This window comes from Myotis myotis, unplaced genomic scaffold (assembly GCF_014108235.1).
Source record: "Myotis myotis isolate mMyoMyo1 unplaced genomic scaffold, mMyoMyo1.p scaffold_m19_p_4, whole genome shotgun sequence".
Lineage (NCBI taxonomy): Eukaryota > Metazoa > Chordata > Mammalia > Chiroptera > Vespertilionidae > Myotis > Myotis myotis.
Window position 1 is genome coordinate 30762556 of NW_023416346.1, and position 144179 is coordinate 30906734.

The 144179-nt window shown below is 38.1% G+C and overlaps 2 protein-coding genes and 1 pseudogene across 3 annotated transcripts; 2 read left to right on the plus strand and 1 right to left on the minus strand.

Annotated features, from left to right (window-relative positions):
• Positions 1-2006: 2006 nt before the first annotated feature.
• FRMD7 (FERM domain containing 7) lies at positions 2007-41204 on the plus strand. The gene is made up of 12 exons (XM_036305737.1): positions 2007-2138; positions 18149-18253; positions 19214-19256; positions 23303-23381; positions 26348-26445; positions 33671-33785; positions 33975-34122; positions 35774-35869; positions 37244-37407; positions 38725-38793; positions 38947-39022; positions 40025-41204. The coding sequence occupies exons 1-12, from the start codon at positions 2007-2009 to the stop codon at positions 41108-41110; spliced, it is 2211 nt and encodes a 736-aa protein (XP_036161630.1). The 3' UTR covers positions 41111-41204.
• A 2132-nt stretch (positions 41205-43336) lies between these two features.
• STK26 (serine/threonine kinase 26) lies at positions 43337-100589 on the minus strand. Of its 2 annotated transcripts, XM_036304560.1 has the most exons (12): positions 100436-100589; positions 100185-100335; positions 64481-64711; positions 56724-56780; positions 51652-51760; positions 51404-51561; positions 50376-50561; positions 49174-49322; positions 47125-47218; positions 46607-46669; positions 46391-46527; positions 43337-45087 (listed from the first exon to the last, which is right to left on the minus strand). In XM_036304560.1, the coding sequence occupies exons 2-12, from the start codon at positions 100224-100226 to the stop codon at positions 45063-45065; spliced, it is 1251 nt and encodes a 416-aa protein (XP_036160453.1). In that variant the 5' UTR covers positions 100227-100335; positions 100436-100589; the 3' UTR covers positions 43337-45062. The 2 variants fall into 2 exon arrangements, with proteins under 2 accessions (XP_036160453.1, XP_036160454.1); XM_036304561.1 differs by lacking the exon at positions 56724-56780.
• A 28159-nt stretch (positions 100590-128748) lies between these two features.
• LOC118654055 lies at positions 128749-129211 on the plus strand (annotated as a pseudogene).
• The last annotated feature ends 14968 nt before the right edge of the window (positions 129212-144179 follow it).

Sequence of the window (144179 nt, forward strand, 5' to 3'; positions counted from 1 at the left end):
AAAAGTGAGTCAACAGTACATACAAAAGGTGAGAAAAGATGATAAAGAAAAAACAGTAAATATGAAAGGAAAGAGTGAATCAAAGAAACAAGTTTTAGGTGTTTCTATAATCTCTTTCTTATCTCTCATATACCAAGCTATTAGTTTTACCTTTATGTTTAAGGACAACCTGGGATAATACTGGTAAAATGAGTTCATTACTGGAGGCCAGAAGGTCTGAATTTCTGTCTCAGTTCTGCTGTTAACCTACTGAACAACCTTGGGCAAGTCTCTTCCCTGCTCTGGATGTTATGTTGTGTCCTGAATGTCTCATATTGCTAGATATACATAGTATGTTTTATCAACCTGAAGTTTAAAAAAATTCCAAATACCATTTGGAACCTGGTTATGCATCATGTGCACCACGTAAATTTAATGCTAAGGCATTACTTGGAAACAAACAATTATAATTGTTTTAATTACCCAGAGAAGCTAGTAATTTCAACAAGACATAGGAGCACTGTCTTGACAATGCTATTATTACACTGTCACTTTTCAACAGCCTTTCCAATATAGGCATGGTAATTTCAATGTACTAGGAGCGGGGGCAAGATTAAGTGGTAAACTTGTCTTTTTTCTCCCCTAACTCTGAGCAATGAGAGTCTCTTAGACAACATCCAACAAAGAGTATGAATCAGATGCAACCTGTCTAGGTCATTATCAGACCTGCATAAGGCCTCAGGAAATGACAAATCATTCCCTTATAGATTTAAAAAGGTATCTGCAAGAAAGGATCATTTATCAGGAACTAGACTAGCTCTCGGATTCCAGAGTTATCTTCCGAACTTAGTTTACCCAATGTAACTGGGAGTAAAGGGTGGTGGTCAGGCAGCTGCTCAGTTTGATTCTCCTGGACGCCCTTAGGACACCCATGTGGGGTTGGAAAGTTTTCTGAGCAGTTAATTCTGAGCAACTTTAAGCCTTCCATCTATCACACATGCAGTATCTTGACTGCTTTGTGTTTTCAGGAATAAAATAAGAACTAGTTATAATTTGGTGTGAATTTCACACATGCACAAGACAACTACAAGTGTTGGTCTCTCTGCTTATTGCCACATGAAATCTTAAGTACCCAGTTAAATTGTGCCTCCCTCCAGGGTTTATTGCTGAGTCCTATGGGCTCTGGGGAAAATGCCTCAGTTCACTTCCTACTTATTCTTTGTTCTTTGATGTATTTAACTGCACCTTGCTCTCCACCAGATGCTGAAAAACTAGACTGCCTGCAGAGAAGGCTCCGTTTTAGAATGAACTGCTGCTACCTGATAATTAGCCTCTCACCACTCTCAGCAGTTCTCTTTTTATCAGGAGTTCAACCCCAGCAGCCCTCCCCCGCCTCCGCCCCAGAAGGGTTACAGCCTGGCCAACAATTTCTTCTGCCCTGCCCTAAAGGAGCTCCATTTCCTAGTTCTCAGGGTGGTTTACCCAGTTCAAACTTTGAAATTATGTTCCAACTTCTTTCTTAGAAAACTGGTTGCATCTGACTATATTGGTAAATGTGTGAGATATGTGCCCTAGTTTTTTGCAATGTCAGGACATTTGCATCTTTTAATAAAAGGTAAAACAGTCCTTCAAGAGAAGCAGTTCCAGGGTGTAATCCCTAAGGGATTCTGAGATTTCTGGGAGTAGCCTGTAGATGATAGAAAAGGAGAAAGACTTATCTTTGGAAGGTTCCAAACTCTCTGTAAATGAGGAGCATGCCTACTGCTGTTATAAACAGAGAGATGGATTGAGGTGAAGGAGTGTATACTAACCTGCAGAACAAAATTTTCCTACATGGATGAAATTAAATCAGGGTAACCAAAAACATGCTTAGCCTAAAACTGCACCAGATGGTACCAAAATGCACCAATATATCTAGACTTCCTGTTTTAATCATCAAAAGTCATATCCTTTGACTAGAGTGTACTGCTCGGTTCTAGGTTCCAAAATGTTATTCAGTGTTCAGGATAGGAAGAGTAAAAGGAGACATGGAAATTAGCCATCAGGGCAGCCAGAAGGTATCAGTTCACAATTGTCTCCCTGAAAATGCTGAGTGGCAATGTATTTATACTATTCCAGATGACACTGATTCTGGACCAGTGCCAGAGTCAGTGGTTGGGGTAAGTTGCAAGTAGGAAGCTATCAGATGTACCATAAAAGACCAGAAAGAAAATTCTAGATGGGTGACTTTTAAAGGAATCGGTGACACATAAGTGGTGGTGTGCCCAAAAGATATTTTATAAGTTTATGTCAGCAGAAAGCTTTTGATAAGACAAGCGGTGCATTTCTTTCCACATTGGCACAAAGGGTAGGGAGTATCAAAAGAGGAGCTTAAATATTTGCAGATATTGGTGAGGAATGCTCCCAGTATTTCTATTCTCAGGTGGGTATGGAGAAAAAATGTCAGGAACGAGCAAAGCGATGCATGAAGGTGAATGAGCAGCAGCCAAATGTAGCCTAACTTCAAACAGTGTGTGCAAGCCCTAACCCTGGTGAAAGGCAAAAGGGAAGCAAGCAAAGAGAATATCAAGATCTCCAGGCCTCTTCCTCTCCCTGATCTCCCCAACTCCAATTGAACTTACTACGGAAAAGGGTCTCACATCTCACATTTCACATCTCACTACCACGGCAAAAGTCCACACTACTATCTTCAATCACCTGAATTACTACCGCAGTCCCACCTGATCCAGCCATCACCTGTTTTGCCCCAACCTCCATCCACTCCTTACAGACTTGTTCTTCAGTGTGGCCACAAAGCAGCATTATCAGTCTTACCTGGCAGTTTGAGAACTGCAGATTCTCAGGCCCAACCCCCCAAATTGTGAATTTGGGCATTATCTTAATAAGATGCCCAGGTGATTCATATGCACTTTACAGGTTGGGAGGCTCTGGCCTAACTACTGTCAGGATGGGGTTTCTAGAACACAACTCTGACCATATAAATTCCCTTCTTAAAATCATTCAGCTACCCATACCCAAACCCAGCCTTCAGGTATATGGCTTCATCTGGCAAAAAAGGCCTGTCTTGGTAAGGCTTTTGCCCACTTTTCCAGTCACTGCATCTCACTTGCTCCTTTAGGAATGCCATACTACTCAAAGTTTCATTGTTCGCACCAGGTTTTCCAATCTCCTCTGCCTCTCACACTTTTCTATCCTCCTCTTAACCTGACTAACTTCAATTCCTGCTTCCTGTCTCAGATTGGGTGCTGCTTCTGTTAGGAATCCATTGTGCTACACCCTTTCCCATATTTATGGATAAAGTGCCCTCTGGTTGTGATCTCATATTATCCCCTCTATGTATAATTCCACAAGGGCAATTAGCCCCAACTACTGTTGTTATCTATTGGTATGCCTGCCTTGCCTGCCAGTCTCCGTATTCCTTGGTGGTAATGCCTGTGTCTTTTTCACCTAGGTATGCCTGGAGCCCAAGAAAGTACCTGCCATGAAACAGGTGCTCAATAATGTATTAAATTAAAGGGACAGTGGAAAGGGTCACAAAAGATTAAGGACAAAGGCAAGTGCATCAAAAGTAAGCCTGGAGTTTGGACAGGGAGAAATTACAATCTGAAAACAAAATGAATTGGAAAAAGAGAATAAAGCATGGAGAAAGAACATGTTAAAGGAGAGGTGAGGGATTTGCTCTTGAAGTGTTTAAGGAGAAGGTTAAGACAGATGAAGCAGTCTGGCAGGTGTGGTTCAGTGGTTGAGCGTCAATCTATGAACCAGGAAGTCATGGTTCAATCCCCAGTCAGGGCATATGCTTGAGTTGTGGACTCAATCCCCAGTGTGAGGCATGCAGGAGGCAGCTGATCAATGATTCTCTCATCATTGATGTTTCTATCTCTCTCTCCCTCTCCCTTCCTTTCTGAAATCAATAAAAATATATTATATAAAAAAGACAGATGAAGCAGGTTTTTGTCCCTATCTTTTTTTCACTATTATGGCTGAGCCTTATCTATGAAAATGTAAAATCAGAGTTAACATGACGAAAAGACAACTCATTTACTTGCCAGTGAAGGAATGGTCAACAGGCACTGGTTTCTATGAGGGCAATCTAGGAAGGCAGCTATGCTCACCACTATACCACCAACGCCGCGCCCTATGAGGGCAATCTAATTGCCAGGTGTGCAGTCCCTAATATTCCAGATCTTGAATATTCCAAGAAATTCTACCCTTATTAAAACAGACCCTTTGAATGGCCCAAATGTTAATAGTTAGGAAACCAGACATTAGGAAAATCCTGGTTTATACCTGTTGTGAAAATGTAATAATTACTAGTGCCTTTATAATCTTTAAAAGTGTCCCAATTTAGATGATAAAATATGGCCACCCTACAAAACAATCAACACTTCTTGAGCTCTTCTTATGGACCAGACACCGTGTAAAGTACTTGACATAAATATTCTTGTTTGATGTTCACTATGATTATTTTCTTAAATTGAGATACAATCCATATACCATAAGATTCACCTTTTAAAATGTAAAATTCAGGGAGGCTAGGGGACTGTCTAGGGCGGGGGGATAAAATGGACACATATGTAATACCCTTTGTAATACTTTAAGCAATAAAAAAAAAAATGAAAAAAAAAAAGTAAAATTCAGTGGTTTTTAGCATATGTACTGTGTTGTATAACCATAACAACTGATTCCAGAATAGTTTCATCCTCCCAAAAAGAAATTCTATGTTAATTAGCAGTCACTCCCCATTTTCTCTCCCCTACGTACCTGAAAACCATCAATCTGCTTTCTGTCTTAATGGATTTGCCAGTTCTGGACATTTCATATAAATGGAATCACATAATATGTGACCTTTAGCGTTTGACTTCTGACAATTCTATTTTACAATTGAGGAAACTGAGGCTTAGAGAGATTAAATAGCCTCCCCAAGATCACCCCCTTAGTGGTAGAGGTGTCAGAACTAGATCCAGGTGTGTCTGGCTCCAGAGCCACATTCTTAACCACCATGATGTGCTGCCTCCTCATATTTATTGCAGGTACTCAACACATTCTTGGAACTCTCATTTTTGGCCTTCTGTAACTGGACGCATTCTTTCCAAAATGCCTCACAAATCTTCATTATTTGAGAGTGTATTTAATGCTTGGAAAGAGCTAAATGTTATTAAGAGCAAGTAAGGGTAACTAAAGTGAGCTATCAAGCTGGGTCATTGCTATGGATTAAATTGTGTCCCATCTAACCTTTAAACAGGACTAAGGTGTCTATTTGGGGATAGGGATTTTTGGAAGTAATTAAGGTTAAATTAGGTCATAAGATTGGAACCCTAATTCCATAGGATTAGTGGTCTTATAAGAAGAGGGAGAGAGAAGGAGAATTATCTTCCTCTTTGCTTTGTGAGGACACAGCAAGAAGGCAGCCATCTGCAAGACAGGATGAGAAGTTTCACCAGAACCCAACAAGTCTGGCACTCTGATCTCAAACTTCCAGCCTCCAAAAGTATCAGAAATAAATTCCTGTTGTTTAAGCAACCCAGTATATAGTATTTTGTTATGGCAGGCAAAGCTAATACAGTCATATTTTGGGATAAAAAATGAGATATATCTATAAAATCAGAAGAATGAGTGATTATCATCTGTAACTTCAAGAACAATTTTCTTAGAAAAGCATGAGAAATATTTTGAATGTTGGAGTCAGCATTGGAAACAGGAGAAGCATCTATAAGACTCTTTGTATGGCACTATGCTTTTACATTTTATAATGTATATTGCATTTATTGGAAAATATAACAACCATAAGAAAAAACTAAAAATAACCTATCCTGCTATATTTTGTCTCAGTTTGTTATTTTTCTGAAATTTGAATTGTATAGTCTGTACTTTTTAAGTATATAATCAACATATTGATACATTACACTCCCCTTTACCAAATGTGGTCAAAGGTAGTTGTTGGTCAGTTGATAGATAATATTTGCTAAAGCATAATAAATATATTCATACATACAAACACCTTAAACTTTTTATTTTGATCTAAAATATATACTTTCATATTCATATACTAATCTTTTGATGTAGGGTCAAGACTTTTTTGAGTAAGGACTTCTGATTGGTTTCCCTTTGTCTTTCTTCCATAAAACATACCCATAATGCATCATATATAATTTTCAGCATTTGCTTATTTAACTTAGAACAAGAATGTAGATTCTGCAAAGAGTCCTTTCACAGTTTCCACCCCAAATACTTTATTACTATCATAACCAAAATTAATTTGACAGCACATTTAGAAGATTTTTCTCCCTTATTGAGTTTTTGCAAAGTGATCAACTTGGTTTTCATAGAAACAACTCTTGTTTTAGTGCTCATAAATCTTTGGCATGCATAATTTAATTAAGTTGTGTAATAACAATTATAAAAATTGTTCAAGAAAATAATTATTATTATGTATGGGGCTCTATTCATAGGTATAAAAGTGCATGATCATATTAGAGTAGCATACTAACCTTGAGCTTTCATCATGACATAAGCATCAGCCAATGCTTTATTTTTATTTATTTTTTAAAAATTCCTTATTGTTTAAAGTACTACATATGTCTCCTTTCCCCCCCATTGACCTCTCCCCGGCCACTACCACCCTCCAACATGCCCTCACCCCCCTAGTGTCTGTATCCATTGGTTATGCTTATATGCATGCATACAAGTCCTTTAAGTTGATCACTTACCTACCCCCCAAACCCTCCCCTGCCTTCCCTTGGAGGTTTGATGGTCTGTTCGATTCTTCTCTGTATCTGAATTTATTTTTGTTCATCAGTTTATATTGTTCATTATATTCCATAAATGAGTGATATCATGTGATATTTACCTTCCTCCGTTTGGATTATTTTGCTTAGCATAATGCTCTCCATGTCCATCCATGCTGTTGCAAATGGTAAGAGATCTTTCTTTTTTTACAGCAGCATAGCATTCCATTATGTAGATATACCTCAGTTTTTTAATTGACACATCTGCTGATGGGCACTTAGGCTATTTCCAAAACTTAGCTATTGTAAATTGTGCTGCTATGAACATAGCAGTGCTTATATCCTTTCTGATTTCTTGGGATATATTCCTAGAAGTGGGATCACTGGGTCAAATGGGAATTCCATTTTTAGTTTTTTAAGGAAACTCCATACTGTCTTCCATAGTGGCTGCACCAGTCTGCATTCCCACCAGCAGTGCACAAGGGTTTCCTTTTTTCCACGTCCTCCCCAACACTTGTTGTTTATTGATTTGTTGATGATAGCCATTCTGACAGGTGTGAGATGGTACCTCATTGTCATTTTGATTTGCATCTCTCAGATGATTAGGGACTTTGAGCATGTTTTCATATGTCCATTGGCTTTCTTTATGTCCACTTTCCAAAAATGTCTATTTAGACAGGTCCTTTGCCCATTTTTTGATTGGATTGTTTATCTTCCTTTTGTTAATATATATGAGTTCCCTATAAATTTTGGAGATTAAACCTTTATCAGAGATATCATTGGCAAATATGTTCTCCCATACAGTGGGCTTTCTTGTTGTTTTGTTGATGGATTCTTTGGCTGTACAAAAGTTTTTATTTTGATATAGTCCCAATTTGTTTTCTCCTTAGTTTCCTTTGCCTTAGGAACTGTACCTGTAAAGATATTGCTACGACATATTCTTCTAAGATTTATTCTTCTAAGATATTCTTCTAAGATTTTTGTGGTTTCCTGTCTTATGTTTAAGTCCTTTATCCATTTTGAGTTTACTTTTGTGTATGGTGTAAGTTGGTGGTCTAGTTTCATTTTTTGCATGTATCTGTCCAATTTTCCCAACACAATTTATTGAAGAGACTGTCTTGACTTCACGGTATGCTCTTTTCTCCTTTGTCAAATATTAATTGAGCAAAATGGCTTGGGTCGATTTCTGGGTTCTCTGTTCTGTTCCAATTGTCTATATGTCTGTTCTTGTGCCAGTACCAGGCAGTTCTGAGAACAGTGGATTTATAGTATAGCTTGATATCTGGTACTGTGATCCCTCCAATTTTGTTCTTCTTTCTCAAGATTCCTGAGGCTATTCGGGGTCTTTTTATTATTATTCAAAATGAATTATTGGAGAGTTTGTTCTAGAACTGTGAACTATGACATTGGTATTTTAATGGGGATTGCATTGAATCAATAGATTGCTTTAGGTAGTATGGACATTTTAATGATGCTGACTTCACCAATCCATGAATATGGTATATTCTTCCATTTATTTATGTCTTCCTCTATCTCTTTTTTCAATGTCCTGTAGATTCCCAGGACAGGCCATTTACCTCTTTAGTTAAGTTTATTCCTAGGTATCTTAAATTTTTTGTTGTAAGGTAAATGGGATTTTTTTTAGTTTTTCTTTCTGGGAGTTCATTATTGGTGTATAAAAAAGCCATAGATTTCTGGGTGTTAATTTTTTATCCTGCTACATTTCTGAAAAAAATTATTAAGTTTAGTAGTTTTTTGATGGAGTCTTTAAGGTTTTTATATACAATATCATGTCAACTGTGAATAATGACAGTTTTACTTCTTTGTTTCCAATTTGGATGTCTTTTATTTCTTCTTCTTGTCTGATTGCTATGGCTAGCACTTCCAGTACTATGTTGAACAGGAGTGGTAAAAGTGGGCATCCCTGTCTTGTTCCTGTTCTTAGGGGAAATGGTTTTAGTTTTTGCCCATTGAGTACGATGTTGGCTTTATGTTTGTCATATAAGGCTTTTATTATGTTGAGTTATGATCCCTCTGTTCCCATTTTGCTGAGAGTTTTTATCAAGAAAGGGTGTTGGATTTTGCCAAATGCTTTTTCTGCATCAATTGATATGATTATGTGATTTTTCTCTCTCAATTTGTTTATGTGATATATCACATTTATTGATTTGTGGATATTTTACCATCCTTTCATCCCTAGAATAAATCCTACTTGGTCATGGTGTATGATCTTTCTAATGTAATGCTGGATTCAATTTGCAAGAATTTTGTTAAGGATTTTAGCATCTATGTTCATCAGGGATATTGGCCTGTAATTCTCTTTCTTTGTAGTGTCTTTATCTAGATTTGGGATTAGGGTAATGCTGACTTCATAGAAAGAGCTTGGAAGTGTTCCTTCTTCTTGGATTTTTTGAAATAGTTTGAGGGGGATAGTTTTTAGTTCTTTTAATGTTTGGTAAAACTCCCCCGTGACTCTGTCTGGATCAGGGCTTTTGTTTGTTGGAAGTTTTTTGATTACTTCTCCAATTTCCTCCATAGTTATTGGCCTATTTAAAATTTTTTATTTTTGAAAAAAGGTAAACTTCCTGATTGAGTTTTCGTAGGTCATATTTTTCTAGGAATATGTCCATTTCTTCTAGGTTGACCAATTTGTTGGAATAGAGTTGTTCATAGTATTTTTTACAATCCTTTATATTTCTGTGGAGTTTGTTGTTCACCTCTTCCATTTTTGATTTTGTTTATTTGAGTCCTCCCTCTTTGAATCTTGGTGAGTCTGACTAGAGGTTCATCAATCTTGTTTATCTTTTCAAAGAACCAGCTCATGGTTTTATTGATCTGTTGTATTATTGTTTTTTATCTCTATGCCATTTATTTCCATTCTGATCTTTATTACTTCCTTCCTTCTGCTCACTCTGGGCTTTTCTTGTTGCTCTCTTTCTTTAAGTTGTAGAGTTAGATAATTCATTACCAGTTTTTCTTGTGTTTTTTCTTTGTTTGTTTGTTTTTTGTTTTTTGAGGTAGGTCTGTAATGCTATGAACTCCCCTCTCAGGACTGCTTTCACTGTGTCCCATGTATTTTGGATTGTTGTGTTTTCATTGTTATTTGTTACCAGGCTGCTTTTTATTTCTTCTTTGATCTCCTTGGTAACCCAATCATTGTTTAATAACATGCTATTTAGCCTCCAAGTGTTTGAATTTTTTGATTGTTTTTATTGTAGTTGATTTCTAACATTATACCATTGTAATCTGAGAATATCCTTAATATGATTTCAGTCTTCTTGAATTTGAAGAGATGTTTCCTGTGCCCCAATATGTGGTCTTTATTTGAAAATGTTCTATATGCACTTGAGAAGAATGTATATTCTGTAGCTATGGGGTAAAATGTTCTGAAGATGTCAATTAAGTCCACCTGATCTAGTGAGTCATTTAGAATTGCTGTTTCTTTGTTGATTTTTGGTCTAGAGCAGTGGTCGGCAAACTGTGGCTCCACAAACCGTGGCTCGTGAGCCACATGCAGCTCTTTGACCCCTTGAGTGTGGCTCTTCCACAAAATATCAGCTCTTCCACAAAATACCGACTTCTGTGCATGGGCCACGAAGTTTCAATCGCACTGTACGTGCACACCTGCACATGGTATTTTGTAGAAGAGCCACACTCAAGGGGCCAAAGAGCTGCATGTAGCTTGTGAGCCATGGTTTGTTGACCACGGGTCTAGAGGATTTATCCAGTGATGTCAATGGGGTGTTAAAGTCCCCTACTAGGATTGTATTGCTGTTGATCTCTCTCTTGATATCTTCCAGAAGTTTTTTTTTTTTTAATGTATTTAGGTGCTCCTACATTGAGTGCATATATGCTTATCAGAGTTATATCCTCTTGTGTCAATCCCTTTAGTATTATGAAGTGGCCTTTTTTATCTTTTGTATGGCCTTCACTTTGAGGTCTATGTTGTCAGATATAAGTATTGATACCCCAGGTTTGTTTGTTTTTTTCATTTCAATTTGCCTGAAAATTATTTTTCCATCCCTTCACTTTCAGTCTGTGTGAGTCCCTTGTTCTGAGGTCAGTCTCTTATAGACAGCATATATATATATGGATCATGTTTTCTTTTTTTTAATATATTTTATTGATTTTTTACAGAGAGGAAGGGAGAGGGATAGAGAGTTAGAAACATCGATGAGAGAGAAACATCGATCAGCTGCCTCCTGCACACTCCCTACTGGGGATGTGCCCACAACCAAGGTACATGCCTTTGACCGGAATCGAACCTGGGACCCTTGGGTTCACAGGCTGACACTCTATCCACTGAGCCAAACCGGTAGGGCTGGATCATGTTTTCTTATTCATTCAGCCACTCAATGTCTTTTGACTGGAGCATGTAACCATTTACGTTTAAGGTTATTATTAATAGGTTCTTGTATGTAGCCATTTTTATTCTTTATGCCTATGTTCCTTCTTCACTTTCTATTTTTTTTTTTTTTTTACAACAGTCCCTTTAGCATTTCTTGCATTGCTGGCTTGGTATGATGAACTCCCTTAGATTTTTTTTTTTTTTTTTTTTTTTTTTTTTTTTTTTTTGTCTGTAATGCTCCTGAATTTTCTCTTCAATTTTGAAGGGGATAGAGTATCCCTTGCTGGGTATAGTATTCTTGGATTCAGTACCTTGATTTGCATCACTTTGTATACTTCATTCCATTCCCTTCTGGCCTGATGTGTTTCCATTGAGAAATCATTTGATAATCTAATGGGTGATCCCTTATAAATAACTCTCTGTTTCTCTCTTCCAGCCTTTAAGATTCTCTCTTTGTCATTAACGTTTGCCATTGTAATTATGACATGTCTTGGTGTGGGTCTTTTCAGGTTCATCTTGTTTGGGACGCTCTGTGCTTGTGTGACTTTCTTCTTCCCCAAATCAGGGAAATTTTCTGTCATAATTTTTCAAATAGGTTTTATAATCCTTGCACCTCCTGCTTTCTAATTTTTTTCTCCAATTGCTGTTCAGATTGGGTGGGTTTTTTTTGTTTTTTGTTTTGCCTGTCTTCTAACTCACTATTTTGGTCCTCTGCTTCTTCTAGTCTACTGTTCAAACCTTCTATTTTGTGTTTTTATTGTAGCTGTATCATTCTTCATTTCCCCTTGATTTTTATTTATTTATTTTTATTGTTTAAAGTATTACAAATAGTAGTACATATATCTCCTTTTTCCCCCAATTGGCCTTCCCCCAGCCTCCCCTACAACAAGGTCCATGCCATCACCCCCTTCCCAGTGTCTTGTGTCCATTGGTTATGCTTATATGCATACATGCAAGTCCTTTGGTTGATCTGTTACCTCTCCCTGCCCCCCATCCCTCCCCAGCCTTCCCACTGTCATTTGACAGTCTGTTTTATGCTTCTCTGCCTCTGTATCTATTTTTGTTCATCAGTTTATAATGTTCTTTATTATCCATAAATGAGTGAGATCATGTGGTATTTACTTTCACTGACTGGCTTATTTCACTTAGCATAATGCTTTCCAGTTTCATCCATGCTGCTGTAAATGGTAAGAATTCCTTCTTTTTTATAGCAACATAGTATTCCATTGTGTAAATGTACTACTGTTTTCTAATCCACTCATCTGCTGATGGGTACTTAGGCTGTTTCCAAATCTTAGCTATTGTAAATTGTGCTGCTATGAACATAGGGGTGCATATATCCTTTCTGATTGGTGTTTCTGTTTTCTTGGGATATATTCCTAGAAATGGTATTACTGGGTCAAATGGCAGTTCCATTTTTAATTTTTTGAGGAAACTCCATACTATTTTCCACAGTGGCTGCACCAGTCTGCATTCCCACCAGCAGTGAAGGAGGGTTCTTTTTTCTCCACATTCTCTCCAGCACTTGTCATTTCATTTCCCCTTGATTCTTACCTAAGTTGTTGATTTTCTCATCCCACCAGTTTAGAAATTGTATGACCCTTACTCTGAATTCTTTTTCTGACATATTGCATGCCTCTGTTTCATTTAGTTTCTCTCCTGATGACCCCTTCCTTTTCTTTCCTTTTGGGGTTTCTTTGTCTTCCCATTTTTGCTGTCTTTTTTTTTGGCCCTGGGCTCCCTGCTTGGGGTCTGAGGTGTTGCAGCCCTTAGCGGTTCAATTACCTGGCTAGACTGGAGCCTGGGTGTGCCTTGAGTTTTACACCTTTATTGTCTCTGCTCTGAGTTGTACCCCCTTCTCCCCCAGTTCTGGTCCCTTACTAGTCCACTTCAGAATCTTGGAGTCAGTGGGGGCACATGTACAATTCCTTTGGTTTGTAATTCCCTGTGAGGTCTCAGAGCCCTCTGGCATACAATTCACTGTGAAGCCCCAGCACCCAAGGCAGGATGGCACCCTAGGTCCCTCTGGCAGCACACATCCAACATGGTCCCATGACCTGTGGCTGGGCTTACTAGGTCCCACCAGCAGCTCTGACTTGGTCAAGGGGTAGGGCATGCACTAGGTGACAGCTCTGTCTGTGTGGTGGGTGGAGGGAGGTGGAGCTTGCACTAGCCCGAAGGCTCTGACCAAGCTAGGGGGCGGAGCCTGTGGCCTGCTTGGCAGTAGGGGCCCCCAGTCCGAGTCTCACCAAGGGGTCCAGTTGCCAAGTCGCATAGGGCCTATGGCTGAACCAGTGTGGTTGTAAGGAGGGGTGCACTCCAAGACTCACCAAAGTGTCTAGTTGCCAAGTCTCACAGGGCCTGTGGTGAAGCTGCAGGCTTGGCAGGAGGGTCCCACACTCCAAGACTCATAGATGGGTCCAGGCACGGAGTTGCCTGGGGCCTGTGTCTGAAGCGGCGGGCTTGGTGGGAGGGAAGCACACTCCAGTGCTCACGGGAGCCTGCAGCTGGGGAGGCTGGAGTCCCAGGGTCTGTGGGTTTGCAGATGAGGTAGCAGGTCTTTGGCCAGAGTTGCTGAAGGGTCCAGGATGGTGTCTGAGGCCAGTCTGGGTGTAGATGAGGCTGGGCTCCTAGTCACAGCAGCTTTACCCTTCAAGATGGCGTGGTTTCTGTGCCAGAGCCAGCCACCCAGGAGTGCTTACAGTGGTAGCAGGGGCTCTCCATTTAGGAGAGCCTGGTCTGCCATCCCCAGAGACTCTTGTGGGATCTAACTGTCACACACACACACACACACACACACACACACCACAAGTCTACATAGTCCCCTTTTGCTCCCTCCCTCACTCATACTCTCCCCCTCACTGCCATCCTGCCAGCTGCCATCTTCAAATCCTCCCATCAGCCAATGTTTTAGAGGGGTAATGGAATGCATTATCTGCGCTTTGTTGAGCAGAAATTGGTTAAGATGTTACAGAGAACTGGAATAAATCAAGCAATGCTCAGAGAGTTTGGAATTACACTTTACTCACCGCTGTGGGCTTAGAGAAAATGAATTCAAATTCTAAGCCAAGCTACAAGCAGAACTTCCCTTTTTATGAAAGAGCCAGCCCTATGTGTGCTTAGTGGTTATCTCTCTGGTGGCCTTGAAAACTACACAGTTCTATCCAATTAAAAAATGCACCTGGCATGGCATTGAGAGTATGGGGGTATCTAGTCTCTGGCCTACAAGGTCAGACAGCTAAGTTTATCTTCCTCATTATTCAAGCAGGCTAAAGCAGGCTAGAAAGCAAAGTTATTTTTTTTTTTAGAATAAGAGGCCGTCTGAAGAATAGCAGAGGATTCCAAACAGTAGTTTTACAAAATAGGGGTTAACTTTCTCAAAGAGAGTTTTTACATCCTTGCTCATTTAAAAAAATAAATCTAGATATGTACAGAATAAGAAGTTAAAGTTCCCTTTAACCTATCCCCTCTGCAGGGAAAATGCTCTTAACATTTGGAATGTATCAGTCCAGACTCTTCTATGCATTTATCTTTACATGTGCATGCCTTAAGTTATATGATTTACCAGGCACTGTACTAAGACGTTGATGTGAATTATCTTGTTTAATCCTTACAACACCTTTATGAGAATACTACTGTTATTTTCATTCTATAGATTCATAAACCTAGGCTCAGAAAGGTTCAGTAAATTTCTCTAGGCCACATAGTGACTAATTTATTCTTCCTCCTGTGAGAACTGTCTTAATTAATGTATATTAATCAAGTTTAATGTTTGGATCCATTACTTTCTTTTTAAAAGTATGTTTTTATTGATTGTTAGAAAGAGACAAAGGGAGAGGCAGAAAGAGAGAGAGAGAGAAACATTTATGGAATAGAAACATTGGTCAGCTGCCTCCTGCACATGCCTTACTGGGGATTGAGCCTGAAACCGGGCATGTGCCCTGACTGGGAATTGAACTGGCAACCTCTTAGTGCATGGGATGATGCTCAACCAACTAAACCACAAGGGCCAGGGCCCATTCATTTCTTCAGTAAACATTTATTGAGAATGGCCATTCTTGGCCAGGTACTGAACATAAAGCCATGTATTCAAACGCATGGTTTCTGTCTTAAGGTGTCTGAAAAAGGTGGGTGAATCTGTGACCTAAAAGATTCCCCCCAATCTTAGTAAATAGATAGAGCAGGATTATAATTCAGGTTTTTAAAAACAATTGCTTTATATGATTCCTCTAAGTGCACAGACATTTTGGTAGATTGTTGTTTGTTTGTTTTTTGTTTTGTTTTTTAATTTTTTTTAGAGGTGGTCAACTTGTATATTATTGTTTTCATGAGAAGATAAGTTTGGAGCTCCCAGAAATCAGTGTCCAATTGTGAAGACCCAGTTTCTAAATTGCAGACCATAAATACACATTGTGAAACGTTTTATATATATAACGCTCTACTATAATCCAAGGATGATTGAGATATGATGGGATGCAAGCTTGGAGTTCTAATTCCCTAAGTGGGAGGACTGTGGTAAAGAGTTTAGATCCACTAAGGAGCTTGATTAAAATATCGAAAAGTGGTAGCTTAAACAAGAATAAACAATTGAAAAGCGAATCAGAAGTCCAGAAAAGAGAAAATAAGAAAGTTGTATATAAAGAGATATTATGAGGAAAAGAATCATAACATAAAAATTGAGGAATTGGATCATAATGTTTGAAAAAATTTAAAGGCTACATGTTGAGACAGAACCAAGACCTTACCTATTATGCAACACATTCCACAATGCTGACCAATTTCAACATACACTATGGAGGACTAAAGGGAAATGTCTCTCCCCAAGATGGGGGTGGAGAAATTGAGCCACATGAGTGTCTGACCTTCAAATGCATAAATGCCAAAGGCATTTAAAGCCAGTTGGCAACATGTACTGGGATGGAAGAATCAGGGGATTATTCTTATAAACATATTATGGGATCTTACATAAGGGAGCAAAAAGGAAGCCTTGATTGGAAACCTTACAAGAATGGCTATATATTCTTTGTGACTGCTGAAACATTTACATGTACAAACACATGGAATGTGGTGGCTATGATGGAGAGGATTAAGCACCAGGATGGGGAAAAAAAATAATAAAAAATGAGGAAGAAAGTGAAAAATGTTGAATTTCTTAAATTGTTTGCAAAGAAACTGGAACCTGTGACGGAATTTAGTTCACATGACTGAAGTGTTTCTTTGGTGTAAGAAAAAATATTGCTGTCATATCTGTCTTTAGAAAAAAATTTTAATAAGAAAAATTTTGTGGTAGTTCCTTGCCTGGAGGACTTTAAAAATAGAAGTGATTTCATCTGTCTGGAATGGTCTGTGTCAGCACTTGCCCTAGGCAAAAACTTCCCCTCCCTCCTCCCTACCAGACGACCCCTCCCCACTGCCCCTTTCCATGCCCTACAACTTCTGCCATGACACCTTTTTCCTGGACCATAGTTCTAATGTGACCTTCCACATAAAATCAAACCCCTTTCCTTCAGCTCACTCAAAGCGCTAGGGATGCAGTAGGTTTCACCCTTTGTGGCCTATTTGCATTTAAAAATATGATCCTGGTTAACCCACAGGAATACCCAGTTGGTGGAAGTTGGGACAGAATAACCAAGTGGAGAGAAGTCCAGGGGAGAGGGGAGTATTTTTGGTTGCTGGGGGAAGGGGGAGGAGTACCCCGCCTTCCTGGAAGCTATTAAATCCCAGATGTGGGCTTAGTTCAGTGTGGTACTGTCTTGAGGGAGCCAGCAGGGGGAGGAGAGAAGGTGGCTGGATTTTTGACCTCTCAAGTTTGCTGTTAATTCTATGGGTCAGTGATTTCCAACTACATTTCCCTGCACCCGGCTTTCTTTGCAGCACTCTAGCACCTTGTGACTTGGCTTTAACTAGGGATTTTCAGCATCATCTTTGTGGCTAATAGCCTGTGCCCAAATGTGCCATCACAGTCCTCCCTGCAAACATCAACCCTGGGGTTCAGCAGCCACACTCAGCTCAGAGATTTTCACAGAGAATTCTTCAAAGCTCCAGTTCTCAGAGAAGCATAAGAAATGGGCTGTTTTGTGCCCACAGTGTGTGTGGGCTTCATGAAAAACAAAACCCAAAAAGCAACAAAACAAAACATGTGGCTTTCTGTGAAAGAAATGAAAAGCTGCCAAAAGAAATCTACTCAAGGAGTTCATATGAGTAATTTGGTAAACTTCATATTGGATCAACAAACATTCAGGAGCTCCTACTATGTGCCAGGCTCTGTTAGACCTGGTGCATACCAAGAAAGAAAAAAAACAAGGTCCCTTTATGAAGGAATTCAGTCTAACAGACATCCTGTGTAAGAAATGACACATTTGAGGTAAGCAAGGGTGCTCTTGGCTCAACCTGTTGCTGATAGGTTCCAGAGAAGGCTGCCTATCCCAGGGAAATGACATCTGAGCAGAGTAGGAGTAAGCCAAACCAAAGAAAGGTGGGGAGTGTGGTCTGTGTAGAAGGAATGATATGAGCAGAAGCATGGAGGAATGAAACTACTTGACATGCGTGGGGAACGAGGAGCAGGCTGTAATTATTAGAGGAAAGTGTTGGGGGGGGGCAAGAAATGAGACTGGAGGGGCAGGTGGAGCTGCCTTAGGGAGAGAGGGCCAGCTTATGATGTTAAGGAGAATAGGTTTTATCCTGAGGGGAGTCACTGAAGGATTTTAAGCAGGTCAGATCTGCATCTTGATTAAACTGTCAATTTCAGGAAAATCATTCAAATTGCCTGTGTGATGAATTGATTAAAGAATTCTATTGAAAGGGTAGATTTTCAGGTCTAGCCATAGTTAAGTTCAAGGCTCTGTTTTTCCAAGAGGATTTATCATTAGTCTGAGACCTTTTAAGGTATACCCTTAAAACAATTTATAGATAGATGCATGGATCTACCAGTAAAACTCAACATCTTTTGGGGGTAGGGGGGGATGCAGCACTTCTAAATAGTGCTCAAGGGAAACAGTGTTTGAAGAGTCTTATCACTTCTAACATTTATGCACACTGCAGTGATATCAGGTTAGGAATGCAAATTGTGCTATGGTCTCTTTGTTTTGTTCAGCAAAAGTCATCCGGGAAGGCGCTGTTTAACCTGAGTTGCAGCCATCTAAACCTTGCTGAAAAGGAATATTTTGGACTAGAATTCTGTAGCCATTCTGGAAATAATGTAAGTTGGTTCTTCGTGTCTACAATTGCTTCTAAATGCAGTTTGCAGCTAGGTATATAAGGCTCAAACCGCTGACTGAAAATGGAAAAAAAGTTAAACCCTTGCAAAATAACTTCTCTGTTAAGTCACCTCAATTTGCCAAACACAAACTCTTCAGCCCCATGCTCCTCTTTTGTCACTCAGTGAACAGCTATCTATGCTTTCTCTATTTTGACTTTCCAGAGGTTGAACCTCAACTTCCAGAATTGACTCCTAAACTCTCTAATGCAGTGGTTCTCAACCTGTGGGTCGCAACCCCTTTGGCTGTCGAACAACCCTTTCACAGGGGTCACCTAAGACCATCCTGCATATCAGATATTTACATTGCGATTCATAACAGTAGCAACATTACAGTTATGAAGTAGCAACGAAAATAATTTTATTGTTGGGTCACAACATGAGGAACTGTATTTAAAGGGCCAGAAGGTTGAGAACCACTGCTCTAATGAGTCTTCAGGGGACTTTCCTTTCCCCTCTCTAAAGTGTTAATATTCCCAATATTCTTCCTGCTGTGTCCTCCCTGTTATCTGGCACCTTCCCAGAAAGGCTCATTATATCTGTTAAGCTGGCATTTGGGGGCTGTAGTATTCAAACATGGAGCCAAATGCCTTCATTAGTTTTTATAGCAACTAATGAGCCTTGTATATGACACCTCTGTCATCTGACAGGCAGGGGAGCAATGATTCAAATGCCAACAACAAAGAGGTTATAGATCAATTATGTTCACTGTCATTGAGAAAATACAAGGGGGCAGATTGAGTGTGGTGGAGGTACCTCAGCTCAGTCATTGTTGTTTCTATTTTTAGAAGTCTAAATAGTTTTGGTATTTATTTATTTCATGTTTACTTTTATCGGGTACCAAAAAAGAAAGATGCATTCAATGTCATGTTCTACCAGTTTTTTTCATTAATATTATTGCAGGTCTGGTTGGAACTTCTGAAGCCTATTACAAAACAAGTAAAAAGTAAGTATAGAAAATAATTTAAGGAATATAATTCCCAGCTAAAACTTAAGAATATTTCAGTAGTGCCACACTATTCCTCACATTAATATAAGGGAAGAAAATGGCTTTGATGTATTATTTTAATCCTTCATACGTCTAGTAAATTCAGCAATTTAGAAAATCATTTTAACTTTCCTTGAGATGAAGAAAATCATGCTGCTGGATCTTTGATTGAATTTGAAGAAGCCTGGTAATTATAGCACTCTGTGGATTGGCTCTGGGACTATATTTCAGGTTCTAGCATTACAAACGTTTGAGCATCCTTAATGTTAATCTGCAATGCCACTCACCTTCTGCCTGAAGATGTTTTTGTTTTATCCTGTCACAGACATTATTCATTCATTTCAGTTCATATTTGAGTGCCTACAATTATGAAATACACCTCCCCTATATATCACAATCTAGTGTGGTGGTTCTCAAATTTTAGCGTGTATTAGGATTATTTGGCGTTCTTGTTAAAATACAGATTATTGGGCCTCATTCCTGCATTTTCAACAAATTCCACTGGTGTTTCTGATGCTGGTGGATTTCAGTCAACACTTTGTGAAACATTCTTTTATACTGTCTCTTCTCTCACCTGTTCTTTCCATGCTGGTGCTTTCCATAGCTCAGTCTCTTTCCCACCGCAAAATGATAATGTCACATTATTCCAACAGCTTCTGAACTGATTCCCCCTAACTCATCATGTACACTACTCCCAAAGGGAACTATTGAAAATACCAGTCTGACCACATCACTGTTCTGCTTACAAAGCTTTCATGGCTCCATATTGCCCTTAGAATACAGTACAAACTCATTAGCATGATCCATAAAACACTGGACTCTGCCTGCATTTCTAGCTTTACTTCTGCCACTGATCACTTTGTATCATATTCCTACCCCTCCTGATTTTGGCTAAACTAACTTCATCTGTAGGCTTCTCAGATAAAATAAAGGATGCCAAACTAAGTTGGAATTTCCAATAAACAAAGGATAATTTCCTTGTATATGTATGCCCCATGCAATCACTTATCTGAAATTCAAATTTAACTGGGAATCCTGTATTTTATTTGGTAAATCTAGCAACCCTACTCAGATTTCAATTCTCAAGGAAGCTTTCCTTGACCTTCTCCAAACTCTTTTGTTCCCCTCATGTGCTTCCCCAGTACTCAGTGCTTACAACACTTGGTGGCACTGTAATTGTCTGTCTAGATGTCTGTCTCTTATACCAGAATATGAGTGCTTTATTGTCATTTTATTTCCAACTAGAGGCCCAGTGCACGAAATTGTGTGGATAGGGTCCTTAGGGCCTAGCCTCCTGCCATCAGGGCCATTTTCTCCCTGATCACCAGTGCCCAGGCTGAACGCCGCCTCAGCCACCAGGCTGTCAGGCCGTTGGGATCACCAGCTCATCCCCGGCTGCTTGGGGGCTCAGGCCTGCGGGAAAGCAGGTGCTGGTGACTTCACCTCCATGCGTGTACACTGGGCCGACCGCTGATGGAACGGCTGCCCAGTCGGGGCTGCTCATGCTGCTGCCACCACTGCCGCTGCTGCTGGGGCTTGAGGTGCTGAGGGAAGCTGCGGAGCATGTCCCAGACCTACCTGCCTCAGAGTGAGCGGCCTCGAGCGGGCGGCATACATCAAGGGCAGGCCCAGCGCACATGCATGGAAGTGAATTCACTGGTGCCTGCTTTCCCTCAGGCCTGAGCCCCCAAGCAGCTGTGGATGAGCTGGTGATTCCAACGGCCTGACAGCCAGCCTGGTCCTCCCGCCACCCATCCCGATTCCCCTGTTCACCATCGCTGATCCATCAGAGCCTGCAGGCCAGGGGCAGGGACCAAGAGGTCAGCTGTTCAAACCACTCACCAGTCCCCAGTCCTGCCCGGCCCTGCTTGTGGGCCAGGGGGGAGAGACCGAGAGGTGCTCAATGCACCTCATGGTGACCAGTCATTTGGTTGTCATGGTCATCACAGACACTGGAGATATATATATATATATATATATATATATACACACTAGAGGCCCAGTGCACAAAAATTTGTGCACTCGGGGGAAGGGGGGGGGGTCCCTCACACCAGCCTGTGCCCTCTTGCAGTCTGGGACCCCTTGGGAGATAACGACCTGCTGGCTTAGGCCTGCTCCTGGGTGGCAGAGGGCAGGCCCAATCCCTAGGTGCAGCCCCTGGTCGGGCTCAGAGCGGGCCGATTGGGGAGTTGGGGCACCTTCCCCTGTCATGCACAGAGCAGGGAAGATTGGGAGGTTGCGATGCCACCCTCAGTCACGCTCAGGGTAGGGCCGATTAGGGGGTTGGGGCACTGCCCCCTGTCACACTCAAGGCAGGGTCGATGGGGAGGTTGTGGCGCCACCCCCTGTCACGCACAGAGCAGGGCCTATCAGGGGGGTTGGGGCTCCGTACCCTGTCATGCACAGAGCAGGGTCAATCAGGGGGTTGGGGAGCTCCTCCCTGTCATGCACAGAGCAGGGCCAATAGGGGAGTTGGCACACCGCCCCCTGTCACACTCAGGGCAGGGCCAATGGGGAGGTTATGGCTCTACCCCATCACACACAGAGCAGGGCCCGTGGGGGGCAGGGGGGTTGGGGCACCGCACCTTGTCACACACAGAGCCGCAGGGCGATCAGGGGGTTGGGCGCTGCCCCCTGTCATGCTGATCCCGGTGCCGGGAGGCCTCGAGGCTCCACTGATCCCAGTGCTGGGAGGCATATTACCCTTTTACTATATAGAATAGAGGCCTGGTGCATGGGTGGGGCTGGCTGGTTTGCCCTGAAGGGTGTCCTGGATCAGGGTGGGGGTCCCCACTGGAGTGCCTGGCCAGCCTGGGTGAGGGGATGATGGCTTTTTGCAGCTGGTCACACATCCTTCAGGGTGGGGGTCCCCACTGGGGTGCCTGGCCAGTCTGGCTGAGGGGCTGAGGGCTGTTTTCAGGCTGGGACTGAAGCTCCCAACCGCTTCTTTTTTCTTTTTTTTTTCTTTTTTTTATTCTGGGCCAGCTTTAGCTCTGAGGCCTCGGCTGCTGAAAAGAGGTTTCTGGCCTTTGTTTACCATCTGTATTTGATACAATGTTGCGGTCCGGCTGGCTGAAGCTCCGCTGAGTAAAGCAGGTTTCTGGGTTTTTTTTAGCTTCTTTATTCGCAACATAGTTGCTTAGATTTGCAGCTGAGAGGCCGGCAAGTCAGGCGGGGAACGTTGGAGTTCTCCGTCACTGAAGCAAGCAAGCCTCATGTTTGCTTTAAGCTGCCTGGCTGCCGGCCGCCATCTTGGCTGCCAGTTAATTTGCATATCTCGGCCCTACTCTGTGAGTGACAGGGGGATTAGCCAATGGGAAGGGTAGCGGTCGTACGCTAATTACCACGTTTCTCTTTTATTAGTATATATATATATATATATACTAGTACAGTGCTTGGCTTAAAAAAAACACTCACAAATATTTGCTGAATTATGCTAAATTCTGCAAGCTGCAGAGTTACTGATTTTCAATGAAAGTAGGAATGAAGGCAAGTAAATATGTTTTAATGTAGATTTTAAGATACATAGAGGCATCAGACCATACTTCTTCTGGTTCCCTTTATGAGATCCTTCAACCAGGTGATACTCACCTGCTTTAAAGCAGGGTACTTCTCTCAACCAGGAATGCAGAATTCAAAGAAGCAAGTGGGACATTTTTCAAAATGAGGCACTTCTTAAGAGAGGACACAGTAGGCCCCTAAGAGGCACATCTTTAGGAAAAGAAACTCAAAGGGAAGGAGGGTAGGAAGAGGGTCAGGAGAACATTCTTAATTGCTATTCACATAGAGGCACAATAGAGAAATAGCAGCATCTTACAAATGTGAAAAATTAAATGTCTGTGAGGGAGTGATGGGGAGAGGAGGGAAGATAGAGGGGAATATATATATATATATATATATATATATATATATATATATATATATATGTATATATATATATGTAAACACTTATAACTGTTGTGATGGACATGTAAATAAAACTTATGGAGATATTGTGTTTTAAGATCCTAAGGAGGTTGTTTTCAAATTTACGGTGAAATTTTTCCCAGTGGACCCTGGACATCTACAAGAAGAGCTTACAAGGTTAGTACTTACCTGTGTGTCTGCTGTATGATGTTACTTAAGAATTATTATTCTCCATTTACCAGGGAATGGGCTTATTGTCTTTGGATGGCTTGGCTCTCAATGTCACTCTCTGGAAGATGGTGAGGAGCTGGAGAGAAGAAGGGCTTGGCTAGTACCCAAAATGTTATTCTTCCAAAGTGTGGGGACTTCACAGAGAAGGGGGGTGTTCTAGAGGTGGTAGCTAGCATGGGTGCCCACTTGCGGGTTATGCCATTAACTGCTGCAACAGAGTGCTTGCCTTCATTGCATCTGTGCTCAAATCAGAAGGCAGCTTGACAGCACAAGTGTAATGCCAGCTGATTTCATGGATATTAAAAAGTGTGTGTGTGTGTGTGTGTGTGTGTGTGTGTGTGTGTCCCATAGGTAGAAAATGATGATATATACTTATAAAAAATTTAAAACGTAAAAAGTATACATTTTTATAAATTATTTATAATGTTTAATATACATTATTGGCAATTTTATTATAATTATTTAATAATTAAATATTATTAAAATTTTACTATAATTCACTTATAATTTATAATGATAAATTTTTAAACTTTATAAAAGTAAAATATTTTTACTTATAAAATTAAAAAGTTAAAACGTATAAAACATTTTATTTGTTTGTTTATTTATTTTTTATTTATTTATTTCCTCACCCAAGAACATTATCATTGAATTTTAGGAGGAGGAGAAGGGAGAGAAGGAGAGAAAGGGAAGGAGAAATATCAATATGAGAGAGAAGTATTGATCAGTTGCCTCCTGACAGCTCCCAACTGGGGCGAGGGATTGAACCTGCAACCTAGGCATGTGCCCTGACTTGGAAATGAACCCAACCCAGTCCTACTGACTGAGCCACCCGGCCCAGGGCTAAAACATTTTAAAAAGTGCAGTACTTATTTAAAATTATAATGTAAATCTACTTCTTCAAAGATACATTTTCAACATAACACTTCCCAAAACCTTACTCTGCTTTCCAGACCTTAGACTTCTACATGTAGAAGTGATATAACTGATATTTGAGATAATCTAGTCCAGTCCTCTTTGTTTACAGATGAGGAACAGGTCCTGGGAGCTAGAGTGACTTAGTTGGCAGTTATTCTCCCTGAATTCTCTGTTTCACCCCTTTTATACAGGGATGCTTCTTTTATGAGGGGTCTTTGCAGAAGTCACCTTTCACAAATCAGTCTCTCTCTCTCTCTCTCTCTCTCTCTCTCTCTCTCTCTCTCTCTCTCTCTCTCTTTCTCTCTCCTAATTCTCTCCACATTTGTGAGTTGTAGGCCACTTTCCTAGATAACTTGATTTCTTGGTAACTATATTAATTTGCATTTGCCAGCCCATAACCTATTTCAGTTGAGTCTCAAATTGTGAACAGTTTTGATGGAGATAAACTTTCTCCGCCCCACCAAAAAAGAATGAGAAAATCAATGTGATGATAAATGATTCATCAGCTGTTCAGAGCAAGGATTTGGTATTTGTAGCAGACAGCTGCCTTCTTAACAGCAATGAACGTGTCAAATGACAAGAAGTTTCATTTTTTTTCTTGCTAGGAGCAAAATGAAATTCACTTTCCCTTTAGCAATTGAGGCTGATGGTTGTATTTACATCTATATTTGAAATCAGGCAGTGACAAAAGTTAGAATTCCTTTATTTTATCCTCATTGGTCCATCTAAGAATACTTAACTATAAATGACTTGATAAGGATGCTTTGTTTAGGTCCAATACATAAGTTTCTGACACTTGTGTGCAAATAATAATTTCTAATCAAATCATCTCTAACTCATTTGGGGAGCACACAGTAGGAAAGATTATAATATCAAATGCTTTTGTAAATTGAATAATTACCTGCTAATTTACTTGTATGTTTTCTAATCGGAGTTGTCATCTATCACCTGAAATTAATTTTGATTCTCCACATTGCCTTCAAGGCTTAATTGGTTTTAAATAAAAGTCCAGGCAGAACTTTATATAAATAAAGGGAAATGCCCACAGCAGATACAATAAATGTTTTAATGTATAAAATAAAATATTGGAACCAATTTTGGACTATGAGATAAAGCAATCAGTGGTAGAATCTTAATTATATACATCTTTTCAAAAGTTGATTCTCCTTTGATAATGGCTTAAAAGTGTGAGACAAATGCTATCTGTTTGGCAAAGCTCTGGGTACCAACCAGCACTTTATGGGTCCCCGATGATCTGTTGGTGGAAAAAGGGCAGTTTGTCTTCCTTCCATTCGGTATATAGTAATTCCATACCTGCTCTGTGCAGAGTGCTACCTTGGCTGTGGTGACACAGAGAAGGTGATCCAGCCCAGCACTCTGCACAGAGCAAAAGAGTGGTCTCAAGTCTTTGATTTCTGAAACATGATCTTTAGAATAGGAGGAGGCCTAAATTCAGTGGCAAATCTGAGTTCTGGCCACAAAACTCAGTTTCACTATCTTTGGGTGATTTAACCTTGCCCATATCACCTAGTCTCTGTCTTCTCATAATTGTGAAATGGGGTGATTGCCCTGCCAACCGCTTAAATAGTTTTGATAGTGAGTGCTTGATTGTATTTTGTAAACAGAGCAGTACTGGCTTCCTGAGCAGGCTGATTCTTGCTGAATTTCCCTTTCTCTCTGGCTGGGTATGTGGCTTTGCTACGTGGCAGAAACCACCAGAGGATGATTGGCCAACTCCTTCAAGTTGGCAGGAGGATTTGGCTAGGGTGATTCCTAATGGCTGTTAGTCCTGCCAAAGTGCTGGATCAACCAAGTTGTGGTCTAGTACTGGTTTGGGGCTGAAGCAAAGCCTGTGCATTATTCACCACCCTCAAAAACATCCTACTGACTGGGGGTGCCGTTTCATTCTTGAAACATTTTGGATCTGGGAGAAGGGATATGCTTCTTTTTTGTTTGTTTCTTTCTCAAGAGATTTCCCCCCAACTTCCTTGCAGGTATCTTTTTACTCTTCAAATAAAGAAGGATTTGGCTCTAGGAAGGCTTCCATGCAGTGACAACTGTACAGCGTTGATGGTATCTCACATCTTACAATGTAAGTAGCAAATGTTGGCTTTGAGGCATATCAACCAGGCAGAGAACCAAGCAAAGGAGCTGAGCACCCTCAGCCTGCCCACCATTATGTTAGGAGAGAAAGCCTAGATAAAATATATGAAAACAGCATGATCCAGTAGAAAGAGGCTGTCATTGTAGTCATGGAAATTTAGATTCAAATACTGTCTCTACTACATTGTAACTGTTGTATGTAGCCTTGGGTAAAGTCCTCTCACCTGACTATGCCTGAGATTCTTAGAGTTTAAAATAGTGACAAAATTATGTTGTCACAAAGTGGTTGTGTTTATGTAGATTAAAAGTAAAGGCTGATTTTCTTCTGTCTGGGTCTAACTTTCCCCTCCCACTGCCTGGGGCTTACTGTCCAGGAACTGGTTTGGACTAATCCAGGCATGGACTTTGCCAGGCAGGCCCCACTCTCTCTGCTTGCCCCAGGATACATTTCTGCTATGTGCTTTCTGTGGCACATTGTCAGGTCTGATGTGATTTCTGTGTTGCTCTGTATCATGATTACAGAGAACAAAGCACAGAGTATATCAGGTAGAGAGAGGCTAAAAAGGAAAAAGGCCCCAGGCATGTTAGAGCTCTCCATCCACTAGCAGCTAAGTAGTTGGATTAGGCTGAATAATGAAGGCAGGGAGAAAGAGCCTGGGAAACAGTGAGGGGCATGCTTGGGAGTGGGTGAATCTGGGCAGACCAGGCTGCTCAGAATAGGAGGAGGGCAGGGTTGAGGCAACTAGAGATAGCATTTCTTCTTCTAGGGCTGGATGTGCTTTCTCTTTGAGAGAGGCCTTCCAAGAATAGTCTGTTCCTTACCATTCCTGCAGGATCATACATTCATTTTTTGTTTGTTTCAGAAGTTCATCTGTTTGCCTCTATCCCTTACATCATGACAGTCCATAATGGGTAGATTTCTGTTCTCACTGGGAACTTCAAAATGAAGTGCTTGGATAGGGACAGTTTCTGAATCAGTATTTATCAGTCAGTGACTTCTGACTGGGATAGGTAATGACAGCCCCAGGATCTCAGGAAGGCAGTGAGCAGTGAGGGCAATAGTAATCAGGGAAGGCTTATAGAGGACGTGGCTTTTGTGCTGGTTCTTAAAGGGACACATAGGTATTGGATAGGTAGTAATAGGAAGAGGAAAGAGCATGGAAAAAATGGTAGTAGGACAAGAAGTCATGTATATAGAGGATGCAACTCAAGTAAAGCTCAAGCATAGGGCCTGTTTAGGAGAGGTGGCAGAAAAGGCCTTGAATGTCAAGGACACTAACAGTATGTTCACTATTGTGCTTTGCTTGGCGGGGGTCACAGGGTAAGGCAAATAGGGAAAACAATGTTGAGAGACATCCTTCTCCATTAACTATTAAGGTAGCAATCAGGGGATTGAAGCTCAGTGACAGCCTCTAATGGGGGAGCCCAGTGTCATTCTTAATGGTGCAGCATTATAGATTTGGGCATTCCCTAGTGGCCATTTCAGGCATAGCATGGAACACTTCAGCTTTTGTCAATAGATGCTGTTTCCATAGAAAAAGGCTAAAGTTTCAAGGAGTCAGCTCTTTACAATCCATCCATGTCAGACAATTTCACTGGATGCTTAGGCAGTAAGCAGAACACAACCAGATTTCTCAGTCATTTGCTAATTTATTAATTCATCCAATATTTATGTTCTACACATTCAAGAACCTCCACATTCTGACCTCATCACTTAAGTCTCTCTTACACAACTTTCTGGCTCTAGCCAGACACTCCCTCCCAAACACAATCTGTACATTTCAAACGAAGCCTCATTTTTATGAATGCCTTTATTTACTCTTCTTTGTCATTTATTCAACAAAAATTTCTTGAGTACCTACTACATGCCAGGTACTGTTAGAGGCACTGGGAACATAGCAGTAAAATAAGCAGACAATAATTCTTGCCTTTGTAGAACTCACATTTTGGCAGTGGAAGAGAATCAGACAATAACCAAAATAAGGAAATATGTTATGCATATTAAAAGGTGATAAAAATGCAGGAGAAAATAAAGTATGAAAAGGAGATGGGGAAATCTGGGGGTGGGTACTGATTTTTTCAATAAAGTGGTCAGGATAGGATTCACTATGAAGGTGACAGTTGAACAAAGAATTAAAGGAGGTGAGAGAGGAAGCCATGTAGAAACCGGGTGGAAGGAACATGCTGGAATGTTCAAGAAATATCAAGCAGACTTTGTGGCTGCCTGGAACTGAGAGAGGGAGAGAATAATCATGGGGTACTTTAAAAGCATGTTAAGACCTAGTACATGACTCTAAGATGGGAAGCCATCAAAGCATTAAAGCAGAGGAGTGAAATGATGTGAACTAGATTTTAACAAGATCATCTTGGCTGCTATGGTAAAAATAGAAACTTGTAATGAGTAGTAAATAAGCCATAGAATTCTAACACACAGTATAATTAATAGAGACCATAAATTGTACTATAATTATGTAATGTGATAATATTGCTACACCAATCATATTACAATATATAAGTATATGAAAGTAATAGCCTGTACATCTTAAATTTATGCAATGTTACATGTCAAATTTATTCAATAAAAAGGGAAAGAAAACAGAAATTTGTGAAGGAATGGTGGAAGTGGGGAAACCAGATAAGAGACTATTGCAGAAGAGAGGGATAATGGTAGCTTGGACCCGCCTGGTAACAGTGAAGGTGCTCATAACATTTGTTACCTTCTGTTACTGATGATATTTACTCATTTGTATGTCATAGATCTCTTCCTAGATTGTCATAGTCTTACACTGAGAGAAAAACAAGCAGTCTCACGTGTTCTTATGTTTCCCATAGGATCAATATAGGGTCCTACAACTCTGAATTTACAGAGTTGTGCAACCATTAGCACAATCTAGTTTTAGAACATTTCCATCATGACAGAAGAGATCTCTCATGCCAATTTTCATTCACTCATTGTTCTCATGCTCAACCTCTGCAACCACTAACTTACTTTATGTTTAAATATATTTGCCTTTTCTGGACATTTCATGTAATTGGAATGATAAAATATGCAGTCTTTTTTTATCTGTCTTTTATCATAATGTTTTTTAAATTCATGTATGTTCTAGCATGAATCACAGCAGTTTATTTCTTTCTATTGCTGAGTAGTATTTCATTTTATGGATATATCACATTTTATTTATCTATTTACCTGGTCATGGACATTTGGATTGTTTGTAGTTTAACTAATATGAATAATGTTTTGAACATTCATGTGGACACATGTTTTTATTTCTCTTGGGTAGATTCCTGGGAGTGCAATTGATTGTTTCATCTTATAGTAATTTATGATTAACATTTTAAGACACTGCCAAAATGTCCTTCAAATTATGACAATATAATCAGAAATGTATGTGGTTTCCAATTTCTCCACATCTTCTTCAGCACTTGGCGGTGTCTATTTTTTGTTATTATTGCCATTCTAGTGATATGAAGAGGTAACTCATTGTAATTATAATTATCATTTTTATTGACTAATGATGTTGAGCATCTTTACATCTGCTCATTAACAATACCTGTTTCCTTTGTTAATATGTCTATTCAAATCTTTGCCCATTTTAAAATAGATTGTCTTCTTATTGAATTTTAAAAGATTTTTATATATTCTGATTAAAATTCTTTATGATATGTAATTTTCTATTTTCTCCCAGTCTGTGGCTTGACTTTTCATTTTCTTGATGCTGTCTTTTTTAGTGGAACAGTTTTTAATTTCGATGGAATTCTACTTTCTCAATATGTTTTAATGGATCATGCTTTTGGTGTAATATCTAAGAACCATTTGCCTAACCTAAGGTCACAAAGATTTTCTCTTAAGTTTTCTTCTAGAACTTTTATAGGTTTACCTCTTAGATTTAGGTCTATGATTTATTTTGAATTATTTTTGTATGCTTACATGGTATATGTTGAGAGATAGGAATCTAACTTCATTTTTTTTTCTTTTTGCATTTGGATGTCTATTCATCCTATTTGTTGAAAAGACTATTATTATTTTTCCATTAAATTGTCTTGACAACTTTGTCAAAAACCAATTGTCAATTAAATGTAAGGGCTTATTTCTGGATTTTCAACTATGTCCCATTAATATATATGTTCTATACTGTATTATTTATATGCCCTATTCTCTTATTCATTCCTATACTATCTTATTTATTGTAGCTTTGTATTAAGCTTTGAAATGGGGATGTGTACATCCTCCAGCTTTGTTCTTTTACAAAATTGTTTTGTTATTTTGCATCCTGTGCATTTCCATGTAAATTTTAAGATCATTTGCTAATTTCTACAAAATGCTGGTGGGGATTACATTGAATTTGTGCATCAATTTTGGAAGAATTAAAATTTTTACAATGCCAAGTCTTCTAATCCATGAACCAGAAATGTCTTTCAATTTATACAGATCTCTTAGAAATTTCTCTTGGCAATGTTTTGTACTTTTTAGTATATAAATCTTATACATATTTTGTTAAATTTATTCCCAAGTATTTTATTCTTTATATATGTTATTGTAAATGACATTGTTTTCCTAGTTTCGTTTTTTGAATTGGTTGGTTGCTAGTATATGCAAATATAATGATGTTTTGTATATTGATCTTCTATTTTGCTACCTTGCTGAACTCATACATTAGTTCTAGTAGGGTATTTTTGTGTGGATTCTTTAGGATTTTCTACACACAAGACCATGTTGACAATAAGTAAAGACAGTTTTATTTCTTTATTTTCAGTACAAATATTTTCTATTTCTTCTTGTTGCCTGATTGCACTGACTAGATCCACCAGTACAATGCTGGGTAGAAGTCTCAAGAGTAGACATCCTTGTCTTGTTCCTGGTCTTAAAGGAGAGCATTCATTTTCACACCATTTAGTGTAATTATAATGTTAGCTGTAGATTTTTAATTGTTAACTTATTTCAGGTTTAAGAAGCCCCCTTCTATTTCTTGTTTGTTGAACTTTTTTTAAATCATGAATTGGTGTTGGATTTTGCCCAATGCTTTTACTGCATCTATTAAAATGATAATGTATTTTTGTCCTTTATCCTTTTAACATAGTATGTTACATTAATTAATCTTCACATGTTGAACTGATCTTGCAATCTTGGGATAAATCCCCCTTGGTAAAGATGTGCAATCTTTTTACAATCTTTTTTATATGTTGCTAATCATTTTACTAATGTTTTGTTGAGGATTTTTGCCTCTGTATCCATGAGAGTTATTGATCTATGTGTAGTTTTTTTGTTTTTCTTGTGATGCCTTTGCCTGGTTTTGGTATCAGAGTAATACTGGCCTCATAGAATGAGTTAATAAGCATTCATTTATTTTTCTGGAAGAGATTGTGAAGAATTGGTATTTATATCTTTTTTGAATATTTGATATAATTACTCAGTAAGACAATATGTGCCTGATTGATTTTTAAAGAGATTTGTACATTTATCAGTTTTGGCAATAAATAAATAAAGTCATTGATTTGGTCTTTTGAAAAACTTGTTAGGGATTTTCATTGTAATGTGATTTTGAAATACACATACACATATACCTCACCTGTCTAAAAATGAGTATGCCTTCTGTCTAAAACACCATAGAAAGCCAAGACAAAAAAGAAAATAATAACTTCCTAGCACCCAATATGGGTGCCCCCATGTCCATGTATTTTATCAAATAGGAGAGCACCACAGGGTTCCATGGAAAGTCTATTTATTCTTACAATTCATAAACTGCTAACAGGTTTGAATATCTGTATTCCAATTTTTAAATGTTACAATGTGAATTTTACTTGGAAGATTAGTTTTGGGTTCCCATTTTATGGCAGATTAGAAGTCACAATTTATTTATTTATTTTTATTTTTTTAAAAATATATTTTATTGATTTTTTACAGAGAAGAAGGGAGAGGGATAGAGAGCTAGAAACATCGATGAGAGAGATCGATCAGCTGCCTCCTGCACGCCCCCCAGTGGGGATGTGCCCGCAACCAAGGTACATGCCCTTGACCGGAATCGAACCCTGGGACCCTTCAGTCTGCAGGCCGATGTTCTATCCACTGAGCCAAACTGGTTTGGCTAGAAGTCACAGTTTAGAACCAAGTGGAGACCTAACTCTTTAGGTCTGAAGCCAATGACCAGGAAGTGATTCATATCAATCTGACAGAGAGGGAGAAGGCATAAAAATTATAAAGAAGACACAAGAATTCAAAAGCAAAATAGTTTGAAGCCACTCACTGTCAGGGCAAATAGTCCTATATACCTCAATTGCCTTTGTAGACATAGTGCTATAATATAAGTTTCTAACAATAAACTGGAGACATCTAGAAAAGAGTGCACTATGATCAGAGATAAACTGCAAGTGAATTGAAAAAGCTAGAATGATTCCCAGTATGATTTATCTACTGGGGATTACAGATAGCTCCGGTTTTACTAGATTCCCAGAGTAACGGATTGCTGTGACTGGCTTACATCATAGTTAGGAGGCTGAATTAGTTTGCTGGGACTGCCATAACAAAATACCAGAGACTAGTTTGGTTAAATGACAGAAATTTAGTTTCTCACAGCCTGGAGCCTGGAATTCCAAGACTGAAGTTTTGGTTTCTTCTGAAGCCTCTCTCCATGACTTGCAGATTGTTACCCTCGTGATGCATCCTTACTTGGTCTTCCCTCTGTGCACCTGCATTCCTGGTGTCTCTCTGTGTGACTAAATTTCCTCTTTTTATAAGGACACAAGTCAGATTGGATTAGTGGACACACATCTGCCTCATCTAACTTAAATCACTCCTTTACAGAGCCCATCTCTCAACACAGTTGCATTCTGAGGTGCTGGGGAATGGCATATCAACATATGAATTTGAGAGGGGGGTGGGATACAATTCAACTCATAAAGGGATTGATCAGATGTAAAAGAAACCATAAACAGAATGTAGGAGAAGAAAATAAAATATTCATCTGTGATCCTATAGCCTGTGAGTTATTATACAGGGACTTCATAACAACCCACTGCTTCTGATTTGAAAAAAGAATCAGATATACACCCTGCCTCCCCCCAAAAATAGACATAAAGCATGGGATGGGATGCCTCGGCCTGCATTGGCTGCAAAGAAAGGGCTATTTGTGGGAGGTCAGGGAGTCTTCTGGGTGCTCCATTGCTTAACTCCTCAATGGTAATGTGGAAAAAAATGCCACTTTTATATTATGCAGCAGAATTGGGAGACTTTCGTGAAGAAACAGATAGGAAACATCTGTCACAAACCCGGTACTTACCGAACCAAGACTGTTTAGAGAGCAAGATCGTGCACTTTCATCAGAAGCACATGTAAGTACTTTTAACTGGCACCTGTTTTCACCAGCAGGGAGCACTGCAGCTGAGAACAGATTTAAAAGCAAACCCCTCAGTCAGAGAAGCTTGAGGCCTAAGAAAACACTGAACTCGTCATGGAGCTCTCAGGGTGAAGTTGTCATTCTTGCCACATTTATTAGGCTCATAAATTCTTTCCCCTTGCAGTGGCAGGAGCCCAGCTGAATCTGACATTCTGCTACTGGACATAGCAAGGAAGTTGGATATGTATGGCATCAGGCCTCACCCCGCCAGTGATGGTGAAGGGATGCAAATCCACCTGGCTGTTGCTCACATGGGAGTACTGGTGTTACGGGTAACAACTGTTTCTTTTGAAGTCCTTTAGCTTTGGGAGTTATCTTGATTCAAATTTTAGTGTCTGTTCCCAAGGTGATCCAGCCCCTTAGTCTTACTACCAGTAAGAAAGAGAGGTGATGCTTAGAAGTGTTTTGGGTCAGTCTTCTCCCTTCAATGTGGTTTGCTTCCATTTGCAGTCTATACTTGATTGTTTTGATTCTGAGAAACTCACATATTAGATCAGGCCAGCATGGTTGAGAGAGGAAGTCAAGAGCGTCTTTGGAACTTTTAGACTCTAAGTAAAGAATATGAATATTGGCATCCTAAAACCTTAGGCTGCGACAAATTCACCAAAAACAACTCAGAGGTTCCAAAATGTGGTGTTCTCATTCAGTTACTGGTTTTATTGGAGGCACCCAGTGTCAGCCAATAGGGAATTGGTGCCCAGTCCTGCCAGCAATTGTTGCTGTTTACTGGCTCATCTTTACCCAGAACTTTGTTTTTTAGAAACAAACTCATGGCTCTCTTTGTCATTAATCCTCACTCCACAGAACTTGGACAAAAGCTATTTTTTTCAGCGTATTTTTTAATCTATTAGGTCTACTCACATCTGTGAATATTCAACGAATTTAGGTCTATGTTAAGCTTCAAGAACACTTGCCTAAACTTAGAAATGAAAAGCAGATACCTAGGAAGGTTTGGGAATGAATAACATTTGAGAGAGGAAGGGCTAACCACAGACCTACTGACCCTAAGGACCAAATTAGACACTGAATTAAGTCACAAAGCAGGTCAGGCACAGATTCAGCTAAAAGAATCTTTGCCTTCTCATTGATTTGGTTGTAAACTTTAGAGTACAAGGGTCACATTGATGGGCAAAAGGCTAATGGATCACAGGCATACCTATTCACCCAGGAAGGAATTTTACCCATTCCACTCTAACCCCTGATCTTTGGTATTTTCTATTGTATAGGAGCAGATGGGGAGGATAGGTGTGCATGGCCGTAGTGTTAGTTGTGATGTCTTTCAGTGTGAATACTTCTGTGGATAACCGGCAACACTATAGCTGGTCTATTTTGTCTTACTCAAATCCAGTCAAATAATACTTAGTATTGAATACCTTCCGTGTGTTCTTCATTGAATTATTCTTTCTTAAAAAAAAACACAAAAAACCACCCTGTCTTTATCAATATATAATTTTCATACAACAAAATTCACATGTTTTAACTATAAAATTAAATGGATTTGAGTGTATTTATGGAGTTGGGAAGCAATCTATTTATTCATCCTTCTATCAATATATTTATTGTGCATTCACTCTGTTCCAGGGACTAGAGCTACAGAAGTAAATAGTAATGATTCTGACCTTGTGGAACTTGCATTCTAATAGATGGAAGACAGATAATGAAGCAAGTAATTATAAGTGAACATGATGTGCTTTGTGCTAGAAGTATGGGGTGCTAAGTAACATGTGAAAAGGGCTTGTGTCCCACCTGTAATGCCTTCATTGGCTATAGCTTCTATCAAGTACAGCAGGATCAGTCTGTGTAAGAAATAGATCAAGGGTAGTCTCATTCATGACATACATTTTCTAACAGGTTTGCATTGTCTTACAAACCAGCTTGTGCTGATATTCATCTCCCTGAAATCTTCCGTGTATTTAATTATAGGGAAATACAAAGATTAATACTTTTAATTGGGCTAAAATCCGCAAGTTGAGTTTTAAGAGAAAGCATTTTCTCATCAAACTTCATGCCAACATCTTGGTAAGTAGCTTTCTAATAAATTCTATCACTTTCTGTTCACCTGGGATTTCTTGGTTGTTTCTGCAAATAGTTTGAATGTGAGTGGTGAAAGCTAGCTGGCCCTGAGGGGTGATGTGCTCCCCCTTTTGACTCTACATAAATAAACCAGAGCTTTACTTAGTCATATTTTTACTAAAGGCAAAATACAAAGAAATCCTATTGGCAATTTAGAACGAATAAAGTAATAGGAAAATGCAGTAGTTGGGATGAAAGACAAGTTTCCTTAGAAACCATTTTTCAGGGATCTGATAAGTCAAATAGATGTGATCGGATCTAGAACTATGGACATATTTGTTCTGTTTTCTGCTCCATTTTATAAAATATTTTCATCTTCTTTCCTTAAGCAAAAATAATCGATCACCTACTACATGCCAAATAATTGAACACCTACAGTTTACAAAAGCAGGATGTCGGGGTTAGGTGTATATTAAGCAAGAGAAACAACTATTGGTCAAGGCTGCATTGTACAGGGTAAGACAAAGGTGCTAGAAAGGATGTTCTTTTATGATAAAGCAAATATGCATAAAAAAATTTTGACCTACAGAAGATCCAGTAGTTTGGGCTTCATTCTCTGGATCTTAACCTTTTATAGAATCATCAGGAGACTGTATCCAGTTTGAAGCTCATGGAGAATCCCAGGGTTGTATATAGGAACATGGAAAAAAATAAGAGCTGGGAGGCACCATCAAAGTTGGGGGGCTGCTGAAAATATGGCTACACACATGTATAGGAAAATGGGGATATATAGTGTATTAAAGGAATGGAAAAAAACTTTTATGTCTGAAAGGCTAAGCCTCTCCCAGAGCAGATTAGAACATGCTAAATGAAAAATACAAACTATCATAGAACAAGGCATCCTAGAGAGGAAGAAGTGCTTCTGGTGGTATATTAAAAAGATTCATATACATGTAATCATACTATAAAGCCTGTCATCTATATGGAAATCTCCTACCCACTCCCCTTTCTTGTTGGTCATTTATAATTCTTGTTACCTTGAAAGGTTACTCTTTAATGTTTATTTTAACCTAATTTACAACTTCATAAAAATGTTCCTGGCAGAAAAGAAGGGGTGAAAAAATGTTTGAGGTGTGTGGGGGGGGGGTGTGCAAGGTAAAATTTGGTTCTTAGAGAAGGCTCTGTTTTTGAGCAGTGGCCCTGGCTGTTCCTCGGAAGGTTGCCAATAATTTGGTTTCAATAGGTGTGAAGCTTATAGGGAGCCAAGTGGAAAACCAGAAGCTGCATGGGCACCTGGACCAATAGTTTGGAAGGCTTTGGGATTTGAAGGTCTTTATAATCTTGAAGGCTATTTTGCTTGATGGAACTTGGTTTATACAGGTGTTGTGCAAGGACACCTTGGAGTTCACCATGGCCAGCCGAGATATCTGTAAGGCTTTCTGGAAGACTTGTGTGGAATACCATGCTTTCTTCAGACTCTCTGAAGAGCCCAAATCAAAGCCCAAAACCCTACTCTGCAGCAAAGGTTCCAGTTTCCGCTATAGGTAATTTAATATTACACATAGGCAAACTACACACACAAATTTTCAATAAAATGGAAGGCAGTAGAAGTTTGAATTCTAGAAGCAATAAATAGTTTATTTCAATCACTTAAACAATGATACTCTTTACTACTCATTCTCTGTGTGACATATTAAGTCAGTATTTTCTAAATGGGAGGCAGGGGGAGAGAAACATCTTAAGGGGTTTGATCAGAATTCTGCAAGGATGAGGTGACATATGCAGTTTGAGAAAATATCAATGAACCTATTGCTTTGCTTATATGCAACTTATGTGCAAGTCATGGAAAAGAAAGCTCAACAACATTCTTTTGGTGGTGGTTAGGCAAAAGATAGTGTGAGTAAGCATGAAAGGGGCCAAGAGATTAAAAAGCTTGAGCAATATTGCAGTAGAAGCTCCTTATTACAGGTAATACCTTGGAGAAATTGAAGCAACGTCTAAATAAGATCTTGTCTCTACTTGAAGACACCAAACTAGAAATTCTTAGGAAAAGCCTTTTAAAACTCTTTGCTAAGAGAAAAATATACTAATCAAATGCTTCCCATAAGGTCTTTTTCAAATAGTGGAGGCCTGCACCAGTAAGAGCTGAGATTTTTTAAAACATACATATTTTTTTGATGGAATCTTTCCAAAATGTATTCTATAATTTCCCATTTTCTTAAACAGATGATACTGATCATATTTTGCCTTTTTAAATGGCCTAAGTAATTATAAATATCACTTATTATCGTCTGCAGGCAGCTGTAGTAAGGTGATGGCCTCAGGGTGGGGGACACATGTCAGACCCTATATCTCAGTGATAAATGGCCCAGAATTGTTGGGTTTTATTATTCTTGTGATTTCTTTTTTGACTCGTGTTTCTTCCAGCAGTCAGCTGGCTTTTTTGCTAGTGTATGTCTGACTGAAGCAACCCTCTTCTACTGTTTAATTAGTTGTTTTTCTTCTGTCATGGGTTAGGAAACCAGTAAAATAGCCTCATTAGAAATCACTTATAAATTTGGAAGTAGAGAGAATGCCTATAAAAAGAAAGCATATTAGTTTCCAAGGCCAGAATTTTCAACTGTTATAGAGCTCTGTTCCGAGGCTTTTTAAAATTTTCTGGGATCTGAGTAATTGAGGTTGCTCTATGCCTGCTGGTTAGTTAAGTGGGTATTATCATTAATATGCTGGTCAAAGATACATGACATATGTTAGTCATCCAGACTCTTAATATTTCAACAATTAATGAGGCTTTTGAATGTTAGTAGCCTATTCACTTACAAATAGCATTAATAAAATGTTTACCTTTTTTCTTGTAATAGTGGAAGAACCCAAAGACAGCTTTTGGAATATGGGGGGAAAGGGAGGTTGAAGAGCTTGCCATTTGAAAGGTACAATGTTCTCTCTCTCTCTCTCTCTCTCTCTCTCTCTCTCTCTCTCTCTCTCTCTCTCTCTCGTTGAATTTGACTTGAATTTAGAGATTTATATGTATCCTATATTCACATAAACACCATTTCAATACATTCTTCATTTGGTAATTTCAGGAAACATTACCCATCTCAGTACCATGAACGACAGTGCAGGTCCTCACCAGACCTCCTCTCTGATGTCTCAAAACAAGTAAGGTTCTGAAAATGCCTTTTTAAAGATAAGTGTAATGTGTTGTTTCAAAAGCTTCCAAGAATTGATTCTGCCAGAATCTCCCAGTTACTGTGTTTGAGTAGGTTAGCCTCCTGTGGAGGTCTGTCAGCTCCATCTTTCCAGCCAATAGAAGAACATTTAGTACACTACCACTGGTGTGTATCTTATAGACTGGAAGGATCTGGCTTAAATTGCCATATGCAATGCTAACATGTTGAAAAATGTAGTCAAATGAATATATATGGCTTTGTATTACCTATAAAAACTTAGGCACAGAGGAAGCTATAAGGTGTTGGGTTAAAGTTTTAAAGTACTTTTGCTGTATAATTTTGTAACTCAATTTAAGAACAAAGTGCTGTTATTCTGAAATTGAGATGATGGCTTCATTTGAGTGTTATAGTATGAACCATGTTGTCTTTTACTCTCACAAAAAATTAATTATAGGTCTCATAAACTCTTATGTCTTCATTCAAATCACAGACAGTTTTTATCTGAAAGGCATCACAAAGGTATAATGTTGAAAGGTACCATGTAATATATGACCCTCTCATGCCAGTCATAGGCCTCCTCCTCAGCATTTTACAGAAAATAGGCAGGAGGCTGGAACAGGGAGGTTAGAAGACTTGCCTAAGGTCACACAGCAATGAGCCAGGACAGAAGTCAGAATTCCTGGCTCATTAATATAGGTACTAAACCATACTGTTTGAAGTACAATGCTGGCTGAGTACATAGAGATCTTGGAGCCCGAGAGTGGGATGGAACTGAGAAAGGATAGTGTCATGTGTATTTTTTGCAGATGAATTGGGATATGGTACAAGTTATTGCCCTTTCTGAATATATTTATCAACCCTGGAATAGAAGATGATTTGAAATAACTTTGTGACCAATCACCTTTGCAAAACTTAAGGCTAATTTAGATTCCTGATTCCACCCAACCAAATGACTGTTTCCTTCTTTTACCAACATGTCCTTTCTCTCAAGGTGGAAGATTTGAGACTAGCATATGGCAGTGGGTACTACCGAAATGTGAATGGAGTGCACGCATCTGAGCCTGTGCTAGACAGTAGGAGGAGAAACTCTGCAGTAGAGGTGACATTTGCAGCAGAGCTGGAGCGTTCCAAACCAGAGGCAGATCCCACATTGTTACATCAATCGCAAAGCAGTTCCTCTTTCTCTTTTTTTTATACTGATCCTGTCTTTAACACTAACCATGATCCTGACACTGATTCTAGAGACTACTTTGAGGAAAGAAGTCCTCTAAGCTCCTTCCGAACAAGCTGTAAGTTTGCTGACAATCACATGAACACATCTTCTGGCCTTGCAAGCAAAGTGAGTCCAGCAAAGAGGCTAACATACACAGATGTGCCGTATATTCCTTGTACTGGTCAGCAGGTTGATATTATGCCTCCCCAAGTCTTTTTTTATATGGACAAACCACCCCAGGTGCCCAGACGGTCTCCAATTATGGTAGAGGAAAGGGAAAGGCTAGACAGCTGTCTAGAACCCACTGCAATGAAGCCAGTCAAAAGAAGCCCAAGGAATATCAGAATGAAGAGCTTTCAGCAAGACTTTCAAGGACTCAAAGAAGCTATGGATAGGACAAGTGGTAGGAGCAACATAAACGTAGATCTAGAAGACCCAGATTTAGAAGATGCATTTGTATATAATATTCAAGAGCAACCCCCTAAACGCTCCCACAGCCAATCAGACATGAAAACTATCCGTTTTCCTTTTGGGTCAGAATTTAGACCTTTAGGGCCTTGTCCTGCGCTGAGTCGTAAAGCTGACCTATTTACTCATATGTTTGCAGAGCAGGAGTTTCCAACAGTTCTAATGGATCAGGGAGCAGCAGAAAGGTATGTAGCTAATGAATCCAGTGATTCTGAATCAGAGATTCTTAAACCAGACTGTTACTCTTTGTATGGTAAAGGAATGAGGTCACCCATGGCCAGAATTCGCTTGTCTTCTGGTAGTCTACAGCTAGATGAAGAAGATGAAAATGTATCTTCCAATACAACTGCTGAAGACAGGACTTTGTTAAAACCATGTAATTACTTTTTAGCTTAAAACTGTAAACTCTGTGACCATATTTGGACCAGTTCTGTTACCAACTTAGGTAAAAAGAAGGAACCTTCTGCATAAACCATTTTCTTAGTTCCTATTCATTGGTATTTAGGGAATCTTCGAAGTTTAGACATGTGGCTTATGCAAGATTCAACTGCTGCCTTGTTTATCAACTTCTCTTCTATTCCCTCTAAAAGAACTGTGGAACATGCCCTCTCCTCATTAGCACTGTGGTGAAGTGAGGTGGGTATTTGTCATCTCCATGACACATTTTCCCATAGAGACATTATAAATGAAGATCAGACTCCTTAATACTGAAGAATGGTGACAGCATGGGTTGGCATATAGAACTGGCTTCTTATGTCATTTAGTGATTTAGTAGATCGTGACTGTGTTAGTCATTTTTGTTCTTAAATAGTACTATGACTAAAGGTTTCAGTCCTCATTATCTGTGTGGGGCCCAGTAAAAATGGTCGTGTAATATGTTAAGAACTTCAATTTTTATAAGATATGTTAGGGGTATCATGGCCCTCCTGAAGCTCAGGAACAAGATATGCCATAGATTCTCTCAACAGCCACAAGTTTATAATTTATCTAGGACTTGGCAGAATTCTAATCTTCAGAAATGAATGAATTAATGAATTTCTAAAGCCAGATATATGCCTGCTGAGGATATAATAATGTTTAACTTATTACTTCTCTATTCTTAACTATCTATTATATGTAGTGAAAGAGAAAAGCTAACTGTTGGTTTGTTTAATCTCCTGTAAGACTTTTTTTGCTATATCTTGTTGCATGTATGTAGGCAAGGAAATGAGATGAACAGTATTTTAACAGAGTGACTAAAATCCATTTATTAAAAATGCTATAAGTATTAGGTTCGTTTTGTTTTAATAAATTTCAGGAGTGATTGGTTTGAGCCTGTTACTAAGGAAAAGGACTGAAGAAGTGAAAGGAGGGAGGCCGGTGAAAATGTATAGTCATGGATAAAGAAGTGGTAGAATTAGGATAGCTGAAAAAAAATGATAGTACTAAAAGCAGACTGGGTTAATAAACCTAAAGTCTATTCTTAACCCATTCAGAAGGCATAGCATTCTATTTAAGGACATCATTTTGTTTACTGATTTTAATTTTGAGTAAAGCATATAAGATAATGTTAAGTACTAACTTTAAAAGTGTTGCAATTATATAAGCAAGCTATTTTTATATATGACTTAATGGAGAAAAGATGGATAGAATAATTTCCTTATTCTCCTAGTCTTTACATCAGAAAAATCCCTTTTTTAAAAAAATATACTTTATTGATTTTTTACAGAGAGGAAGGGAGAGGGATAGAGAGTGAGAAAAATTGATGAGAGAGAAACATCGATCAGCTGCCTCCTGCACACTCCCTACTGGGTATGTGCCCGCAGCCAAGGTACATGCCCTTGACCGGATTCGAAGCTGGGACCCTTGAGTCCGCAGGCCAATGTTCTATCCACTGAGCCAAACCGGTTAGGGCAGAAAAATCCCTTTTAATATATGTTCCTTTACCCCTTTCCCATAGTCTAGCACTTTCTTTCCTGCTCCTGAAATTGTGTCCAGTAACTCACAAGTATAGAATAGCTAGTTTATAATAAGAATATACAGGGATGAGCAAAAGTATGTTTACAGTTGTTTGTATGGAAAAAGACATGCAGGTTTTGATGATTACAATAGCTTTATTAACTCTGTATTTCACATACTCACAATTGTAAACCTAATTTTGCCCACCCCACTATTGAAGTCCAATCACCTATACATTAATCCTAAACATCCTCAAACCTATATTAAGTTCATCTTTGACTTTTCCTCTAGGAAAAACTCAAATTCATTTAGGCTTATATATTGTTTCTTGTTTCAATTTCTGTAAGTCTTTGTAAAGTTTGCTTTCCCCAGAGAACTATAGGATTCAAATCTTTATGAGATTTCCTAATAAAAACTATGATCAGGGGGAACATATAAATTATTGTTCAACCTAGGACATTTTTGAGTGAAAGAGTACTCTGTTAATAATTTTTTCAAGATAGAAGGCAGAAATAAGGACATATATTCACTGTAGCTATAATCAATGCTTAATAAAATGTGAATAATATCTTTTAGGTCCCAATTAGTATTAAAATTCCCACAATAAATTAAAGGACAAAGGGGAAATGATCTGAAACAATCAAAATACCACACCATACATTCCTCAAGAAAACAAACACTGAGGACCATGAAATTTAAATATTTATTTTACACCCCTGCCAAACACTGGAGTACGCTTCACCTAGAAACAGTTTACAGGACTAATAACTACAATGAATAAGCAATACAATTTCTATTTATGATGCAGTTGTGGTGTAAAGTTTTAAATAATCAATTTATAAATTGGTTGCTTTTACTTTTATAAAAATATTCTTTTAACTCATGGTATGAGTGGCAAATTTATTTCCTGACCTCTACAGACTATAAATTGTAATTGAGTTTCAGTTCCATAGAAGGTGAAAATTTTAACTGAGCCATTACTTGAAAATACAATGTGTTAAAAGTAATCTTTAAAGTGTAGGCACCAATGAAAATAATTTTCTTGGCACATGACATGACAAAACTTAATTGTCTTTATTCTTACAAAAAGAGGAGGTAATGGCCACTTTGATTAAAAACTATATTCTTTACTTGAAGAATATTTTTCTTCTAATATTTGGCAATTATTCAGACTTTAAAAAATGACTTTTGTGCAAAAACAAAATTATGCAGTTCCAAACAATAAAACGTCAACCATCAAAATTAACTAATATCAATAATTAGACAACTACAGTTCAGAACTTAGGCAGGCATAATATATATACTGGGCTTAAAAAAGGTATTACCCACATAACAGTACCATAAATATAACTGAATATTAACTGTACAGTCTAACTTACCTTTGTACAGACAGAAATCATCCTGTACTATGGTTACTTTCATATGAACCCGAAAATTCCTATTTAAATACCCTTTCAAAAATGAACAAATGATGCTTATGTACTAGATAATTATGAAGAGCAAAAATGTACAAATAGTTTATAGCATATTTTACTACCATGATAAAAATATGCTGGTGTAAATTATATTCCTACCTGTTGATTAGGTTTCAATCACATGAAGAGCAGCTTTTTAAGCTCCCCAAATCTAAGCATATAATATGCTATTTGAATTGAAAATTTAAAAAATGAAGACTAATTCCTACAGTATCACCAAAAACCCATCCTTGGCATTGCATTAAATCCTCAACCATGTTAAATAAGGGTTAATTTCCTCTTCTAAAGGAGATGATAAATACTGCACACCAAGAAGTACCCCTGTTGCTACATGTTGCCTATAAATGCTTTAAACACAGGGCTCTTCAATGTGATCGCCACTGAGCTACCTGGAATATCATACCAACTTTGTAGGAGAGTCTATACTTTTCCAGGTACCATTTCCAAGAGTTTATTAAAAACTTCTCTTTTAAGAAGGTATGACTTGTTTGCACCTCTCCACCAACAGTAATTTTTAGAACATGCTTATGTTTTTTTAAAAAGCTTTTTGAGATTTGATAATTTACAAAAGTTGAATATTTAGAATGATTTTGAAAGACCTATGTTTCATCAGTGTATAGTTAACTAAAGATCGAAACATGAAAGGTATCCATCCTAGTAACTTAATAATGATATCTAAAAGCAAAACTATATCTCAACATTTACTAGAAAACAGATGAAACTATAGTATTAAAAGTTATTCCTTACAAAATAATCTCTTTAAAATATAAAATGATAAACACCATCACAAAATAGTTGAATAGTTTCTTTCACATCTTCAATGTTGCAAAGATCCAAAAGGCACATGGAGCTCATGAGTTAAGCATTGTTAAGCTTGAAGTAACTTTGGTGGGTTTCTCTGGGTCCGCATGAAATGAAAGCCAATATTAAGTTTCTTAGGGGGACTCATCTGCTGAACACCTACAAAATTAAAAAAAACACTTATATTGACATATAACTATGCATTTTTATATTTCACATCTGTATGAAATCTACAATAAAGAAACTGATTCAGCAAATTAAATCGTTTCCATTGAATCCTAACATGATATTAAAGATTTAAAGAAGTTAAAAAATCCCTTCCACATTTGATTTTACAACTGGCAATTGATTTTCTTTTATAAATTGGAAAAAAGGGGTGAGTTTTCCATTAAAATCTAAGGAGTTTTAGGTTATAAGTACAAGTAGGCTTTATCAGATCTAAAGATGTATGAAAGTTTATGCTTTTACAGGCTTTATAGTTTGTTCCTACTTGATGCCAGGGACATCACCAATACAAAGAAATATAAAGATGCACCAAGAAGCGATATAATGGGATTAAGGCTAAAATTAGTATTGCTTTAAACTTGCTTGAGCTAAGGAGTTGTGTATGTGCACAAAAGCCTTGTTCAAAAGAGCATTTAAAAATTAAATGTAAGGACTTTGTTGAATGTTAAAAAAAATTAAACCAACAGTTTAAGAAACAGCATAGAAACTAAAGTTAATTATAAGGAACATTTATAGTCTTCATTGAGTTCCTCTACCTAAAATCCATTCCTTAATTTTTTAAATGGGGGTTAAATTTATGGACTTTAGCACTAGAAACTGTAAATAGTGGTGGTCTGATGAGAGTAGTGGCAAAAATGAACGCATTCCTAAATGATGTTTACAAGGGCCCAGATAAAAATATACTCCATACATAATATTTTGTCTCTACTTCATCTAGCAGGGAAAATGGGTGGGGGGAGCCATTTCATTCAGTGTAAAATTACTTTGTAATGCCTGAAGATAATAATTCTAAAAGCTAATGTTTAACATGGGTAACAAACAAAACTTTTTTGAAATTTGTTCTTTTTTCTTCTTTTTAATTCAGTTTATTGTGGCGACATTGGTTAATAAAATTAAGCAAAAACAAACAAACAAACAACAATCACACAACAACTTCATAGGCACAGACAATAGCATGGTGATTACCAGAGGGGAAGGGGATTGGGGGAGGTGGAAGAGGGTATAGGGGGAATAAATGGTGATGGAAGGAGACTTGACATGGGGTGGTGAACACACAACACAATATACAGTTGATGCATTATAGAATAAAAGAGTTTTTAAGCATACAACTATAAAAAAGTGATTTTGTAAGGAACAATTGAAATGATTGAATCAAGGCAATTATATTGCATTATAAATTAACATCAAACAGAAAATGTCAAAATAGTTTTTTAAAAAAATGACATTTCAAACTTACTTTTGAAATTTTTCAATTAATTTCTTCACCATTTTATCTGTGATGCCAGGACAGGCAGCTTCAGCCACAGCAATACTTTTCTCGAGTTCTTCAATTGCCTGATTCCTGCTAGCATTATTCTCATCCTGCTGTTTAAGCTGAGAAAGATCAACAGCTATAACATTTAAAATTACTATACTTCTTAAGATACATAGGCAATGATGAATCTGTACTTACTTCAGCAAATGCAGGTGTGATGATCATAGACAAACAGCTCAGGGTTTGCACAAGGTCTTTCTCCTTTGAACAAATAATATAGATTATACACATGAATTTAAAACATTCATTTGTATTTTTCTTTGTTTTTCTATGGTAAATGTGCATTAATTCGAATCCCCCCCCCAAAAAAAAGACCCAATATAAGGCAAATCTCCATGCTTTCTTCCCATCACTAATTTCATCCATCATCCAGAAGGCTTCTAACTTCTAGGATTACAATAGATATCCATGATTCCACTGGATATATATGTATCTCTAGGTAAAATACATTTAAAATTATACAAGTGTCCACATAAATTATTTCTATGACCTTTTCTTAATTAGCTCATAACTAATGACAAATGAGGTATAGTAGGGACACAGTGAAGTAGACAGGCATTTAGGGGTATTAAATTCCAATAATTTTGACCATCAAAATCTCACTACATAGTTTGAAAAAATCTATCAAGAGGAAGTGATCATTTCCATGTACATACTGCCCCATTCTGCAGTTTCTTTGGGTCAGGCTTCTTTCGCACGGTGGTAAAGCTCCATTCAGGATGCGTATTATTTTCCCTGCTGGTGGATTCCCTAAAATGATTGCCAAAGATATTTCAATAAGTTCTTAAATAGTTCAGCTTGGTGAAAATGCCAAATCAATGCAGTCAAACTCTTAAGAGAGACTGTCCCAATGTATAAAATAATATAGTATAAGACAGCATTTGATTTCAGTTCCAGGTAGATAATACATTTTATTGAAGAGTAGAAATGGTTCTCAAGTCTAAGTGTGCATCACAATCACATATGGGAACCTCTAACCATATATAAAGCCCTGTACCTACCCCTCCTCACTGACTGGATTGGGATCTTCTATAGGGTGCCTTATTATTTTAAGGCTCCATGGGCAACTCTCATGGGCAGCTAAGGCCAACAACCACTAGAACAGGGTACAAAAACTATCCTGGCATTTGTTTATCCCTTTCAAAAATTAGGCAATTTCTCATCAATGCAGGACTCTGAGAGTATTTCAGCCAGTGGAGTAGTACATTCTGGTGCAGTCTATAGATTTTTCTAGTCTAAGCTACGGACTTAGAGCAGTGATGGCGAACCTTTTGAGCTCAGCGTGTCAGCATTTTGAAAAACCCTAACTTAACTCTAGTGCCGTGTCACATATACAATTTTTTTTATATTTGCAACCATAGTAAAACAAAGACTTATATTTTTAATATTTATTTTGTATATTTCAATGCCATTTAACAAAGAAAAATCAACCAAAAAAATGAGTTCGCCTGTGACCTCTGACACGCGTGTCATAGGTTCGCCATCACTGACTTAGAGACTAAAAGGTTAATGTAAATGCAGTTAAAAAGCAGTGTAAATTTTTGGGGTATAAATCTATATCAATAAATTTAGTAGGTCCTCGAATAACATCGTTTCATTATAATGTGGATGAGGGTTAAAAAAACAAAAAGATTCCCTGTCTGGGCCACTATCTCTGTGGAGTTCAACATTCTCCCCGTGTCTGTGTGGGTTTTCTCTAGATTCTACAGTTTCCTCCCGCATCCCAAAGATGTACATGTGAGGTGAATTGGAGTGTCTAAGTTGTCCCACTCTGAGTGAATGTGGGTATGTGTGAGGGGCCCTGTGATGCAAAGGCGTCCTGTCCACAGTGGGTTCCGCCTTTTGCCCTGAGCTATTGAAAAGGCTCCATTCACCCATGACCATGAACTAAAAAAAAGCGGGCTAGAAAGTCATTATTTGACTCGTTATTATTCATCTTTCTTAAATGTATGCATAGCTTATATTTATTTCAATGCTTTAGATGCTTGGTGATGTTTTTGTGATATATATATATATATATATATATATATATATATATATATATATATCATAGGAATTTAACTCTTGCTTCTATTGATTATTCTATGGTAAATTTGGTTTCATTATAAAACATTTTGTTTTACTTTGCAGTTTCCAAGAACCTATTAGTGATATTAAGTAAGGACTTATTGCATTTAAATGTACCAGTCTGACTATGGTTTGGTTCATGGCCAAGAGGTGGGAAAGACCTGCAGGTTATTCTCCAGAAGGATTTTGTAGGTTAACAACAAAGTCTGTGAAGACATAGCCCCTTATCACTTTGGGCAAACTAATACAGACAACAGGGGGGTGAGGGCGTAAGTGTGGGGGAGTGGGGGTAATGTGGGGATAAGGACACATATGTAATAACTTAATCAATAAAAAAAAGAAAAGAAAAAAATAGCACCTTTAATAAAATCTTATTCCAAAATTTTGTAATATACTCAAGTATCCACTAGGGGTTAGACTGAGACCATTTAAAACTGGAGCAACTCAATTCTAAGAAAAACATGTTTTTAAACTCATTGTACTTCACAAACTAATTTTAAAGACTTTCACAGTTTCTAACGTAAAACTTTAAAATATAGTTTATATTTTATGCTAGACAAAGCGCATTGGATCATAGGTAAAAGATATACAATGTTAAAACACGCTATGTAAATAAAAATGAAATAATTTATACATACGAATCAGAGCCCTCAGAATCAGATTCATCATCACTGTGTCCTTCTGCCTTCCATCTCTTAAATCGATCGATCAGTTCAGTGAGATAAGAAGTCTTCTTCGAATTTTTTACAATGAATTTGTGTTTCAGAAGTTCTTTAGCTGTAGGACGCTAAGGAAAAAATGAAGCATACATAAATATTTCTAGGCTCTTCATGACTGAAGGGGATAAGAAATCATTTCAATTATGAAGTTGAAAGGTGTGAAAGTATGAGGACAACTAAAATGCTGTAGGACAATAGCTAATTCTATTGAAGTGGCTCAAGGCAACCAAATTAAACTCATTGCCTTGGTACTAATTTGTTAAAGCTCAATGGGCAAAAGATGGCCTATCTACCAGCAAACTGGCAGGCAGGCCTTCTAAAAACAGGGAAAAACATGGCAAGATTTTGAAAATAAAGTAAAAATTTAAAAACATCAAAATAGTGCTTTGAAATACTTTTATTGTATTAACTGTAAATAAAACAAATGGATGAAAACTAGCAAGGCTGTAACTTTATTATTATCTGCACACAATTTATGACTCAGATTAATTTATATTGCATCTAAATACAAATACCAGGTGCTACAGGGGATATTTCCCCTTAGTACTTTATTAATATCAGAATACAGTTCTTATATGTTTCTAGTTTCTAGAAGTTACTAGGCAGATTTATTTTAAAAACAAATTTGTAATCAAATTTGTTAGGTAAATGAGTGGAGCTTACTAGACTTCAGGAAAGGTATGTAACTTAATTTTGGAATTTCTAAATTTAAATGTAAAAATAATTAAAATGAAAATATAACTTTTCATGAAAAGTGAAAACACAGTGAATAAAAATCATAATGAATAGTCACACATATACTTTAATGATGACATCCTATTAAATAAATTTTATTTCTCAAATTTCTTTCCCCCTGAAATAGGAAATGATCAACAGAATAAGGAAGAAGCTATGGACCATGAAAAAAAAAAAAAAAGATAGAGGGCGGGGGAAGGGGGAAGGGGGAGAAAGGAACTAAGGATCTTGTTAAGAACTGAATAGAATTAGCAATATAAAGGAAAAACCAGTTTCCTGAATGGACTTTTGACAATTTTCACATGCACTTTATTTCCTCACTGTAGAAAAAACACATTTGTTCTATGTAGATTTAATAATAGACAACAGTGGCCTCATATACTCACAAATGATGGATCTTTGTTCAGGCAAGCATCAATAAACTCCTTAAAGGACTTAGTAAACTCTCCGACAAGAGTTGGAGGATTGCTTTTTGGAATAAGAAACAAAACTCTCATTGGATGCATATCGGAGTTAGGTGGCTCTCCCTTGGCTAGTTCAATAGCAGTAATTCCCAATGACCAAATGTCAGCCTAAGTTTAAGAGAAAGAAAAAAAATATCTTGAAATTCCATTCCAAAATACTGCCACAAAATAGCCTGTGAAATTTTAATGGTCACAACAATATTAAAGTGTCTCAAGAAATGTGATCTTAATAAAGGTTTTTAATAAAATTAATTTATTTTTAAAAAGTATCAAATTCTCTATATTATGCCAAGTACCACAGTCTAGGCACTGAGGATTCAGGTGGTAATAAACCAGACAAAAATTCCTGCTCTCAAGGGGCTTATGTTCTAGTAGAAGAGACATAAATAAATAATATCATGTCAGATGGTGCTAAGTTCCGCGAGGAAAAGAGCTCAGGATAAGGAAATAATGAATGATGGTGTTGAGGGGCTGCAAATTTACACAGGATAGCTAGAGAAGACTATTCTGTGTAGGTAATGCTTAAAGCAGAAAACTGGTTGGGAGAAAGGTTATTCCAGATAGAGGGAAGGTAAGTACAAAAGTCCTGAGGCCAAAGTATGCTTGCTATGTTTGTGAAACAGAAATCAGGCCACTGTGGCTGAAGCAGATAGAATATAGAGGAGAGTGACATGAGATGAAGCTGGAGAGCTGGACAAGGGCAAGATCTAGTGAGCCATGTATGTGATACTGCGGACTTTGGATTTTACTCCAAGTTGTGTGGAACAAAATTGAAGGGACTGGGGTTCCAATATTATCAGCATCAGGGAAGTTATAATTTAGCAGCAACATTTGTCATAAATCTAGCTTTAGAAATACTTTAAAATGAAGGTAAATTAAGGCAGTTTATTAAATAGGACAGTATGTTATATAAAACTTATTATAAAAAACAAAAGTAGACAACGCTTTACTTTTGAATCATAAGCAGACTGTTGAATAACTTCAGGAGCCATCCAAAATGGTGTTCCCACAAAAGTATTTCTTTTAATTTGTGTATCTGTCAGCTGGCCAGCAACTCCAAAGTCAGCAAGTTTAACATCTCCTTGTTCTGAGAGCAAGACATTAGCAGCTAGGAGGGGGGGGAAAAGACAATGAAAAAAATCTCAGCTTCCTCAGAATGTACCTATTTTTCTCATGTTCATATTAAATTTTTGTATACCTTTTATGTCTCGGTGGATTTTCTTTTCTGAATGCAGATAGTCCAGACCTTTCAAAATTTCCTTTAGCATGGTTGCGATCTGGAACTCATCAAATGGACCAGCTCGCAGCTTAGGGGGGAAAATACACACACATACATGTATGAAAATTTAAAACAATAAAATTCAAACTTGGTATTATATTCGAAATAAGGGAACCACCTAGATGTATGAAGCAGCTCTGTTTATTAAACCAATATTTAAATAAATAAGAACAAATTAAAAGGCGAGGGAAGAAAGTAAAAAAGTTAAGTCAAAGGAATAGAAGGGCTTTTAAATGATTAAATTTAATTGTGAAAGATAATAATACAAGCAGTGTGACCTATATACTAGTTCAAAATCCTGAGGTTTTTAAATATTTACATCAAAAATTTAAGATACACTTACATAATGACAAAACTAGCTTTATTTTTTTATCTGAGAAAAAGGAAATTAGTTACTTAAATTTTTACATTTGTTCAAAAGTTATTAAATATTGCCCGGTTGGTGTGGCTCGGAGGTTGAGCATTGACCCATGAACCAGGCGGACATGGTTTCAATTCTCAGTCAGGGCACATGCCTGGGTTGCTGTCTCGATCCCCAGTAGGTGGCGTGCAGGAGGCAGCTGATCCATGATTCTCTCTCATCATTGATATTTCTATCTCTCTCTCCCTCTCCCTTCCTCTCTCTGAAATAAATAAAAACATTTTAAAAATAAAAACATAGCCCTAGCTCGTTTGGGTCAGTAGATGGTGAGAGCATCGGCCCTCAGACTGAAGGATCCTGGGTTTGATTCCGGTCAAGAGCATGCACCTTGGTTGCAGGCTCAATCCCGGGCTATGGTTGGGGCTCATGTGGGAGATAACTGATCTATGTATCTCTCTCACATCGATGTTTTTCTCTCTCTGTCTTTCCTTCTCCCTTACACTCTCTCCAAAAAAATAAATCAATATGGAGAAGTATCCTGGGGTGACGATTGATAAAAATAAAAATAAAAAACTACATTTAAAAAGTTATTAAATATTTACACTGAACTTATTTTTAGCATCAACCCAATTTGATCATATAGATCAACTGTAGCATAGTTCTTAGCATTTATGTGTTTTAATAACATTGTAAAAGCATAGAGACTTTTGGGGACTCAAACTTAAAATTTAACCAGGAGTATAATAATTAAACTATTCAGACTTTCACAGTTAAAAAAAATGATCAAATCATGGAAGAATACAGTTTTTAAAATAAATGTAACACATTTCCCTTTCTTTCCCCATCCCTGTACCAAAGCCAATAATTTCAACTGGAATACAAGGGAAGCAATGATTAGGTTTCAGGAGAAGTTGTAATGGAATAACTGAAAATCTCTCTTTAAAATAAATGGTTATTTTAAAATTCTGCTACCTCATAAAGCACAAATAGTAGACTGTACAACATTTACAGGAAAGGGTGGGAAACTAAAGTCAGAGCTGAGGTAAAGTTCTGTTTGCTGGGAGGAGGGAAGAGGTGGTGAAAGTCAAACATTGCCCACTCTGCCTCACATTGGTAGGGATTCACAGCCCTTTGGCACCTTGTGTATTTCATCTTTCATGAATGCCATATTTATTCCGAATAAAGGGTACTTTCAAGTTGAAATTTAACAGCTTAAAATAGAACCCATACTTCGGCCTCACCATTTAATATTAACTGTGGTCTGGATATAGAGTATACTCCAGGCATATCCATAATTCAATAGAAGCCTTTACTAGGTAACATTACCTATTACTTTCAAATCTATCAACTTCTACCCCAGAAATTTATATTTAAACAGTAGTGATTAAAGTCATTGTAAATGGTAAAAATTGAATATTATTTTATTGATTATTGGCAATGAAATTCTGATGTACTACCAAATAACTGAAAGATAAACATCATACTACTCAAAATTAGTACTGAGTATCACTGATCACAAAAATGCTGACAAAGCCATAAGAGGTATACTCTCAGTTACTTAAGAAATTGGGCAAGGTTCCTATAATGGATACCAGCTATCTCTCTGAAGGACTCCTAAAAAGTCGCCTGGATAAGCCAGTGTACAATCTAAAACAGGATTTAAAAATATATTTAAGTAAAAACAAACAAAAAAGAGGTCCTAAAAATCCATTAGCTTATCTGGGAGGGGAGATTCTGTGGCAGGGAAATGAGAATGGGGCAGTAGTATACTTGAGTTTTTATGGCTCATTTCAAGATAGAAAACTATCCCAAACCTTGTGGTTAAAATGTTTCCTTAGTCATCTTAATAATGATTAGACAAAGAGGGGGGAAAGGAGTTGGAAAGAGAAGAAAAGTAAAGTAGATGGAATAGAGGGTTTTTTTTTTTTGGTGTGTGTGTGTGTGTGTCTCCCAATGCAACCTTGGGAAAAAGAATGTCTACTGTACTTGGAGTGCATATTTGAACTTCTCTCCAATGACTGAAGATTGTGCCATGTCTCTAATAGCTAATACCTCTGCCTCCAGGGCAGCATACTGGCCTTCGGTAATATGCCTCTGTTGTCAACTGAAGATATGCAAGAGAGGGACATTTGTTCTTTCAAATAATGTATACTTGTGCATTTGGGGATTTTCCCCACAATCAGTTGACTTCCAGCCTGTCCCCAGTGCAACATGTTATGTTATGCTTTCTAACAGTTAACATATTGTTTCTTTTTTTCCTTGGTGCTCATGTTTTATTCTATTAACCTTATTATATGTGATGTAAACCACTGCAATTCAATATGTATCATATAGTATGCTCAAAGTCTGTTGACATACAGCACATTTTTTCAAGAATGGAAGAGAATCTTGAGGTATAGACAATATAATGTTGACATAAATTAAAAGTCACAGTCATATTCCATTAGTTAGGTACCAGCTTAATATTAACGATAAACTCTTTCTGTTCAGCATCCCTCTTTTTTTATCTCTTGTTCCTGGTAGCCTAAGCCTCTAAGCCTAATCCTTTACTAGATTCCTTAAATGATAGTATTCATTTGTACAGGACTATAAATGGAGAAGAAATAGCACATTTTCTCATTATTTGCTCTCTTTACAAAGTCCAGTTAAATTAGATTTATACATAAATCACAATATTATTATATTTTAGAGCTAGAAAAATAAGACCAGAGACTACTAACTTAATTTCTTCAGTTAAGGTTTGAGTAAATTAAGGCAGCTAGTCAATGGAAGAACCAAGACTGGAACCTAGGACTCTTGATATTTAGCCACTACAAGGCTAAGAAAAATTTAAGTTCATTGAATTTGTGCTAATTCAAATTTGATTAGGCAGAGGTCAGAATGGCAGGATGAGATTAAGGTCTCACAATCATTTCATTCATAGATTTCATAAAACTGATCAAACTATCACTAGGGGATACAGACTGTGTTAGTTAGGGTTGGGCCAGTGTCTAATGTGTATCATTCTTATCAGTGATCCTGATGAAATCAGTGGACTAGCTTTGTCAATGCCAACTAAGCAGGGAAGAGACATTGTGAGCACCATGGGAGACTAGATAACTTAACTGTGATAAATTTGGAAAGGGCTCTTAATGTATAAAAAGTGGAAGGAGGATCATGGAGCAACTGTAGACTTCTTATGGAGCTAATAAAAAACAAAACAAAACAAAAACTATTGTATAACAAAATTGTGACAAGATGAATAGAAATGAGATTATTTAACTTCAATACAAGAATGAGATCTGACTCCATATATGAAGGATTATTATACAAAGAAACACCACTTGTGTTCTATCACTAGAGAGGGAACAGAAAAAAGAATGAACTTTAGAATATAAGAATGTATATCACATATTCCACAAGGAAGGATTATTTAACTCAGCTGATTAAACTGAGATGAATTCCTAGGAGGAGATGAAACTCTCCATCAAGTTTAATTACCATTTCTTTAGAATGGTTTAAGAATGGTTCTTTAAAAAAAAAAAAAAAAGAATGGTTCTGTTTAAAGGAAAGAATCTCTTATGGCTATTTCTGTTCATAGGATTATTGGAAACTTTGAGTTACCGGCAGTCAGGATTAAACCCTATTTAAAATATTTAATCATTTTCAGTTAGGAAAACTCATCTCCATTGAAAAAGTAAGAATTAAAATAGTCCTTGATGATCTTATTTTTAGAAGTAGCATATTCTATAATTTCAAAAGCAGACACATACTAATAAAATATGTCATATAATATTAAATATAACTTAGAAATAACTTAGTGCCACTTCTTTGTTTTATATGACATCAAAGTCCAATGATTTTATGTGTTTGGTTCACAGTGATTTAGTTATGAACAGAGCCAGCTCTATAAACTCAAACTTCCATAGGCCATCCCAGTAGTCATTCTACTTCACAAAGCTGCCTTTAGTACTTCACATTGAATTTTAAATACAATGCCATTTTAATAAAGATTGTAAAGGGGCAAAAACCAACATTGATAGAATCACAGTAATTTGGCAAAAATAACACCAGTATTTCTCAAAGGTGTTTTGGGTGTGAACATATCTTCATTGGGTGGAATTTTTGCACACTGGAATTTTAGCATCCTCATCCCTGTCCACTAAAAGTGCTGCAGAACTTCCAAGTCATTTGACAACCACAAATGCCATCACATTTTCAAATGATCTATAAAAGAGAAGAGAAAACTATAGAGAATGGGATCTATAGGCCTACGTGGTCAGAACCCAAGAACCACTTTTAGTGACAGTTACTTGAATTACATTATGTTTAAAAATCTAAGAACATTCAGTCTTTTCAGGGATAACCTTACCAAGTGAAACTCTAAACTGACAGCAACTGTCACACACTCATTCCTAAATTGGAAGGCTTGATTTTATTAAGCTATTTGCACTTCTTACATACTCTAAGAAGGTGAGCAACATGGTCAATCCTGCAATACAACTAAATCTACGTAAGGGTAGTGGTCCTGAAGAGTTTAATGTGAACATATTAACTAAAGCAATCACTTAGCTTGCCCAAAAGCTGTTGTTTACTCCAATTAAAAAAAAGGTTATAGCATGGATGTGTGTGTTTATTTAAAAATACTTACAAGATCCAGCGCTGAACCACCACCTAGGTATTCCATTATTATCCATAATTTTGAGCCCTGCAAGAGCCACGAGACAATGTATAATTACCAACCTGAGCATAACTAACATAAACGTTAAATCTGATATACTAATGTACTGGTTTTAAAATACAGTACATTAAAGTTCAGTGTTTGGAACCCTGAATATTATTTTTCCATAGAACATTAAAAATGAAAGTAAAATTCTGAGACTTGATCCTCCTCGAAATTTAGTTAGCTTATGATATAGCTAAATAAGTAGCTATTGTTTCTTATTATGGAACTATTAGCAATTTTTATAAAACCCAGAAAATATAAACCATAGCTTTAAATTATTATTTCTAATGATAATATTAAAGGGAAAAGAAAGATGCATTACAGAATGAGGAAATAAATGGAAACTTGAAGAAATTTTGAATAGGAATTCTGAGTGTTTTCATTCAATTTTTGAGTTTAAGGACCCCGGATATTTTACCTTCTTTTAATTTTTGCTTTTTGTTTTTATTACTTTACAACTTTATTCAGCCATGATTAATGACATGTTTTATAAACGTAGAACCTAGAAAGAATACTGTCCCCTACCCAGGTAAATAGATAAGAGAAGGGAGTATATAGTTTAAAAAGAATACAATCACTCCAGGTAGAGATAACTTCACTGTAAGTTGTACAAGAGCAAATGGGGTGCATAGAGAGAATGCATGTATGTGAATTCCAAAACAGTTGTACACACACACACACACACACACACATACACACACACACACACACACACACTATTCAGCTCTATCAGATAAAAGTTGGAATAAACTATTGTATCTTTTTTCTTCCTTCTTTCAACTATAGCTTGAAATACTAGGGACGTCTCTCTTTCCATACCATTTCATGAGTGGTATTCTCTGAATTTTTGTGGGACCACAGAGTTGACTGGAAGAGAAATGGTTGGTTTTACTATACTGGCAAGTGCCAAGTTGAGATTGGATTGTGTTCCAAAAGTACATTTTTAAGTAAGATGTTTGGAATTTAGAAAGCAAGCATTTTCCCATAAAAATAATGTCTAGTTTCCTGGGGTCATCCCCCCAAAGACAATTTAATGTAAAAGTATCCATAGTATAGCAGGAAGAGTAGCAGAGAAACTAACTACTATTTATACCATAACAATGTTTCTAGGGGGAAATATATATTCAATGTGCTTAACTTGGGATGCTAGTTAACACCTTTTTCAGCTTTACAACCCCAGCTGTGGGATAAAGATTCTCAAACTATTGCCAGCAGTACTCAAATTCTAAAATCCCTGGGAGTACTCATTCAAAATGTCTGAGGAGTTTGAAAATATGCAAGCATCTTCATGAGGCTGGGGCTTTATCATGGCAGAGAATGGATTCCAGTAATATGATGATGAGTGTTTAGGTGACATTACAGTGTGGAGAATGGGATGTGGCCTAGGGTTAGTTAGAGACCAGGGAGGGTGGGCTCCATTAATTTAAGATGAAAGGATTCTTCCTTTCTCTCCTTTCTTTCTTGATGCTGACACTATGTAGGATGTATAAGAGAAAGAGAGGAACAATGCTCCCTCCCCCTAGTCTTGACATCCACTCTCTCCTGTCACAAAGGGCCAGCTTGACCTGAGGAAAGAAAGAGCTGAGAGTCTTTGATAGCAGTAGTGTCTATAGAAGGAGAGAGAGGAAATAAATTCCCATTATGTTGGGAAGGAGAGAGGAATTCCAGTATTGGGTCTTGTAACTCATTTTTATGTATAGAAACCAGGTATTCTGAACCTCAAAATTATGAACCTGATGTGTATTTTATATTATTTTCAAGAGAAGAAAGGGCTTCTCACAACACTGTATAGCCTCAGATTTTTCTTTTGCACAAGTTTATTTCTAACAATTATTATATTCTACCTTATGAATTCCAAATGCTTCCCATTCACCTGAAATTTAAAAGAAAAATGAAGAATCTTATAAAACATTTTTATCTGTTTCTGCAGTTCTGCATGAATGAAAGCACCTGTTTTCCAAGTTAAAAACAATGTGTTTGGTACAAATTCAAAACAGAATCTTACCAACTTCTATTCTTCACCAAAAATATTCATATAAAGTTTAAAATGTGATTAAAGTTATTACTAATTAACTTCTCGATCTGAAAAGAAGGCTTCCTCTTAGTCCCCCCAACCCAGTGGAAGTAGGTAGAACTCTTCTGACAACGGCAGAGAACCAGAACTGCTCAATAGCTTTTCTGTTTGCTTCCTTCTGATCACCATTTCCAGAGACAAGCCTCACTGGAGGATGGCCATAGGTCTGGATATTCAGAAGATTGCTAGGCAGGCATGAGTACTGAAGCAAGGACTGAGTGGGCATAGGCATAAATGGTGAGCTAGTGGGGTTCCTCCCTGCTCAAGTAAGCTTAACCCACAGAGGCTCTGTTTACCAGTTCCTCGGCCACCGCAGTTCTCAATAAAAAACACCAATCACAAGCAAAACAAAATAAAAAAATCTAGGTCCTATGTTTTCCTTCTTTTGGAGGGACTAAAACTTCTATCTTTGATTTCTGGTAAAAGATGTTTGTGTTGGAGAAAGCAAATAAGTATGTTTGGTTTGCTTTTAAAGAATTTAAAAAGCTAAGATGATGTCTACATACTGGTTTATAATTCTAAAAGAGCCAAGTGACTGGAAACCATAACCATACATCCTGTACATGTAAGCATTGGAAGTCTCTGTAGGAAAAACTCCACTTCTTCACTTATAAAATGATCCACACATTTTAAAAAATGGGTCAGAGGAATAAGTTTAAAGTCCTGCATCAACATAGTTTGTCAGCTAAGTGTTAGGAAGTAGTTCTCTGTTCCAAAATTCAAACTGCCTAAAGAGCAAGTATTCTATAATTGTACTATTTACTGAGGAATGGTTGGAGTCTAGTGTTAAAAAATTACTGGTGTCTAGAGTATCAACTCTTTTACCCCATGAAGCCTTTGAACCCCACTGTTTGTTGCTAAATGCGACACTTAGCCAAAGGGGAGAAAAATGCTGCTGTGGAACTTGGAATGCATTTGTTCATAGAAAATAGATTTAAAATACTAATTTTATGTACTTGAGAGATCATTATTATATATCAAGTACATGTTGAATGAAGTGAGCTGGTCTATAACTCCAATAGCCAATCATGACATTGACCAGATAAACCAGCATGTATAACTAAAATAAGCTAGTCACCAAAGAACAAATACTCTATGCTTTCACTTATATAAGGAAATTAAGGTAGTGAAATTCAGAGAGACAGAAATTAGGATGGTGGTTACCAAGGAGTGTAACGAGGAGAGAATGAGCATTTACAGTTTAATGTGTACAGTTTAAGTTGAGGAATATTAAAACGTTCTGGAGATGGATAGTGGTGATAGTTGTACAACAAACAATGTACTTAATGTCACAGAATTGCACACTTAAAATGATTAAAATGGTAAATTTTATGATGTATATTTTACCAGGATAAAAAAAAAAATAGAATGTAGCATAGCCCTAACTTGTGTGGCTCAGTTGGTTGGAACATTGTCTCATACACCAAAGGGTTGTGGGTAAGATTCCCAGTCAGGGCACATATCTAGGTTGTGGGTTCAATCTCTGGTTGGGGCATACAGGAGGCAACCAATTGATCTCTCTCTCTCTCTCTCTCTCTCTCTCTCTCTCTCTCTCTCTCTCTCTCTCTCTCTCAAAATTGGTGAACATGTCCTTGAGTGAGAATAACAACAACAAAAAAGAATGTAAAATTTTATAGAACTTCAAGTGACAGTAGAGATCATCTTGCCAGATACTTTACCATCTCTGAAGTGGTTTATTTCAGCTTAGAATTCTTGTCTATACCCCACCTTCACATCCCAACCTCCCTCAAAATCATACTCAGGACTTAGTTCAAATACTACTCCCCAGTTTTGGGGTCATTGCATTTTATGTACCACAGGTAAGTGGATAATATGAGTCAAATTAGATGTACATATCTGGAGCTAAGGAGAGAGGCTGGAACCAGAGACATGAATTTAGACGTTGTCAGAAGAAAGTGGATGAGACTGACCAGGGAAAATATGCATAATGACAGCAATACACATAAGTAAATGGCTGTTGAATTGAACCTTATATGGGGCTTCATAGAAGTGTGTTATGTGAAGTTGAAAGCTATTCTTATTTTGAAAAGAAAGAAAAATGTAAGGAGAAAAAATTTCCCTCCTCAATTTCCTTCATGTATTTTTTTTAAAAAAGTCCTGGACATGGACAACAGTATGGTGATTGCCAGGGTGAAGGGGGTGGGAGGAGGTAGAGAAGGGTATATGAGGTATAAATGGCGATGGAAGGAGACTTGAATTGGGGTGGTGAACACACAATACAATGTAGAGATGATGTGTTGTTGAATTGTGCACCTGAAACCAGTATAACTTTGTTAACTAGTGGCACCCTAATAAAGTCAATATAAAGGAAATGAACATAACAAAGGAAAACTCATATTATTTTTAAGGAATATTCTGGAAACATTCACCCAACCCTGGAATTATGTACATTATGCACACACAAAAGTCTCAGGAAAAATGAGACGGCTACAAAATTGTACAGACTCTATTCTGGAATATTTTACTTAAATCATTCAATTAATTTTTTTAAAAAATAAATATTGGTGATAGTATCAAGAGGGGAGCATATTTCCTTAACATAAACATAAATCTAAATCTAAAGGCATTTTTGAACAGCAAATAAAGGCACGATTCAAATTCTATTCAATGCCTGAGTAAGCTTCATTTTAATATTTACATTGAACTAGAAAAATATTTAAAGATTATAAAATATTCTTCCAATATTATGAGATCAGAAAGGAAGGGTTCGCTTATTTTAGTACACTTTATAAAGACTAACTTTGTTTCTCAAGAAAATCTGCAGTGAACTAAAATGAAAGGAAAATACTGTGGTCATACTGATGTGTTTGTCTTGTTTTTACTCTTGTTTTTAAAAACGAAGTTATACAATGAACTCAGTCAAAATGAACACCAGTACATTTTTTCATGTCTCAAAAAAAAAATCATTACAACTGCATACAGTTCCAAAGAGAATATAATTTTCTCTCAAAAGCAATAACTTTTCCTTCAGCATACAGTGATTTCTTGGTTATGTGAAGTTTAAAGCTATTCTTTAAACTCACATATCCTGTGTAGGATATGTAAACCACATATCCTACTCTACTCAATTGACTTGACCCACAAAATTCCCCATGTCATCTGAAATGGAAGGATGGGTCACAATAAGAACATAAGTTGACTGATAATGCAGTTCCCAGATGGTATTTAAAGGATGCAGCCTTGAATTACAATGACTTCATTAAACAGAACCCTGTTACACTTGATAGGATTTTACTTAAAAAATACAAGCCCACAGAGCCACACTATGTTTTAATATAAATGGAAAATAAACAAGTTGGTCGATTTACGAAAATAATTTAAATAAAATATATTAGAAAAGGTTATAAAATAATAAGACATTTCTTTTTTGTGTATATGTGTACATTTATATAGAGTTAATACATATATGTTTATTTACTTTAAGGTAAATATGTTCAGGATACAAATAGTATCAGCCAGCTGTGAACTTCAACAATTTTATCATGAAAATGACATGTTTCTTAAAGTAACATCATGGACTTTACTTACTGATGGATAAAAGAAAAAGAATAATTCTGTTTAATCCTTGAAGAAGACATCTTAGATAATGGTTTTATGTCACTAACTGGTGTGAGAACATTCTACAGTCAAGATTTGGATAAGAAATATCAGTTTTATTTGCTTAAAAATTAAGTATTTACTGGGTGACTGGTACATGAGGGAAATTTTTTAAAAGGTGAAATATTAGGAATATATAATACAAAAAGACTTACAATTCATTTTCCATGAGAATATTGAATATGAACAAAGACTATAAGCAACCAATAAAACAGTCAATATCATTTCAGTACTCATTTTCATTATAATATAGAATAGCCCATTTTAAATAGGGCTTATTTAATATTTTAAGTTAGTTATAAAAAATAGCTTATCTATGCCTAAAAATAGGAAGGGTCTGGAATTAGCAGGATTCAATCCAGGAAGAGTAAGCCAGAACGAACAAACAACAAGGGCAATAACAACACACACATACACACAACAAATTCTTGGGGCTGTCTATAACCAAGGCTGCTATGGGAATTAGAAGGGAGACATAAAACTACGAGATTGAGTGTCCCTAGGATTACTAAAAAAGAATATTACCACTAAATAAGCTTCCTATATAATTATTTACATAGTAAAATGGAGTAATGGCTCACTGTAAGAAGTAAATTGAACAGAAATTGCAAGCAGAAACACCTTTTCTTGGAAGCCTTTCTTGAAGCCTTCACCCTCCCCTCCAAAAAAAGGATAGAAGTGACTACTTGCTTATTTGTGCTCTACTTGTACCTTGTACATACTTAATAACAAAATTGGCCCCTTTTTAGTGCAATATGGGATGGTGAGCTCCTTAATGGCAGTGGTGAGTTGTTCATTTTTATAGCTAGCACCTAGTAAAATGTATAATACATAGTGACTATTTGGCTGTTTAATGATTCATTCTACTATGCATTCTTTGCACATTCATCTAATTCTTGTAATATTAGAATAAATCAAACTTTGTAAAAAGGCAGGGAAATTGTTGATGAATTTCTGTATCTTTAGATAGGTTATCCTAGGGCTTATTTGGTCAGCAGAACATAAAAATATAGCATTAATTTTTATGCAGGTCAACAGCTTGAGAAGTTATAAACATACCCCTTTTGGCCTAGAAATAAATAAAGAAAAAAAATTGAACAAAACAAACCCTCACCCACCCCATGTAAACCCTAAAAAGCAAAGATCTAACTAATAGTGCCTTCCATTGAAAAATTTCAACACTAGGAAAATAAATTTTAATTTTAACATAATTTAAACTCTAACCTAAGCTATTTTTGTATTTATGCTTCACATGCAATAGACACAAATTGAACTACCTCTGGAACCCAGGAACTTGTGGATTTACTAACTAAAGAGTTTTCTGTTATGCAGTAACATCTCCATCTGCTGGAATTTTAGGTGTCTGCTAATTCCACGATCCTAGAAACTAAAAACCCATTTTTTTGGACGGGTGTAGGAGGGAACAGATATTATTCATTTTAATTTCATTTAAACCAATATTTATCACTTGCATAAGATGTGCCATGCCCTGTGCTAAGTGATGTAAAAACCAAGACTAGTTGAGCTAATCTCCCTCCATCACAGAGCTCACAATCTGGAGGGAGAGAGAGGTGTATAAATAATGACCAAACCTCAATGGAATAAGTTACAGACTTACATATTCTATAAATTCTGAAGTTGAGACAGACCGGACCACTGAGAATAATGTGTGAAAGCACTGGGGGAAAGTTCTTTCTTAACAAAGGATATGTCTCAAGGACCAGCTGCATTTCTGCTCCTCCATCAATCCAAAGGTTCAGGTGTGGGAAAAATGATGCAGCTGAGTACTGGGATGCATTGAAGATACAGCTGCTAGATCTATACAAATTCTATTTGGCACTATAAATGGGGCTGGATTCTGCCTGGAAGCTAAAGACTGCCAAATCCTAATTTAAGACATTACATTTCAAAAAAAAAAAAGAACTTAAAAAAAGAAAGAAAAACTTATAATGAAAATACATTATGACAAATAATACAGCACACACATTACCTTTAAATATGATCCATAGTATTTTGTTACATATGAGCTGTCACACTGACTCAAAACAGTTATTTCTTGCTGAATGTCTTCAATTTCATCTTCAGCTTCCTCAAGGTCTATAATTTTAATAGCAACCACTTGCTGGGTACGGTTATCAATTCCTTTGAAAACTTCTCCAAAGGAGCCTTTTCCAATGCGTTCTAATTTTGTGAACAGTTCTTCTGGATCAGCTATATTATTCTAAGAGGAGGGAGAGAAAGAAAGGGAATAACACAAATGTTTTGCATCAATTCTTTTAAATGAAGGAAAATAAATCATATAAGACATTAACACATTTTTTTAAAGCATACAAATTCCCTTGACTCTTCACATGTGCTTTGTTAGAACAACAGTAACTCCAAATGGTGGGCTAGTCCATATTCTACTGGATCACACACATGCACTGAGCTTCCTTGATCCTGCTACCATAAACAATCCTATACAACAAATGTTGTCTCTGAAGCCTGCCAAAGGGCCAGACATGTTTTAGACTAAAGCAGCTGGCTATAGATAGGTTGCACATTAATGTTATGATAGCAATACGGAGAGAACTCTTAAGCTAAGTTATAGGTAGGTGAATCATTAAAAATTCTAACATTCCACCACCAATATGTTACCTTTTAATTCTCCTTTTACCTCTCCAACTTGGAAAACTCAATCAGCCCCACCTACACTTCTAAACCACCATGTAAACAACACAGAACACAAAAGACTCAAGAATCTACGAGTCTCATTTTTTTTTGTTTTAAAAAAATCTTTATTGTTGAAAGCATTACATAGGTCCTCCTTTCACTTTTTTCTTTACTTCAGATCTTATCCACATGCATTGTTCTCATCAATGATTGAAATAACACTCTACCCCTTTATCATCATAATTGCTAGTGCTCATAAGGAAATGGTAATATGTTGAACTTTCACAACTTATCTCACAGTGGCAATCCAGAGTAAGTCCACATAAAATTTATAGTCAAGCATATATTTTAATAAATGTATAGGCATGACTTAGATTTATAAATCACTGTCCTTTCCTGGTTCAATATTATCCTTTATCTTATCATCTACAACTTTTAACTAAAATTTTATGCCCACTAGACAACCTTTATATGACTACTTAAACTCATATTGCTTAATACTGTACATCTAATCTAGTACAACACAAGATCTACAAACCTCCCCAAAAGGCATGTTATTAATTTATATTGAAGTGATTTATTACTCTGTACCTAAAACTTTACTTTTAGATCCTTCAAATATAGGAGAATATTAGCTAGTTCTGATAGCTATCTATATTTAATTTGACAGTTGGATCCAGATCATCTGTTCATTTACAACTTTACCATCAAGTCATCAATTTGAGGAAAAAATTATAGAGTTAGCATGTTCCTTTATGTCTTCTTTAATTGGACAAAGTGATCATTAAAGTTTACTTTTTTCTCTCATCAAGTTCTCTGCACCATTATGACCAAACATATCCACTAGCACTCCAGTAAACTAATTTTGAGTAATTTGAAAACTTATAATTGCCTTAAAATTTTTTTCACCAACTTTTCTTTTTTCCAACCTGCTTAAATACAGTTTGCACATGACCTGCTTATTTTATAAACTTCCACATTTTCCTGGGTTGGATATTTTCCATTTATAAAAGCTGCACTTTCCATGTAGTAGTCTCTTTGATGTTGCAAGCTACTCATTATTGATGTCATTGGTATTCTCTTTCTTACCAAGACATTGTGCTTCATTGTGATTACTATTACATAGTAGCTAAACCAAAGGTCCCTCTCTTCCTACTTTTGGTGATGGTTCTTGTCTTTCCAGTACCTTGTGGCAAAAACAAAACAAAACAAAACAAAAGCTTTGTCAAACAGCTTGGTGACAGGTTCACCACCCTATTACTTCCTAAATTCAGTAGATTTGGGAAAAGATAAGGGAAAAAAGCTTTCAGTCTTTCTGACATAACTATAAAACAAATCTAAAAATTGGAAATATGCCATGATTAAAAAATGCATAGTATGTACTTTCTGATACACTGTCAACTAGGAAGTAGATTAACCTTGGTTGTAGAGAACATTTTATGCTCTACATAACAAAAAATGTTGTATTAAATCCTAATCTTATTTCTTTATTTATAGTTTTAAAATTAAATTTATTGGGGTGACATTGGTTAATATGATCATATAGGTTTTAGGTGTGGGTTTCTATGTTATAAAATCTGTATATTGCACCATGTGCCCATCACCCAAAGTCAAATCTTCTCCTGTCACCTCATATTAGGACTCCTTTCTCCCCACCCACTTCCCTCTGCCAACCAGCACTCTGCTGTTTGTGTTCATAAGTTTCAGTTTTATATCACACATATGAGTGAAGTCATATGGTTCTTAGCTTTTTCTGTCTGACTTACTTCACTTAACATAATGTTCTCAAGGTCCACCCATGTTGTTGCAAATGGTGCTATTTCATCCTTTCTTATGGTTGAGTAGTATTCCATTGGGTATATGTAGCACATATTCTTTATCCAGTTCCCTACCACAGGACACTTTGGTTGTTTCCATGTCCTGGCCACCGTGAATAATGCTACAGTGAACATGGATACATGTTCGAATACATGATTTACATACCCAGGAGAGGGGTTTCTGGGCCATATGGTATCTCTATTCTTAATTTTTTGAGAAATTGCCAGACTGCTTTCTATAGTGGTTGTACCAGTTTACATTCCCACCAGCAGTGAAAAAGGGTTCCCTTTTCCCACAACCTCCCCTACACTTGTTATTGCTTGTCTTGTTGATAATGGCCACTCTAATAGGTGTGATGTAACATCTCATTGTAGTTTTGATTTGCATTTACCTAACTGCTAATGAGGTTAAACATCTTGTCATATATGTGTTGGCTGTTCACATGTATTCTTGGGAGAGGTGTATTTTCAGGTCCTCTGCCCACTGTTTGATTGGATTGTTTGGTGTTGAGTTTTATGAGTTCTTTATATATTTTGGAAATTAAACTTTTGTTGGAGCCACCTTTGTTTTGTTGTCATTTCTTTTGCAGTGCAGAAGCTTCTTAGTTTGAAATAGCCCCATTCATTTATTTTTGCCTTTACTTCCCTTGCCTTTGGGGTCAAGTTCATAAAATATTCTCTACAACTAGGGACCATTAAATTTGGTACCTATATCTTCTTTTATGCAACTTATTTTTTAGGGTATTATACTTAGATCTTTGGTCCATTCTGAATTAATTTTTGTACATGGGGACAAACTAGTCCAATTTCATTTGTTTGCATGCGACTTTCCAGTTTTCCCAGCACCATTTATTGAAGAGACTATCTTTACTCCATTGTGTGTTTCCGGCTCCTTAGTCGAAAATTATCTGTCCATATACATGTGGTTTTATAGCTGGGCTCTCTATGCTGTTCCATTGATCTGTGTGTCTGTTTCTGTGCCAATACCATGCTGTTTTGGTTATTATAGCTCTAGTATAATTTGAAGTCAGGTAGTGTGATACCTCCAGCTTCGTTCTTTTTTCTCAGGTTTGCTTTGGCTATTTGGGGTCTTTTGTGGTTCCATACAAATCTGATTATTTATTGTTCTATTTCTTTAAAATATGACATTGGGATTTTGATGGGGATTGCATTAAATCTGTATATTGCTTTGGGTAAAATGGCCATTTTGAATATGTTGATAATTCTAATCTTTCTAGCTCATGTTTTAAAAGAATTTGACTGAAACACCAACCCCAGGGAGAACACAGCTATTCTTGCTTTCTATAATAAATGGGTTCCTGAAAGTGTGTAAAACAAAGATTTAAAAATCAAGTCACACTGTGCATTTTAAAGAAGCTCTGAAGTGAATCCTAAAACTAGTCAATATACTTTAAGATTTTAAATCAAGAAATACCAACTTGAAGAAAAAATCCATCATTTATACAATATTTGTACTTTCAACTTTTTTTAAAAATATATTTTATTGATTTTTCACAGAGAGGAAGGGAGAGAGATAGAGAGTCAGAAACATCGATGAGAGTCAGAAACATCGATGAGAGAGAAACATCGATCAGCCGCCTCCTGCACATTCCCCACTGGGGATGTGCCCGCAACCCAGGTACATGCCCTTGACCGGAATCAAACCTGGGACCTTTCAGTCCACAGGCCAACGCTCTATTCACTGAGCCAAACCGGTTTCGGCTCAACTTTTTATTTGGAGACTAAAACTTCTCATACAGAGTAAAGGAAATAATGAAAACAGGTTTTCACTAGTAGTATAACCTCACCTACTTGACTATCTGATGATAGAGATTTCTGCTCTATTTGCCAATTCCTGAATTTTGGGTAGGTAATACCTAAATTCTAATCCCCCTTCAGCATCTCACCAGCTTCTTAAACCAAAGTATCCTAAGTCTTAATATAAAGATAGATTCCTTTCTCTTTTTGATGCAATGGCAAAAGTCGAGTAAATAAATGATAAACATCTTAAGTAATGCAATTTAAAAACCACCTATATATAGAAGCTGATTAGTCCAATCCTTTTTTTTTTAAATTATTACTGGGGACGCATACTTAATGATTTATTATTTTTAAATTCTTTATTGTTTAAAGTATTACACAAGTCTCCCTTTTTCCCCATTGACCTCTCCCCAGCTACCCGCCCCCCCAGCACATGCCCTCACCGCCTCTGCCCCCACTGTCTGTGTCCACTGGTTATGCTCATATGCATACATACAAGTCCTTTGGTTGATCTCTGACGCCCTCACCTCCCAATTTCCCTCATAGATTGGACAGTCTGTTCAATGCTTCTATGTCTCTGGTTCTACTTTTGTTCATCAGTTTATGTTGTTCATTATATTCCACAAATGAGTGAGATCATGTGATATTTATCTTTCTCTAACTGGCTTAGCATAATGCTCTCCAGTTCCATCCATGCTGCTGCAAATGGTAAGAATTCCTTCTTTTTTAGAGCAGCATAGTACTCCACTGTGTAGATATACCACTTTCTTCTAATCTACTCATCTGCTAATGGGCATTTAGATTGTTTCCAAATCTTAGCTATTGTAAATTGTGCTGCTATGAACATAGGGGTGCATATATCCTTTCTGATTGGTGTTTCTGTTTTCTTGGGATACAGTCTTAGAAGTGGGATTATTGGGTCAAATGGAAGTTCCATTTTTAATTTTTTTGAGGAAACACTGTACTGTTTTCCACAGTGGCTGCACCAATCTGCATTCCCACCAGCAGTGCAAGAAGGTTCCTTTTTCTCCATATCCTCACCAGTTGTTTGTTGATTTGTTAATGGTAGCCATTCTGATAGGTGTGAGATGATACCTCATTCTTGTTTTGATTTGCATCTCTCAGATGATTAGTGACTTTGAGCATGTTTTCATATGTTTCTGGGCCTTCTGTATATCCTCTTTCAAAAAGTATTTAAAGAGGTGTCTATCTAGGTCCTTTGCCCTTTTTTTGGATTGTTTATCTTCCTTTTGTTAAGTTGTTATGAGTTCCCTATAAATTTTGGATTCAAAATTTTGGATCCAACTATTATTGGAGATAACATTGGCAAATATGTTCTCCCATACAGTGGGCTTTCTTGTTGTTTTGTTGATGGTTTCTTGATCTGTCCAATCTTGTTCACATTACTCTTCTTCAGAGCCTCTAAGAAAGTCTAGTCAGCTTCCTTCCCACTCAAATCAAATATTCTTTTAAGACTATTAAAATTTCTAAATCTTTCTATAGCTACTGCAAGATTGCAGTTTACTATTATATCTGTATTTGTATTACCTTCTCAAAGCTGTAGCTCAGGAAGGAGCTATAAGTTCTGCAGCAGCAAATAGGAAAAACGGCTAATTAACGTCGTATTGATTTACAATGAATGGTAGCCGATTTATTTGACCCAATAATCCCACAGGTCTGTCAAAATAAAAATCTCACATATCCACCTCAGAACATTATTATTCTTTGACTGTCTTTATCTTTCCTTTGCTTGAAATTGATCTCTTCAGCTATAAGCACACTGTTACAAATTTAAGTCTGAAGCAGAGGTATCATTACTATTAACAAAACAACAATGATAACAATAACCTTTTAGTATGGAAATGCTCTTAGGAAGTCCAAAAGGGAAAAAACATAAGGTGATCATTCTGTTTGTCTCCTGTGTAAAGTCAGGGGCAGATGAAAGAAGACTACTTGCATACTTAAAACACAGAATCAGCGGGTGGGAGAACTTTTGAAGGTTCTCTAAGTGCCCTCCAGTCCTGGCTGCACGTGAGAATCACCAATACAACTTTTAAAATGCAGATACCTAGGTCTCATTCTAAAACTACTGATTCAGAATCTCTGAAATTGGGCCCAGCAATCAGTATGTTTTTAAAAAGTACTCCAAACTATTTTCCATATATTCATTTTAGCCCCAGTTTTAAGATTAGCATTTGGGAACCAGTAAGCAGACAGATCTTGAATTTGTATCCTTGATTATATGGAACTCCTTACCACTATTTTTTCCCAGGCAAGCCTATGGCTCTCTTCTAACTTTGAATGCTAAGAGGACAACTTGGAAATTAAAATAAAACCAAGAACACTTTAATATTTACATATATGTACCTATATTTTAAAAATTAGGTCTTCAATACTTCTTATATGGACACATCTCTAAAATCACCCTCAAATAAAACAAGAAACAATAATTTACCAAAACATATACAATGTGTTCTCTACATTTTGTATATGTACTCTTGAACTTTAAAAAAAATTAATTGATTTCAGAGAGGAAGGGAGAGGGAGAGAGAGATAGAAACATCAATGATGAGAGAGAACCATTGATCAGCTGCCTCCTGCATGCCCCCCACTGAGGATGGAGCCCGCAACCTGGGCATGTGCCCTTGACTGGAATCGATCCCAGGATCCTTCAGTCCACAGGCTGATGCTCTATCCACTGAGCCAAGCCAGCAAGGACTCTTGAACTTTTTTTTTTAAACCCAGCATAATAGCTTAACACGTTAAACGCCCTGTCAGTCTCCAGTGACTGACACTATACTTTCCGTCCAGAAGACAAAACGGGGGGGGGGGGGGGGGCGGCGCTTAACGTGTTAAGATTTAACGGATGATAGTTTTGAGTTAACAGTCAACATTGACAAAGAGTAAAAGTTTAGTTCTAGTCAGCTAGTAAAAAATGGGTACAAACTGTGGAGAGTGATGTAAGGGAGAAAAAAAAAAAAAGGTCTCCTCAACCCTATTAGTTTCCCTGGTTGGATCTGAACATTAAACTGACAAAGACAGATGAACAGAAGAAAAGTATATAAATCTATTTAATATAAGTTTTACATGACACCAGAGCCTCCATAAGGAAATAAAGACTTAAGAAATGGTTAAACCTGTGTGTTTTTGCTAGGTTTGATGAAGACTGGAAAGTTGTAGAAAGATGTGAGCTAAGTGTCATAAACTGAGGGAAACTTAGCAAGGCCTCTTTGTTCAGATTCTTCCTGGTGTCCACCTGTCTTTTGAGATATGGATGCTTCTTTCCTCCTGGTATAGGGAGAGTACCTCTCACAGAGGGCCTTAAGACCAGTTTCAGGAAGAAAAGCAGGGAGCATGTGGGGAGGGTGGTGTGGGAGAATAAGTCAAAGTAATCTTTCTTCTGTCATTTTCTCAAACTCCTTCAGTTTAAAATATCCAATATGCCATGGTTCCATACTTTGAGGTAGCCTGTCCTGAACCCCATCAGGAGGCATTAAGAATAGGCAATCAGGAGAAACAAGAAAACGTAGACAGAGTTAGAATTCTCCCTGGGGTTCTAAGCAGAATGGAGACCCGGAGAGCCAAAGGATGGCAAGAACAAAATGTAACAAATCTAGTTTCTTTGAATCTGAGGTAGTTTAGCCAGACTTCTAGTCTGGAGCTGAGAGTGAAAACATAATAGATTTAGGGAAGAGGGGTAGATTTCTCAGAGGATTTGACCAGAAAGAGTTGACCTCAGGTGTTCCAAAGAACCTTGCAGAACTATGAACCAAGCTGAGCAAGGCTGACCTCAAACTACATTTTCCTATAGCCTTCCTACCTTGATAAAACCCATTCTATGAATGTTCTTGGCTATAAGGCACTGTTTGCATTTTTACAAAGACTGATTATGTGTAAAGGCCTACCAGTGACTCACTGATGAGGAGGGGTATACAGGAAATAATGAGCAAAAAATGTGCTAATGACATCAAACCTTAGAAAGGAAGACCTCTTATCTATTTTAATTCTCAAGAGGTAACAACAGGGGTAACCTGCAATGAACTCAGGATGCCCTGACAATCATGGAGAGCAATTAAAAACCTTATCCTAACAATGTACTAAAACCTTGAGACACCCAGTTAACTACATAGTATTTAAATTACTCAGATTAGTTCTTGCAAGATAGAGAGAAAATACTTTTCTGGATTACTTCCATGTCTATATTATTACCTGCCATCTAACAAGTAGAATGCATATAGATAAAAGTCATTCTCTAGTGATGCCATGAGCCTCAAATTCAATTAGTTCTATTATGATTACCTATGTTAAGATTGTTCAATTGCCCTATGAACACTGCCTTATAAGTCTGTTGAGTGCTTCCTAATCAAGATACTGCCAGAAGAAAAACAAAGGTTAAAATCAACAGACATATACCTCTCAGCACTGCTTGTATTCAAGATTGCAGGATAATAACTTTTTAAAGTATTTTATATGATCCAAGCACAACTGAGTTCTCCCTGGATAGAACTATAACAGTCCCAGGCTTTTAGAGTTAGAAGGAAATTTAGGTCATTTGATCCAATTCCTTATCACCACCACCAACAAAAAGCATTTATTGTGTGCCTGCTGTGTCCTAGGCTTATACTACCAAGTGGAAACTATGAAATTTAAAGCTATTTATGTCAAAATAATGGTAGAAGTAGGGAAAGGTAATGGAGGGAAAAATAAATCCTGGAATTAAAAGAATTATAGACTCTTTGAGATAAACAGGTACTTAGCAAACATGATACAAAATTTATTTTTATAGTGAAAAAAAGTAAGACCTGTAGCCTAGAGAGGTTATAAATTGTTCAAGGTTCTAAAGTGGTTCATTAGTGGCAAAGCTCAAACTTGAATCTAGGATTTCTTACTTTTAAGGAATCACTACAGCTTGGGTTAATTTGTAACTTAAATGATATTCTTTTTCTATAAAACCAAAATTATTTTCTATCATAAACAAATCAACGACTGCTCAAATGTCTACTTAGAAATAGCCCTACATCTCAAGAATTTAAAAATTTGAAACATAAAATTTTGAAAAAACGTAGAAAAGGACTTTTCCTATTCTTTGAATGATACCATTACTTACAATTATTGAACCACTATGTGATTGGTTGGTCCTTGTTTATTTGCACAATTACCAAATATTTCATATTACAGTCTTACAGAGAAGTCAGCTATATGGTATCTTGACTTTTTGTCAAGGTTACTGTACTCGGTCCATTTTTTTCCATGTCAATAACTAGACTGGCATGGGCTAATTTTTAGAATATGGGAGGCAAGGAAGGGATGGTATTCCACACCATAATTCCCATAGGATCCAATGTCCAGAAGCCAATAGCTCTAATTCCAGCTTCATCAGTGATTTACTGTAGACTTCAGTAACCCTTAACACTAAGATTTTCAGTTCTGTTCTTAAAAAAAAGACCCTCAAATTGGTCAAATTTTACAAGAATAAAATATTTATGTAGCAGGTTTTATATAAGCAAAGAATTGTTCAAAGGACCAAGTGAATACTCAGATTTTTTTAATGAGAAACATGAAAAAACTCATTAGTTTTTCTAAACTTTTGAAAAATGTGATATTAGAAGAGTAATTCTCTACTTTATACAACCTCATGTTCATATTACAAGTATGTGATAAAATTTTATGGATTCTTAAGAGACCTCTGTGATTCATATTTCTGAAATAAAATATGTAGCCTCACTATATTTTGCATATAATAAAATAAAACTTAAGATAAAAATCAAGGAGGTCTGTACATGTTTCAAAATTAAATATGAAGAATTTGGCTTGTAATCAACTTTCTTTAAGTTGTCGGTTTTTTTTTTTTTTGTATTTCCATGTTCATGAGAGCTCAAAATATTTATCTAAGCACAATAAAATAAATATCTTATTTACCTATTTCATGGCATACTCACATTTTTAAATATCTCTCAAAGGTTATTATATCTTGCTTTTGAAACATAAAGTAGAAGTCAAACTGTCTCATTTTATGTCTATGCAATGAAATGTAGTTACAACAGCCTCATGTTTCCTTCTGGTAATCAGATAGTTTTATCAACTCACAGTTGAGTTCCTGTCTTTATTCACTCACTTAAAAGACAGTTTTGCGATGGATGAGGCAGCATCAAGATAGCTCCGGTCTTCATAGTAAAGCATAAATTCAAAAGTCTCACACAGTATTCTTTTCTACTCTGAAGGCAGTGTAAACTTTCAGCAGTATTGTGCATAGCAACAAAAAAATGTGTTTATAAGGCAGAAATAAAATTAAATTTATAAGTACTTTTTCATCTCTTTATTATTCCTATTTTTAAATGCACATTAGCAAAAGTACTTAGAATGCAAATGTTTTAGTAAAGGATAACATCATTAAATTTATTACAAAGATTTTGACATAGCTGTATGAATAAGAGCATTTTGAGGAGTTTCTCCTGATTCATTATTTTGAGTCTACTTCATCCTTAAGAACAAAAGAATAATTGGTAATATTCTTCATATTAAATCCTCCTACTCAGGATAAGAGAAGTACTTCCTCTGTCTCCTAACTTGGATTCTTCTGTTTACCCAAGCTCAGATCAGATGGGGGGGGGGATGTGGGGGGGCAATGAAGTAAGTGGGACACATTCTGGGATGTGAAGAATGCATTTCTTTATATATTTTTGTAAAATAGTTCAATTTATAATCCAGTAAAGAAGAATGGAACATTTTTTTGATTCTATTATCACTTTACACATACTATATTTTTCTACAGAAAATGAAATACAGGCAGGATAATAAGGAATTTAACCATAAAAGCCTCCACCTTAGAAATCCTTAAGCAAGAAACCACATCATAATAGGCAGCACTTTCACTAGCTCCATTTCCCAGATAGATCTTTAAATTCCTGTTATTTTAATTGAAAGTAGAAATGTCAGATTATTTTATTTAGCCATGTAAATTATCTTTGTATCTAAGACCTCTTAAAGGAAATAACTAATTTTGTCTTTTTGACTAAACCTTTAATTATATCCATGGGGAAGGGGAAGGAAACATCCTGTAAACAACCACATTCTTCTCTCAATAAACCAAAAGTCAGGGCTATCATCACAATAAATGCTGGATGCAAATTCCATTGCATCATTTAACTTACTTCTCTATGACCTTATAACCATTCCAAACAAAAAAGGAGGCCTAGTTTCTCATATGTATTACGGAGGTTAAAGAAGAGTGAAGTCAGGCAAAATTTGCTTGATTTTGCTTATCCCAGAAATGAGAAGAAATCAGTGATTAAATGTCAACTTCACCATCAGTATGATGAGGGAGAGAGGTGGTATCAATGATCTCTAGTCTAAACGATCTACTATTCTCGCACTGTGAATTTGTGAAGTATTAGAAACCAAGATCCTTTGCTCCCCTGCTTGTATCACTAGCAACTGCCAATTCTATTTCTGAAGCAATCATTAAGGTGAGGGATGAACTGGCATTGACCACAAGGCCAATTCCATAGTGGAATACAATGGTTCAAATTAAAAAGTACATACTACCTCATTGTTCAAGTAAGAAATTCAGAATCACTAGTTGACTGCACTCAAGTCCCAATTCTCTGATACTATAGTGAAGCAGGCTCAGAAGCCAAGGATGGAAAAAGAGCATCAGAATGAGTACTGTCCAAAATGACCTCTCCCCCCTCATACTGGCCATGTTCCATTATATGAATGGCTGCTGCAAGGAAGTCAAGGGGAGCCAGAGTTTAGCTTATACAGAGCCTAAGCTTCTATTAGTCTCCTTCTCCTTCAATTGTAAAGTAAATTCATAAAGAAAGTAAAGTAGCATTCAGAAAGTAACCTGGTTTATATCTGACCATATACAGAAGCACAACATCCAACAATTAAGTGTCCAAAGGGGAAATTTCAGGGATGTCTTAACCATATATCCAACCCAAGGCTTCAGTGAGTAGTAGTTAGTCATTCAAACTTAAATGCAATGTTCCACTGGAGAACAATTCTACTTTTTTACTTTTGAGCCTTTGGGTCATGCCATTTTCTCCATCGACAATAACTCTATCTCTCCTCCATCTCTGAAAATTCTTCATCCCTATTTTTAAATTAATTAATTAATTAATTAATAAGTTTATTTATTGTTTAAGGTATTACAAATAGTATTTAAAAAAATACCTCTCGCCAAAACCGGTTTGGCTCAGTGGATAGAGCGCCGGCTTGCGGACTGAGGGGTCCCAGGTTCGATTCCGGTCAAGGGCATGTACCTGGGTTGCGGGCACGTCCCCAGTAGGAGATGTGCAGGAGGCAGCTGATTGATGTTTCTCTCTCATCAACGTTTCTAACTCTCTGTCTCTCTCCCTTCCTCTCTGTAAAAAATCAATAAAATATATTTTAAAAAAAAATACCTCTCCAACTCCGAAGGGGAAGCTGATCACCAAAACAGAGTCAATTGCTTCTTCTTCTGCCCTCCCACAGCCTTTTGCTTTAACTTCTATTACAGTACACATTTTATTATCCTTGAATTCTATTTAATTGCCATGACCTTTCCATGTTTTTTTTCTATTTTCTAATGAGTAAGCTCATTAAGGATGGGGCTCTCTCTTACTAAGCACCACCTACCCTGAGCACTACAGGACCCAGTATAGTACTTTGTATACTGTGGGTTGGATATATGCTGGGTGTTTACCTGGAGGCCTTCCTCAGATGAAGTCATTGACATGAGGTTGTCCTTTCATTTATTATTTGATTTCCGACTTTTGGTGCAAGGGAGATTACATTCAATAAACCAAAGGATATTAAAATAGGTATGAAATTCTAAGTCAGTACCCTTTCTCATGTGTGATTGACATAATAAAAACTTTCCAAAGTGACAACTTTGAGATTTTTTTTCTTTCTACTGAAGAGCTCTTTTTTAATATCTCAAGAAAAACGATTTTAAATATAATAATATTACACACAATAAACACCAATTATTCAAGAAAAATGATCTTAAATATAATATTACATGCAATAAACATTAATATTTTAAGAAAAAAAGGATTTTAAGTATAATATTACCAAAACTGTACTAACATAGTATGATATCACAAAAGTTGTAGGAAATATTAAAAATATGCAAATAACAGGATTACTTCTATTATATTCTAAAATATTTTTTCCTCTGGTTTGAAGAGCTCTTTTTAAATTAAAATTATTGGGGTGACATTAATAAAATTATATAGGTTTCAGGTGTACAAATCTATAATACATTTTCTATATATTATATGGTGTGTTCACCACCCCAAGTCAAGTCTCCTTCCATTATCATTTATCCCTCCTTTAACCTCTTTTACCTCCCTCCATTCCCCTTTTCCTCTGGTAACCATCATACTGTTGTCTCTCTATGAGTTTTTTTTTTTTTTTATTTGGCATAATCACTTCATCTTTTTCACCAACCCCTATCACTCCTCCCCTTTGACAGCTGTCAATCTGTTCTCTGTATCTGAGTCTATTTCTATTTGGTTTGTTAGTTTATATTGTTCATTAGATTCTACATATAAGTGAAATCATATGGTACCTGTCATTCTCTGACTGGCTTATTTAACCTAGCATAATATTCTCCAGCTCTTTAGTGTGCAGAGAACAACAGGTCTTGAAATAATATGGAGCTACACCCAAAAGAGAGTTGGTAGTAACCATAAACACAAGGATGCATATCGGTGCTATATGCAAATCTGATTTTGAAAGCACATCTGCAATCATTATTAACCAGAGCCACAGGACTCTTCTTTGTGTGGTAGAACCCAGTATGATTTCATACTCGAATGCAAAGATTAGAGGCCTCAAAGAGCCACAGTCTGTGTATCACTCTGCTTTACATTTCAATTTAGTTGGGCTAAACACATATAGAAATCCACAATTCAGTCAGGGATCAGGTTTAACCATAAGCATTCATGTTAAAATTAAAGGGATTATTTCTGACTAGACAGGAAGTTACATAAATATGACCTGGGATTGATAACAAGTTCTAACTATAAAATATTAATTTGGAAAGGGGGCAAGGTCATACAATGAAAGGAAGACAAAGATTCTACTAATATATAAATTATAAAACAGGTATCCTAATTTATTCAGGCCATTATTTAATCAAATCCACATAGGGCACTTTAACATGATGGACACTGAGAGCTTGATTTTATGCTATCCATACTGGAGGATGTCATTAAAGGATGTCATTCCAGTACTTTCAGAAATAAATACCTTTGTAGAGAATCTAAAGCAGAGACCCCTAATAGCAAATATCGAACTATCACAGATAATGTTATGGTGAATCTTTAGCTCACTTATTAAAATGCATTGGATTGAAACAAAATTGATTTTTTTCACTGCCCATCTTCCTTCTAGATGCAGAACTCCAATTAAAATCAATAGATTTGAAGCTTGTAAGCACAGCACTAAATTATTAACACCATGAGTTCTTTTAGAAAATTAACACTGATTGAAAAAGTGGGATTTTACATAGACTTACCTTTGCATTCTTAATGAGAAAGTGGCTGCAGTATAATTTCCCTCTTTAATCAAATCTATACTTTGAACAAATTTAATCAAATAGTATTTGCAAGGAGTTACTGAATGGAATCTTAGGACTAAGGAAAATTATCTCTTGGGTTCTGCTGGCTTTAACATTCTATGATCCCAAGAAAATGATAGTGTTGGCATGATGTGATCAATAGCAAACAATTTTAATCTTGGCAAAGACTAATAATGGAGCAAAGAGGAGATTATAGATTATTCTAAAAGAATGGTCTCTAATATTTTCAACAATCTACTTTTCATTTTTCAAAAGTGAAAAATATCATCAGAGTGTCTGTTTATGTGTGCATATGAGTGCACGGTTAAAAAATAATGCTTCTTTAAGAGGTTTGAAACAGTAAAATAATAAACAAGAATTAACTCAGAAACCAAGTAAAAAGGGATATGTGGGTGTGTGCACGCGCACGCAATAGTTGAACCTGAAACCCTAAGCTAAGAAGTACTACTACTACTAATGGGAATAAAAGTTAGCTCTGCACTCAGAACCATGATGCACCGAACATATATGAGAAATAAGCTTACCTGAAAAAATGTGTTATATTAACACAACAGGGGCTAGATTTTTAATATTCTCACTAATGATGATTTTATTATTGTTATTCCCTTTCCCTTGCACAAGCACAAGGAATATCAGTTCATTGGGAGGGGGCGAGTACTAAATATTGTCATATTTCCATTTTCCCAAAGAATTCCAGCTTAGATAACTATTATTTTTGTTGTAAATTAATCTCCTCTCAAAGTTCACCAGCATTTCCTGAACTGGAGTTTCTCAAATTGACCTCCATCCTACCCTACACCTCATTGTCAATAGCACTTGTGACTATCCTAATCCCTATTCCTAAAGGTACAAATTCACCAGTTTTTACTCCCACTGATCTGTGCTAATATTGCTGAAATCTACTCATGTTGCCAAAGCACAACATTTGACAACTTAAATGTTCAAATAAAGGGAGAAATGTTATTGAAATGATGAGATATCCTATCTAATAAAAGAGAAACATGGTAATTGGCGTACGACAGCTACCCTTCCCATTGGCTAATCAGGGTGATATGCAAATTAACTGCCAGCCAAGATGGCGGACGGCAGCCAGGCAGCTTAAACTGAACATGAGGCTTGCTTGCTTCAGTGACGGAGGACTCCAACGTTCCCCGCCTGCCTTGCCGGCCTCTGAGCCTGCAGTTTGAACATTGTAACAAATATAGAAGCTAAACAAAACCCCAGAAACCTGCTTTCAGCTAGCTGGGATCTCAGAGCTGGAGTTGATACAGAGTTTCGATTATAGAACCTAAACAAATCAGACACCTACTTTCAGCAGCTGAGGCCTCAGAGCTGGAGCCAAGCCTCAGAGCTAAAGCTGGCCCAGAATAAAAAAAGAAAAAAGAAAAAAGGAGTGGTTGGGAGCTTCAGTCCCAGCCTGAAAACAGCCCTCAGCCCCTCACCCAGACTGGCCAGGCACCCCATTGGGGACCCCCACCCTGAAGGGTGTGTGACCAGCTGCAAACAGCCATCATCCCCTCATCCAGGCTGACCAGGCACCCCAGTGGGGACCCCCACCCTGATCCAGGACACCCTTCAGGGCAAACCAGCCAGCCCCCACATGCACCAGGCCTCTATTCTATAAAGTAAAAGGGTAATATGCCTCCCAGCACCGGGATCAGTGGAGCCGTGAGGCCTCCCGGCACTGGGATCAGCATGACAGGGGGCAGCGCCCAAACCCCCTGATTGCCCTGCGGCTCTGTGTGTGACAGGGGGCGGGGCCACAACCTCCCTATCGGCCCTGCTCTGTTCCTGACAGGGGAAAGTTTCCCAACCCCCTGATCGACCCTGCTCTGTGCCTGATAGGGGGGAGCTCCCCAACCCCCCGATCGCCCTGCGGCTTTGTGTGTGACAGGGTGCAGCGCCCCAACCTTCCCCACCCCACAGGCCCTACTCTGTGTGTGACGGGGTAGAGCCATAACCTGCCCATCGGCCCAGCCCTGAGTGTGACAGTGGCGGCGCCCCAACCCCGAGTGTGACAGTGGCGGCGCCCCAACCCCCTGATCGGCCCTGCTCAATGGGTGATAGAGGGTGGCGCCCCAACCCCCCCACCCCACGGGCCCTGCTGTGTGTGTGATGGGGTAGAGCCATAACCTCCCCATTGGCCCTGCCCTGAGTGTGACAGTGGCGGCGCCCCAACCCCCTGATGGGCCCTGCTCTGTGAGTGACAGGGGGCAGTGCCCCAACCCTCTGATTGGCCCTGCTCTGTGTGTGACGGGGGTGGCGCCGCAACCTCCCCATCAACCCTGCCTTGAGTGTGACAGGGGGTGGTGCCCCAACCCCCCAATCGGCCCTACCCTGAGCGTGACTGAGGGTGGCATCGCAACCTCCCAATCCGCCCTGCTCTGTGCATGACAGGGGGCGGCACCCCAACTCCCCAATCGGCCCTGCTCTGAGCCCGACCATGGGCTGCACCTAGGGATTAGGCCTGCCCTCTGCCACCCGGGAGCAGGCCTAAGCCAGCAGGTCGTTATCTCCCGAGGGGTCCCAGACTGCGAGAGGGCACAGGCCGGGCTGAGGGACCCCCCCCCCCCCCCGAGTGCACAAATTTTTGTGCACTGGGCCTCTAGTCTACTAATATGAGTTGAACCTTTTTTTAAAATACATATTTTTATTGATTTCAGAGAGGAAGGGAGAGGGAGAGAGAGATAGAAACATCAATGATGAGAGAGAATCATCGATTGGCTGCCTCCTGCATGCCCCCTACTGGGGATCGAGCCCGCAACCTGGGCATGTGCCTTTGACCGGAATTGAACCTGGGACCTTTCAGTCTGCAGGCTGATGCTCTATCCACTCAGACAAACTGGCTAGGGCGAACCTTTTAATTTTTAACAAATATCATTATGAATATAAGGTTGTTTACATATTCTCCACAAAACTATGGCTCGGATATACTTTATTAGTTGAAATTTATAGTCCTTGCTCATTTGCTAATCAACTTAACAAAACTGTAAGGATAATCAACATTTAGTACCAAATGTGAATATAGGTACAAAATCTGAATTTTTTTCTTTTAAAGAATCTATATAATGTTTAAGAATTTTAAAAGACCATAGGATTTTAGGACTGGAAATGACCCTCATAAGGTACTTGGATTTCTTTGACTGTATAATGAGTGATTTCTAACTGGGTGTGGGATGGACAATGATAAACAGGTAATCTCAGGATGGAGACAAATGACCAAGTTCCTTAATTAGTTCTTGAATTGCCATAGCCAAAATAAGCATTATGAGCAATGCAAAGTAATTAAAATGATTTGAACAGTGTGCTACCCGAAAAGATCTGTGATCTACAACTGGAAATCACATACCCTATCATTCACAGCCCTGACCAGAGAGAAAGTACCATTCAGCAAACAAATTCTCACTGTCCACCCCAAAAGGACCCATAACCATTTTGAAAAACACAATCTTAGAACTCCCTTTGTCCTTTCTTGCCTTGGCTAATATCATTCCCTTCCTTTCTCTTCTTTTTACCTAGTCTCAAAGCCAGTCCAGCTAGCCAGTGATGCCTTTCCTGCCCACCTCGGTAGCCTGGCTTGATTCATCCTTCCTAGGAATTTCTGGTCAGGCTAGTAGGAAGCCACTGAAAGCTTTCATTAGAGGAGTCTGAAAAAATAAAGTCTGTATTTCAGGCAGCTGCATCATGTCTGCATGTTGCCTCGACTCTACACAGTGACAAAGGACAGAATAGCATGATTTAAAAAAGGTATGATGTCTGACATTTTCCAGAGAAGAATACTGATAGAACTTCATGATTAACTGAATATGAAGATAAAGGAAATCAGTAGTAGCTAATTATAAATACCTGCTATCCTTTTTCTCCTTTCATAATTTTCTGATTTACCAATATATATTTTATGGCTGATGGCACTTTCCCCACTAAATCAAGTAGATAAGTGGCATTTGGTAGAGCCTGATTATTTCACATTATGATCTCATAATTTTAATGAATTTTTGATTAAGTACTATTCTCTTTACTGCTGACAAGGTACCTGAGATGTTAATTGTAGGGTGAAGACACTTATTCAGCCCAGGAGGAAACAAATGTGATTATATCTGACACTTAACAGTCTCTAGTCACTGTCCTTCTCTAATATATATGGCCTTTTAATTTAAAATAGTGATCAAAGCAATCAATGCCCTCCTTTATATTCCTGCATAAAATTTGTCCAGTCTTATTTCTTGCTTTAGAAACTACAAAAAATGTTAAAATGTATCTGTACACATACACACAAATTACTACTCACTATAGTTACCAATACAACTTTCCATATAATTCAACCATTAAAATTTATGTCTAGAAAACAAACAAAAATATATCTACCTCTTTACTATAATCTGGAGTCTCTCCTTGAATTAAGCATTACAGTAGTGGGACCAATATACATTTTTCATTAGATCAGCAATTCTCAATAGGTTCCATGCCTTAAGACAGGGATCTGCAAACTTTTTCTCTAAAGGGCCATAGAGTAAATGTCTTGGGCTTTGTGGGCCAGTTACAGTCTGTGGTCTCTGTCACATATTCTTCTTTCTAAACAACTCTTTAAAATGTAAAAAAAAAAACCCTATACTTAGCTTATAGGCTACACACAAACAGGCGGTAGGCAGGATTTGGCTATGGTTTGCTGTCTGGTGCTCTAAGGAATCCATTGTATATAATATATAAACATCTTCAGTGAATCTGGAATAGTCTTAGTTGTGCCCTTCTTGAAAGAATTGAGAAACATTAAATCAAATCCTTTTCTCTGTTTTGTGGTTAAGATGAAAATTGTGGTTGAGAAAGGGTTGCATTAATTAACAAAGCTCCAAAAATACTATTGGAGGAAGGTGATCATTATTATGTAAAAAAATACAGGCATTCAAAAGTTTATTAGGGAAGAGTTAAAATCCAAGATTCCAAGGAACTGTCATTTTTGTCTAAAGCATAAGTCAAATGTTATAGCCTTACTGCCTCTTAGTAGAAAATTAATTACATGTAGTAGTAAAGTAATTACACATTCATTGCCTCAGTATAAAATTAATTACATATAATTCAAACTTTGCTTGGAATGGATACCTGATCACTTTTATATATAGTCATGTGTGCCTTATCTTTTATAAATACCAGCCTAGTTTAGACTCCTTAGAGCAGCGGTTCTCAACCTGTGGGTCACCAACCTGTGGGTCGCGACCCTTTGGGGGTCAAATGACCCTTTCACAGGGGTCGCCTAAGACCATCGGAAAACATATATAATTACATATTTTTTTGTGGTTAATCACTATGCTTTAATTATGTTCAATTTGTAACAATGAAAATACATCCTGCATATCAGATATTTACATTATGATTCATAACAGTAGCAAAATTACAGTTATGAAGTAGCAATGGAAATAATTTTATGGTTGGGGGTCACCACAACATGAGGAACTGTATTAAAGGGTCGCAGCATTAGGAAGGTTGAGAACCACTGCCTTAGAGGAATACTCAAGGCTTAGTTTTAGAGTTTAAAGGTTAGCTAAACAATCTCCTCACTTTACATTTGAGGAGATGTATGCAGGCATTATTTCATAGTATAGCAGTGGTCAGCAAACTGCGGCTCGCGAGCCACATGCGGCTCTTTGGCCCCTTGAGTGTGGCCACGAAGTTTCAATCGCACTGTACATGCGCGCCTGCACGTGGTATTTTGTGGAAGAGCCACACTCAAGGGGCCGCAGTTTGCCGACCACTGGTATAGAGCAACAAAACACACTTCATTCTGCATTCTAGTAGTCAGGAGAAAACAATTTAGTGGCCTACCAGGAAAAATAATTAAATTATCAAGCTCTGGAACCACTTGGCCATATTAAATAAGATTATTCTTTCACAATATACAGATCATCTTTTCAGTTACAGGAGTTTTTAAAAATTGTCCAAAACTGTGCTTCATCTTTCATTCAGAATCAAACATTATAACTGCATGGCATACTGTAATAAAAGGTACACAAAAGAGTAATCAAATTAAAATACTTTTAAGTTATATAAGTTGACCCTCCCAAAGAACCCAGGCTTGTGAATGGACAACAGGAGCGAGCTATCTCTATCTTGGAATGTGGGCAGGGGGCTGTAATCCCTGAGCAGAAAATAATGCTTGTTTTTTAAGTCTGAAGACATTGATATCTTTTAAATTACTGGAAAGTCAAAAGCCAACAACAGAAGTAATACAGTATTTAGTATCCATAAGTGTTATTAGAAAAAAGTAACTGGACAGCATACCACTTAGAACTCCTCTCTCAGCCAAGACATAAATCAAATAGTGCTAAAAAGTCATTAAGCAAACTTATTTTAAAGTAAATCTGAGATACTACTCAGCATTGATGGCTCCAAAGAACTGTTTTAATCATTTCCTGAGAAAGAATTTTAAGGCTAGAACCTATTGGAAAAGTAACAATAATAATAAGTCCAGTTATATGGAAGAACAATTTCTTCCCTTTAACCTCCCTCCCCCAATAACAGTCTAAATTAGCCAAATGTAATCCAGTGATAAGCGGGCACTTTTCCTTGTTAATGGAAAGTATTCCTTTTGCCTACAGAGAAAAAAAAGGCCACCCAAAATGACTCCAAGTATCTAGAAACAATTTATTGGCCCTGTACACATGCCACCAAAATTGCACATCTTAAACAGAAAAGCAGCTGAAATCACCATTCCTATGATGTCAGCTCTTTCCCCTGCTCTTTCACAAGCTTTCTCTCAACCAAATATACTCTTTACAGACATTTTCTTGCCATAACAAAGCAATTATGTACACATAATTCTTATCACAGAAGTCATAAGAAGAAATAAATTACTATTACCTCCCCAATTTCCTTTTCTGTTAGCTTTTTCTCCTCTCTGCAGAAAGTAGAGAAATTTCCCATTCTAAAAAAATAGAATTCTCAAACCTTTAAAGCAAAATACTACTTTTCTCCTTCCTTGGAAATACTGTCTTTCTCTTCTTCCAGAGTCCAACACCTTTTCCCTCACCTACATTTTCTGTTTGCTCATGAGGCAGCAGTAATCCTCTGGTATCATGAAATTCTACCTTCCCTAAGCAGGGTTTACACTGCAGCCTCCAAAATGATGCCTAAACTTCACCAGATAGAAGATCCATAGCAACAGCAGGAGTAGTTTTTTTCACTTGCTATTACCAGAAATCACAGTCCAAAAAGATGACCATGGAGGTGTCACCTATGCGAAAACCTCAAAATTGACTCATTGTTTAACTACTCAAACCCCACGTTTTCATTTTATGTGTCCTTTGGGAAGCCTGTTACACAGTAAAAAAAGATCTTTCAGTGACAGTCACCATTTTTTTTCATAAAGAAATAGGTTTTGTGTTTTTTTAAAGCAGCTTTCTGGATACAAGATTTCGTCACTGTAGGAGAATTTAATTCCCCATCCCTCCCATTCTCTATCACCTTAGAATAAACAGTATAACATACCTATGACAATATTAGCTTTAAAATAAGAGCTTAGACAATGATCACAAGTTTCCGTTAACTATGAGTCATTTGTATAATACCCATATACCACTGATTATACTAACAGGTAAATTGGTTTATATGTATCAAAAACAGTTCCTTTGATGTAATGATATTCTGTAAGGCTACTATATGGGAGAAATTAAGCAGAAAATTGAGAATCTTGAAAAATATAATTCTATGTAATGTTCAATTAAATTCTAATTCACTAAAATAGCTCAACAGTGTTATTCAGTTTTATTAAAAGTAATTTCCCATTATCTGCATCCTGTATAGAGTAAGACTGATGTGAGTCCAATTTTTTCAAGAATAATAACAATTTATATATTAAAGTCAGAAAGAACTAGCCATGATAAAAATGCAACATGTATAAAACCCTGAAAATGCTATTACATATTTAGACCAAGGTACATATAAATATGTGTATTTACATTGGAGTAAATATTCCTAAAAAGGGTAAAGAATCCTATATACTTTCTATCTAATAAAATATATTTAGCAAATCCATGGATACCATAATTTTTACTGAGTACATAATTTTTACTGAATTCTTGTTATATAAAGACCTTCTTAAATGACATTGTCAAATTGTAATTTTCTGCTTCTTTAACTTCGTGATCATCTTATCTTTTACCCATTTTTATTACTATAATTCACTTTTCTACTAAAAAATTATGTCTAAAATTGATAGAGTTGATTAAAAACTCTATAGGCAAACGTTGAGCCTTATTTTCTTGATTAGATTAAAAGTGTCTTCAGACATAAAATATATTTCATGCACAATATACAGTTGACTCTTGAACACTAGTTAAAACTGTGCTGATCCATTTATATGTATATTCTTTAATAAATATACACTCTGCCCTCTGTATCCATGGAATCAACCTACAGATGATGCAAAACAGTATTTTCCATCCACAGTTGGGAATCTTCGGATGTGAAGGGCTGACTATATGCATTCTATATGCACTGCTCTACACCATTTTATATAAGAGACCTGAGCATCTGAGGATTTGAGTATCTGCATCAGAGGTTCTGGAAACAATCCCTCACAAATACCAAGGGATGATTGAAGTTAGGTTTTTTGGGTGTCAATAGTTATACCCAGACTTTTGACTGACCAGGATTCAGTTCTCCTAACTCCCATGTTGTTCAAGGGTCAACTGGACATTTTGTGTGCATATATATACACCCCCATCAATTTTCTCCCACAAAAACTTAATCTAACACTCAGAATAATGAAAAAAAAGGGTCACAACAGTAATTATGTATCCTGGAAAACAGACAGCTACCACATAAGCGGTGAGAGATATAAAATAAACATATCAGAATTTTTACACCCAAACAAATTGTATTCCCTAAAGTCTCTTAGGGACTCAAGGGATTTATTCTAATGATAATTAAACATCCTTTAAAATCTAGAGGTACATTTCTGCACATGCTTTTGAGCATCCTCATTGGTGGCAAACCTTTGATTATCAGGGTTAATTTTGTTTTTATTGGTTGTGTGTTCATTTTCGAAATTGAAAGTGATTTAGGCCCAAGACTGATGAATGAAGTGGGTAATCAAGTTTGTTCACATTGTTTGGTGTTGGCAAACTCATTAAGTAGGCCCTATTTGCTTTTGTCATTTTCAGCCCTAATCCTTTGTTTCAACTAAGCTCTGAGCTCTTCTACATGGTACCTGTTGGAAAACAGTAATTCATTAATCTGATAATATGGAGAATATTTTAGAGAGCTGAAGCTGGAGTCAAAAGGGTCATTTAGGAAGTGACTTGATATTTCCTAATGGTTCAGAAGTAACTTCCTCTCCTCTCCAGGAATTTACATATGTAAACACAACTTTCCAAAGTTTTTACTGTGAATGGGTAGTTTTCACATAATAGCAGTCCAGGGTTATTAAGTCCAGGACTTGGAGGGGGGAGAGGCGAGTAATAACAGCATGAAGAAAAGGAATTATAAATAATAAAAATTGGCGATATATCAAAATGGGGAAAAAAGTCTTAAAAATGTCTATGCTTGGGAGGAAATATTGCCATTTACTGGCATATAGGATACTGACATTTTATTTTATATTAGCCAAATTGCATTTTTATAACTCTAAGCACAAATAGATTTCATGTTCTTAATAAAACTGTTTTCATTTGAAGATATGAGCATTTACTAAGTGTTCAAACCTACCTGGATCAAAGAAACAGAAGTTGATGGGTGACCGAGATTTTGGAAGTTGTAGACTTTAACACAATGTTGAGCTTGGCCTCTTAGAATGATAATTGGAAAGCACGTTATGTTATGTTATTTATTTACTAGAGGCCCAGTCCACGAAATTCGTGCATGGGTAGGGTCCCTAGCCTGGCCAGTGATCAGGGCCGATCTGTGAAGCAATCAGTGGGGTAACTGAGGGGCCCCTGCTAGCACCCACCTTGGCTGGCCTGGGGCCTGCAGGCAGGGGGGCAGCTCCTCCATTGAGCATCTGCCCCCTGGTGGTCAGTGTGCATCTAGCAACCCATTGTTCTGCCTGTTTTCTACTGTTCAGTCAATTTACATATTAGGCTTTTATTTTATAGGATTTGTTTATCTATTTATTTTAGAGAGAGTGGAAGGGAGTGCCAATATTTTAGCCACTAAGAAACACCAGCTAGAGCAGAAATCATGTTATTTTTATTTCTCACAATTTCATCTATCTATTTCCATGCAGCACCTCCAATATCGATCTTCACTCTTGAACAAACCTGTAACTAATTACTTCTGCTGGGATGTGTGGCACTTAAAAGTCAACATTTCTAAAAATGAACCAATTGTCTTTCAAACTCATCCATATCTTTGAGTCTTTACTCTTCCATCAAATTTCTCCCCTTTCCATATCGAATTAGTCACCAAGGTCTGTTAGTCTTCCTTGAGTGGTGCTCAGAGTGATCCTCAGACCAGCAGAACATCTGGGAACTCAGAAAATATGCAAATTCAAGACCCCACTTCAAACCTACTGAATCAGAAATTCTAGATCTGGGGCCTGGCAATCTTTGTTTTAACAAACCATCTAGGTCAGTGGTTCTCAACCTTCCTAATGCCGCAACCCTTTAATACAGTTCCTCATGTTGTGGTGATCCCCAATTTCATTGTTACAAATTGAACATAATTAAAGCATAGTGATTAATCACAGAAACAATATGTAACTATATATGTGTTTTCCAATGGTCTTAGGCGACCCCTGTGAAAGGGTTGTTCGACCCCGAGAGGGGTTGCGACCCACAGGTTGAGAACCGCTGCTCTAGATGGTAATTGTGTATGCTCAAGTTTGTCCATCACTGCCCCACATTAAAATCCTTATTTCTACAGCCTGAGCCATTACAATATTTGCATAATATATATAGCCTTCCACTTCTCTAACCTAGCCTGTTGGGTTGGAAGCCTAATGCAATCTCCAAAAACAAACAAACACACAAACAAACAAAAAAATTGATCTCATAAGTTTACTTTCTTGCTGAAAAACTCCTTGTTGTAGACAGGATTAAATAAACTGTCTGGAATTCAAGGCCTTTTATAATTTGGTCCTATCAGTTCATGGCAATAAGCACCTAACTCAAACTTCTGTTATAGAAAGAACCTTGTGTGTGCTTCTTTGTCCTTTTCTCTTATCTATCTTTCATTCCCCTTTAAGGGTCTGTTGAAGGCTGCCCTACCTAGAAGCAATGTGGTGCAGTGGTATAAAGCATGAGTACCTAGCAGAAAGGTACTCTGTAAATGAGAGTTATTTTCCTTAGTCCAGTCTTCCTTGGAATGCTTCTATGGCAGTTTCTATCCTATTTGGAATTCATCACTATTGCTCTGTGTTCTTAGATTTCTATATGTACCCATGTCTAGTTTCTCCAATCTATATATATATAATCTATATATATATAAAAGGCTAATATGCAAAATGTCCCCTCAGGAGTTCGACCGGGAGTTCGATCGCTCACTATGACCTGCGCTGACTACCAGGGGGTGGTGTGGGACGAAGGAAGGTCCCAGCCAGTGGCCAGCAGCCAGGGGAAGGAGACCCCGGCCAGCAGCCAGAAGGCCCCGATTGGCCCTGATCACAGGCCAGGCCTTGGGACCCTACCCATTATCTCAAAGATAGACACTGAGCACCTCATTCGATACAAAGTAGACCTTCCAAATTTTGCTGCAAATACTTTTCTAGTTTAAATTACACCATTATTTCATGCAGACTAAGCATGAAAAACACTAAACCTGGATCACCAGGGTCCAACGTGGGAAAGTCAATTTATTATTACTTACTGACAGGCATATGGGAAGGCTCAGAGTTAAATTGAAACAAAGGAATTTGAACTAAAACTATAGAAGCAAACAGGACCCTAATTAATGAGTTTGCTAACTGTCCTTCCCATTAGGTCAGTATCATTTAAAAAGCATACATTTAAAATATGCTTCTTTCCCTGAAGCTGCCAGACACACTGACTATACCCTCCTTAACCACAGAGGTCAAAGTTGTATTTTCTATCACCATACTTAGTAGCATATGTGCATGGTTTGCTGATTGGTTTCTTTTGTGCTTCTGCTTAAAGTTAAGGCTGGCATCAGGAAATTGAGACCAGAGAGTCGAGAAACTTTCCTAGCTATAGTGGTCAGACATAATCATGAGGCAGAGGCTTTGGGAAGAAATTATGACTGTGATTCCTATTGGCTCAGCTTCCACCAAATTTCTTGCATTAATAACAACTTATACTCCACCTAATTATCTATGTTGCTCATCTCTATCCCATCACCCACTGTTGTGTTATTTATATTATTCTGCATCAACGAATTAAATCCCAATTTGATATAATATACTGCAAAATAATATGTTCAAAGCCAATGGTTTAATGGAAAGCTGGGGGAGGGGATAAAAAGGCACTAACCACATGACTCAAAAAATGCATTTTCAAAGAGAAATCTGGATTGTCTAGATATTCTTGAAGTATTTCTTCCACCTGCCAAAAATTCACTACTAGGATTGTGTTACTAGGCACTCTTGAAACCTGGTAGAGTAATTCACTAGTGTGCTTAGAAATTCCCTAACACATCTAGTGTGATATGGATTTCATATCCAGGAAAACTTCATTAAGATGATAGTGGTAAGCTGTTTCTATAATTCAAAGCAACTGTTATTCTCCAGCAACACACTCTATTGTTCTGTAATAAACAAATTGAAAAATCCAATGATGGTGGATTTGAATCCATATTCTTTTTCAGTCCTTTGCATTTTAAACTAATAGAGTTTTACATATTTATTTTCCTTACTTTTTTTAAACAGATGAAAGGGGCTTGGAAAAAATCACTAAGAACACAATCTCTGTACAAGTATCACAAAGAAAGGTTGAAAAGCTTTTCTGTAAACATTTTTCATAAGAAAAAGACAAAAACATATTTTTTTTGGATTTCCTTAACAGCACACTTTTTAAGTTACTTGACCAGAAAGAAGTGGACACTTAAATATAAAATTAGAATATTTTCAACTCTTTCATCTGAGCTGTCTACAATTTTGCTTACTCTAGTCCAAAAGAAGTATGAACCATAATTTTGTTCTCATTTTGCTAGAATATCCAGAGCTATGTCAGACCAATTGGCTAATCTGCCATTTTAAACATGGATCATTCTAATCCATGACCATATGATAAATGAAGGAAAGGAAAGCCCAGTAGGATGCTGTCAGGAAAATGCTGGAACAAGTCCAGAAAAGGTTGAGGGGGAGGGTACCTCTATCTCCAGTGAGGTAAATGCTAGTGAGAAGTAAGTGGTGGGGAGAGACAGGCAGGAATAGAGAAGATAGGATCTCCTTTGTACTAGGTTTCCTAGTTTCTTTGAATGTGCAAGTCAGGTGATCCACATATAATCATATAATTCCTCAATTATGTGAAATTTTAGGAAGGGGCAACAAAGAGAATGGTGGTTAGAGTTGGCCAGCAATTTGCTATTTTGTTTTTAAATCCACATTTGAAGGCCTTTTCCTATTGGATAACTCTTCCTATTTCATAGTATTATTGAGAGGAATTAGTCGATATCTTTTGAAAATGTTTGATTTCTATAAGCATTAATTCAAAGATGTTGTCCCTACCATATAACACCTTAGTCTAAAAATGGCAGGCAACCATATGAGCGATGTACTTCAGATGCAGTCAAAATGTTATTTGAGTATATTTTATTGATTTTTGGTTCTTTTAAAAATGAGTTACCACATGGCAATCCTCCAGAGACACGTTGTTTTATATGTTCCTGTGGTGGAAAGTCTTTGGGACTTAGTGATGAAAAATGAAAAGGAGTTTGTTGCATCACAATATTGGTGTTAATTTTTGTTCTCCTAATCCCATTTTTTTAGCAACAAATAAAACGAGTAAAACTACCACTCTTTCAAAAGACATCATTCAGTCAAAAATGATCATTAAGCTGTCCAAAATTTACTATTAGATTTCCTTTTTTAAAGGCACTATTCCCTGTAAAATATGAACATCCATGGGAGAAGTCATACACTAAGTCATTAATCAAAAACACCTTACTATGAATGAAATTTATCAAACTTTTCTAATGTGACAGCTGAGAGAGAAACGTAGTTTCTTTTTTTATTTGTTTGTTTCGGAGGGGTGGAAACAGAGGGCAGGTACAAGAGGTCCTTTTTCTCCCAAAGACACAAATTTGTCTGGAATCAGCCCTAGTTACAGAAAGCAATGAGGCTCCTTATTCCCTCAAAGGCCTTGGAAGGTAAGGGAATGAGAACTTTTGTGTGAATAGCTGATTATTTACAAGTATATTTTCTTAAATATAATACATAAAAATCATTTCAATAAGGTGAAAAAATCGACATTGTGTACATATAGACGAGCCTTTATGAACTACAATAATTTAAACATCACACAATATATATACTTAAAGAAACAGAATGGAAAAAAGTTAGAAAAGTCTAATCTATACTGCACTCAGCCCACACTTTTACATATAATTCATACCTAATAGTCCTTGCCTTTAAGAAATTTACAACCTAGTTTGGAAGACAAGTATAACATATATAATTAGACAAAATCTAAGGCAGCATATAAATCAAGGACTGAGTTGTCGACCACTATCAATAGATAAAATAGGTGCTTGGAAATGGGAGAGATTTCAGTAGCCTGGAACATTCAGAGAAAGTTCATGGAGAAAGTAAGATGGAGACCCTGAATATCAGGTAGGATTTGGTCCGTCAGTGATTACTAAACTGTAACTGGCATAGTATAACAAAATGGATTTTTTTCCCTTTTTTTTAATATATTTTTTATTGATTTTAGAGAGGGAGAGGGAGAGAAAGATAGAAACACCAATGATGAGAGAGAATCATTGATTGGCTGCCTCCTGCACGGCCCCCACCGGGGATCAAGCCCGCAACCTGGGCATGTGCCCTTGACCGGAATCGAACCCGGGACCCTTCAGTCTGCAGGCCGACTCTCTATCCACTGAGCCAAACCAGCTAGGGCAAAAAGGGATTTCTTATTGAAAAGCAGTGATAACTAAGTTTATATCTGTAGCAAGGAGCCAGATAACAGAAAGTCTGGAAAGTTGAGCAGAGGATTTGGGGCCTGGTGGTGGTAATGGCATGTGTATGTGATGGAGGGGTACTGGATTTCAAAAAATGTGGGTTATCGCACAAAGGATAGATAAAATAATGACATGAAAACATTGCTTGGCAGGATTAACTGTCCATATACATCATAAATTTTATAAAGGAGCTTAAAATATATCCTACAAATGATAGTTAATACATCTTAATAACATTTCTTTGAGGCAAAGGAAATTTAGCTTTTATTATTCCTCATTTCATAAATAATTTGTTCAAGGTCATTAAATAAATGAAAGCCAGGATAAAAAAACACAGTATCACAATGCTCAATGTTTCTCAAACACCTTCTAAATAATATTCTCTCATTTTTTATGACTCAAGCAAGGGAGGTAGATGATGGACCTTTGTTGTCAAGTGCCATTTCTAGACCCTGATCAGTGTTCAAGGCACATGTCATACCACACCTAATTACTGTTTACTCCTCCTATAGCCTCTAGCTCCCTGACACCATACTTTCTAAGCACCCCCAACTTTCCCAGCTAACAGTTGTCTTGAATTATCCTGTCCCAGATGATCTTCTGCCATTATCATTAGCATATTCAACATCTCTGTATCAACCACTCACCAACTAGGACAATGGTTTGAGTTTAATCAATGCAAGGCAATGCTTTCCACTTTTACCTCAAATTGCAAAACTGATTATTACCTTCGGAAGGTACAAGGGAGGTTAGAACTTCACATACTAGATTCTGGCACCAAACCAAAATCCTTTTCTCCAATTTAGGTTTCATGATGAGAGTGAAAGTTAAGGAATTCCCCTCAGTTAACTCCCTCTGGATCCTGACATATTTTCTCTTCCTCCCATGCACCTTAAAGTCACTGGTCCTTTCCTTACAAGCTGATCCTTCACCTATAGTTCCTATCTCATGAGTGCCCTCACTTAAACATTCTCTCTGTCATTATGACCCTCTCCCTCCTTGGTGGCTCATATTCTTCAGTTTCAAGAAAAGAGACTGGCCGAAACCGGTTTGGCTCAGTGGACATAGCGTCGGCCTGCGTACTGAAGGGTCCCAGGTTCGATTCCGGTCAAGGGCATGTACCTGGGTTGCAGGCACATCCCCAGTAGGAGATGTGCAGGAGGCAGCTGATCGATGTTTCTCTCTCATCGATGTTTCTAACTCTCTATCTCTCTCCCTTCCTCTCTGTAAAAAAATCAATAATATATATATTGATTGGCATATAGTAAATGCTTAGTAAATGTGTGATAAATGACTAAAGCATCAAACCTACATTTTCAAGTATTTGCTGAACATTTTTTGAAAACAGCTTAATTGAGGCATATTGATATACAAAAATGTATACATTTAATGTATACAATTTGATGAGTTTGGACATAAGCATGCATGTGTGAAACCATCACCACAGTCAAGATAAATAGATGTGTTCTATATTTTAACTTTGTCATCCCATTGTTACCTCAAACCTAAGAGAAACTAAAAAGTAAAGCAACGAACCTATTTCTTTCCACTCAAATATTTACTCTTTTATGATGTAAGACATGTTTTTCTTTGAAGCTTTCAGTTATAAACCATACTTAAATTGAAGATATTTCCCCTTAAACAGAAATCACTAACTTCCTACTAGATCTGGCTCTTCTCCGTGACTTTCCAATTATTTAAGATATATCATAATTCTCCCAGTTCCCCATATTAGACACCACAAAAGCTTATATTCCTCTTTCTTTAACTGGCTAATTATTAAATCTGGTAATCATATATTTTTTCTTCATAGTATTAGGCATATGGAAGGCAGGTAATGCAAGGTCCATTGCATCTGGACAGACACTGCCCCACTGAAATAGCCTCAGTAGATCAAATGGTCTCAAGTCTCTCAATTCTCCAGGTCATCCATTCATCCAATGTTGAGGTTGCTCTTCCTATATATAACTTTGTTCATTGCATTTCCCTTATTCAGAAATGTATAATGGCTAGTCCAAAGGCCAAAATCCTTCCTTAGAAGTCAAGAATCATTATAATCTGGACCTAATAAATTTTTCCAATTTTACTTTCTATTATTTCTCTAGAGGAATTCTTCATCATAGTCCAAGTGATTTTATCCCACTCTCAAAGATTGTGTGCACACACATACTTGGCAGGTGTGCCCTTCCCTGTCTACAAGCATTTTTCTCAGATTTTTTCTCTGCTTGGAAATGCTTTCCCCAATATAGATCCTAACAACAATCCTTTGGGGTCAGTTTATCATCTGTAAATCTTCAACTCTTCCACTCAGAAAATTTTATTATAGAGTATGTATCACATATTTTGCAATAGTTGATATTTCATGTGTTAGATTTAACTACCTGACAACATTTTAAGATTTTCAAAGGTAGAGAGCATTTAGAATATATGTACTTCTGTATCCTTCCCAGAACCCAGTAACTAAGTTCACCAATGCAAGCCAATGTTTTCTACCTCTTAGAAGCCTTCAATAAAGTGTTTATTAATCCTTAAACATCATTTCCATCTCAAACCTCAAAGCTCAAGCCATTCAAAAATAGTACCAACTTGGTCCCATTTAAAGATACATGAAAGTTAATTTTTAAATTCTTTAGCAAAAACTTAAAAATTATTTCACAAGAGAAATAACATAAACACAACATAACAGTACTCCAATTCAGCATTTAACTTTATTCTCCTACTTACATTTTATAAAATATTTAACAACCAGTGTAGAATATTTGTCTTTAGAAATACCAATGCAGGTTCTAAGGGGAAATAACTTAAACTTAAGTATGATTTATAACTAAAAACTTCAAAGAAAAAAACATGTTTTAAATCATTAAAGAGTAAATATTTCAGTGGAAAGAAACGGGTTTATTGGTTCATGTTTTTTTAAAAGTTGTGCTATAAAAAATCTGTGCTTTAAATATTTTTCAAGAGTTTAGCTCCTGGCATGGAAAATTCCTTTAGTTATATACTAAAGAAGTAAAGCACAAATTAAATACAAAAAATTCATATCCTCGACTTTGGTGTAATGTGGCAAAAATGTTCATTACCACAATATTAAGAAATATCAACAATGAGTTTGAATAACTAATTCATAAGGAAGAGTTTAAACTGGACCAAATCCTGGGTTTTCTTTCGTCACTCCAAGTTTCTTTTCTATTTTAAACTAGTCGCAACAGAAATTTCTTTGTTTGAAAGTCAGGAATGCTGGAAGTCTTAAGTGATAGAACAGGTAGCTCAGCTTCTACTGCACGTCTCTCCTGGGGCGGGGGGTGAGGGGGAGAAAAACACTGTGGATAAAGTAATTTTGTTTTTATTTCTGGAAAAATCATTTTTCCCATCAATCTTCATAATTCTCTAAAATAAACTGTTAAAAAGTTATAGGCCAGGCGACCACTTCATCCTGATTTGTGGAAATACTTACTATACATTAATTTCAAGAACACATGGCTAATCCAAGTTTTCTTACTAGTCTAAAGGTCTAAAAGTTACTCCTAACTCTTTAACAAAACTCTAGGGGAATTTCAAAAGCTCATGATATATTTCTGCATCTCATCTGCAATATTTTTGAACAAAAGAATAGTAAAAGAAATCTAGGCTCAAGCCACACTGCACGCCGTCAAATTTATTTTTAGAGTACCGTACAATTTTAACTGTGGAAAACATTTGTGTTGCACCAAATGCTTAAAAACCACCTATACGAGAAAATGGAAATAAGAAGTTAAGAATTTACCATTTTTATTAAGACAGAGAAAGTGACAAAAAATATTTCTCTCTTCTTTGCTAATATTGAGATGATTGCACTCTCCAAATTAGTTGAACAAAGTAATCACAACTTTGGGAAGGTGTAAAGTGAAAGATAGAATTTGTCATTTAAAATACATGATTCACAGTCTAAACCATTTTAATTAATATTTAGAAATTCCAGAGATAGGGAACTCAGATAATTCAACAAAGCTGGGATCAGTAAGAAATACTGAACAGCAAGCAGTTCCTAAACCATATAAATCAAATAAAGACAAATCAAATAAGGACCAGAAACCATATAAATCAAATAAAGTCAAGACAAATGAAAAAACTCCAGAAATTATTTTCTCCTTAGTACACAGATTTTTCCAGCACACAGAGTTTTTCATAATCACAAACGTGGTGAAGGGGAGGCACTCACTCTGGTGACAAATACAAGCAGACTCTCCAGCACACAATGGAGAGAAAGGCTTGGAAACCCTCGGAGACAAACTTTACCTCTGTAAAGATCTTCTCTCCACATAGTGGAAAGAAGGGTACTGTGAGAAAATCTTCACACTTTCTTCCACATCAGACAGAGCAAAACTGTAGTGTTGCAAACTACTAATTCCCTTACTACAATCAAAGGCAGAACTGAATGAATGGGGTGTGGGGCAGGGCCCATGGGGGAAAGCGGGAGGGATGAGGGGGTGTCCTGAAATGAAAAAAAAATGGGGGGCATTTTGTAAAGCTTGAATGGATTAACCTTTTTAGAAGCCCTAATATTTCTTATTTTCCCCTTTTTCTTCCTCTCATTTTCATTAAATACACACAGACTTCCTGGGACTCAACTTAGACTTGCTCTATAGTTTATTCAGCTAAATGGCCTGGTGCTTAGGACACACTGGAGCCCTTAGATTAGATATATGTCTAACACAAACAGTCATTTTTTGGGGGGAGTATCTTAAAAATAACTTTTTTGTGACCGTGTATAAAATGTGACCGATTGCTTTAAAAAAAAGATGAATTTCATGCATCAATTAGCAGTACATTGAGGCCCTAATGAAATATAAGCTATTTACTAATGAAAAAAATTTTTGAACTTGGAAAAAGTTTGCTTTCACATTTTTAGAAGATAATGAGAGACTGAGGCTTTAGTGTTTCTGGTCTCTCTATATAAGTAGGTTGTTTAGGCTATGTGACAAAGGAAAAAATAAAACGTGAATGCTTAAAAGTTAGTAGACTTGGATAACATTTAGTAGATAGCTTGAAATGCACCGATTAAAAACAGTAATAGCATAAAAAGTATGGATATAGCTACTTCTTAATAAAATGAAAATATAATAAGGGGGCTGAGTAGATCTCCAGTAAGAAGTTGAGTCCCATGCAACAGTCCCTTATCCAGTACAAAAAGCTTCCTTTAACAACATGCAACAGTCATCTTGTGGGAAAGGCAGAGGAGGGGGCTAGAGAGTTATCTCCTAGGTGACTCTGATATGGGATCCTGCATTTCTCACACGGAACTATGGGTTGGGCCAGGTGGGGGAGCGAGATACAACTTCGCCCTTAAGCTGCACCAAAAAGGGAAACGAAGTCACCTCACTCTTCACTCTATGCACACAGGAAGAGCCCAATTCAATGTCGCTGCCAACAACACCCCCTAGTCTTGCTCCGCCCAACTTGTATGTGTTGGGGGGGGGGGAAGGGGAGGAGTAGGCACAACTTGCGTTTTATCCCACAGATTCGGAGGCACCTCGGTCTTTCCCAAGTTAAGTTCTCCCTCCTCCAGTGCCCAAGGGTACCACCCTCAGCAGGCGCAGGTGTCTCACTCTGGCCTATTTTTATAACCGACCCCCATCCCGACATCGACGAGCGCCCCAGTCCTTCCCCGCCTTCCCAGCACAGTGCACCGCCGAGCCTGAACACCAGAAAACACTTAGAGCCCAATTCCCAGGTCACCTGGCCAGAGCGCCGGCCCTGCCTTCAGGGGAGTCCTGGGGCCGCCTCAAGGCCAGTGCCCAAAGCGGAGCGCGCCCAGGCAGTCACGTGGGTGCCGGGGGCGGCCTGGGCTTCCTCACCTGCATCCCGGGCACTCGGACAGCCACCGGTGAGTGGGCCATGAAAGCGACTGCTGCTCCGCACGGCTTCTGTGCTGGTGGCGCCTTGGGCTGGGACTGGCTCCTCCTCCAGGGGTAGCTCTGCGGCCCTCCCAGGCTTTTCGACCCGGGCCTGGAAGGACACACAGAAGTGGGGTTACTGGGCTAGTGGCGCGCGGCCACGGGCTGGGAGGTGGGCATTTCGCGGCGGGACTCCCTGGGACTCAGTCTACCTTTGTGGCGCCCCCCGGCCGCTGTTGCCGCCGCCTCTGCTGGTGCTCCTACTCCTTAATTCGGGGCGCTGTGTGTGGCGGTGGCTGGGACCTGGGCTCCAGTGATGCCGCTCGTCTGCGCCTCGCCGCTTTAGGAAGAGGAGGTGGAGGCGCCCCAGCTACCCGCCCGCTCGGCTGGGCTGGCCCGGGAGGCGGTTGGGGGCGGTTCCAACACTGGCCCTGCCCCCGCCCCATAGCCGGGCGGTGTCAGAAGAGCTAAGACTCTGAGTGAAGGGGTTTGCCTGGGGTTGCTGGAGCCTGAGAGGGTGGAGACTCTCCAGACACGCGGAGGGGAGAACCCAGGGACTGGGGCACCTGGAACACAGCTCGGCCTGGACAAAGAATGGAAGAGTTTGAGTGACTCTGGGAGTAAGAGGACGTCCCAGACGCGGCCACGTTGCAGGCAGGCGTGCAAGGCTGGGGCACACGAAGCCTGGGAGACCTCTTGAGTTGAAACTTGGGGAGTGTTGGCATCCTGATCTGGTCAAGGGTGGGGGCACAGAGAGCCACCGATTTAGTGGACCCTTGCCTAGTCCCGGAGTCCGGTATCCCCACCTTGGGGCCCTCACGCCTTGGGGCAGATCCATAACCACTCTCCTGCTTTCCGGATTCCCTGCCCCCAGACATGCTTCAGGTGACTTAAATCTGAGGCTACCCCTACCTCTTGTGCTATCATTTGGTGGGGGGCAGCCAGACTAGGGGTTCTCTTCACCACAAATTCTGCAGGTGAAAGAGAGAGGTAAGTTAGAAAATAGATGATTCATCCGCAGAAATTTTAATGAGAATAATGGAGGTATGGGAAATGAGATTGGATCAGTAGCAGTACGTATTACTGAACTCAGCATACACAGCAGTGGTTTTAGCAACTCCCTGCCTCCACCCCATGTTAGGTTCCACTCCAAGAGGGAGTAAAGCTCGTTTGAGAGTACCCTAATAATAACAGTAACAATGATAATAACAATTACAGGAATCTCCTTCTGAAGGGACCTCTGAGAACCCACAGGGGTTACGTATATTTTAAAAATGTAATATCCAAGTACTAGTTTAAAATGAGGATGAAATTCCCTATCTTGCAGGTTGTTATAGGTCTGTACACAACATAATGTTGGGGCTCTATAGACACTCAATATTTCTTTTGTTCCTTTTGAACCTTTCTCAAAGATAGCCTATTATGGTTATCAAAATTATTATTAATGGATGTCATTGTCTTTATACCAGAGACTGCTAAATACTATAAGTATTACCTTGCTGAATCTTTTTACAAGGGCCCTCTGAGGTCATATAGCCCCCCGCCCGACACACACACATTTTACAGATTTTTTAAAAAGGCTCAGTGAGGTTAAATAATTTTATTTTTAAAAAATATTTTTTTTATTGATTTCAGGGAGGAAGCAAGAGTGAGTGAGAGAAACATAAATGATGAGAGAGAATCAGTGATCAGTTGCCTCTTGCACACTCCACAATGGGGATCAAGCCCACAACCCAGGCATGTGCCCTGACCAGGAATCGAACAATGACCTCCTGGGTCATAGGTCAAAGCTCAACCACTGAGTCACCCTGGCTGGACAGGTTAAATAATTTGATGTAAAATTTCACACAATTAAGAAGTGGTAAAGCTTGGAATTAAAACACAGGTACCTCTAACTTTTAAGATCTATTCTGTTAGCAGATTTCAAGTATACAAAATAGTATTGTTAACTATAGTTACTGTGCTGTACATTAGATCCCCAGAACTTATTTATCTTATAACTGGAAGCTTGTACCCTTTGACCACCTTCACCAATTTCCCTCATCTCCTGCCCCTGGCAACCACCAATCTACTCTCTGTCTAAATTTGGTCTTTTTTAGATTCCACATATTTGTATTTCTCAGTCTGATTTATTTCATTTAAGCATAATGCTTTCAAGATCCGTTCATATTGTTGCAAATGGCAGGATTCCCATCCTTTTAATGGGTGCGTAATATTTCATTTAATGTATATACACCACATTTTCTTATCCATTCAGATGATAAAAAAATATAATTGCATTTCCCTTACTCCTTGTTTCCCAAGTCCAGGCCCTCACTACTTCTAATATGATAATAGTCCCCAATCCAGTCTCTATTTCCACTAGCTCAGCATACACTTAATAATGCCACACTGACAAGAAACCTGAAGTGTGACCTAAACTTAAATGTCTATAGAAATTCCCTGGGATTATCTTTAAAGTGCAGATTTTCACTTAGCAACTGTGGAGTGAGCCCAAGAATCTGCATTGCTAACAAGTTCACAGGTGGTATCAATACTGCTGATCTTTAGACCACACTTTGAGTAACAAGGGTCTGAATCAAGTTCCATCAGGTAAGACTCATCTCAAATCCCCTCTCCATTGAGGCTTCCTTGTTGCTCCATGCCTTCCCTCAAATTTCTCCTATTGCATGTCAGTGGAAGCAGCACTCGCATTGTAGTTTTGCTCTTATTTTATGCATTTCGTTTGTTTAGTTTGCTTAACACGATTATTAGGTCCCTGAGGCCAGAGTTCCAACTTCTCTTACATAAGAATTATTCAGGTAGGATGCCAACACTCAGTGGGCAACATTCTTGTCAGTTTGGATCATCACTGTATCCTCAGTGTCCAGGACAGGGTGATACTTGTAGTGGGTAGAGGCCAGGGATGCTGCTAACCATCCTCCAATGCACATGACAGCCCTCACAACAATGTCAATGGTGCCAAGGTTTGAAAACCCATGTTTCACACTCTTTGCATTAGAGGTCATTAGCCAAGAAATAGACTTAGGGATTACTGTTCCCTGAGGATTTCAGTTCAATGTGGTGGCTGTTCTTCTTCCAAAACAACAATAACAAAACCCACAAGATACTGGGCTGCATCAAGGGGGTACTGGAAACAAAGTAGTATTTTTATATTACTTTTGTATTAAATCAAAGATCACTTGCCCCAAAGAGTGAATACTACTTAATGAAAACTAATATTGAACAGAAAATAACTTGAAGAAAATGTAATGATTTGTTTAAAAAATGTTTAATCGTGGAGCATATTCTAATGTACCAGGCATTAGCTAGGAACATTCAAATGTGATACCTAATTGAGATAAATTTGACTTCTTATTCCACTTTACAAAATTTAAAGGTGGGTTTTCACATTTTGGACTTTCATATTTTGAGCCTAATAACTACTTTGAGTGTACAAATTATATAAATGTATGGAGTTTAAGAGCAAATTGATACAGTCATTTGGATTTCTTTTAATTATCTGTTTATTTAAAACTAAAGGAACTTATCTGAGTAATTCTAGAAGCTCATGATCCAGTCATAAGAATATTTTCATTAAAGTTACTGGACTCTACTAACATTTGTAAGGACAACATTTAAGATTCCCTTTTATCTATCTATCTATCTATCTATCTATCTATCTATCTATCTATCTATCATCTATCTATCATCTATGCATGTTTGATGCCTCAGATCTCTTCTTTACTCTCTGTGGGTATCAAATTGGAAACCATGATATAATAGTTCTTGCAGATGTTGTATCCTTGCTATTGTTCTAGCAAAGCATCCCCAGGGAAAACCTATTGAATCGATTCTTGGTGAAGGAGCATTAAACCTATGTGATTGCTTCTCCTGAGTAACCTTGTACCTTTTTGGGATTGCACAATACCAAAGTATAATTTAAAACAACAAAAACAATTTTATAACAAAATTTTTCTTACTAACTTTACTTCCTGATGTTACTGAGGTGAATAGAGCAACAGAGGAGGTGGGGGGAAGCAGATGCTGCTTAGGTGGTTTCCTGCTTATAACATTTCTTTACATATATGCTTACTCACTTCGAAATATTTGCATTTAGTGACTAAAAAAAAATCGAGGCGCTCATAATTTCTTGCTTTACAAATTGGTTGCAAAACTGAGAGAGGAAAACATGGTCCAGACAATTTCATTCAGATGTAGAGGTAGGAGTTAAAAGATGCAATGTTAAGAGAATCTTCCTGGTTTCAGTTTTCTGCCTGCCTAAACTTTCACAGAATTGCACTGTTGATCTTCAAATGCTGTGGGCCCAAGGTAAGCCTTCAGAAGCCTAAATGTACTCATAGTTGCTTCAGTGGTGACAAAACCACTGTCTGTACACCAGTCATCCCATAATGATAGTTTTGTGTTGCCAAGAAGGGACATGAAGAGACTGGGGAGTTTCTTAGAACAGAGTCTTTGGGTGACTAGACTCCTTGTAATGAAGTCAGGTAACTTCTTTTTGCTCTTCAGTGTGCAGTTTTTAGTCACAGGAGAACCTTTCATGTCCTTCCATGAAATGATGCTAAGCAAACAATTTGGGTGATATTTTCCCCTCTGAATTAACTTTTTAAAATGTCTTGAATTGACCACTTGTTCTTTAATTTGTAGGCTTCTCAAGAAAACAGTTCTAGTCAAAGGTGGCAGTTAAAAACAGGAAAAAAACTGGCAGTTGAGACCAAATAGGAAGTGACTATGCCATCAGCTCACACTGAGGAAAAGGAAGTTGTTGCCAGGACCTCTAAGAAAGGCAGTTGTGTAAAATTACCACCCTTCAACTTGCTTGCTGAAGTTCTGTCACTGTGGTAAAAGCTCTCATATTACTGCTGTACTCAAAAGAACATGAACAGAGCAGGGGAATAACAGGCACCCCTTACAGGACTGTTATCAGGGACTACCAGAAGTTTCTGGGGCAGAAACTCAACATTGTAGACAAGCAAAGCTTCCACCCTACTCATTTTTTCCACTCTGCTAAATAGATATTTTAAGATTAGTTAAAATTTAATATATTATACCATGGGAACCTCCATAGGATCCAACTATAGACGGTAACAGGGGATTTTTGCTAAGAAATAGAAGACAGAATGTCTTTTCATGTTTTCACTTGGCCCCCGAGCACATTTCCCTTTTTTCCTTTCCTTTCTCCTCCCTTCTTTTCCTTCTCACATATTTCTTGAGCACAGTGCCAAGAACTGTGCTAAGGGCTGGGAATGCAAATAAACACAGGAGTTTGCTTTCTCACAGGAGAACACAATAAAAAATAGGGAGTACTAAAAATGATACATGATTAGCCTGACCGGCGTGGCTTAGTGGTTGAGCATCGACCTACAAACCAGGAGGTCATGGTTCGATTCCCAATTGGGGCACATGCCCAGGTTGTGGGCTTGATCCGCATTGTGGGGTGGGGTAGGGGGCCTGCAGGAGGCAGCTGAACCATGATTTTCTCTCATCATTGATGTTTCTATCTCTCCCTCTCCCTTGCTCTCTGAAATCAATAAAAATATGTTTTAAAGTAATGATACATGATTATAGTAGTAGTATATGAAAAAATGTTATAGCAACAGGCATAAGAGAGAAATTCATTTTACCTCTGTAGATCCTGGATGGCTTTACAAAGGAGGTGATGTTTGAGCTAAGGCTTGAAAATGAGTAGGAGGTAGCCAAGTAGAGAAATGGGGAGAGAGGGGAGAGAAGAGAGGGAATTCCAGATAGAAGAAACAACATGAACAAATGCCTAAACCAGGCATGTGAATCACTCATTACCTGATGACCTGATTAAAATACAGATACTGTGCTCCATTTGTATAGATTCTGATTTTGTAGGTCTGAGATTGAGAAAACAACAGCTCCCAGGTGATGATAATATGACCTCTTAGTTATGAACCACTAGGTTAGAGAAATGACAGCTTTCTTTCAGGACTAGCTGTTTGGTTTAACAGGCAGAAACAGAGTACATGAGGCATTCATCAACAATGAGTTTGGAAGGAGAAAAGTTTGAAAGGAGAAGATTGTGAGCCTTGTATGTCATTCTAAAGACTGAATGCCATCGGCTCCTAGAAGTACGGAATGGTTTTAAGGAAGTGAGGAATTTGCTTCAGATTTGTATTTTTTAAAAAAAGAAAGAAAAATAAAAAAAAGAAATCGACAAAACAAGCAAAAACCTCTGGTTTGTACATAAAAGATAGATTGGATATGGAAGAGACTAGAAGCAGAGGTACCTATTAAGAGGCTATTAGTAGGCCATTGTAGAAGTACAGGAGAATGACTGAACTAAATGAATGGCTGTGAGAATAAGGAGGAAGGGATAGATTCCAGAAATGATTTGGAGGTGGAATCAACAACATTCAATAAATTGGATGTGGACAGTATCAAAGGGAGAAGTTTAAAATGCCAGAGACATCCAATTTAGGGAAATGAGTAAATGTTGATGCCTGGAACTAAACCAGGGAATACAGGAGGACCAGATTTGGGGGAAGATAAGGAGTTAAATCTGGGTACACTGAGTTTGAGGTGCCTAAGTGATGATATCTAAGTGATGATCTCCAGAAAGAAATTGAAAATATCAGAAGTCAGATTGCAAACATAGATTTGAGAATTGTGGAGAGAAATCCTTTGAAACCTCATAGCAAGGTATCAATAAAGAACATAAAAAATAGAAACCAAGTAGAAACATTCACTTCCCATTTAGAAGATCACTATTTAGAAGATCCTATGTTTTAGTCCAGTCAAATGCTGCCTGTGCCCACTGACACCATACCTATCTGCAGAGAGCCTACCATTTTTTCAAAGTAATAATTGTTGGTCTCATGTCTATAAGAGTGTATTACTAAATATTTCTGCTGTGTTCCTGTATACATAGACTGCCCTTTGCATGCATGATAATAAAGGATATAAATTATGTGAAAAGATCTGAACGCTATCTTTCCAGGTTTTCTGGGATGGTTTCCTTGGATGCAACTGTAAAATAGATTATTGTGCAACAGAACAATTTGTATTATATTTCCCCTCCTACACTCAAAAGAAAATGAGGTGGGAGATGACATGCGTGCCTGGTTTCATGAAGCCAAGTTAGTGTCTTCCACATGGAAAAATAATAGGAACAATTTATTGCAATATGAAGCACAGATTACTGGCAAAGCCATGATATTTGCCTGCTGTGAAAGTGCACAGCAACTTTAGTTAACATTTCTCCAATTTTTCAGAATCAGTCATGCCGTTCTGGTTCTTCCATTCTTTCTGTGCTGTTGACTTTTTATGAAACTTCACATATCCCTATAGTTTACCATATGTGAAGGTAAGCATTAAAATGGCTAAAAGCCAACTCGAAATTAACATAGATAAATCATGCTTTCATATAAATTGTGAAAATAGTGGTAGACATTTACAATCTGAGATCATGAAAGCAGATACAAATAGATTGTATTTTAAATGTTTGTACAACGCATTTTATTATGTGTTTGGGTTTTTCTAAGGTGTTACAAGAAACTGAAATATATCAGCTCTTAAATTTTAATGTTATTTTTGCATGTTGTCAATATAAAGATTCCTGCTATGCAAATATAGAGAAATGAGTGCTTACTATGTTGTGAAGGATAGATTTAGTTCGTAAAATAAATATAAAAAAGATATTTTCTTATTTTTTCAAACTCTCAAAGCATAAAAAGGTTATTGCTGTATGGAAAGGTCATTTCTATGAACAATAACGGAAGAAACTGTTTCTGGGTTGTAAAGTGCAGGTTATTGAACATGTTTCCTAATAAAAACATAAGGTATTCTATGTGAGCATACTAGTATATAGCAATTCACTTCAGTATCACTCTTCTACCAGTACTTTGGTTCTGCACATAGTAAGTGAGGTATAAAGTAATTATTTAATTGTCCTATTTATAGCAGAAGCCCAAACCAAACTCATATTAATGTAAATAGAGGGACTAGCTAATTATAAGAGTTTCATTTACATAGTGCTTATTCTGTGTTCGGAATGGTTGCAATTTACATATATTCCCATGTAATCTTCACCAGAACTCCATGAGCTTAGTACTACTATCATAATGTCACTCCCATTTTATAGTTGACCAAACTGAGGCACCGAGAAATTAACTCATCCAAGGTAGGGTTGCCAGATAAAATATAAGATGCCCAGTTAAAATTGAATTTTAGATAAGTGATGGATAATTCTACATGAGACATATTTATACTGAAAATATTATTTATCTGAAACTTAAATTTAACTGGCCCTCCTGTATTTTTATTTGCTAAATCTGACAATCCTACAACCCAAGGTCACATGGTTATTAAGGGGTGGAGCCAGGATTTGAACCCAGGAAGTGTGATTATAAAGAATGGAGCTTAGAGTGCTTCATTATCCATATGTGGAATATTAAAAAAATAAAGACTAATGGATACCTCCTGAGCAGGATGATAGGTCTATACGTTTTAATTTATTGTAATTTACTCTAGTGGTTAAGTATTATTTGGTCACAGTGTTTATAGCGAGAACTTTTGTTCTAAAAGTAAAAAGATCTATAACATTTTAAAACTTTCTTCAGTGATTTCTAAGTTAGGAGATTACAGAAAAAGTATGATTCACTGTAATAAGTGGAATTAACTGATCAGTACCATTGTTGAAAATACTTTTTTCTTCCTTCACAAAACAGCCTTGTGTTGTTATAGAGTAAGAGTTTGCTTTTAGTAAGAAGTTTTGAAAATACAAGTATATATTTACTTATACCATTTTCTTCTCTCTTCCTTTGATATTTTTACTCTAAAGCATGCAAAGGGCATCTACTTTTTGATAGGCACTGCAATTTAATGGGTAAAAGAAAACAAAAGAAATGGGCTTTGGAGCCAGACAGACCTTATGAGCTGTGTGAACTTGATGTCTGAGCTTCATATTCCTCAGCTGAAAAATGGGGATTATTAATACCTTCTTAAAATGGTGATGGTGAAGATTAAATGAGATAATGAACATAAATTGCTCTAATGCGATATCTGACACAGAATTGACACTTCAAATATAGTGGTAGGTCCTTCCCCCTGTCCATTTACCTCTTCCCCTGAGCCACCACTCTCAGCAATCTTCATGAATCTTTGAAAATCTAATCCTTTTTTTACAAAAGCATTTTGACTTGCCCAGAAGTTACATAGGAATCAAGGGGTAGAGTAAGTTGGAATCCAGTGTACCTAAAATATTTCCCTTTCTTCTGTGATTTTTTTTTTTGAGTCCCTCAATATTTAGGTTAGAACAAAAGACTACAGTATGATTTCTGCTCTTAGAGATTAGTTGCAAGGATTTTTAGAGAGTTTTTTTTCATTGAGAATGTTTATCTCTAAGGGACACAGAGAGGCATAAAAAGAGATGGCAAGGGCATGGAGATTGTATCATTAAAGTATTTTCCTATGTATATATGTGTGCATGTGCATTGAAGCAAGAGGCCATGATATATAATCAGGGGAAATACAAAAGTAAGTGCAGCTAGGGTCAAAGGCAAAGTTATCATAAGGTTAGAAAGCAAATAATCTTGTTATTGAAAAAAATCAATTCTGAGAGGTGGTATATAGTGTGCTAATTAAGAACATGGATGTGGAGCCAGACTACTTAAGTTCAAATGCCAGTCTTGTTTACATATTAACTCTGTGATCTTCAGCAAGGTACTTAGTTTCTCTGTACCTCAGTTTCCTCATCTGTCAAATGTAGGTAATAAAAATATCTACCTAATCAAGTTTATTTATGGACTTAACTTATTTTTTCTTTAAACTTTTATTGAAGTATGGCAAACAGAAAGGTGTACAAATCATAGGTGTCAAACAACTGAATAGATTTTCACAAAGTTAACACACTCATGTATCTGTCAACCAGATCAAGAAGTAGAATAGTACCTGTATTCCAGAAGTCATCTTGACACCCTTATGCAATCACTACCTCCTCCAACCCAAATGTATCCATTTCCTTGTCTTCAAAAATTGTGAATTCATATTGCTACTTTTGAAGTTTAAATGAGGATCTATGTCATATGCTCAGAACAGTGCCTGGCACATAATAAACACAATATAAGCTTAACAATATGATTTTAACAATAACAAGAAAGCAGGTATGTTTTGGGGGTAGAATTCTTAACAGGAGTAACGAAATAAAAAGCAAACTTGGGAGCTAAAGTATGACAATAAGTTAAGTGTAATAAGCCTATTTAAAAAAATGATTGAGTTCTTAAAAACATTTTGCTTCCATAAATTATATCTATTGCATATTCTATGCTAAGACAAATACATTGAATTTGAAACATCAGAGAAAACATATGCCCTAATGTTTTTGCATAATCCAGAATAAGAATTAAAATAATTAAAGGACTAATAAAAATAAAAAATGAGTTTGGCTGAAGCCTTTTTAGGCCTTGGTTTCTTCATTATAAAGTGAACAGAATTAGGTCATCTCTAAGGTTCTTTCCAGCACTGACATTTAATGATTATGTGAAAATTTTCTTAAAAAGCAAAATCTGGAAATATCTGAACCATCTTTTTATAGCCAAATAATATATCTAGAGTCACAGTAAAACCTGACCTTTTGGAAGAAAGGCAGCTGGGTTTATGTGAAGGGTAATCATGCCTGACTAATCTGTTAGTGCTCCTCAAGAGAGTAAATAACATATGGACATGGAAGAACCAGGGGATATAATTTGCATAGACTTTTTAAAGAGCCTTTGACAAGCTTCCATATTATTGACATTTTTTGTTGTTAAATGAGTTCTTATGGGATTTGGGGAAACATGTCATGAAAGGTGAGCTAATTTACAGAATGAAATAGAAGATAGGAAAAATGGGTGCTTCTCTGAATGGAGAAGTGTTCGCAGTAAGATTACCATAGTCCTAGGCTTATTTAAATATTATAGGTGATGTAAAATAAGGTATACAAAGTGGCATTTCTGTATTTGTAGCTGGCACTAAGCTCTTCTCAGTAGAGAAATGCCAAGCCGCCGTAGGATAAATGGCGAGAAAATCTCTGAAAATTGAGGGAATGGAGAAAAAAAAGGAAGAGTAAGTAGATTGTCTCAACAAAGCAAAGCATTTACAGTAAAAAATCCTAACTATACAAACAAATAATAAGATCTGGTACTTACGGCTCTAGAAAGAGATCTAGGAGTTATAGATATTTCTGAAACAATTTCAGCTCTCTGTGCCATTTTGGCTGGAAAGGTCAACAAAATGCTGTGCATCAATAGAAAATAGACTAGAAAGAAAATAAAACATTATCCTATTTTGAAAAAAACATTAAAACTTGGAGCATCCTTATCTGGACATAATGTTTAATACAGAAGGCCATAAATCAAGGAAGGCAAAATGGAGCTCAAGGTGGTATAGAGATGGGCAGTATGAATGAAAGAATGAGAAGGCACCATACTGAGACAGACTCAAAGTATTAGGATCCTTTAACCCAAAATCATGAAAATAGAGCCAATGGCCAAAGTTAATAATAATAGTAGTATTACTGATAATTACCACTTATTTACTACTCATTCTGTGCCTGGCACTGGTCTAAGCACTTGACATGTATTAAATTATTCAATATTTATTAACCCTATGAGTTAGGTATCACTATTATAAAAGCATCATGAAGGGTAGGTACAGAGAAGTAGTCAAGGTTATTTATTTACTGCCTAGAGCTCAGCACAGAACTTCAAACTCAACTCAAAAGAGTAAAATCCAAGACAAACAAAAGGAAGTGAGACTTTACAAGTGGTCAGTAAACCTAGGGAACTTGCCACCTCAAGCAACATTACAAGTTGAGCTGAAAAGAGAGTCAAGGATTAGAACTATATTTGTAGAAGATAAAACTAAGATAGCTTATGAAGAAAGTCTTGTAAATTTCATTTAAACTTTGATGCTGTCGCTAAGAAGATAATCACACTCTCTCCACTCCTACTTGCCAACATATCTCTGAACCCCCTAAAAAATTCTGGGCTGGATGGACCAGAAGTTTGCCCAAATGTGGCTTTTCTTTTTACAATTTGACATAAGTAGTGGAATAGAATGTGAAATCCCTGTGGGTATTTCAAGATGAAACTTATACTCTATGTGGATCTGTTTTCATTGATAGCTTAATTACACAGAATCCTATTTAAAGCAAAGTTTTTCCCATTATAAATGGAAACTTTTTAAAAAATTATTTGCAGAAGAATGATTTGCCATAAAGAGAGCAGGTAGAGGGTTTTCCCTTCAACATCCATATTCCAGTCAGCATTTATTTTGGGTTATTTCAAGCCCAGATTTCTTTAATAAATTATATTACAGATAAAATACATTTCATACAAGGAAAAATGGGAAAGTAACTTAAAACAGTGCCCCTGTATAAAAAAAACCCCTCCCATGAAAACGTACATAGTGTCTTCTCTAACACATCAGTCCTCACAAAACCCAAGGACAGACTCATCCAGTGTTGCTTGGGGATTCTTCTGTCTTGGTGTAATACTGCCTGTTTCCACAAAATGTCCTACTATCCTCCCTTGGCTTGGCTACCTCTACCTTATTGGAACACTGTCAGTGCTCTGGGCACACCATGAAAAAGAAACAGAGAAGAAAAGAAAGGCTAGGAGTGAACATCTAGTTGACAGAGAGCTAACCTTATCTTTGGGAAATAAGTATGAAAAGAAAAAAAATTTTGGAACCTAAGAAACAGAGGAAGGAGAAAGGGAAAATGAAAGCACAGGATTTTCTGAAGTAGAGTATGATACAAGTTTTAAATTGTTTAAAAAGAGAGATAGGATTAAGTGTGGTTTTAATGATAATATAGATAATCGGGCCATAGCAAAAAGGTGAAGTTGCCCAATCCTTTGAGCTCTTCTATTTCTCAAAGCACAGATTCTCTGCTCTCTGTGTCCCCTGACCCTGACCCTGTGTCCTCTGGCTGCCCAAAGTCTGTTTCAGAAGCTAGTGGCTAAGCCAGTACTCCCCCAGACAGACCTTGGATCAAAACCATTCTCACTTCTTTTGTTTAAAATATATTTGTGTTCTTCTCATTTTAAACCCTGGCCTGAGACCATTTTTATCTTAATAGAGAATACTTATCAAATATTGTTTCTAGTTGCAGGTAGCATTATTTTGAGAACAGAAGCTTCCACATAGCCTCAAATAAGAGGTGGAAAGGCAACAGTTTTTGTCTAAGTCAGGTAACCACACTGACCTTAAGTTTTCTCATCTGTATAATGGCAATACATAATACCTTTCATTTCTATTATAATGGACAAAACTTTCACATACATTTACCTACTTGACCCTCACAGCCACCCTCTGAGGTAAGAATTATTTTTCCATTTTACAGACAAGGGAACTAAAGCTCCGTGAGGTTAAGTAACTTGTCTTGGGATAATATGTGAAAGGGTCCGTGCATAAGAAGAGGAGTCAGAATACCAGGATAGTGAGTTGACATATGATGACAGAAGCTGCCCAGACAATGGGAACTATATGACTGTGTAGAGATAGCATGAAACCAAGGTTATGGGTATGGGCTTTGAAGTCACAGACATCTAGTTATAAATCCTGGCTCTGCCCCTTATTACCTGGCATCCCTTGAGCAAGTCACCTTCTCAGAGTTACTTTCCTCATTTGGAAGATGCAGATAATAATGCCTACCTTATAAAGCTGTTGTGAGAATTAGGTAAAACACTGAATTTAATGTGCTTAGTACAGTGCAGAGCATATGAGAAACAGGCAAAAATGCAGAAGTTTCTGAAGTGATTATTAGTAGTAATACTTGGTGCACCTGCTAGCCCAAAACATGGAGTAACTGGACCAAATGTAGAGTTAGCCAGTAGTGACCAGGCCATAGGAAAACCAAACACAGTAGACACAAGGAGAGAAAGAGTAGTTTGTGTGTTCTGCAGGTAGGACTGGTCAACACTACTCAAGAATGCAGTTTCCTTAGAACAGTGGTTCTCAAACTTGAGCCTATTTTGGAATCATGTGAAAAGGTTGTTTGGGTTTTACATTTTTAAAGTTTTTTTCAATTATAGTTTACATTTAATATTATTTCATATTAGTTTCAGGTGTATAGCATAGTTGTTAGACAATTATATACTTTACAAACTGTTCCCACTGATATTTCTAGTATCCAACTGGCACCATACATCATTATTACCATACTAGTGACCCATTGCACGGATTTGTGCACATTGAAAGGAAATTAATTGGAAGAAAGATTTGTGCAGTAATTACATTACTGCAAAATATTACATGTCAAAATAGTGTAAATACGTAATATAGTATTATAAAATTAAAACTTGCATGTGATTGGCGACAGTGAGAGCTTTATATGTATCATGCATGTGCAAGTTAATGTTTATTTTTAAATTGCCAATGTGCATCATATGTACTGGTCGGTCAGTCAGATGGATGGTCGGTTGGTCACTTAGCCTTTTATATATGTAGATTATTGACTTTATTTCCTATGCTGTACTTTACATCCCCAAGACTATTTTGTAACTACCAATCTGTACTTCTCAATCTGAAAGGCTTGTTAAATGATAGATGTCTGGGCCTCACTTCCAGAGTATCTGATTCAGAAAGTCTTGGATGCGGCCTAAGAAATTGAATTTCTCATGAGTTCTCTAATATTGCTGATACCACTGATCTTAGGAGCCCATTTTGAGAAACATTGTCTTAAAATAAAAAATCCTATCCAGGAGAGAACCAAGATGGCGGCATAGGTAAACACCAGAGTTTGCTGCCTCAAACAACCACTTCAAAAATACAACTAAAAGACGGAACGGACATCACCCAGAACCACAGGAAGGCTGGCTGAGGGGAAATTCTTCAACTAGAAGGAAAGAGAACAGCATACCAAGACTCAGAGGAGGCACAGTGTGGAAAATACAAAGGTGCGGAGGTGCACGCGGAGCGGGCTGGTGGCTGGGCTGAGGGCGCGGTTGTCGTTTTCAATCAGGAAGGAGTCTCAGGCTCTGAGCTCCAGTTCCGGGCGAGTCTCTAGGGACCCAGACTCAAACGGGAGAAGCGGGACTGTCTGGCATTGGTCGGAACATGAGGGCAGCTTTCTCTCCGAGGTTTGCAGCGGTTGCTGGGACTCTGAGAGGCAGAGCCACTGGGGACGGGACTGAGAGCAGCCATAACTGCTCCCTCCGCCTGCCCTGTTGATCCCTTGAGACCCGCCCAGCCCAAGCCCGGCACAGAGCCATTTGCCGGATAGCCTCAGGCAAAGGCTAGATTAGCACCTCCCCAGAGGACAGAAGTTTTCCAACTGCAGACACAGCTGATTCTCACAGCCAGTTGGCCTGGAGGTCAAATCCCCCCAGTATTAACTACAACAATCAAGGCTTAACTACAACAACACTGCGCACAAAGACCAGTAGGTGGTGCACCAAGAAAGCATAAAAAAAATGCAGAGACAAAGAAACAGGACAAAATTGTCAATGGAAGATATAGAGTTCAGAACCACACTTTTAAGGTCTCTCAAGAACTGTCTAGAAGCCGCCGATAAACTTAATGAGATCTACAAGAAATCTAATGAGACCCTCGATGTTATGATAAAGAACCAACTAGAAATTAAGCATACACGGACTGAAATAAAGAATACTATACAGACTCCCAACCGCAGACCAGAGGAGTGCAAGAATCAAGTCAAAGATTTGAAATGCGAAGAAGCAAAAAACACCCAACCAGAAAAGCAAAATGAAAAAAGAATCCAAAAATACGAAGATAGTGTAAGGAGCCTCTGGGACAGCTTCAAGCGTACCAACATCAGAATTATAGGGGTGCCAGAAGATGAGAGAGAGCAAGATATTGAAAACCTATTTGAAGAAATAATGATAGAAAACTTCCCCTACCTGGTGAAAGAAATAGACTTATAACTCCAGGAAGCGCAGAGAACCCCAAACAAAAGGAATCCAAAGAGGACCACACCAAGACACATCATAATTAAAATGCCAAGAGCAAAAGACAAAGAGAGAATCTTAAAAGCAGCAGGAGAAAGAAAGTCAGTTACCTACAAGGGAATACCCATACGACTGTCAGCTGATTTCTCAACAGAAACTTTGCAGGCCAGAAGGGAGTGGCAAGAAATATTCAAAGTGATGAATACCAAGAACCTACAACCAAGATTACTTTATCCAGCAAAGCTATCATTCAGAATTGAAGGTCAGATAAAGAGCTTCACAGATAAGAAAAAGCTAAAGGAGTTCATCACCACCAAACCAGTATTATATGAAATGCTGAAAGGTATCCTTTTAAGAAGAGGAAGAAGAAGAAAAAGGTAAAGATACAAGTTATGAACAACAAATATGCATCTATCGACAAATGAATCTAAGAATCAAGTGAATAAATAATCTGATGAACAGAATGAACTGGTGATTATAATAGAATCAGGGACATAGAAAGGGAATGGACTGACTATTCTTGGGGGGGAAAGGGGTGTGGGAGATGCGGGAAGAGACTGGACAAAAATCGTGCACCTATGGATGAGGACAGTGGGTGGGGAGTGAGGGCGGAGGGTGGTGTGGGAACTGGAAGGAGGGGAGTTATGGGGGGGGAAAAAGAAGAACAAATGTAATAATCTGAACAATAAAGATTTAATTAAAAAAATAAAAATAAATGAAAAAAAAATCCTATCCAGTTTTAGGCAACAGTTTCCTTGCTTTTGTTTTCTTTTTCCTTCTTAGTAAAAATCCTCTTAAAAAACACCAACCCTATTGTAGTAGGACAACCCATAACTGGTCCAGGAGAGTCAGGACTGCTGGAAACCAGGGATGGTTGTGACAATGACTGCCCTAGGTAATAGGCGGGGAGAAGCCTTAGAGCAGAACAAAAGTCAAAACTCAGCTGGGAAGGACCAGAAATAGCTGTGATGACTGAACCTTTCCCAGCTTGAATTTTCCCTCATAAACTATTTCTTACTTAAGCTCTTTATCCCTTTTATAACTACTACTATATTTTGGGGGGTGGGGAAAGAGTCACTGTATTTTCTTTCTGTATTTTTCCCACTCCTTTGTTTTACAATTTTTCAATTACAAGGCAGAAATGAACTTCTTGGAGAGCCTAGTGCAGCATGCACAGGTTATGGCAGCCTGAGCAGAAAGCTTAATGAAATTGGACATCTCTCTTGAAGTAAAATATGTGCTCTGTGCTCTGTATCATGTTACAGCAAATTTGAAAGCCAAGGGCTATGTTCCAAGTCAGCGCCTGGCAGTTGTCAGTAACTAAGCCTTCACTACCTATTAAATACAGTTAATGAAGCAGTCTGTGTTTATAAATTAGAGTGTTTGTCTTTGACAATAGTAACCCATTAGAAAGAGGAAGATAGATAGCCTTGGACTTGTGGTCTTACTTGTTGAGAACATATATTTCTACTGAAAAACTTAGGAAACTGAATACAAATAGAAAATCCTGCTATAATTATAAGAATGTAAGTTTCAGCTCTTGAGGCAGAGATACTTTAGATTAGGAATTCCATATAAGTTGTCTGGGCCTGTTCAGTGCCTTTAAGCTATCAGGTATTTGCCTGTACCAACCTGCCCACACGGAATGAAAACAGGCCTCCCACATTTTTTTTTTTCAGAATTCATGGCTTCTGGCCTGAACCATTCACCCCAGCTTATCTCATATGCATTTCTAACTCATCCTCAGTCTATTCTAATTTCTGACTTTGTGACTCATTTTTCCTCTTATCGCCTTGCCTCTCCCTAGGACCTGGCACTTGGTGCTACTTCTCAAACTTGAACTTTTGCAGTCTTCTTTGGTCAATAATCTGATTCCTCACTGGGCTAGACAACTATTGGCATCCTTGGATGCATGCCCCACTGGGACCAACCCATGCCCTGGGCCTTTCACACAGGCTGTCATGGAAGATACCACTACAAAATCAATCAATCCCTTGGAGCAGAACTCAGACTTGAGATTTGTGGCTCCTTGATACTACTCTCAGAAGGAGCAGAAAATAAATGAAAATGGGAAAAATTCTTGCCCAATTAGCTATACTAATAATAGAGGAATATGCAAATTATCTGGGACTCCATCACCATAATGACTGAACAGCAGGCTGTGTGGGGAAAGGCTGGCAGGGGGGTTAGCGAGAGAGGGACAACCAAATGACTGAATGGCAGGCTGCATGGGGCAACCAGACCGGCGGGGGGGGGGGGGTGCGGGCAGGTAGGGGCGATCAGGCTGGCAGGGGGCACAGTAAGGGGAGACCAGGCTTGCAGGTGGGGGGACAGCTAGGGGCAATCAAGCTGGCAGGCAGAGGTGGTTAGGGATGATCAGGCTGGTAGGGGGGCAGTTAGAGACAATCAGGCAGGCAGGCAGGTGAGCAGTTAGGAGCCAGTGGTCCCAGATTGTGAGAGGGATGTCCAACTGCTGGTTTAGGCCTGATCCCCCAAGGGGTGCCAGATTGGAGAGGGTGCAGGCCGGGTTGAGGGAACTCCCCCCCCTCCCCCCCGCAGTATGAATTTCATGCATCAGGCCTCTAGTGATATATAAAAGAGCCAACTGAATTTTTGTTTGACTGAAGTACATGAAGAAGAAAAGGATGGTTTGTAGTATATACTATTTAGTAGTTCTAACTTCTCAGATGTGAAGAATTGCTATTTCTTTTTTCCTCTCCTTTATATCCACCTCTTCCCAACAGCCTATACATCCATTATATTCAAAGACTTATTAATTCTACCCTCTATAACAGTGGTTCTCAACCTTCCTAATGCCGTGACCCTTTAATACAGTTCCTCATGTTGTGGTGACCCCCAACCATAAAATTATTTTTGTTGCTACTTCATAACTGTAATTTTGCTACTGTTATGAATTGTAATGTAAATACCTGATAAGCAGGATGTATTTTCATTGTTACAAATTGAACATAATTAAACCATAGTGATTAATCACAAAACAATATGTAATTATATTTGTGTTTTCTGATGGTCTTAGGCGACCCCTGTGAAAGGGTCATTCGACCCCCAAAGGGGTAGCGACCCACAGGTTGAGAACCACTGCTCTATAATAACTCTTGAGTTGATCATCTCTTTCCTGAGCTATTTGTAATAGCACCCTCGTAATTGGTCTACTGCAGCCAGTGTCTCTTTCTCTCCTGGTCCCACTGTTGCACACCTTCCGTCTCTTGCCAATCCATTCTCCATACTTCTGCTAAAGTAATCTTTCTAAAACACAGATCTAATCAAGTTACTCCTCTTTATAATACATTTTATTGCCATGTATGTTTCTGACTGTTATTATATACACTAGTTGCCCGGTGCACGAAATTTGTGCACATTAAAAGGGAATTAATTGCCATAACCGGTTTCGCTCAATGGATAGAGCATCGGCCTGTGGACTCAAGGGTCCCAGGTTCAATTCTGGTAAAGGGCATGTACCTTGGTTGCAGGCACATCCCCAGTGGGGAGTGTGCAGAAGGCAGCTGATTGATGTTTCTCTCTCATCGATGTTTCTATCTCTCTATCCCTCTCCCTTCCTCTCTGTAAAAAATCAATAAAATATATATTTTTTAAAATGGAATTAATTAGCAGAGATATTTTAATATTGCTATTTGCCCTTTCTCTATAATAGAAGTGTGAGAGATGAAAGGAAATTAGTAAAATGAATATGAAAATAATATATACATTTATTAATAAATAAACAGTAACAAAAGGAGCTGATTCCATGAGGAAAGGGGCTCCCTACTCCCTCCTGTCAGGGTCCAGGGTGCAGGAGAATGGGGTTGCTGGCTGGCAGGCCACTGACAGCAAGCTGTCCAACAGCGGATTCTGTGAGGAATGGGGCTCCCTCCTTTCTACTTTCAGGGTCTGGCTTGAAGGTTGGCTATGCCCACTATTGGGCCAGACCCAGCGTTCTACCACGCCGTGGCCTCCATCTCAGCAAACCAGGACTGACTGCTGCAGGGTGCTCCTGGTGCTCTGAGGGTGAGTTCTTTCCTCAGGCCACATGGGAAACAGCTGGGGAGGGTGCAGCTGTTGGCAAAAAGACCCAGGATTCAGTGGGTCCATGCTCCGAAGGTGGGTTCCTGCCTTAAACCCCGCTTTCACCAGAAACAGCTTGGGGGAGGGCACAGTGGTTGCCAAGACAACCCCTGCAGGACTGACTTCCTTCCGCTTGGTCGAGCTTCTGGCTTGATGTTACACCCAAACAGCTCCGGGAAACAGCTTGGGGAGGGTGCAGCCCTTGGCAAAGTGACCCAGGATTCAATGGGTCCATGCTCTGAGGGCGGGTTCCTGCCTCAAACCCCACCCTCACCAGAAACAGCTTGGGGGAGGGCGCAGCTGTTGCCAAGACAACCCCTGCAGGACTGACTTCCTTCTCCTTGGTCACAGCGGTTCAGGTCGTGATGAACACCACCCATGGTTTTTATATAAGTAGATGATTCTGGTTTTCTAGAAGATAAACTATTCTAGTTGTTCCAATAATATCGATCTACTATGCTATGTCTGCATTGTGCTTTAGAGTGTTTTCACAGCTATTATATAATTTTAACAATAACCCTATGACTTACATATTTTATCTCTATATTTGAGGAGAGAGCATAACTTGTACATATAGTGAATTGCACATAGTATGAGGTGTGTATATTAAAAATTAAATGTGTACTAGATCTGAGTTACTTTTAAAGAAAATTCAACATTTTAGTTCTAAAGAATGAATTTGTTAAATCTGTTCAGATGCTGCTAAACCTTAGTTGTTTCAAACATGCAATTACTGAGGTCAAAGTTGTGCTTCAATTCCCATTTGTTTAAGTTAATCGCTTTCAGTTTCATGGACATAGTCTGTAACCCTAACCTCAGTCATCTATTTTACAATTGCAGGTCCCAATGGAACATCAGTAACAGAATATGGGTAAGTCTCTATCATGACTCTATCCCCTTTTACTTGAAAAATTGAATATAATAGTAACTCTTCATATATATATATATATATATATATATATATATATATATGGTATATGCAGTTGTATAAAGTAACTCTTCATATATATATATATATATATATATATATATATGGTATATGCAGTTGTATAAAGGCATTTTAGTAATAATCATCTAGACAAAGAGAAACTATGATTCTCAAAAATGGTATGTTAAGGGCCCTTAAGGATCCTCCATAAATAGCTCATGGAAATAATAATTTACTAATCATACAATTCCTGTATAAACATGCTAGTTCCATCTCTACTGATGACTTAGATAACAATTATTAATATAGCATCAGATAAATACTGTAGTAATTCCACTTATTAACTTCTACATTCTTTTTTGAATGATTAACAATTCCTTGTACAGATCATGCTAGCTTATTCATTTACAGAGATGTGATTAGAACATCAGTTTCAACCTTATGTACATCTGATCCCTTCCACTGAACACTTATCTAAAAGAGGTGCCTTAAGGAAGACACTTGGCTGGTACATTTTGATGGTAAGATAATGGAGACAATGAGTTTACATTCCCTAAGAACAGACGTAGGTCAAATCCTGAGGGTACTCTAAAGATGGGACACATATGGGTAAAGTAGGAATATTTCTGGAAGAGAGAAGCAGAAAAGTAACAGAAGATGAGCTTCTCTTACATACCCATTTGGCTTTAAGCCAGCAGTAATTAGGAATATATGAAATGGTATTGTATTAACAGCATCCTATAATGGTTAAGAAACTAAGTTCTTGCTCAGCCGGTGTGGCTCAGTGATAGAGCATCGACCTATGAAGCAGAGGTCATGGTTTGAATCCCAGTCAGGACACATGCCAGGGTTGCAGTCTCGATCCCCAGTAGGAGATCTCTCTCATCATTGATGTACCCATCTTTGTCTTCCTCTCCTTTCTTCTTTGAAATCAATAAAAATATGTTTTTTAACCAAAAAACCAAGTTCTGGAATCAGACAGACTTGAGCTCAAATTCTAGTTCTGGCACTCTCTATCTGTGTGGCCATTGGCAAGTATCCTAATCGTTCTGAGCCTTGATTTGCTGATCTTTAAAATAATGATAATACCTACCATACAGGGTTGTCTTGAGAAATTAAATGGGGTAGTTCATGTAAAACACTTAGTGGAATACCTGAGATATTATAAGTAATTAAGAAATTACATATATGTACTAGAGGCCCATTGCACAAAGATTCCCGCAATAGGCCTTCCTTCACCTGGCTGCCGGCACCGGTTTGCCTTCGGCACCCGGGACCCAGGCCTTTGGTCTGGCCGCAGCAGAGAAGCCAAGCCTCTCTTCTCTAGCCGCAGCAGCGAGGCTTGGCTTCTCCACTTGGGCCACAGCAGTGAGGCTTGGCTTCTCTGCTCCAGCTGCAGCAGAGAAGCCAAGCCTCTTCAGTCTTTAGTCATCTTCAGTCTTCGCTCTGCACCTGCATATGCAAATTAACCATCATCTTTGTTGGGTTAATTTGCATACTCATTCTGATTGGCTGGTGGGGGTAGCAGAGTGACACCAATTTGCATGTTTCTCTTTTATTATATTATATTATATATATATATATATATATATATATATATATATATGAAGCCCGGTGCACAATAATTTGTGCACTGGCGGGGGGGGGGGCATCCGTCAGCCCAACCTGTGCCCTCTCACAGTCTGGGACCCCTCGGGAGATAACCACCTACTGGCTTAGGCCCGCTCCCCTGGTGGCAGATGGCTTGCCCAATCCCACAGTGTATGCCCCATCTCCCCCAGTCACAGATGGCAGGCCCAGATCCTGCATTGGGTTGGGCAGCCAGTCAGATCATGCTACCACCCGCCCCACCCAACCCACCCACCCTGGCCCACACACTGCAGGCCAGGGATCACGCTGCCGCCCGCCCTGGGCCGCACAGAGCAGGCCCGGGTCCTGAGCTGGGGCGGGCGGAGGCTGGGGATTGTGCTACCGCCCGCCCCGCCTGTTCTGCCCGCCCCGCCCCACACAGGACAGGCCCGGATCCCGCCGCTGGGGTGGGCAGCAGCTTGGGATTGCGATGACACCCACCCTGCCTGCCCCGCCCTGCACACGGCAGGCCAGGATCTCCTGCTGGGGCGGCCATCAGCTGGGGATGGTGCTGCTACCAGCCCCAGGCTGGGCGGCGCAGTGGGATCTGCCTTCAGTATGCAAATTAGCTGTCATCTTTTGTTGGTGGTTAATTTGCATATCACACTGATTAGCCAATGGGATGCATAGTGAAGGTACGGTCAATTACCATGTTTGTCTATTATTAGATAGAATATATATATATATATATATATATATATATATATATATATAATATGTAAATTTAAGGTTGCTTTTTCTTTTTTTATTTCTTAAAGTATTACAAAGAGTATTACACATGTCTCCTTTTTCCCCCCCTTGACATTCCCCCGGCTTTCCCCACCCCCCAGTGTCTTGTGTCCATTAGTTATTCTCATATGCATGCATATAAGTTCTTCAGTTGATCTCCTACCTCCCACAACCCTCCCCAGGGTTCCCACTGTAGTTTGACAGTCTGCTTAATGATGCTCTGCCTCTGTATCCATTTTTGTTCATCAGTCTATAATGGTCCTTATTACCAATAAATGAATGAGTTCATGTGGTATTTTTTTCAGATTCCCAGGGGCCGTCTCAGTCTCACAGGGGCCATCTCAGCCTCACAGGGGCCATCCCAGCCTCACAGGGGCTGTCCCAGCCTCACAGGGGCTGTCTCAGCCTCACAGGGGCCGTTTCAACCTCACTGGGGCCGTCTATTTAAGGTTGCTTTTTCTTAAGTAAATATATTTTCACTGAAAGACTACATTAGTGGAGCTAGATTCATGGCACTTCAAAATAAAAACTCGAGCTAATTTCTTTGATGCTGGAAAGAAATAAGTATGGTTAAAAAAGCATAAGAAATAAGCCCAAGAAATACATGAGGATAGAAGGATCCTTGTATCCCAACAGAGACCAAAATGTCAGACTTTGGAAATATAAGGTCTAATCAAATGTATATAGTTGATAACTGAATTAGTACCATGAGAACTCAGAGCAATGTAGAAGGTAAGAAGATGATACAAAGCTGGAAGCAAAAGCAAACATTACCTATTCACCTAGAAATGGGTATAATCTCTGGTCAACTTGTAAAAAATACATGTAGTTTCCTTTGCAGAAATAATTTAGAGGAAAAGAATGGAGGTACAACTCCTTATAAAGATAGGAGTTTAGGGGAAAGACCTCACTATTCACAGGTTATGTTTGTTATTATTTATGTAGACTTTTGCCAGTTCAGAGAAAATAACATTTGTTTTTGCATTCTCCTTGGGCCTGAGCACATTTTACTTGTTCAGAGATAGCTGATTAGCTGAGATAAACAATCTCAAATTGCCAAGTTATAACTGTTGCTTTTTTAGGATATAAACAATGATTCCTTACCTATGTGACTAAAAGCAGGCCAAAACAGTAGGTCTGATGGAATGTTAAAAGTATGGCTGTTGAGTGTCACCTACACAATAACTCCTGACAGCCATTTCCTGTTTGGCAGCATAGAGGAGAGGGCTGATTGACTTATCATCCTGATTCATCATTATGACTCAAATAATCCCTTCTGTCTACCTGTCCTGCACAAGCAACCTTTTCTTTAATTATGAAAAACATAGTGCCAGTATCTGGCCCTAAGGAAGAAGGTCATGGTTTGGTTCTGTTAAATTAAAAAAATGTGAGTTTTCAAGTCAACAGAATAACAATTAACATTTATATATAGCACTTTGAAACATGTTAAGCATGCTTTTATACATGATTTCATTTACGCATTTTTTAAAAAATAATTTTTATTTTTCCATTGATTTTTAGAGAAAATGGAGGGGAGAGACAGAAAGAAAGAAACATTCATTGGTTGCCTAAAGCCTGCAATGAAGTACACGCCCTTGACTGGAATCGAACCTGGGACCCTTCAGCCCATGGGCCAACACTCTATCCACTGAGCCAAACCAGGCTACGTGATTTCATTTAATTCCTACAACAGATCTATGACGTAAGCCATAGCTATTTGTGCTTCTACTGTGTGAGGAAACTGAGTTTCCAGAGATGAAAAGGCTTGCCCCAAACGTCAGCTGGTAAGTGATGAATATTCCAGATTTAACTCCAAATTTTAGGTTGTTGACTTCAGACCTAATCTTGGTTCCTATTATGTCTAACTCTCCTTCAAACCCTTTCTTCTACTACTTATAAGATGCTATTTATTTTACCTCCATAAAGCTTCTTAAATGTATCCGCTATTGAAGTTCCCACCTCCACTCCCATGACCCTAGCCCAGGCCACCATTGTTTCTCCTCTGGATTATTGCAATAATCTTCTAACTATTCTGCTCATGATCTTATGATCTGTTCTACATGTTGCTACTAAAGTGGGCTATTTGAAAGTAAAAATCTGAACATGACGCTTACTTTCTTAAAGCCCATCAATGTCTTCTCAATATTTTCAAATAAATTCTTAATGCATTAGCATGCCATACCTCATGCATTTCCTGGTCTCCTTCTTACATACCCTATGTTCTGGCTAGAACAAGCTCCCTTCTTTAACTTGAACCTCCATGACCTTTGTTGTTTTTGTGTTTTTCATTTGATTGGAAGAATTTCTTTCTCCTGTTGACTGCCTTATTATGTAGGAGGAACCTATAAGAGATGTCTTCAGTAAGATAGTCTAACTCTGATGGAATGTTTCCATTAGTCTTCATATAAACTCCTGTATAGCATTAACAAATTTAGTTGTAATTATTATTTTTTCTTTATTATTTAAAGTATTGCATATGTCTCCTTCCCCCCGACCCATTGACCTCTCCCCAGCCACTCCCACCCCCAGCACATGCCCTCACCCTGCTAGTGTCTGTGTCCATTAGTTGCAATTATTGATTGGTATGTTCATCTGACTCACTAGACTCTGAGATAAGGGTTAAAGACTTGTCTTATAAAATGTATAGCCATCGTTTTTGTCTAACAAAGCATTTGGAACAGAAAGGAGTAAAAAATGTTTATTACATGAAACTCGTAAGCAATGATTCATTATCATATGCTCAAATATATCACATGTAGGGAGTTACTAAGGCCAAGCCTTACTTTAAAAAGGAGAATTACACAATTCATTTTGTTAAGGAACAACATAAGACATTTTATAATTGAGATATTGTATAGTACTGACTGAAAGTCTATAGCAATTCAGAAGAAGATTTGAAATTAGGGAGGTACCTCTTTCCTTTAGAAATGATGATTATTTATGAAGGGCCAGCAGCAACTGAATATTTGCCATCCAGCAGCTGACACAGTACTCATTGTAAATCATACTTAATAAACCCAAGTCCTTTTAAAAAGTGAAGGTGTTTGCCAATCAGAAAGGATATGTGCACCCCTAGTTCATAGCAGCACAATTCACCATTGCTAAGATCTGGAAACAGCCTAAGTGCCCATCAGTAGATGAATGGATTAGAAAACTGTGGTACATCTACATGATGGAATACTATGCTGCTGTAAAAAAAGAAGGAATTCTTACCATTTGCAACAGCATGGATGGAACTGGAGAGCATTATGCTAAGTGAAATAAGCCAGTCAATGAAGGAAAAGTACCACATGATCTCACTCATTTATGGATAATAAAGACCATTATAAACTTGTGAACAAAAATAGATACAGAGGCAGAGCAGCCTCGAACAGACTGTCAAACTACAGCGGGAAGGCCGGGGAGGGTTGGGGGGCAGGAGGGGAGGGTGAGAGATCAACTGAAGGACTTGTATGCATGCATATAAGCATAACCAATGGACATAAGACACTGGGGAGTAGGGGAGGCCAGGGGATTGTCAAGGGCGGGAAAAAAAGGAGACATATGCAATACTCTTTGTAATACTTTAAGCAATAAAACAATTTAAAAAAATAAAAGTGAAGGTGTTTGGTATTTAGGGAGAAATACCATCCCCCCAGGAGATTGACTCAAGGAAAGTACTTAGAAACTGAATCTAAATTCCTACGAGTATTAGGAGGCAGAATTCTATCTGGCTGGGATGTTACAGGTTTGGAATACATTCTTTAAGGGAATACATATCAATTATTTTTATTGAGAAGAAAACACACTTGCTTTTTATTTAACCAGTCAAAATTTGGATAAATCACTATGGATATTTGGTGCTACCCATTTGGTTGCCTTTCCCAGGCCAGCACTACCAAGTCTCCCCTTACACTCAAACAGAATATGATTCCAGTGGTTTTCTTGTTTCTAGCATGTGCCCTCTGTAATAATACAGCACAATCTACAGAAATGTTTCCCTCCACTATCAGTAAGCTAACTGAGAAGCTACATGTCTTTCCCCAAAAATGATTCTGAATGCCCCCCAACCACCCCTACAGTGAATTAGAAGTAATTGCATTCATTTTTTAAAGTATTTTTCTATTAAACTTGAAATAAATTGGAATTGTCTTTACATCACTGATATGCATTGCAGAACACTAAATGGGAGATATTATTCAAGAATATCAAATTAACAAATCTTTATTGAGTATTGGCTATGTGTAAAGTCCTGTTCTTATTTCTGTGTGGGGCATTCAGAAGCATACACCATGGTCCTTGCTTTAAACTAAGTTGTTTAGTTAGGTCACATAGAGATCCCTTAACTAGATCAGGGATGGGGGAAGGAGGTAAAGTTGACCCTCAGCTGGTAGTTATGAATAATTAATTGAGGCACTTAAAGAAAAATGACAGAGCAAGCAAGCTATGATAGAAGAATATATAGGCTGGGGAAAGATTGGCTGAAGAATTAAGAAGGGAATAAAATGAAGATTCAAGGCAGAGGATCCTAGATGCTTGTTAGTGGGTAATGCCAGGCAGTACCTTCTAAAACAGAAAAGTACATAGAAAAGTTCATGAAGAGAGCAAGGCCTGTGCTGTGGGCTGGGGAAAGGAGGTAAAAAAAAAATCAAAATTCATAGAGCAGAGTAGTCAGAATGTACTAATTGTGATGGCGATGAAGGTGCTGACTGCATACACAGAAATGGGTTCTATCAGAAGCAAATGGATTTTATTTAGGGTTCAAACAAAACACAACCTGACTTCTCTAGAAACCAGGATGAGAAACAAAGATAGTAGCTCCAACCTAGACTGGGGGTGCAAGTAAAGTGAACCAACCAGAATCCTATCACTTTTGATAAAAGGCCCGTGGATTAAAAAGGAATGCCAATAAAGGGATCCTGAATGGAATCTATCCATGACTTACATCTGTGTAAAATGAGTGACATGAACTATACCTGGGAAAAACTTAACTGGTATATAGTACTTAGATTGGACTTTTTTTGTATTAGTGGGGGATTTTGTTATAAATCTAAATTACATGTTGTCCTGGTCATCAGTGGACAAGATAGAAGAAGAATGCTACTTGAAATTCTGGACAGTCTGGTGAAAATGGGGAATCTACTAGTATAACTCTGAATAGAGAAATCTCCAGCGAGTGGCGCTGTGCTGTGGCAGAGCCAGCAGCGGGCAGCCTCTGGCCACCCTGGACCAGCAGCAGCCCAGTCCCCAGCAGTGGGAAGGGATGGCTCTGAAGCGGATCAAGAAGGAATTGAGTGACCTGCAGGGGGATCCTCCTGCCCAGTGGTCTGCAAGACCTGTGGGAGATGATTGGTTCTGCCGGCAGGCCACCATCACCGGCCCAAATGACAGTCCTTATCAAGGAGGCATTTTCTTCCTGAACATCCACTTTCCCACAGATTATCCATTCAAACCCTCAAAGGTTGCTTTCACGACCAAAATTTACCACCCCAACATCCACAGCAACCGCAGCATTTGTCTCAACATCCTACAGTCCCACTGGTCTCCATCACTGACAGTGTCTGAAGTGCTCTTATCCATCTGCTCCCTGCTCTGTGAGCCCAACCCTGACGACCCTCTGGTGCCAGAGAGCTCACACCTACAAGGCCAACTGAGAGAAGTACAACAAACTGGCGCGAGAGTGGACACAGAAATATGCTATATGAGTGCCTTGGAGGTTGCACAGGGAACACTGCTCAAGAAAAGCTGAGCCCCTGGCTGAGCCTCCCAAAGGGGGTTCTCTCTTCCATGAGCGAATGATGGTCCCACCCTCTCTAGCCACAGCATGTGGTGCTGCTCAGTCCACGTGGCTTTGACACAGTCCCATCCTGATGCCAAAGCAGTAGTCACCGTTAGATCTGCAGCCTCCTCGCTACACTGGAATCAGTCCCTCCACCCGACTCACTGCTGGATTCATGGGGGACAGTTTGCTGTCACCTCCCCTATCCTGCCTCACTCATGGTGGCATCACTGGCCCTGGCACCACAGAGCTTGGCCCTCACCTTCTGGGACTCAGGGCCAACCTGGGTGTCCAGGGCAGAGGGGGCAGGCTTTCCTCACATCCTGTCTGCCATAAACCGTATCCCAAGGAGCCTCAACTCATCCCAGGAGGCTCCAGGGAATTGGAGAGTATCCCTTACACCGAGAAGCAGCAAACAATGTTGGGATAGAAAGCACAGAACACCCAGGAGATGACTGTCTTTTCAGAAGCAAGACCTGGAGCGATTAGGGTTTTGCCTTTCCATGGGAAGAGGTTTTTCACCACCTCCCTCCCTCCATGGAGCCTACACTAAGTCCAGTGTGTACCACCCACAGACCAGAGCACAGGGGCAGGGAGAGACTTTTAAATGTAAATAAAATGTAATTCACCCATAACCCTAAACGATAACTGAAAAAAAAGAAAGAAATCTCCAGCCCCATCATACATAGCATCTTAGGAATCTGAGATAAGTCAAAGTGGGGAAAACTATTAATCCATGAACACAGTATATTCTTCCTTTTGTTTATGTCTTCCTCTATCTCTTTTTTCAGCATCCTGTAATTTTCTGAGTACAGGTCCTTTACCTCCTTGGTTAAGTTTATATCTAGGTATCTTTTTTAAAAAATATATATATTTTATTGATTTTTTTATAGAGAGGAAGGGAGAGGGATAGAGAGTTAGAAACATTGATGAGAGAGAAACATCAATCAGCTGCCTCCTGCATGCTTCCCACTGGGGATGTGCCCGCAACCAAGGTACATGCCCTCGACTGGAATCGAACCCAGGACCCTTCAGTCCGCAGGCTGACGCTCTATCCACTGAGCCAAACAGGTTAGGGCTATATCTAGGTATCTTAATTTTTTTTTGTTGCAGTGGTAAATGGGATTTTTTTTAAAGTTTTTATTTCTTTGAGTTCATTATTGGTGTATAAAAAAGCCATAGACTTCTGGGTGTTAATTTTGTATCCTGCTACCTTGCTGAATTCATTTATTAAGTCTAGCAATTTTTTGATGGAGTCTTTGGGGTTTTCTATGTACAATATCATGTCATCTGCAAATAATGACAATTTTACTCTTTTCCAATTTGGATGCCCTTTATTTCTTCTTCTTGTCTGATCACTATGGCTAGCACTTTCAATACTATGTCAAACAGGAGTGATGAGAGTGGGCATCCCTGTCATGTTCCTGTTCTTAGGGGAAATGGTGTTAGTTTTTGCCCATTGAGTATGATGTTGGCTGTAGGTTTGTCATACAAGGCTTTTATTATGTTGAGGTATGATCCCTCTATTTCCACTTTGCTGAGAGTTTTTATCAGGAAAGGTGTTGGATTTTGTCAAATGCCTTTTCTGCATCAATTGATATGATTATGTTATTTTTGTCTCTCAATTTGTTTATGTTATGTATCATCTTTATTGATTTGCGGATATTGTACCAGCCTTGCATCCCTGGAATAAATCCCACTTGGTCATGTAATACTGGATCTTTCTAATGTAATGCTGGATCTTCCTAATGTAATTCTGGATCTTTCTAATGTACTGCTGGATATGATTTGCTCGAATTTTGTAGAGAATTTTAGCATATATGTTCATCAGGGATATTGTCCTGTAATTCTCTTTCTGTGTAGTGGCTTTATCTGGTTTTGGTATTAGGGTGATGCTGGCTTCATAGAATGAGCTTGGAAGTGTTCCATCCTCTTGAATTTTTTGGAATAGTCTGAGAAGGATAGGTTTTAGTTCTTTGAATATATGGTAAAACTCCCCTGTGAAGCCATTCGGTCCAGGGCTTTTATTTGCTGGAAGTTTTTGTTTGTTTGTTTTTAAATATATTTTATTGATTTTTTACGGAGAAGAAGGGAGAGGGATAGAGAGTTAGAAACATCAATGAGAGAAAAACATCGATCAGCTGCCTCCTGTACACCCCCTACTGGGGACATGCCTGCAACCAAGGTACATGTCCTTGACTGGAATCAAACCTGGGACCCTCCAGTCCGCAGGCCGACGCTCTATCCACTGAGCCAAACCAGTTAGGGCTGGAAGTTTTTTGTTATTACTGTTTCGATTTCATCAGTAGTTATCATCTAGATATTTTATTTTATTTATTGAGTTTATTGGAGTGTACACTTCTATAATATATTAGCTGTATTGTATTGTGCGTTCACTACCCCAAGTCTCCTTGTATTCCCACTTATTTCTCCCTTTACCCTCATATACCCGCCCCACCCCTTACCTGGGAGGAATGACTTTATCTGATTCATTTGTTTTGTCACCATTTGTTCAACAAACATTGAGGGCCTGGCATAATGCTAGGGGGTGCACATATGTATAATCCTTTCTTCAAGAAGGTCACAGGTCATGTGGGAGGTATAGTTGGGAGGAGGCTGCAGGAGAGAGAGAGAGAGAGAGAGAGAGAGAGAGAGAGAGAGAGAGAGAGAGAGACTAAGAAAATTTTAGAGCCTGGAGCTCTATGGGGGTTGACAACCTAAGCACCTGGGGAGATGGGAAGAGGATGATAGCCAGAGAAGGGATAGTATAGTAAATTCTGTGGATTGGAATACAGATAATAAAGTGTACAAGGAAGACAGAGGGGGAAGCCAAAACTGGAGGAAACTAAGTTTTCCTAAGTCTAAGTTTCTGATGGAAAGAATGTTTATTATTTTAATATAACACCTGGTGTGTGTGTGTGTGTGTGTGTGTGTGTGTGTGTGTGTGTGTGTGTGTGAGAGAGAGAGAGAGAGAGAGAGAGAGAGAGAGAGAGAGAGAGAGAGAAAGAGAGAGATAGAGATTGAGAGAGAGAGATCGAGAGAACTTCTGTTAACCCTTTTAACCATCGGTAACAGGGTGGAGACTGTAACCACTAAAACAAAAGCATCTAGATCAGTGAGCCTAATTTGAACTTAAAAAAAAAAAAAGAGGAAGTGAGGAAAGTTTGTTTGTGAGCTCTGGTGGCAGGAAATCCTGTGACTAACCTTATTTCACACATCTCAGATTATTCAAAGGGATCTTAACTTTCTTAAGAACAGTAACTTAAAATGGAAGGGCTTGTATCAGAGGCACTGATGACTGAGAAGAACTGACACCCTTGCCAAATAAAGTAATCTTGTTTGTGTTGCCCATTACTATATGAAGAGATGCCTTAGGAAATATGCCTCCCTCCCTCCCTGGGTATTTTCAATCAATAGAGTAATGCAGCATTAACAAGTGGGATTTGACTCTATTGAAAAAAAATGGCAACATGTTGGAAACAAAATCAACAGGCAATCCTCTTTTTACTTGCAGAAATATTTTTATAGGAATGAAAATAATCGTTATATATGTACTATTATAATTTAAAGTATCATTGGTAGAAGTGTGAACTATGATGAGAACTGCAGGGGGTTGAATAGTTGGTGAGGAGGGGAGATGATGATGGTCAGGGTTAGGCAATTGCAAAATAACAAGCATCCAGGCAAGTAAAGACATGTGCTTCTGCAGGGCCATAATAGTGGGAAGGAGCCCCTATGCTGGGTTAGGCTGGCCCATTAGCAGGGACAGTTGGGGTTCCAACCACCTGGAGCTTTCATTTCTAGCTGCAGGTGCAAGTGTAGCAAGAAGGAGGTCTTAGACTTATCTTTCATTAACCAGGGGTGAAAATATACTTCAGGCAAACAGAGAAGCACTTTGCTCCTTTATATTCCAGAAGTATATATAAAGCACACAATTTTCTGAAGACAATAAAAGAAGAAAGTGCATATGTTAAGGGCTGGGATAGTTCAGCCCAACTGACTGCATTTTCTAAATAGCCAGTGGGACCCTCATTTCAATACACCACATCAATGCTCTCCTTGATGGAGTCAACAGGACTCTCACCAAGAGACTAGTCTCCCTTTCAAATAGAATCATATTATCTAGAGGTGCACAAACCATGTCAATACTCATCTTACCTCCTCCTGTATGGGCCATGTGACTCTGCCTTGGTGTGCTGTGGGGCTGCTTGTCTCTACAAGCAGTTAAGCCTTACAAAAAAAATACCAGAATCCTATTTACAAGCCTGACTTGCCATGGACTGATGATGTCAGGGTTCTTTCTATGCTGTCTGAAATCATTTGGGGGAACCTGCTGTGTTGAAAATACTCAAACAAAAGGCAGAATGTGTAAATAGGTTATATATTTGCTAGCACATGCTAGAAACCAGGCCTCCAGTTGACATAGACATACTGGTGGTGACCTCTCAGGGCTCTTTGCCTCCTTAACAGGCTCACACTTGGCATCCACCAGATCTGAGGGGCCAGGTCAAGATTGGAGACCCTAGTAGGCTGAAATAAGTACTCCCAGCTGGCCTGGAGAGCAGGGACTGGAGCCTGAGGCTGGAATTACATCTGCACCTGGTTCAGGCAAGGTTCAGGAATCTGAGACAACAGCCAGGCAGAAGCCAAGACATGGGGGAGGGGGTATCCCAGACCAAGGGAATACTGCGAACAAAGGCAGAGACAGGAAGGCAGGGAGCACTTCTGAGGAATAGGTAGGATCTGTTGTCAGTGCCAGGGATAGGAGGAGATAGAAACCCGAGGACATTGGAATCAAGCTTCAAGACCCAGGAGAACACCTTGAATATTGTCCAGGGCTGGGGGCCGGGGGTTCAAGAAAAGAGCTTCTCATCATTGACTTCAGAGGGGAAAAAACAATTACCTCAGATCCCTGTGATTGGGTGATGACAGTTTCAAGCTTAAGTGAGGCCTTTGGGCTGGAAAACCAGTATAAAGGAAACTTGGGACAATTAAAGTCATTTATTGAGTACCCACTGTGTGCAAGGCACTCTGCTAGTTTCTGAATGAGGAATGTGATCATTTGGAACTCAAAAGTCATATCAAGAGTGTAAACCATGCCGATTTGATTCTGTCAGAAAGGCAAGTGTATGAAATCTACAGATCTGATTAGACATATGATATGCTATCAACTCCTTATAAATATGACAACTATAATTTATGAATCCCAGATCAGACTCATGATCTTAATAAGGTTTTTTTTTCTCATGGCTGACCTTATTTACATGTATTTATTATAAATTAATATAAAGTTTAAAGATTATATTACATTTAGTTATACATTTTACAATTGATCTTTATTAAAAGTTATAAACACACATGAAGAAAAATACAAAATACAGCACTAAAATGTATATGAAAGAGAAGCAGAGAGGTAAATTAGAAAATGCATACACTTTGGAGATAAAAAACATGGTTTCAAATCCTATTCATACCATTTACTTGCTGTATGACCCTGGAAAAGTTACTTAGCCTTTCTGTACCTTGGTTTCCTCATGTGTAATATGGGGATAAAATCAACCAAAGGACTTGCATGCATGCATATAAGCCTAACCAGTGGACACAGACAACAGGGGGGTGAGGGCATGAGTGGGGGTGGGGGGACAATGGGGCGATAAGGACACATATGTAGTACCTTAATCAATAAAGAAAAAAAATAAAAAAGAACACTTGTAAGAGTTATTGTGAGGATTAAATGAAATAATGTACATAAAATACTTAGCAAACTGTCTATATTTAAGCAAGTGCTCAAAAATGACAGTTTAATTTCTATTGTTGATTTTTGTCATTCATCTATTTTTGAAGCTGATAACATATTGTTCCATTTATACTTTCTTTTTAATTGTATTCAGTTTGTTCCAGAAATCTTTATCCTTACATTTTTCAAACAACTTTTCCCAAGAAATCTTGACAAGCATTTGTGTATTTATTTGGATTATTCAGAGAAAATTAGTGATCAGGAGTAGTTTTTTTCTAATTTCCTTAATTTGCCAATTTGTGTAAATGACCCTTGATCCCAACATTCCTACACTGTAGTAAAATGCTGACTTTCCACATCTCTTACATTTAGAAGATTGATATTCTCAAGAGGAAATTATTTAAGTATATTACACTATATCTGATCTATAGTTATCCTCTCTATATCTCATTCGGCTAGTAAGTCCTCACTATGCTATGATTTAAGAACCAAAGGTTCATTATACAGATTATTATAAGACAAAATAGTGAAAACACTTTGGGAAAGATTCTGTCTCAATTCAGGAGTCTTTATCAACTGACTCAAGGATAATCATGCAATCTTAGCTTGGATTCTCCAGGAATCAGACTCTGAGACAAAGGTAATTGAATAAAAGTGATTTGTTTGGGAATTGCAGGTAACACCTGTAAGGAAATGGGATATTTAAAAGGAAAATGAAGGCAGTCAATAGAGTGTGCTAATTAAGCCAGCTATCACAGTGATGGACTGACAATCGGAAAAATTCTGAAAAACAGTACAACACACAAACTCCAGAATTATCCCACCCAAGAGGCAAGGGAACTGAAATATTTATACAACAAGTTGTGAGCCACATCTCATCACTCTTGGGGGCTGTTAATTGGCATACCTTTTAGATTGTTGCATGTAGACAGCACAGAGATCTATAGTTGTGGGAAAAGAGCCCTCCAGCAGGCATGCAGATAGGGCAATTGGAACTTGGTCTGAGAATATGGAAAGGTCAAAGGGACATAGGTGGAGCTCTTACAATACCTGTTATATCAAGAGAAGTTCAAATGGGCTTTGGTTCCATGGGATGCAGGGCTACTGGGCTAAGGTTTAGTCTAAGCTCTGACTCTGATGCTGGTTCTTTTACCCTGTTGCCATTATCTTTTAGTCTACTTCCCACTAGCTGACATGTTTTTATTCTTGCTATGAGAGTAGTAATATCTTATAATTGAGGATGATCTTGGGGGCAGAGATGAAAAAGAGATACAGAGAATCAGAGCAAGGGCATTTTCCCCTATACCTAGAACCATTTGCCCTATACTTTCTGTGTCCATGCCCTCTTTTTGTCTCCTTACCTCATGGAAGGAATGAAGCCAAAAGAGAGAAAGTGAGAAGAGGACACAAAGAAAACAAAGCTGATACCTATCTAACCTCATGGAAGCTAGAGATTGCCTGGAGAGGAGATCCCAAGAAAGAAGCAGACTCTTGAACTCCTGTACAATGGACCAATACAATGTCCTGGAATTTGTTGACTCTATTGCTATGCTGCTATTCTTCAGTGTGCCTGGGAGGTGTTAGGAGAAGGAGGAAGTTGGCCAACATTAAGATTTTTCTTCCTAAGATCTAGGTCAATAGTTTTCACATTGTAGTCATAGGTATAGTAGACATATCCAGCATATCCCCCTTAATAGTGTCCCAGTATCTCTTTGGGAGATGTTCCCATTGCATGTGGTCTTAGTGGGAGGCAATGCTTACCTTTTATTACAGTATCCCAAGGGCCAGAACCTCATTCTCCACAACTTTTTGCAGCTATGGGACAAGCATATAATTGTCAGAAAATCCTTGGAATTGCTAGGCTAGTGTTGCTCAGTGATTGAGCATCAACCTGTGCACCAAGAGATTGCTGGTTTGATTGCTGGTCAGGGCACATACCTGGATTCTGGGCTCATTCCCCAGTATGGGGTGTGAAGGAGGCAGATGGTCAATGTTTCTCTCTCATCGATGTTTTTATCTCTCTTTTCCTCTCCCTTCCTCTCTCTCTAAAATAAACAAAAAACATATTTAAGAAAAAAGAAATTTCTTGGAATTAAGTTGCTCATATGCAAGACTTGGAGCATACGATAGCAACTGAAATAAATCTATATTCTTAGAATCATAGAATAAAATGAAGAAGATTTTTTTTATTACTTCTATGAATGTTAGAGGTGGAATGTTTCAGAGTTAACAGAAGGAGCTTTCTGTTTAAGGGCCATCTGGACAGTTTCATCATAATGGAAGCAGGAATGGTGATGATTATGATGACAATGTTGATGAAGATGGTGATGGTTAACATTCACTGAATAGAGACACTCTGGGCCAGATACTTCAAATGTGTGATATCATTATCTTTACAACAATCCTGTGATCTGAGTGGTATTATGATCTCCATTTTTCAGAAGAGAAAACTGAAACTTGGAGAAGTTGAATAACTGGCCAAAGATCATACAACTAACAAATGGGCTTCAAATCCAGTTCTGTCTGACTCACGAGCCTGAAATCTTTACTGTCATGCTGGGCTGCTGCTTCCCATAGCTAGGAATTCAAATTGTTGGTATGAGCTTAGGTGAACCTCATGAAAGGAAAAGAGTCCAAGGGCACCATTAAATTAGCTGAACACAGGGTGTGACCTATGAAGAGAGAGGTTCATATGATCAAGTCATGTGGTCGTGATTCAAAAGAAATGGGTGGTACTGAGTGATTAGACCTTGTAGGGACCACTTCAGGTACTACAAGCAGTGATGGAGAAGGTAGGGAAGAATGATGTGATTAGAGGTGGAGAATTCTGTGTTAAAAGCCAAATGTGCTTTTCTGTGGCTTATGTGGACTTAAAGGAGCCAGATCATTTATCTTCTGCCATTTTCTCCTTCAATATTTTGTTGATTTCCTTATTTTTATAAAACTCAGTGGAATATGGACTTTACAGTTTTGTTCTTCTCCTGGTCACTCAAGTACAATTTATGTTGTTTAACTCTCTGTTTTTAAACATTCTCTCATGCAGTTCTGAGACACACTGGCACAAAATTCAGGTAATGTTTTGGAGTGTGTGTGTATATGTACCTGTGTGTACACACATGCTTGTATTGTGTATTCCAGCTTATTTCTTTTTGATGTCATATATTTCTGTTGATAGGAAAATTCTATTTGAAATGTTCAGTTCAAATATTTATGATATTGAATGCTTGATGGGTTCTAATAATGGTGAATTGCATATTTGAAATGTAAAAAAAGTCACTTTTGGTGTTCTTTTTAAAGAGTTTCTAAGGGTTTATAAAAGCTGCTTTGGAGTATGGCATGAGAATTATGAGTTTCTGCTGGGAAGTGTGTTTGTGTTTGTGCATTTGTACACATGTGCATGCTTCTCCCTATCCCAGTGCATTGCTGTGATTGAAACATTACAGAGCAGTCTTCAGCAGAAAGCTGGCATATACCCTGGTGCTACTAGTAGGATGAGTTGTGAAAAAGAAACTTGAGAAATCTTGTTAAAATGCTTTTAATATACTAGGGCCTTGGGAATTATAGTAATATGAACAGATATAAAATTCACTCAAGTATCTATCCTCAGCATAAATTGGAAAGGATAAGACATAGTACCCTTCCCTCACACATACTCCTTACAAACACTTCCCAAGATCCCTTGTTTAAATTAGTTGTTGGGGAATTGTGCTTTCACTTGAGGGGCAGAAAGGGTTGAAGGAGAATGAGTGTGTGTTCAGGTGTCTTAACAGCTGTGTAAGAGAATAGTTGCTTCTGAAAGTCAGTCCTTTGCCAAGGTCCAGGGCTCCTATGTATATCTAACTCTACCTCTCCCCCCCCACCCCCCCACAACTTCCCCTGTTGTGAGACTCAAGACTAATGAGTGTGAGCTTGGAGGCTTGCAAGCTGGGTATGCCCTAAATCAGAGATTCATTGTTGTTGAAAGGAATCATAGGACTTACCCAAATTACTGAGACAAGGGTCACAATGGGGACCAAATCCAATTTTCTGTTTTGAGAACTTTGTGGTAAGAAGAATAAACTACCAGGTGTCTTATTTATTTAAGGACACATAGGCCTCTTGGGATAAATGGGGAAGGTTCTTAGCATAGCAGCATTAAAAATGTGAATGAAAAAAAGGAGAGACAAAGAATCTTTTAACATGGGAGTTTGACAGGAATATACTTCCAAGTTGGAGAAGTCTCTGGGCTATGTCATGTGACAACAGTTTGGGAGTAATGAAAAATGCAGTTAATAGGACACTCGAGGGCAACCCTAAAATGCCCTCTGGCCTATCCTTTGGATTTTGTCACAGCAAAGGAGAGAACAAAACCAAAATAGTTAGGATATCTTTCCTAATACAGTATAGTATGCATATGAGTATAGATCACATTAGGCTGGTCAAGATAATGTTACTGAAAGAAAGAGATGCTCCCCATTGAGGTCTCCTGTAGCAATTGTGTTGGCAGTAACAGCAGCAATGGAGTGGTAAAAATTGCATTAACAGTGCTGGAAGCAGTTAGCGATGCTACAAGTATTAATATAATAATAATAACTGCCACTTATTGAGACTTATTATGTATCAAACTTTTTTCATACATTTGACTAATTCTGTGGTATAGGTACTAGTTTATCTCCAATTTACATACAGCAAAACAGAGTAAGAGAAGTAAATATCTGGTACAGGGTCACATAACTGCCAAGCAGCAACCGAAGTTGAAAGACTTTTAACACCAAACCCCATGCATTTAATTCCTGGGCTATATGGTAATAAGAGTTGTCAAAGAGAGCATGAGATTTCTGGGACTAAGCTTGGAGTTCCAGAATATTTCTGATTGGCAACTCTAAGTAGATCCCATTGAAAGGCTTCAATGACCCAGCAAAAGAAAGGCAGCATGATTTGATCCTTCCTTTCTCTGGGATCCTGTTTGCCCAGGTGAGAACTGAGGTCAGTGCAGAATAGTGGCTCTCAACAGGGTCTAATATTACCCTCTAGAACAGTGGTTCTCAACCTGTGGGTCGCGACCCCTTTGGCGGTAGAACGACCCTTTCACAGGGGTCGCCTAAGACCATCCTGTATATCAGATATTTACATTGCGACTCATAACGGTAGCAACATTACAGTTATGAAGTAGCAACAAAAATAATTTTATGGTTGGGTCACAACATGAGAAACTGTATTTAAAGGGCCAGAAGGTTGAGAACCACTGCTCTAGAAGATGTTTTGGACATTTGTTGGAGCATGTTTTTTTCTCCCAATCCTTTACATATAGAAATAAATATTGTTTTGTAATAAATCACTTTCCCTTTTACCCTTCCTTTACATCATAGGACATTTACAAAAAAAAAAAAAATACATGTGGAGGCAGGTTCAATCACCTATTGTTTTCATTTCAGGATAACGGGAGGAGTTAATTTTTTATTATTAAAAAGAAGCATTAGGTTAAGAATGATTGTCCTAGATCCGTGGTCAGCAAACTGCAGCTTGCGAGCCACATGCGGCTCTTTGGCCCCTTGAGTGTGGCTCTTCCTAAGCCTTAGGAGTACCCTAATTAAGTTAATAACAATGTACCTACCTATATAGTTTAAGTTTAAAAAATTTGGCTCTCAAAAGAAATTTCAATCGTTGTACCGTTGATATTTGGCTCTGTTGACTAATGAGTTTGCCGACCACTGTCCTAGAAGGTTTGACCCCTCCACTTGTGATAGTCTATGACAGTAGTTCTCAACCTTGGCTGCACATTGGAATCTCCTGGGAATCTTTTTAAAATCCTGATTTCTGGGCCTCATCCTCTGGAAATCTGGTTTCTTTGTCACTAATGTTGTGGCCTCACCCCATGACAAAGAAACAGAATTTCCGGAGGATGAGGCCCAGAAATCAGGATTTTAAAAAGATTCCCAGGTGATTCTAATGTGCAGCCAAGGTTGAGAACCACTGGTCTATGGTTTCAAATCGGTCTTTGAGCAAGTGAAGCAATGCATCAATTCTCAGTATCAGAAGTATTGGGACAAATCTGACAGCTGAGGCCTGCCTGCCTGATCCTTTGGACTGGAATTGCCTACACCTAGGGCACCCTGCAGTTAATGTTCTCTTGCCACCATCCGAGGTCACAGAGGTTCCTCCACAAAAGACCACATCATGTTGGATTTTGGCCTCCTTCTTTTTCTCTCCAGTACTAGCCTGTCTGCATCATGGGGCTATAGAGAGGGTAATTATTTTTGATTCTCTGGGCCAGAGGGATGGGATAATAGAGGAAATCAATTTTAAAGTTATGAGTGTGAAAAAAGTTACAAGTGTATCTTCTGACTTCCCCCAGTTTAGCTCAGGGCACACTGATTAGGTTCAGACCATAACTTTTTCTGTTCTACTCACCTAGCTTTAGCCCTCCCATCCATACTGGTGGACTGTTCTTACTCCTAATTTGTAGAACTCTCCACTCTTTCTTTTTAGGCCAGCTCCAGCCATAATCCTTGGGTTTTAGTCTAAGACTGTGCATTAGGCAGGTAGCTAAACTAAACTCCATAGCTATGTCCTTCCAAGGCTTCCACTAGCATCTCTTAACAAGTCTCACCTGCCAGAGTTGCTCTAGAAGCTGCTTTCTCTTCTAAGGCTCAGCTGAAGTACCCCTAGCTCACTGCAGCCCCCAGTCATTTCAACTTGAATGAAAAATTTGATGTTGTTATTTGACCTTAGTTTGTATGCACAGTATATTTTCTCTCTAGCAGTCTTTCCATTGAGTTCAGTCATCTTATATGTTTTTAAAAATATTTTAATGCCTTTATTTATTTTACAGAGAGAGAAAAGGAGGGGGTGGGGGAGAAACATGGATGAGAGAGAGAGAGAAAGAGAGAGAGAGAAAGAGACATCCATTGGCTGCCCCCTACTGGGTATCAAGCCAGCAACCAGGCATATGCTCTGATCTGGAATCATACCTACAATTTCTGGGTGCACGGGAGGATGCTCAACCAACTGAGCCACACTGGCCAGGGCCAGTCATCTTATCTCCATCATCCTCCCAAGCATGGGGTTTCTCCATTGTCTTACTGGACACGAACATGATACACTGGAAGTTCCATGAAGATAGAGACACATCTGTGATATTCACGGTATATAATCTGAGTCTACTACCACAGATCCTGGCACTGAGTGGGCATTCCATAAATGTAAGTCACTGAATGACTGTGAAGTCCATATTCCCACTTTCTATTAAATGCATTAAGGATTATGGTATCTACTTGGTCTGTAAATAACTATTAAATCTCATAATTTCTAAAAAGAGTCACAGATACTGATCAGCACTGGGACCCAGACTGGTCCTCACTAGAAGCCTAAAAATTCCATGGTGTAAATTCATAATATCTATGCCTAGATTCATTTCTAGAGAGTCCCACAATTCCCAAGGATATTCTAACAAGGCCCATGTGAAATATTTGCAAGAAACAGCTTGATTTGCAGTGGGATGAGAAATGAGAAGGGGCATTCCTCCATTTTCATTCCTGTCTCTCTCAGGCCAGGAGTGAAGGCCAGCTTAGAGCTTCATTGCCCTGGACTTTCAGAACTGCCCACAGCTTAAAATTCTGTATAAATAGGACTCTCTAGTTAAAATTTGATTCCAGCCACACAGTTTCTTTTTCTTTCAGAAAATGGGAAAATAATGTTAGCCTGTGAGTCATACATGGAAAGTGTTCATCATGAAGCTGTGAAAAACTCTTTTCAAAGGGCATCCAGATACTGCTGTTGTTTCCACACTGCTCTAGTGGTCAAACAGGGTGAACTGTACCCTCTGAAGAGGACAGAATTTTTTTCTAATGCATAGGGCCCTGCAGGGATTGTCAAGGTCCTCACTCTGCTTCCTTAGAGTATCCACCCACAAAAAGGTTAGCTAAACTTGTGACCTTGGGCAAGGTGATTCATTTGGATCTTTAATGTCATTGCATAAATTTGATGAACTATATTCCGTAACTTGGCAATACATAAATTTTTTTGGGGAAAAATAAGTTTTAAGGGTTTAAAGTATTGGATTTTTAAGCCTTGAATTTATTAATAGAACATATATTTTTTAAAGTATGTGGCACTTATGGATAGATCACCAAAGAAACACACAAAAATCCCTCCTCTCAAGCCTCAAATAATTAATATTTTGGGAGAAGGAGACAGAGAATGTTAATAAATAAGACAAATGAATAAAATATAGAGTCAGTCAGACTGTAATAAGTACTGAGCAGAAATAAGGAATGAGTAGAAAAAATGCACTTTGAATAGTGTGGTCAGGGAAGGTTTCATTGAATAGATAACACTTAAGTAAAGATCTGAAGGAGATAAGAAAGCAAGCCATGAAGATAATCTGAAAGAAGAATGATCCAGGCAGAAAGAATAATGAGTACAAAGTCACTGAGGTAAGGCCTTAGGACTTTGAGAAACAGCAACATGTTTTATGTTGCTGGAGAGTAGTAAGCAAGGTGAGGAGCAGTAGGAGATGAGGGCAGATAAGTAACAGGAAACCAGATCATGCAGGCCTTGAAGTAGAGAGATGGTTTTTGTCTTTTACTATGAAGGTGATGGAAAACCATTAGAGGGTTTGAATAGAGGACTGACATGACATCACTTAAGTTTTAACAAGGTCACTTTGGCTACTGCTGGAAAATAAACTCTGGGGTCAAGATGAGGGGCAAAAGAAAAATCATAAAGACCAGCGATTAGCCTATCACAATAATGCAGGGAAGAAATGATGGTGCCTTCCACTAGAATAGTAGCCATAAAGTTGATAAGAGTTATTGGATAATGAATATCTTTAAAGGTGGTGATAATCAGTTTTGCTGATGAACCTTTTTTTAAAAGATTATAAGAAAAAGACAGGAATCAAGGGTCACTCAAGGGTATAAAGGTTCTGAGGGAAGGGAAGGGGTGAGAGACAGAGAGTGAGCAAGAGAACAAATCATGGATATCTTTAGGGGGTTTCCCTTGTGTATTAAGCAGAGTACCATATCAGCACATGCATATGTGGAAAATAATCAAGGCCAAGGAAAAAGAACTACCTGAAAAGATTAGAAGTCACAGTGGTTGGCTCTCACATAGGGCCACCATAGTGCCTATTACCAACCAGTCATACTTTAAAACCTTCATTATTTACTGGACATTGAGTAGAGAACTCAGAAGGGTC

Excerpts from the sequence above, each read along its gene's own strand:
- STK26 (XM_036304560.1), bottom strand. The coding sequence starts at position 100,226 with ATGGCCCACTCACCGGTGGCTGTCCGAGTGCCCGGGATGCAG. Across the intron at positions 47,219-49,173 it reads GATTCTGAGGGCTCTGATTC|GGAATCCACCAGCAGGGAAA; the intron begins GTATGTATAAAT and ends CAATCATTTTAG. Across the intron at positions 46,670-47,124 it reads AGAAACTGCAGAATGGGGCA|GAGAAAGACCTTGTGCAAAC; the intron begins GTATGTACATGG and ends ATTTGTTCAAAG.
- FRMD7 (XM_036305737.1), top strand. The coding sequence starts at position 2,007 with ATGGAAATTAGCCATCAGGGCAGCCAGAAGGTATCAGTTCACAATTGT. Across the intron at positions 37,408-38,724 it reads GGTTCCAGTTTCCGCTATAG|TGGAAGAACCCAAAGACAGC; the intron begins GTAATTTAATAT and ends TTCTTGTAATAG. Across the intron at positions 39,023-40,024 it reads TCTCTGATGTCTCAAAACAA|GTGGAAGATTTGAGACTAGC; the intron begins GTAAGGTTCTGA and ends CTTTCTCTCAAG.